This window comes from Pyrus communis, chromosome 11, assembly GCF_963583255.1.
Source record: "Pyrus communis chromosome 11, drPyrComm1.1, whole genome shotgun sequence".
Taxonomy (NCBI): domain Eukaryota; kingdom Viridiplantae; phylum Streptophyta; class Magnoliopsida; order Rosales; family Rosaceae; genus Pyrus; species Pyrus communis.
The window spans coordinates 22876392-23017703 of NC_084813.1; the positions used below are offsets into that span (position 1 = coordinate 22876392).

At 37.6% G+C, this 141312-nt stretch overlaps 12 protein-coding genes and 3 pseudogenes across 13 annotated transcripts; 9 read left to right on the forward strand and 6 right to left on the reverse strand.

Annotated features, from left to right (window-relative positions):
• Window positions 1–3030, forward strand: part of LOC137709235 (receptor-like protein kinase FERONIA) — a 6269-nt pseudogene extending 3239 nt beyond the window's left edge.
• A 119-nt stretch (window positions 3031–3149) lies between these two features.
• On the reverse strand, window positions 3150–6120 carry LOC137749504 (uncharacterized). Its single transcript, XM_068489602.1, has 8 exons — window positions 5945–6120; window positions 5654–5866; window positions 5426–5564; window positions 4896–5046; window positions 4699–4808; window positions 4519–4616; window positions 3525–3594; window positions 3150–3380 (listed from the first exon to the last, which is right to left on the reverse strand). Exons 1-8 carry the CDS (start codon window positions 6103–6105, stop codon window positions 3291–3293), a joined length of 1032 nt encoding a protein of 343 aa, XP_068345703.1. The 5' UTR covers window positions 6106–6120; the 3' UTR covers window positions 3150–3290.
• Window positions 6121–18768: 12648 nt separating this feature from the next.
• Window positions 18769–21797, forward strand: LOC137749503 (receptor-like protein kinase FERONIA). Its single transcript, XM_068489601.1, has one exon. It carries the CDS (start codon window positions 19007–19009, stop codon window positions 21677–21679), a length of 2673 nt encoding a protein of 890 aa, XP_068345702.1. The 5' UTR covers window positions 18769–19006; the 3' UTR covers window positions 21680–21797.
• Window positions 21798–22446: 649 nt separating this feature from the next.
• LOC137709236 (receptor-like protein kinase FERONIA) lies at window positions 22447–23943 on the forward strand. Its single transcript, XM_068448332.1, has 2 exons — window positions 22447–22518; window positions 22722–23943. Exons 1-2 carry the CDS (start codon window positions 22447–22449, stop codon window positions 23850–23852), a joined length of 1203 nt encoding a protein of 400 aa, XP_068304433.1. The 3' UTR covers window positions 23853–23943.
• Window positions 23944–24131: 188 nt separating this feature from the next.
• LOC137707667 (uncharacterized) lies at window positions 24132–27685 on the reverse strand. Its single transcript, XM_068446576.1, has 10 exons — window positions 27510–27685; window positions 26701–26830; window positions 26200–26338; window positions 25909–26121; window positions 25681–25819; window positions 25126–25276; window positions 24929–25038; window positions 24749–24846; window positions 24571–24640; window positions 24132–24426 (listed from the first exon to the last, which is right to left on the reverse strand). Exons 1-10 carry the CDS (start codon window positions 27600–27602, stop codon window positions 24337–24339), a joined length of 1233 nt encoding a protein of 410 aa, XP_068302677.1. The 5' UTR covers window positions 27603–27685; the 3' UTR covers window positions 24132–24336.
• A 2019-nt stretch (window positions 27686–29704) lies between these two features.
• LOC137749294 (protein SPIRAL1-like 2) lies at window positions 29705–30539 on the reverse strand. Its single transcript, XM_068489393.1, has 2 exons — window positions 30254–30539; window positions 29705–29986 (listed from the first exon to the last, which is right to left on the reverse strand). Exons 1-2 carry the CDS (start codon window positions 30518–30520, stop codon window positions 29903–29905), a joined length of 351 nt encoding a protein of 116 aa, XP_068345494.1. The 5' UTR covers window positions 30521–30539; the 3' UTR covers window positions 29705–29902.
• A 1321-nt stretch (window positions 30540–31860) lies between these two features.
• Window positions 31861–34776, reverse strand: LOC137708791 (putative methylesterase 11, chloroplastic). Its single transcript, XM_068447942.1, has 5 exons — window positions 34308–34776; window positions 33449–33685; window positions 32878–33021; window positions 32574–32705; window positions 31861–32462 (listed from the first exon to the last, which is right to left on the reverse strand). Exons 1-5 carry the CDS (start codon window positions 34653–34655, stop codon window positions 32184–32186), a joined length of 1140 nt encoding a protein of 379 aa, XP_068304043.1. The 5' UTR covers window positions 34656–34776; the 3' UTR covers window positions 31861–32183.
• A 4763-nt stretch (window positions 34777–39539) lies between these two features.
• On the forward strand, window positions 39540–43470 carry LOC137708734 (uncharacterized FCP1 homology domain-containing protein C1271.03c-like). Its single transcript, XM_068447880.1, has 7 exons — window positions 39540–39618; window positions 40682–41285; window positions 41380–41461; window positions 41644–41710; window positions 42061–42246; window positions 42341–42401; window positions 43001–43470. The coding sequence occupies exons 2-7, from the start codon at window positions 40784–40786 to the stop codon at window positions 43198–43200; spliced, it is 1098 nt and encodes a 365-aa protein (XP_068303981.1). The 5' UTR covers window positions 39540–39618; window positions 40682–40783; the 3' UTR covers window positions 43201–43470.
• Window positions 43471–58668: 15198 nt separating this feature from the next.
• On the forward strand, window positions 58669–63748 carry LOC137709561 (protein LONGIFOLIA 1-like; annotated as a pseudogene).
• A 31-nt stretch (window positions 63749–63779) lies between these two features.
• Window positions 63780–65934, reverse strand: LOC137709562 (transcription initiation factor TFIID subunit 8-like). Its single transcript, XM_068448641.1, has 2 exons — window positions 65641–65934; window positions 63780–65256 (listed from the first exon to the last, which is right to left on the reverse strand). Exon 2 carries the CDS (start codon window positions 65132–65134, stop codon window positions 64001–64003), a length of 1134 nt encoding a protein of 377 aa, XP_068304742.1. The 5' UTR covers window positions 65135–65256; window positions 65641–65934; the 3' UTR covers window positions 63780–64000.
• Window positions 65935–72984: 7050 nt separating this feature from the next.
• LOC137708733 (transcription factor TCP13-like) lies at window positions 72985–75489 on the reverse strand. 2 transcript variants are annotated; one of them, XM_068447879.1, is made up of 2 exons: window positions 75294–75489; window positions 72985–74913 (listed from the first exon to the last, which is right to left on the reverse strand). In XM_068447879.1, exon 2 carries the CDS (start codon window positions 74764–74766, stop codon window positions 73624–73626), a length of 1143 nt encoding a protein of 380 aa, XP_068303980.1. In that variant the 5' UTR covers window positions 74767–74913; window positions 75294–75489; the 3' UTR covers window positions 72985–73623. The 2 variants fall into 2 exon arrangements, with proteins under 2 accessions (XP_068303980.1, XP_068303979.1); XM_068447878.1 differs by having other exon boundaries at window positions 75274–75489.
• Window positions 75490–97988: 22499 nt separating this feature from the next.
• Window positions 97989–99448, forward strand: LOC137708556 (phenolic glucoside malonyltransferase 2-like). Its single transcript, XM_068447659.1, has one exon. The coding sequence runs from the start codon at window positions 97989–97991 to the stop codon at window positions 99348–99350; it is 1362 nt and encodes a 453-aa protein (XP_068303760.1). The 3' UTR covers window positions 99351–99448.
• Window positions 99449–109813: 10365 nt separating this feature from the next.
• Window positions 109814–111259, forward strand: LOC137709536 (phenolic glucoside malonyltransferase 2-like). Its single transcript, XM_068448620.1, has one exon. The coding sequence runs from the start codon at window positions 109814–109816 to the stop codon at window positions 111173–111175; it is 1362 nt and encodes a 453-aa protein (XP_068304721.1). The 3' UTR covers window positions 111176–111259.
• A 7680-nt stretch (window positions 111260–118939) lies between these two features.
• Window positions 118940–119940, forward strand: LOC137709237 (phenolic glucoside malonyltransferase 2-like; annotated as a pseudogene).
• An 8166-nt stretch (window positions 119941–128106) lies between these two features.
• Window positions 128107–129498, forward strand: LOC137749386 (phenolic glucoside malonyltransferase 1-like). The gene has a single exon (XM_068489478.1). It carries the CDS (start codon window positions 128107–128109, stop codon window positions 129496–129498), a length of 1392 nt encoding a protein of 463 aa, XP_068345579.1.
• The last annotated feature ends 11814 nt before the right edge of the window (window positions 129499–141312 follow it).

A 141312-nucleotide genomic window follows, 5' to 3' on the forward strand; every position in this document is an offset into this window, starting at 1 on the left:
CTAGACAAACCCTACCACCAATAATAATAGATACTTCAATACTCCCCCTCAAGCTGGATCGAGAGTTCTTCTGGATCCAAGCTTGAAGAGAAGACGATCAAGTTGTGCAGAAGGCAGAAGCTTGGTGAACACATCGGCAAGTTGATCACTGGAACGAACAAATATAGTTTGTAATAGCTTGGACTGAACTTGGTTGCGAACGAAATGACAGTCAACCTCGATGTGCTTTGTGCGTTCATGGAAGACGGGGTTGGCAGCAATATGCATTGCTGCTTGATTGTCACAGTGAAGAAGAATTGGTTTGGAGGAGATGATTTCAAGATCACGTAGCAACCTCTTTAGCCAAATTAGTTCGCATGCAGTCGATGCCATTGCACGGTACTCAGCTTCTGCGCTTGACCGAGCTACAACAGATTGCTTTTTGCTCTTCCACGTAACGAGGTTACCACCAACAAGAGTGCAGTAACCAGTTGTGGATTTGCGATCAAGGACATTGCCTGCCCAATCAGAGTCTGTGTATCCTTCAATGGTGAAGTGTCCGTTGTTTTGCATGAAAATCCCAGTAGATATTGAGCTTTTCAAGTATCGAAGGATCCTTTTAACTAGTTGCAAATGCTTCTGGCTTGGATACCATGTACAGAGAGTTCTGCCTCCACATTGAGTCAGGACAGCCTTTGAATATCACGTTCACTCCAAGCAAAACAAGCCCAGATGCCTACGCGTTTATCAATGGGATTGAAATTCTCTCCATGCCCCCGTATCTTTACTACACTTCACCCCAAAGCCCAGTCGGGGTTGCTTATGTAGGCAGCGAAAACACGTTTCGCATTGAGAACAACACTGCTCTGGAGATGGTGTACCGAATCAATATTGGTTACGAAACGAGGATCTCTTCCGATCTGGACACTGGTATGTACCGCAATTGGGATGGTTCGGCAGATGAGTACAACTACCTAGACGATTTAAGTAGGAAGTATAGTGTTTTACCGCTAAACATTAGCGTTCAGCTTAACTTTTCTAAAATACCAGCATACTCTGCTCCGAAAGAAGTTTACCAAACCGGCCGCTCAATGGACACCGTAAGCAACAACCACAATCTCACCTGGGAATTCCCTGTGGATTCAATGTTTGCTTACTTGGTTAGGATTCATTTTTGTGAGTTTAATAGTGATGTTACCATGCCCGGAGAACGGGGATTTAACATCTACATCGCCAATCAATCCGCTGAGAAAATGGTGGATATAATCGAGTGGACTGGTGGAAATGGAAGACCAGTGTACAGAGACTACCATGTGTTCATGTTGGGGAACCCTGCAATCCCGAAGAAAGTCAATCTCTTTCTTGCACTGGAAGCGGATTGGTATCATGGGTACAGTGAGGCAATCTTGAACGGACTCGAAATGTTCAAACTCAGTACAAACCGGAATCTCGCTGGACCAAGCCCTGACTCACCTCCTATAGCCCCAGCAAAGGGGACACCATCAAAACCTAGCACCAGATCAAGAACTCCTTTGCTTGCCACGGTTGTCGGTGTAGCTTGCGGAATACTTGGACTTTCTGTCCTTGGGTTCTTGGTTTTTAGGCGGCGGCGGAAAGTCAAGGCACTGCCTCAGATGGGTCATCATCTTTACCAACACATTTGTGTCGTTACTTTTCACTGGCGGAGATCAAAGCCACCACCCAAAACTTCAGCCAGAGTTTCATTGTTGGTGTTGGCGGCTTCGATCACGTGTACAAAGGGCATATCGACGGCGTTGCCACTCCCGTTGCTATCAAACGGCTGAAACCCGAGTCATCGCAAGGAGCCTGCAAGTTCAAGACGGAAATCGAGCTGCTCTCACAACTCAGACACCGCCATTTGGTGTCTCTTATTGGGTATTGTACTGATAAAAACGAGATGATTTTAGTGTACGATTACATGGCACGTGGTACCCTCGCTGATCACCTCTACCACACCGACAATCCACCTCTCTCCTGGGGACAACGACTCCAAATTTGCATTAGCGCCGCGTGCGAGGGTTGCGCTACCTTCACAGCGATGCCCAGGGCACTATCATCCACTGTGATGTGAAGAGCACAAACATTTTATTGGATGAGAAATGGGTGGCCAAGGTTTCGGATTTCGGATTGTCAAAAGTGGGCACGGCTACCATGTCCAAGACCCACATCAGCACGGTCGTGAAAGGCAGTTTTGGGTATCTAGACGGAATACTACCGACGTCAACAACTGACGGTGAAGTCCGACGTGTACTCATTCGGTGTAGTGTTGTGTGAAGTATTGTGCGCAAGACCAACTGTGGTGCATGCAGTGGAGACGAGGCAAATGAACTTGGCTGAGTGGACCAAGAGTTGTCACCGCAATGGGGAACTTGATCAAATCATTGATCCGAACATGAAGGGTAAGATTGAAACCGAGTGTTTGAACAAGTATGTGGAAATTGCTATGAGTTGCATCAATGATAGTGGGATGGAAAGGCCGTCAATGAATGACGTTGTTAGGGGGCTTGAGTTTGCATTGCAACAACATCAGAACTGCGGTGAAAGGAACAACGAGGATGCCTTTGCTACCGTGCCAGGTTGCACTACGAATGAATCCGTTCAGTGCATATCTAAGACGATCTTCTCAGAGATCAACGATCCGAATGGGAGATGATGAGCAACATTAGAGTAATCTGGCTAGACTTAAAGGCTATGGGTAAGCCTGACCATGATATGAGTATGTTTTTTCTTATATACTGTGTTTGAACCCAATTAAATGCTGAATCACTTGCAGTGCCTGCCATTGCGTTATATTGCAGAACTATTTCTACAAATTGACTGCACTTACGACCACACAATAGCGGGAGAAACTTAAAAGTGCTTCTAGATAGAAGCGTTTTCTAAACAAGCACATGCCAAGTGCTTCTCAAAAAAGCACTCCCAAGCATTTTTCCAAGAAACACACTGATTTTAGTAAAACCTTGTGTATTTTTGATAAAAGCACTTGTCAACAAAAGTACTTACAAAAACAGTTTCATACGATCCCCAATTTGGCTGGAATATGCTCCATTACAACTTCCGGATAAGAGAATTTTCCTGTTAAACGTAACAAAAGTTACTACTGATATAAGCAGTAGATCATCATTTCGCAAGAGTACAATGATATACCATTTGTAACCAACACGAGACTATTTTCCTGTCAAAATTTTCAAAACATTTGATCCAATTCCAAAATAGCGGGGAATCAATAACACTCATTCGTTCAAACTCTCGTAAGTCAATCAAGCACCTACATTAAGATCCGCAAGTTTCTACCGAATAACTAAGCCTTGCACTGCCTGTGATCCATCATCAGCTATCCTGTTAGCTCGAATGGTGCTGATAACGTTTGCAATATTACCCTGACAATGAGAAACTCTGTCAAGATACGATTATATAATGAAGATTTATGGACAATGCAATACAAAGGGTGGTTTGTTATACTGTAGCAATGAATCGGTTCTTAGTGGTCAGTTAAAAATGAAAAAGCAGTTGAAGTTACTTACCCTCCAAGTTGCTAACTTTGTTCTTAGTGTAAGCCATTGTTCTTCCCCAAATACTCTCTCAGTACAGCAGCTGTAGATGAAAGTGTTTGAAATGGTACCAGGCATCCTGATAGATTTAATAATCTTAGTAAAGATTGAAACTTTTTCTACAGATTGTTTTTAATGAATCTGTGATTTTTGAGAGAGAATAAGAAGGAGAGGAAGAGTCTGTATATTTCCTATATTTTCGAGAATGAAATTACAAAGGCTATATGCCCCTCAACTTGGTCAAAAACCTAATCCTACATTTTAGGGATCTAGTACTCTTCTCCGGCCACTAAGGGCTCTGGAGGATATCATCCATCCATCTGGACGGGGATGAGAATGCATAGTACGACTAAATAAAACAAAAATACCAGCTGTGAACTTTCTAACAATGGAAAATGAAACTAGCCGTTGCAATTCAAACTCAACGGCTCCTTTCTAAAATTGGCAAGTTGTTCATCTCTTGATTCTCAGCTTCCTCTCGATTTGAACTGCAGGATTAACTTCTGCAGATTGATCTTAATGCTAGTAGGCAACTTAATTCTCAACAGCCTCTCCTAAGCTGCTTACTGGCTTCACTCCTAACTTCATCCTCAGATAATTGAATCGATCTTTGGGCAAGGCTTTAGTAAATATGTCTGCCAACTGCTCTTCACTTCTGCAATACTTCACATCAATGGATCCTTGCTGCAATGCTTCTCGAATAAAATGATATTTCCTGTTTATGTGTCTGGTTCTCTGATGAAAGACTGGATTTTTGACCATTGATATTGCTGACATGTTATCACAAAACAATGGTGTTGCCTCAGCTTGTAATTCACCAAAATCATCCAACACAAATCTTAGCCAGATGGCTTGTAATTCTCAACAGAAAGGCCAATTCAGTTCAAGAACAAAGAAGCCTAAAAGAATGAATAAACAACTATATGCATCTTTGTGTGTACGCAGAAGGTACGAAACACAAACTAACCTCACAATCACCACTTGATTCATCTGGTCCATTTTACAGTCCATCAACTTAGCAGTTATTCCCTTTACCGCCCAAAGTTCAACTTCGTCATCATTAATCTGCCAAAAAGAAGTGCATAAGCATAATTAACCATGATGTCAGTTTTAAACTTCTAGAACCAGAAAGGTAAGCCAACCTAACCTGAAGAGTATCCCTGATAGCACCGTAAGGAATCCGTCCAGATTCATCAGAACCAAGATCCATCAAGGAAATCAACCTCATCTTAGTTATGCAGTCTTCATGGACAAGACCTATAACATTTCAGAAAGCATAATTTAGACAAACAGAAAAATGTATATAATCCGAAGAAAACCCAGTCAGATGAAACTAAACTTTACCGTAGCTTTTCAGTAAATCAGAATTTGCAGCCTGAAACTCCAAGTAAGCATCCAGCCTCTGAGTCAGAAAGATCTTCAAAAGCTGATATGCCAATGCATGCTTAGCATCCTTCTCCAGTTGCTCTACAGCAGGCAAATTTAGCAAATCACACTGCAGCATAACAAACCAACACATCAGTTATCTAAATGCCTAATGGAAGGGGGGAATATGATCATCAGAGCCAACTGCCAAAAACCAGTTGTTTTGAAGTGATGAAATTAAGCCAGCACTCCGTCATGTTTATACAGATATTATATGTAACTGCAGAGGAAGCATAGTAGCTTCTTCAAAATGCCAGAAACACAATAATATTTATAAATTACTTTATAAGAGTTGATTCTAAACTACAACACAATTAACCGGGTCCACCACATAATAGAATTTTTTAACAAAAAAAAAAAACATATTTTGTAAATGAGGATGAACAGTCACCAAAGAGAAACATGGACTCAAAAAAATTTTGAAATTCCACAAGATCCTACAAATATACCTGAAACATGTCTGGGGCCTTCACAAATTCCACAATTGTACGTATAGCTTCCTCTTTGGCTTCACTCAACGTATGCACATCTTCGCCAGAAAATGTCGCCAAGTACTTGGTCAGGAATTTGAAAGACTCCTTTGCCAAGCTGAAAATACAACAGAAAATATAATTAACTGTTCTTAAAACAAATCGAGGAAAGACATGTACATATAGAAATAAGATTACAAAGCATACTTTTTGTGTTCTTTCAGAACATTAGCGATGGTCAGAAATAACTGCCTATGATCAGAGATCTCAATACTCCACTCTTTCAAAAAACTTTCCACATTTTTGAATGAAGGGATGACATGTTCAGTGACCTTCCCATGGATAGCCAAATTAAGAGCACTCAAGTAGACTAAGAACCGGCTATATGGGTTCTCCAGTAGGTTGTACAGATTGAACAAACTGTAAACAAAACAAAAACGGTCAGAAGTACATTCAAAATAATAAAAAGCTAAAGTCATGATCACAATGGTATCATACATCTTTAAGCGCAATGCAAGCTTGTCGGTTGGTTTTTGAGTAATCTTTGAGGATATAAGTTTTGCCATCTCCAGTGCTTCATCTGGACTTTCAGACTTTGTAACAACATTGCAGATAACAGTGAATATGCACTCAAGATCTAGAAGGAAAAAAAAATTCATGAATTTGTTATGATGAACATTGACAAAACCATTAAGATGGCATTTAATTGTCGTTACTAATTGAATGAGTTGATGCTAAGTCCATATCATCCAAAATTGTTAATAAGAACATTTTAAAGAATATTATGAATTTCAATTTCTACAATGGTAGAATCTACATAACTGACCAAAAACACATGCAGAATTTTGAAGTAATTAGACTAAGGAACTTCAAGCAAACATTGATACAATAGTGGATGAACGAGAATTGGAAGAAAAACATTTGCCCAATGTTTTTGTCACCGCAAACCCAAGTTTCGGATTCGTAAGCATTACAATTAAAACTGAGTTTCGAGATTAAGCACGTAGTACGCAATAAAGGACTAAAATTTTGTGGAGATTAGTTTATCTTCTTCAAATCATTGCGACTTGAGTTTAAATCATAATATAGATTAGTATAAAATATCGTTTGTACAAGCTGAAAGGAATACGCTTCTTTCTCTTTTCTTGTTCAGTCTCTATTTATTTGGCTAAATAGCCAAAATTGTCCATGAGATTAGAATAACTCATTACTTAGGTTCCTGAGATTGAAAATCAATAGAAATAGTTCCTGAGATTGTCCTACATCCATCATTTTGGTTCTTCTGTTAAAAACTCTTTGGGTAATTTTCAAAACTTCGTAACTCAATCGTTTCTTAACTAAATTCGACCCATAATTTATCAAAATTATGGGTCTTTTCTGATCCGTGTTTGATTTGGATGTGGGTTGTTTGGAATCTGATTGGGCTTTTGATTGGGTTGATTTGATATGGTCCATTTAGCCCTATGGGAATGTGGATACCAACTAGCCTACAGAGTTTGAGAAAGGTGTGAGGTTCATTTGACAATTGGGTTTTGGGTTGGAACTGCGTAAGACTATCAAGATCGTTATGTCTTTCATACTGTGTTGGAACTTGAAACTTATTCAACAAGAAATTTTTTGACTTAGGACCGTTATAGTTATGGTCGCTTCTCACTAGAGTTTTAATTGCCGGCTCCCATGTCATTAGGTCACTAGCTTTCTTGACCTTTCGACACAGGACATGCATTAACCCCCATACATGGTTTACGATTTGCGGATTCCATACAATATAAAGCGAAGTTCAAGTTACTGATTACAATATTAATTACAAAACACTTATGTTGATCAACAATATGTTATAAATTAGGAAATGAGAAATGACACAACTTAGAAACATGACCTACGATTACTGTGGCATTTTTTGTAATATTATTTGAAAAGAACAGATTGTGATCAATAACAAGGTAACTAATTGATCGGTCAAACAAATGGTGGATTGCTTAGTAGATAGAGCTTTTCTCTTCAACCCACTAATTTTCGAGTTTAAATTTTCTCCCATAGTTCAAAAAATTCAGTGCAAATTATCTTCTTGTTTGTCAAAAAAAAAGGATTTATCAGTAACTAAGTATTTCTCTCTAGTTTATACCGAGGTTAGTAAAAGGAAATTACCTACGATTACAATGCTTGATTAATACATTAATTGATTGAGATAAAACTCTAATTCAACCACCAAATATGACAATGGCTATCGATGCAGCAATATCATAAGTTACGATTTGGATACTGGAAGATGTCAGACGTCCTGGTTCATTAGACCGGAGCTCAAAGCCTTGGTCGATAAAATTCCTAACGAGTTTGACAGCTTCGAAGGTGGGCTTCAACTCTCCGTTGCCTGAATTTTTATTCAAAGAAATCGGAGACAACATACCTGCTGAGATGCTGAAGGAAAATTTCCGAACTGATGGTGCACAGTTCCTCCGATTCCCAATGCCTTAAGTGATTAGGGTTGATTTGGAGTTGCGATGCTTTAAAAAAAAAATAGCTTACTAAAAATTTTGGAACATTAAATATGAGAAGCATGATTTGGAAAAATTTTGGAACATTAAATATGAGAAGCATGATTTGGAGTTGCGATGCTTTAAAAAAAAATAGCTTACTAAAAATTTTGGAACATTAAATATGAGAAGCATAGAAACGCGCAAGCAAAGTCTACCATACTTCTCAACAAAAAAATAAAAAAACGTTTTTTTATTTTATTTTTAAAGCATGATGATCAATTTTAATCATTCAACACGCTTATAACAATTTTATACAAAAGTTTATCAGACACTTAGACACTATTTTTTTAGTTAAAAGTAATTTTACAAAATAAGTTTATCAGACACTCAACAACTTTACTTTATAGTTGTTTATCTTTGCAACTAAATTCATGAAGGGCCATTTCTATTTCGTGCGTAGCCACCCAAACCAGATCAAGTTTGTTCTTACTTGGAGGCCTCAAACCAGATCAGGTTCGTTCATCTGCATCCAAATGCAGCCTTCCATCCGTGGGAGCAAAAGCATGGTCCAAAATTCCATTTGCCCCGTCGAATGAGATACCGTCTCCATGATCACGACGTTGAAAGCTAATCTTCACGTCTTCTGGCGAGGCTAACCCAACCTCTTGAAATTTGAATTTGGAAACCTCAAGCTCCCGACAGATTACAAAAAAATATTTGTGGCCATTTGTCTCTCAGAACACTACTCAAAATGGATATGGAAAGTATATTTTCCACTCCTTTCCTTTAATTATTTATGCTAATGTGTTTTGAGAGTAGATTCATGGTTTAAAATGTTTCACATTAATAAATAATGGTTCATATTGTTGTATAATATATAGGGTGGTGCCTAAACCTATATTAATTTTTGTCTTTTGATTTTTTCAATTCATTCGACCCAATGGCTAAGAAAAAATAAGATGGAGTGTGTATGGGTACATCACCCAATATCTATTGTGCATCTCATTCATGAATCGCATAATTATCACTAATTTTTAACTAGTAGAAGTTTAACCATAAATTTTAGTAAAACACTAGTCTTCTTGTAACATGTTGGCTTTATATTACTTCCATTTCAAAACAGATAAACATAAATTCTACGAAGACAATGTGCTTTTTGGCTTTTTGGTTATATAAATTATACACCATGTCAACATAAACTTAGCTAGGCAAAAGCTCAATGCCTCAACTGATTGAGGATATCCCCTAATATTATTGTAGCCAAACTATATTATATTAGGATGGTCGAGTATATTAAGTATTAATTTGTTCAAGTACCTTATAAGAATAGTGTATGTCAGTCGTCTATGCGCACTTAGAATCAATCGTCTATGCGCACTTAGAATCAATAATACATGTAAATTGCAAAATGCATCAATGCTAACAAAAATTTGTGCGCGTATTAACATCATCTTACCTCAAAAATCACATTGTAAAGACACATGCTTGTTAAAATGACGTATAACAACTCATACCTGGATACCATTTGACGGGTTGGTTGTTACTTGATAGTGATCAGACTTTTCTACCTAGCATTTTTCATAAGACTATATAACAAGTTAACAACACAATCTCTACTTCTTGTTTGGAAAAGTATACAAGCAAATCACTATGCATAAAGACTAGTGGCAAAGACTTTGGATTTTTCGTCTACTACCCCTTGTATCAAGTCTATTAACTTTACTCTTGATGATTGAGACGTGCAGCCAAATATTTGACATTCAAATCTCTGGCCGGTATTGTTTGTCTGGAGTGCGCTGCATCTTTTTAGATGATGAACTCCCTTTTAAAGTCTTTGATTCATCCTGTTCTAAAAAGACTTAAATGAAACGAATTCAATATAATCATAGCGTACTGAACCACTAATACAAGGTCATATTTGAAAAAGTTTCATGCATGATCTTATATTAGTTAGTGGCTTGAAAAGTCATCACGCCAATAGATTTTTTAGTATTAAAAACATAACTCAGTATACTAAATGTCATAATACAATTAGTTAAATCTTAAAAAAAAATTAATTGTGTTATAACACTTGATATACCAGTCATATATTTTCAAACATACTAAAAATTATCTCTATCCTGATGAATCAACGATGAACTCCTCCATGAAATCAGGTCATCTCCAACCGAATGGTCCAGAGGGCCAAACGGCTGAAAATAGCCCGAAAACCGTCTCTAACCGAGGGCTATGTCAGAGGGCTTGTGGGCCCCACGAAATCTGAAAGGCCCAAAGGGTTGGCCCAATCTAGCCAGTCAGCCAGCCCGGGCTGGGCCAGAGGGCTGAGTATTCCTGTCGGATATAACCAACATGAATGCTTAAACAAAAATTTGAATCCAATGGTTAGCTGACTAGTTGTTGTATTCAATTTTTTTTAATGAATTTAAACCTTTTTTTTCCTATAACTTCTATTTTACAAAATTTGTTTCATATTTTTTTGAAATTCTATTTTTTTTCCTATAACTTCCTAAGCCATTATACAACATTAAATTAAATTAAGTAACATGAAACAACATTAAATAATAAATTATGTTTGGCCCTATGACCATTTGGCCCTCGGTTGTAGACGATTTTTTGTAACATGACTAAAACGAGCCCGATGGCCCTTTGGCCCTCAATTGGAGATGGAGGCAAATATGACTTTGTACTGTTCATTAAAATATTAATTTCTTAGAGGATCAAAGGGCTAAAACGAGCCCTCTAGCCAGCTCTTGGTTGGAGATGGCCTCATGCCCCACTACTTTTGTTTTGCCCTAGGTTTTCAATAATTGTGCATGCAAACAATAACATAACAACTCGGAGTAGAGGTTTAATCATAACCCTACACGTGGCCGTAGACTCACCCTCTGTCTACACTCCGGTCGATGACATCACCCTTCAGTGTGGCTTTTCTAGCGACCAAGTCAGCATAAACCTTTTATATTTCAGTCGTTTAAGTGCACTTAAAATCGAAAATACTAGCCGATGAGCACACACTCTGTGTGTGTGAACAATTTCATTTTATTTTTTGTTTTTTTTATTAAGGAGTGTGATTAGTTTTTAAAATTTTAAAAAGAGTATGAAAAAATAGTGATGGGACAATTTCTCTTAATAAGTGAATATTTTATCTTACTATTACATAATTACCGTTTTCTTCCCCTTATGTAAATATTAAAGTGAGGGTAAAATAGGAAAAATAGGGATATGATTGTCATTTTCTCAAAGGATACAAAATTACTATTTTGCCCTCCTTATGTAAGTATGTGTATCAAAAGTGAGGGCAAAATAGGAAAAAAAGGGGGCAAAATATACAAAATTACTATTTTGCCCTCCTTATGTAAGTATTGTGTATCAAAAGTGAGGGCAAAATAAGAAAAATAATAATAAAAAGTTGACAAGAAGAGTTCTCTTAATAATAGTATAGATATGTAATCGCAAAATGCATCAATGCTAACAAAAATCCGCGTGCATAATATTATTACCTTACCACAAAAGTCACATTTCAAAAGAGACATGCTTGTTAAATGACGTTTACTAACTCATAGCTGGAGACCATTTGACGGGTTGTTTGTAACTTGCTAGCGGTGAGAATTTTCTACCAAGCGTTATCCATAAGAATACATCACAAGTTAACAACACAATCCCTACTTGTTTAGAAAAGTAAACAAGCAAACGACCCACCATACATAAAGACTCGTGGCAAAGACTTTGACTCTTCAAGTCCACTACCACTACCCTTTGTGTATAGTCCATTAACGTTACTGTTGATGATTGAGAATCTTTAATTTGGACCACACTGCATTCAAAGTCTTTGATCAATGAGAAACTAAAATGAAACAAATTCAGTGTAATTGTAACATAATGATCAACTAATACAAAGTCACGTTGAAGAAAATACCAATTCAAGTAAAGAAGTTGATTTGACGAAAATTACTTTTAATTTAACAAATTTTTTTTTATGGAATGATCAAAATAATTGACGGTGAATAATTTCAAAAATTACTTCTATCTATTTAAAATCTCAAAGAACAATATACATAATTATCCCAATTTCCGCAACCATTTGGCTAAAAAGCTTAATCTTCTATATATAAAGCCAATGGAAAAGGTCAATAGTGATTTTGGTGTCACCAAGATTCAAAAAGTAATTGGACAAAAATACCCCCAAGATAAAAAACCTTCAAAGGCATCCCAAAATAATGAATCAAATAAGGCAGAGGTTTCGTCATTTTAACTGTATTTTTTTAATAATAATTATTATTATTATTTTAATTTGTACCTCACAATAGGCTAGCAATAATGTGATTCAATTTCTCTATTTTTAAACACGTTCAAAACATCTTAAGATGCGTGCAATGCCGGATATAAAAAATGTCTTTCACAAGCGGATAATAATTTGATTAAATTAGTTATCAAATGATTGTTTTTTTATTAACAAACGATCTTATCTACACTAAGGGGGAGTGGGGTGGGCTTGACCTCACAATGAGCTAACAATAATGTGATTCAATTAATTGTTTATTAAATATTATTTTCTCTATTCTTAATTAATTGTTTATTAAATATTATTTTCTCTATTCTTAATGTAAATTTTATAGAGATCGATTTTATTATATGAATTCAGCGGCTTTAATTGATTTATAAGGGTTTCTTTTAGCATGATCTAAGATTATTTATTTACTTCAAATATTTAATTTTTCTTTTATCAATTTACGCATATAAATATATTTAAAATGTATAAATTGTGCGTAGGTCTATGTGATTCAAAAAATATTTACGCGCGTGCAGAAGGCTACCACCTTCACCATCATCAATGTCGTTATCCTCATCATCTCTGCTTGCCTCTGCATTTTCTTCGAGCGAGGCAGAGGGGAACAGGTCCCCCGCTTTGTCTCCTTTCTCGCTTGCAGCTTTCGCTACACCCGTAGAATTTCCAGCATTCATCTGTTACAGTACAATCCGAGATCACAAATTATGCAACTTTTGATTCACAATCCAATACAAGAACAAACAAATGTGTTCAAATTCGAGAACATACCGCACGCAATAGACTCCTCCTATATCTTTCTCTTGCATTTTTGATCGCCTGTGCATTACAATTTCCACAAAACAAAACAAACCTATCAATTTCCGAATCGAAAACCAATTAAAAACTGAAAATTTTAAATAAAGGGTGCTTTAGATTTAGCCCCTTACAACTGTTGAACTCTAGACATAAACCCACCTATATTAAAACATCTAAATAAAACCCAAATTTTAAATTTGATGTCATATAAGATAAAAGATGTCCATACATTTAAATTTATTTACAACACCATGCCACCAACATTAATATGGCTATTACGGTTTTTTTGTAGACTTTTAATTTATTGTCTTTTGTTTGTCAACAACATTCAATTAATTCAAGGTTTTTTTGCTTTTAATTTTAAAAAACAAAAAAAAGAAGTTCTTTTCTTCTTTTATGTGAAATCGCCTAATCCAAATCTAATTAGTTCAATATACATTCTATTGAAAAAGTAGTTCAATATACAATCTCTACTTTTTTGCTGATGTGGAATCTAGTTAATGGGTTTTATTCAAGAAAAAAACTTATGTCGGGTTTTATGTAGAGAAAATTAAGTTTTAGGGGCTAAAGTTATATTTTCAGTATAATATATAGGGTGGTGCCTAAACCTCTGTTAATTTTTGTCTTTTGATTTTTTCAATTCATTTGACCTAACGGCTAAGAAAAAATAAGATGAAGTGTGTATGGATAACATCACCCAATATATATTGTGCATCCCATTCATGAATCACACAATTAATTATCACTCATTTTTAACTAGAAGAAGTTTAACCATAAATTTTAGTAAAACGCGAGTCTTCTTGTAACTTGTTAGCTTTATTTTACTTCCATTTCAAAACAGATGAACATAAATTCTATGAAGCCAATGTGCTTTTTGGTTATATACATTATACACCATGTCAACATAAACTTAGCTAGGCAGAAGCTCAATGCCTCAACTGATTGAGGGTATCCCCTAATATTATTGTAGCCAAACTATATTATATAAGGATGGTCGAGTAGATTAAGTATTAATTTGTTCAAGTACCTTATAAGAATAGGGTATGTCAGTCCTCTATGCACACTTAGAATCAATCGTCTATATGCACTTAAAATCAATAATACATGTAAATCGCAATATACATCATGCTAACAAAAATCCGGGTGCGTATTATCATCATCTAACCTCAAAAATCACATTGTAAAGACACATGCTTGTTAAAATGACGTATACCAACTCATACCTGGATACCATTTGGCGGGTTGGTTGTTACTTGTTAGTGGTGAGACTTTTCAGCCTAGCATTTTCCATAAGATTATATTACAAGTTAACAACACAATCTCCACTTGTTTGGAGAAGTATACAAGCAAATCACTATATATGCATAAAGACTAGTGGCAGAGACTTTGGATTTTTCGTCGATTACCCTTTGTATCAAGTCTATTAACTTTAGTCTTGATGATTGAGACGTGCAGCCAAATATTTGACATTCAAATCTTTGGCCAGTATTGTTTGTTTGGATTGCGCTGCATCTTTCTGGATGATGAACTCTCTTTTAAAGTCTTTGATTCATCCCGTTGGAAAAAGATTTAAATGAAACAAATATAATATTATTGTGGCGTACTGAATCACTAATACAAGGTCATATCAGAAAAAATTTCATACACGATCTTATATTAGTTAGTTGCTTGAGACGTCATTGTGCCAATATATTTTTCAATGTTAAGAACATAACTTAGTATACAAAGTATCATAATACAATTAATTAAATTCTTGAAAAAAAATTTAATCAATTATATTATAACACTTGATGTACCAGTCACATATTCCCAATCACACTAAAAACTATCTTCATCTTGATGAATCAACGATGAACTCCTTCATGAATGAAATCATGTCCCACTACTTTTGTTTCGCCCTAGATTTTCAATAATTGTGCATGCAAACAATAACATAACAAGTCAGAGTAAAGGTTTAATCATAACCCTACACGTGGCCGCAGACTCACCCTCTGTCTACACTCTGGTCGATGACATCACCCTTCAGTGTGGCTTTTACAGCGACCAAGTCAACATTAACCTTTTATATGTCAATCGTTTATGTGTACTTAAAATCAAAGATACATGTAATCGCAAAATGCATCGATGCTAACAAAAATCTGTGTGCATAATATCATCACCTCACCACAAAAGTCACATTGCAAAAGAGACATGCTTGTTAAAACGACGTTTACTAACTCATAGTTGGATACCATTTGACGGGTTGTTTGTAACTTGCTAGTGGTGAGACTTTTCTACCAAGCATTATCCATAAGAATATATAACAAGTTAAACAACACAATCTCTACTTGTTTGGAAAAGTATACAAGCAAACGACCCACCATACATAAAAACTTGTGGCAAAGACTTTGACTCTTCAAGTCCACTACCACTGCCCTTTGTGTATAGTCTATTAACGTTACTGTTGATGATTGAGAATCTTTAATTTAGAGGAAAACTAATGAAAATGGCTTGAGAACTTTGAGTTTTAACGATAAAGACAAAATAAAGGGTAAAGTGAATAGTACTATGATTGACTTTTTAGTGTAAAAATATGGTTTTTCGTTAAAGTGAACAGTACCGGGAGGTTTTCGTTAAAGTTCCCTTAATTTAGACCACACATGCATTCAAAGTCTTTGATCCATGAAAGAGAGACTTAAATGAAACAAATTCAGGGTAATTGTCACATAATGAACTACTAATACAAGTTAAGTCGAAGAAAATACCAATTCAAGTAAAGAAGTTGATTTGACAAAAATTACTTTTAATTTAACAAATGTTTTATTATAAAATAACCAAAATGATTGATGGTGAACAACTTCAAAAATCACTTCTATCAATTTAAAATCTTAAAACACAATATAAATAATTATGTTAATTTCCACGACCACTTAGCTAAAAAGCTTAATCCTTTATAAAGTGGCCGGAGAAGTCACTCCTCCATTAAATTTTCTCTCATGCCCAAGGTTCTAAAAGATGTTAGGCACTAGTCCGGTAGCAAGCTGGGGCCTAACGTCTAGGCGCCTAGGAGGCTAGCCGGGGTCTAAGCGGGCACCTATGTGATAGCCCGTCCCGAATTATTTGAACCGTAGGTGCGAAAAGACTAAAAGGCCCTTGGACGTTAATTGGTGTTGTGGGGTGTTGTTTAGTTGTTTCTTTTGGTTGTTGATTCATCTAGGACCACACACCCACACACACACACCCATACCACACTCCCGTGCCTTCTCTCTCTCTCTCTTCCCTCTTTCGATTTTCTGCAACGTCTATACAAGTCGTACGCCCAACACCAAACCAACCCATTTATGTGCAGATCGAGCTCGTGTTTAGTACCATCACCTTCATCTCGTCATCACGAACTCATCTATACCAGTTTTTAGACGTGAAACCCTCGAAAACCTAAGAACCAGGGAACCCCGATTTTGTGCACTGTTCATGCACACGTGATCGTGGGGGTTTTAGAAGTTTTTAAGGTCATAGGGAGCTTTAGAACACTCTCACGAAGCTCGGGGAAGAAAGTTGAAGTGTTTTGGACGTCGGGAAGGCCAGAAGTGGCGAGTTGCAGTTTTGGCCGAAATTTCATGGTTTCTCCGACGAGATTCCGTGAATTTAAGGGCTTCAAAGTGGTAAGATTTTGTTCTACTCATTATAAGCTTCATTTTGGTACCAATTTCATGGAATTTGGTTGAGAAACGAAGAAAATATGAAGTTCTGAAAATTTTTCCAGTTTCCGGCGAGAATTCAAGTTGCAAGCGACGGCGGCCGGCGAGACTCACCGGAGAAGACAAGGGAATATTTCGTTAAGTTAACGGAATATTCTTAACGGCGTCAGGTTAGTTTTAACGGTATGTTTTATTTTTGGACGGAATATTCCCTAACGCTGTTAGGGTTACCACACGTGTGCCAGGCACGTGCCCGCGCGTGGCCGGCGCGTCTGGCAGTGCCTTGGCCGGCGCGTGGGTGGTCGAAAAATTATTTTAAAAATATGGGGATATTTGTAAGGTTGAGTAGATCACGTTGGTGTATTCACACACCCCATTTGAGCATTGTATGATAAGTTATTACCTAGTTTTGGTTATGTGCTTTAAATTGACGTTTTTATAGTTGTTTCGCGTGAGACCTATCCTGAGGACGAGCGCAGTCACTCGAGGTAATGGGGTTACGACCTTTCCACATATTAGTAAGTGGGCTTTTGGTTTTTCGTATATACCTATATACTTATGGGTTTTCCCAGAAAATGATATGGAATGTTTATATGTTTTAAATGCCATGCATAGCGTTTGCTTATTTATTTATGCATTAGTACTTGCATATATTGCTGCGGACGCACAAGTAAATGTCAGGTAAGTTTATGGTTTATGATTGTGAATTAGTGGTTATGTGATATGCATAGAGAGCTCATAACCTGCACCCCCGGTGTTTGTGCTCCCGCCCAGAGTAGGGCACAGTCCTTCATGTGATGTTCACCTCTCGTACCACGCGCTCATCTTGGATCTAAGTTAGGTGCACAGTCCTATCGTACAGACCACTATAGGTGGTTCCGGCTCGTAGGTGACCCGCGATTATTCGCCCAGTCTTCACGTGATCGTAGCACTTGAGCGTATTTATTTACATCCAGTCCTGTCATACAGACCACTTTAGGTGGTTCCGACTCATGTACAAGTATAGTTAGTGGGTTAGGGATTTGAGCTCTAGATTCAACCGTACAGGTCACGTTAGGTGACTCCGGTTGACATGTTACTTGCATTGATTGACATTACCTGGGTTACTTACATTTTATGTGGAGGCATTCGACATGGCAGATTTTTGAACATGTTTTCGATATATGTGTATATTCTATTTTCTGGGAAACTATATAGGTTTTACGGCGAGGGGTTATAACTTTTGATAATGAAATGATTTTGAAAAGCTTTGTTTTTGCCCACTCACACTTTCTGTTTTGCGCCCCTTCAGGTTCTAGTTAGAAGTAGCTTTGGTGGTTCACAAAGACTTGACGGTGGTTCTGACAGAACATCACAAATGTAGGATCACCTTTGAGTGTTGTGTAATTAGTATTCTTCTTTTGGACTGTACTTAGGTTTTCTGTGCTCTAATTATGTTTATCACACTTAGTCTTACATTAGTGTGTTACCTTAACTAGTTTATTTAGTAGTTTGGTTTTTATTTATTCGTACTTTTATTATTATTTTTTTCTTTCGCACTGTGCACATGGTTATGTCACTCTCACGTGACAGCCAGCACGCCTTGATTTCGGTCGAGGTGTGTCAACCTAGGCGGACTAGACGGATTCAAGTAAATCCATTATATTTCGTGTAAATAAGTGTCTGTTTATACTTAAAAATATATATAATTTCTTCATAAACTACAAAATAGAATAACATATGTATTAAAACATAATAAAAACATGGAGAACACTCATATAGTGTGTGCTCATTTAAGTATTCAACAAGTCTCTTACAATTTATTGAAAAGAATTCAATGCAAATTGAAAGTTATCTATTTTCTGTCTAAGTAAGTTGAAACCTAGGCAGGTGTCTAGGTGGGTCTGGGCGGGCTAGGTGGGTGCCTCAGCTGGTATGTGCGTCATTTCTTAATTTTCAAACACCTATGCATTAATCGGGACGGTGACTAGCCGCCTAGTGCCTAGACAGTGATAGGCGGATATTTTTAGAACAGTGCTCATGCTCCACTACTTTTGTTTTGCCCTAGATTTTCAATAATTGTGCATTCAGACAATAATATAACAACTCAAAGTAGAGGACAAGACAAGCTGCTTTAACATTCGCCAGAAATTTGGTGAAAAAAAAAAAAAAAATTAAACCTCTGAACTTTCAAACACCCAGTTTTCCAATTACAACCAAGCACTTCACCATTAAAGTATTCAAAATCCAGTTAGAAGTTTAATTATGAATGGAATTTTGTTAAGCTTACGACAATAAGCAGCAACAGATTCCCCCGTTTCCAAATTGGAGCAAACACCTTACCATGAAACCCAATCTTGCTCATCTGTTCCTTACCCTGTTTCTGCAAATCATAACCCTACACGTGGCCGGAGACTCACCCTCTGTCTACAAACCGGTCGATGACATCACCCTACAGTGCGGCTTTTCCGGCGACCAAGTCAACCAACAGGACGGACGAACTTGGAGTGGCGATATCAACTCAAAATTCTTCCCCTCCCAAGCAGCTGTCAGCTCATCCGTATTCAAAGCAGCAACCCCGATCTCCTCCTCCAGCCAAGTGCCTTACACCACAGCTCGGCTCTCTCGCTCCGAATTTACGTACACGTTTCCACTCACCAGCGGCCAAAAGTTCATCCGCTTGTACTTCTACCCCACTTCCTACGCCGTCGAGTTCGACCGATCTAAATCCCTCTTCTCAGTCGAAGCCGGCGGCTTTACCCTTCTCCGCGACTTCAACGCCTCCGTCACCGCCGACGCTTCCTCGTCGGAGACAGTATCAAGGGAGTTCTGTCTCAACATTGCATCCGAACAGAGCTTGAACATCACGTTCACTCCGAGTATAGCAAGTCCAGATGCCTATGCCTTCATCAATGGAATCGAAATCGTGTCCATGCCCGACAATCTTTATTACACTCCGCCGCAAAGCGCAGATGGGGCTGTTCTCGTAGGCAGCATAAACCCGTATCCGATCGAAAATAACACCGCCATGGAGATGGTCTACCGGATCAACGTCGGCGGATCTCAGCTCTCGTTCAATCAGGACACTGGAATGTACAGAAACTGGGATGGTATTCAAGTGGAGGACAAGTATTTGGACGATTTGAGTAAAAATTTTAGTGTTCTGCCGCAAAACAGTAGTATTGAGCTCGACTTTTCGGAAATTCCGAAGTACTCTGCTCCGGAAGAAGTTTACCGAACCGGTCGGTCGATGGGGTGGAACAAAACCATAAACAAGAGCTATAATCTCACCTGGGGGTTTCCGGTAGATTCTATGTTTAATTACTTTATTCGGCTTCATTTTTGTGAGTTCGAAGGTGATGTTACATTGCCCAGGGACCGGCTGTTTCAAATCTTCATCGCCAATCAGACGGCGGAGCCGATGGCGGATGTAATCACGTGGAGCGGCGGTAATGGGAAGCCGGTGTACAAAGACTACGTCGTTTTCGTGCCTGCAGGCGCCGGAAGTAAAAAGAAAGTTCATCTCTTTCTTGCATTGCAAGCCACCCCAAAAGATTGGTTGACGAAGTACAACGATGCAATCTTGAACGGACTCGAGATCTTCAAGCTCAGTGATTCAAAGAGGAATCTCGCCGGACCAAACCCCGACCCGCCTCTCGAAATAGCTCAGCCAGCGCGCCCCAAAGTTTCCGACAAGAAATCGATTCCTCTGCTTGCCATCATCGCCGGTGTAGTTGCAGGTGTGTTTGTTTTAGCCTCTGTGTTCGGATTTTTGGTTTTCCGGAGAGGAAGACAAGTCAAGGACTCAAACTCCGGGCAAGGAACAAAGTGGGGTCCATTTTCTTTTTCGACGACCAAGTCAACCAAGACTCGCAGCTCTTCTTTACCGTCTGATTTGTGTCGCTACTTTTCACTGGCGGAGATCAAAGCCGCCACCCAAGACTTCGACGGTGTTTTCATTATTGGCGTCGGCGGTTTCGGACACGTCTACAAAGGAAATGTCAACATGGATGGTGGGTTGCGCCCTGTTGCAATCAAGCGGCTGAAATCGCAGTCGTCGCAGGGAGCTCACGAGTTCAAGACGGAGATCGACATGCTATCCCAGCTCCGCCACGTCCATCTGGTGCCGCTCATCGGGTACTGTATGGACGACGGCGAGATGATCTTGGTGTACGACTACATGGCGCATGGGACCCTCCGCGACCATCTCTACAATACCGATAATCCGCCTCTACCGTGGGATCAACGGCTACAGATTTGTATCGGGGCGGCGCGTGGGTTGCACTACCTTCACACAGGGGCGAAGTACATGATCATTCATCGAGACGTAAAGAGCACAAATATCTTATTGGATGAGAAATGGGTGGCCAAAGTTTCGGATTTTGGACTTTCGAAAATGGGGTCCGCTACCGTGTCTCAGACCCATATCAGCACGGTGGTGAAGGGTAGTTTCGGATATTTGGACCCTGAATACTATCGCCGTCAACAATTGACGGAGAAGTCTGACGTATACTCATTTGGTGTAGTGTTGTGTGAAGTACTGTGTGCGAGGCCAGCTTTGATTCGTACGGCGGAGAAAAAGCAAATGAGTTTGGCTGAGTGGACTAAAATCTGTCACCGGAATGGGAAACTTGATCAGATCATAGATCCGAGCTTGAGGGGTAAGATTGGAAATGCATGTTTGAAAAAGTACGTTGAGATTGCGGTGAGTTGTATGCATGACAGTGGAATCGAACGACCGTCAATGAATGATGTTGTGTGGGGGCTTGAGTTTGCTCTGCAGCTTCAGCAGAGCGTTGGAGGGGATTCAAATTCGAACGATGAAATGGGCAGTGGAGATGACGTTGAGAGTGTGACTAGGAGCGATGTAGGGTTTATTAGCTGGGAGGAGTCGTCGGACTTGAAGAAGAGCGGGGTGAGCAAGACTAGTAGTGATCATAATTCTACTACTAATGATTCGATTAAAGGAATGTCTGGGACTATCTTCTCTGAGATCAACGATCCCAATGGAAGGTGATGGTTGATTGAGCAATGTTTTTAATCCGTTAGTGTTAATCTATTAAGCTTGGATTCGAACATATAAATTGTATTAATCTGATATGATATATGCTATAATTTGTCAACAGAATTCGTAAGTAGTTTTGTTGTTTCTTAAATTATCTGCAATTAAATTTTGAAGTAGTCTAAACAATTAGGTGTTGGTCTTATGGTACTTCTCTTTCAAATGTTGATGGAGAAGTTAGCTAGGTTGTAGTTGAGAAAAACTTGTATTTTAACTTAAAAATATTTAAATTCTGATAAATACTGAAAAATCACTAAGCCGACACATATGAAACACATGCAAAAAGTAAGTAGCCCTTTACCACAATGGTGGGAATATGTTAGCCCTTGCATGACGGCGTGAGTTCGAACCTCGTCGGTGACTAATCTAACAAACTCTATCGTTTGACAAAAAAAAAAAAACACATACAAAAGCAGTTAATACAACAACAATTAATACAGCAACAACTAAGACAATTTGGAAGAATTGTAAGAGAAAAATGAGTTTTGTGTGGATGTTTGAACAAATACATAAGTATTTATAGAGTTTTTGGGTGAATTTTGAGTTAAATAATTGTTTTTTTTTAATTATTTAGCTGTTGGATTTAAATTTGGGCTATTAGATTTTTTTTTTTTTTTTTACCGTTCAATTTGATCATATTCAATCTCAATCGTTAGATTTAATAAATTTATATATATAAAACAAAAACATTAACTAATTAAATGTGGACCATTCGATAACCAATGGTCCATTTGAATTTCAACCGTTGGTTAACCAAAAGAGTCGTTGAGCTCAATTTTCTTAGCGGACAAGGGGTAGACACACCCAAGTGTTGTACTTTGCAGCATTAATGTTGGCTGTAGAACGTGCTTCATGTGGCAGGCATGAATTTGGCAACTTGTCGTCCAACTTCATGTCTTCCACTAGCACAAATGGGTTCCCCCACTATCCCAAACTTAAGCTGGCCGGAATTTGTCCCATTTTTGAGTTTTAACCCAAAATTGAAAATTGACCCAAGGTTGTCGATGTAGCTTGCGGAACACTTGGACTCTCTGTCCTTGGGTTCTTGGTTTTTGGGCGGCGGCGGAAAGTCAAGGGCACTGCCTCAGATGGGTCATCATCTTTACCAACACATTTGTGTCGTTACTTTTCACTGGCGGAGATCAAAGCCGCCACCCAAAACTTCAGCCAGAGTTTCATTGTTGGCGTTGGCGGCTTCGGTCACGTGTACAAAGGGCATATCGACGGCAGGGCCACTCCTGTTGCGATCAAACGGCTGAAACCCGAGTCATCGCAAGGAGCCCACGAGTTCAAGACGGAAATCGAGCTGCTTTCACAACTCAGACACCGCCATTTGGTGTCTCTCATTGGGTATTGTACTGATAAAAATGAGATGATTTTGGTGTACGATTACATGGCACGTGGGACACTTGCTGACCATCTCTACCACACCGACAACCCACCTCTCTCCTGGGGACAAAGGCTCCAAATTTGCATTGGTGCCGCGCGAGGGTTGCGCTACCTTCACAGTGATGCCCAAGGCACTATCATCCACCGTGATGTGAAGAGCACAAACATTTTATTGGATGAGAAATGGGTGGCTAAGGTTTCGGATTTCGGATTGTCGAAAATGGGCACGACCACCATGTCCAAGACCCACATCAGTACGGCTGTGAAAGGCAGTTTCGGGTATCTAGACCCAGAATACTACCGACGTCAACAACTAACGGTGAAGTCCGATGTGTACTCATTCGGTGTAGTGTTGTGTGAAGTACTGTGCGCAAGACCAGCTGTGGTGCATGCAGTGGAGACGAGGCAAATGAACTTGGCTGAGTGGACCAAAAGCTGCCATCGTGACGGGGAACTTGATCAAATCATTGATCCGAACATGAAGGGTAAGATTGAAACCGAGTGTTTGAACAAGTATGTGGAAATTGCTATGAGTTGCATCGATGATAGTGGGATGGAAAGGCCGTCAATGAACGACGTTGTGAGGGGGCTTGAGTTTGCATTGCAACAACATCAGAACTGCGGTGAAAGGAACAACGAGGATGCCTTTGCTACCGTGCCAGGTTGCGCTACGAATGAATCCGTTCAGTGCATATCTGAGACGATCTTCTCAGAGATCAACGATCCGAATGGGAGATGATGAGCAACATTAGAGTAATCTGGCTAGACTTAAAGGCTATGGGTAAGCCTGACCATGATATGAGTATGTTTTTTCTTATATACTGTGTTTGAACCCATTGCGTTATATTGCAGAACTATTTCTACAAACTGACTGCATTGATTTTAGTAAAACCTCGTGTATTTTTAATAAAAGCACTTGTCAACAAAAGTGCTTACAAAAACAGTTTCATACGATCCCCAATTTGGCTGGAATATGCTCCCTTACAACTTCCGGACAAGAGAATTTTCCTGTTAAACGCAACAAAAGTTACTACTGATGAAAGCAGTAGATCATCATTTCGCAAGAGTACAATGATATACCATTTGTAACCAACACGAGACTATTTTCTTGTCAAAATTTTCAAAACATTTGATCCAATTCCAAAATAGCGGGGAATCAATAACACTCGTTCGTTCAAACTCTCGTAAGTCAATCAAGCACCTACATTAAGATCCGTAAGTTTCTAACGAATAACTAAGCCTTGCACTGCCTGTGATCCATCATCAGCTATCCTGTTAGCTCGAATGGTGCTGATAACGTTTGCAATATTACCCTATCAATGAGAAACTCTGTCAAGATACGATTATATAATGAAGATTTATGGACAATGCAATACAAAGGGTGGTTTGTTATACCGTAGCAATGAATCGGTTCTTAGTGGTCAGTTAAAAATGAAAAAGCAGTTGAAGTTACTTACCCTCCAAGTTGCTAACTTTGTTCTTAGTGTAAGCCATTGTTCTTCCCCAAATACTCTCTCAGTACAGCGGCTATAGATGAAAGGCCAATTCAGTTCAAGAACAAAGAAGCCTAAAAGAATGAATAAACAACTATATGCATCTTTGTGTGTACGCAGAAGGTACGAAACACAAACTAACCTCACAATCACCACTTGATTCATCTGGTCCATTTTACAGTCCATCAACTTAGCAGTTATTGCCTTTACCACCCAAAGTTCAACTTCGTCATCATTAATCTGCCAAAAATAAGTGCATAAGCATAATTAACCATGATGTCAGTTTTAAACTTCTAGAACCAGAAGGGTAAGCCAACCTAACCTGAAGAGTATCCCTGATAGCACCGTAAGGAATCCGTCCAGATTCATCAGAACCAAGATCCATCAAGGAAATCAACCTCATCTTAGTTATGCAGTCTTCATGGACAAGACCTATAACATTTCAGAAAGCATAATTTAGACAAACAGAAAAATGTATATAATCCGAAGAAAACCCAGTCAGATGAAACTAAACTTTACCGTAGCTTTTCAGTAAATCAGAATTTGCAGCCTGAAACTCCAAGTAAGCATCCAGCCTCTGAGTCAGAAAGATCTTCAAAAGCTGATATGCCAATGCATGCTTAGCATCCTTCTCCAGTTGCTCTACAGCAGGCAAATTTAGCAAATCACACTGCAGCATAACAAACCAACACATCAGTTATCTAAATGCCTAATGGAAGGGGGGAATATGATCATCAGAGCCAACTGCCAAAAACCAGTTGTTTTGAAGTGATGAAATTAAGCCAGCACTCCGTCATGTTTATACAGATATTATATGTAACTGCAGAGGAAGCATAGTAGCTTCTTCAAAATGCCAGAAAAACAATAATATTTATGAATTACTTTATAAGAGTTGATTCTAAACTACTACACAATTAACTGGGTCCACCACACAATAGAATTTTTTTAACAAAAAAAAAAAAAAAAAAAAAAAACATATTTTGCAAATAAGGATGAACAGTCACCAAAGAGAAACATGGACTAAAGAATTAGTTCAAAAAAATTTTGAAATTCCACAAGATCCTACAAATATACCTGAAACATGTCTGGGGCCTTCACAAATTCCACAATTGTACGTATAGCTTCCTCTTTGGCTTCACTCAACGTATGCACATCTTCACCAGAAAATGTCGCCAAGTACTTGGTCAGGAATTTGAAAGACTCCTTTGCCAAGCTGAAAATACAACAGAAAATATAATTAACTGTTCTTAAAACAAATCGAGGAAAGACATGTACATATAGAAAAAAGATTACAAAGCATACTTTTTGTGTTCTTTCAGAACATTAGCGATTGTCAGAAATAACTGCCTCTGATCAGAGATCTCAATATTCCACTCTTTCAAAAAACTTTCCACATTTTTGAATGAAGGGATGACATGTTCAGTGACCTTCCCATGGATAGCCAAATTAAGAGCACTCAAGTAGACTAAGAACCGGCTATATGGGTTCTCCAGTAGGTTGTACAGATTGAACAAACTGTAAACAAAACAAAAACAGTCAGAAGTACATTCAAAATAATAAAAAGCTAAAGTCATGATCACAATGGTATCATACATCTTTAAGCGCAATGCAGGCTTGTCGGTTGGTTTTTGAGTAATCTTTGAGGATATAAGTTTTGCCATCTCCAGTGCTTCATCTGGACTTTCAGACTTTGTAACAACATTGCAGATAACAGTGAATATGCACTCAAGATCTAGAAGGAAAAAAAAAATCATGAATTTGTTATGATGAAAATTGACAAAACCATTAAGATGGCATTTAATTGTCGTTACTAATTGAATTAGTTGATACTAAGTCCATATCATCCAAAATTGTTAATAAGAACATTTTAAAGAATATTATGAATTTCAATTTCTACAATGGTAGAATCTACATAACTGACCAAAAACACATGCAGAATTTTAAGTAATTAGACTAAGGAACTTCAAGCAAACATTGATACAATAGTGGATGAACGAGAATTGGAAGAAAAACCTCTGCACCGTTGTGCAATGCAATAATAAGCCTCTTTATCCATTTAAAGAGTACATAAACATCTAACAATACAGATTGTACCTTTTTCCGAGACCTTTGACAATATGACCTCAGCCGAAGTAAGCATAAGGGACACCAAATCGAACCACCTGTCCATTACCACGCAATCTTGGGCTTCAGCACATAGTCTAGTAACTTGCGGCTCAGCAACCTGGCAGATAATCATGACAAAGATAAATCTCTTCCTTTATATGGAAATCAAAGAACAAGGGTCATTCCCTTGACTCGTACTGATGAGAATTTTACTCCATGAGAGATTGAGCAAAAAGTTGCCGAATTGGCCTACAAGAAATTCACCAACTTCCGTAGTAATATGCATATGCACAGTATCTATATACATAATACAGACAGGCGTATCTCGGATTTCTTTCGTTGGGCAAAAATGGTGGTGAAATATCAATTCTTACTTCACAATTACCAAATGCAGAATGCGGAAATACATTTGCCCAATGTTTTTGTCACCGTAAACCCAAGTTTCGGATTCGTAAGCATTACAATTAAAACCGAGTTTCGAGATTAAGCACGTAGTACGCAATAAAGGACTAAATTTTTTTTTTTTTTGTGTGTGTGTGTGTGTGTGTGTGGGGGGGGGGGGGGGGGGGGGGGGGGGGGGGGGGGTGGGGGGTGGGCGGTGGAGGAATCCAATATCTAATCACAGATTAATACTAGCAAACCCAAAAACTCAGTTCAATTACTCGATTAAAAAAAACTGGGCAGAAAGCATCCGACCCCCAAATTAGAGATGGAATAAATTACAACACAATCACATCTTGACCTAAATGCACAGAGGAAAATGGGGAGGGAAATTGGAGGAGGAGAGAGAAGAGTACCTCGTGGCCGGCGTCGGCCCAGGCGAGCTCGGAGGTGAATCGGACGACGGCGAGAGCGGGATCTTCCTCGGAGGTTGGCACCACAGTCGTCATTGTTAGAGCTCTCTGCAGCTGCAATTTGGTATATGTTTTGCAGCAGAGAGAGAGAGAGACGAAAACCCTAGCCGAGGCTTTAAGTCTATCTATCAGTATGTTGGAGTTTCGTGTGCGATTGTGGACGGCTATTATCGTCTATAAGTTTCGTTTTTACTCGGTGTCGTTATTTATTTATTTAAAGAAAAATCAGTAATTTAGTGAATGGAAGGTAATGATAACGGAAAATGATCCGGCAATAATCATTTTCCGATGATAACCACCATGGTTGGTCCAGCGATTAGAGATAAATTCAAAGTTTGTATTTCACATAGTATGTTTTGGGTTTAATTTTTGGTAATGGTGAATCACACGACAATGATCAAGGGAGAGCTGAAATGTATATGCGAGTCTTCTCGTCCCCTAACGAAAGAATGAACTGTTATGACGAAACCACTAGCTGATCATATTTATAAAAAAATGAAAGGTAATGTTTTTGTCCCTTAATAAAATTAAACACTTAAAATCATGCACGCTAAGAAAAACTACATTGCATTTTCTATTTTTGGCTTTCCTTGTGGATTCAAAAATTGCAAAACAATTTTTATTTTGTGGAGATTAGTTTATCTTCTTCAAATCATTGCGACTTGAGTTTAAATCATAATATAGATCAGTATAAAATATCGTTTGTACAAGCTGAAAGGAATACGCTTCTTTCTCTTTTCTTGTTCAGTCTCTATTTATTTGGCTAAATAGCCAAAATGGTCCCTGAGATTTGCATAACTCATTACTTTGGTTCCTGAGATTGAAAATCAATAGAAATGGTTCCTGAGCTGAGATTGTCCACCATCCATCATTTTGGTCCTTCTGTTCAAAACTCTTTGGGCAATTTTCAAAACTTCGTAACTCAATCGTTTCTTAACCAAATTCGACCCATAATTTATCAAAATGAAGATAGAAAAGTGTAGAACAAGATTATACCTATTTAGGAACTCAATGGTTGCCGGAGATGGCCGGAAAATTGGAAAACTCACCGGAAATTGGGTAAACTTTAAATGTTCATAATTTCTTCAATACTCAACGAAATCGAGTGATTCAAAAAAACGAAAAGCATACTTCTCGACAAGACAAAGAGAATGGTACCTTTCTTGACTGCTAATTCACCTTTTTTTGCTGGAAAACAGCTCAAAAGTAGCTAACCATTTTCGAGTTAGCCACTTTTGAGCCATTTTCCGGCCAAACCACTGCATGTTAGTCATCAAGAAAGGTACCAGTCTCTTTGTCTCGTCGAGAAGTATGATTTTCATTTTTTAATATGATTTTCAATTTTTTAATCACTCGATTTCGTTAAGTATTGAAGAAGTTATGAACGTTTAAAGTTTACCCAATTTTCAGCGAGTTTTCCAATTTTCCCGCGGACCTTTGAGGCTATTTTCCGGCCACTTCCGGCAACCATTGGGCTTCCAAGTAGGTATAATCTTGTTCTACACTTTCCTATCTTCATTTTGATATATTATGGGTCGAATTTGGTTAAGAAACGATCAAGTTACGAAGCTTTGAAAATTGCCCAAAGAGTTTTTAACAGAATGACCAAAATGATGAATGGTGGACAATCTCAATGACCATTTATATTGATTTTCAATCTCAGAGACCAAAGTGATGAGTTATGCAAATTTCAGGAACTATTTTGGCTATTTAGCCCTATTTATTTTGCATGATCTTGGTTCTTATCTCTTTCGTTCTTTGCGCAGTTGAAAGGATCCAATAATCCTCAAATGCGAACAAGAATTTGAAATGCAAATAAGAGATTTATCTTGCTAGAAATTTTAGCAATATCTTTAATTTGATTGAGCTTAATTAAGTTCGAGTTTTAATCACAAATTCAAATTGAGTCTCAAGTTATATGTTTAGATGAATTGCAACCATTTGTGAATGCTTTTGTAGGAAGCACTTCTAAAGACGCTCTCAATAAACATCTTTTAACTTGTTCCATCAACCGTCACTAAAAACGCTTTCAATTGTCCAAAAGCGTTTTTGAAAATTTTTAAAAGCAATTTAAAACGAACTTGAGTCAGTGAATGTATGAAGGAGAAAGTATAAAGAACTGTTGAACTAGTGCATTATGCGTTTCATTTGGATTTAGTAATCAAATCTCCATCCATCATACAACATTACAATTTGCAAACATGACATTTTTGGAGTATATAGGTATTCATATTTCTGAATTATATATACTTATATATATATATATATATATATATATATATATTATCATTGCTATTATTCAGTTGCTGATGTGATGATTTCTACAAAAGCAAGAATCAGTTCCCACTCCCACAACCAAACAAGTAGCCAAGGGATGATCCGCCGCCGGGAGCGGAGTGAACCTTGGTCGATGGACGATCCTGCATCCATCATGCACAACCAGTTTACAACAGATTCCCAAAATATTGTCATCATCACTGTTGTATGTATTTTAGACATTGTACAATAACACGTTGATACAATCTTTTTGCTACAACGATACCAACATGTTATCAATAATATCCACAGTTACAGAACGGACGCATGTGTCCTAGCCGGACTAGACTTGCACGTCATGGTTATGCAACAAAGACAGAGTTATAACCATAAGCCTATTAAACTAGTAGACTAATTGAAAGACTACGCACCGTGATGAAATTTCCGCAGTTCTGGCCATCAACTCGGAAGTAATTGTTCGTACACTTGCTGTGAATGCCTGCTGGAAGCTGCTTATCGATCGGTGATGAAGCAGGAACTGGAGCTGGAGCAGGAACTGGGCTAGCATTCTGAGGTGATGGTGGTGTGTTGTTAGTAGTTTTTGGGGTTTTATTAGCATTAGCAGTCTCTCCACCTCCAAACAAATACCCCAAAGAGCTTTGTCCACCACCACAGCTGACTCCACGTCCACGCCCCATTTTTATTATTTTCTTTTCCTATTTCCTGCAGCAAGTCCCAAACCAAACATGTTATTTCAAAGGATTGCAACATTCGCACTTGAAACTTCATCAAGAAAGTGTAGAAATTGTTCACTAGAAGACCCATATTTGACAAGTAAACTGGGTAATGTATGATTTATATGGCATGATGAAGTATGCAAAACCTGGCTAGAAGATACCGATGAACGCTATATGGTCCATACAGCAACAGATTATTGGTGCATTACATGATAGTGATTTTTAGCACTCCTCGTTTAGCCGTTTGCACTCCAAATTAAATATTGTGCAACTGTTTTCTGCAATCGGAGGAGTGCAGAGGCTAAACGAGGAAAATTAAATCAGAAGCCCTAGAAGAAAATGTACGACCTTACGAGGAACCACATGAAAGATGATTACAATATTGCATAAGGCATTGACATATTACCAGAAAAAAGGGAGAACAAACATGAAATTGGCAAAACAGAAACAAATGGTTCGGAATTCATAAATTTATAAAGAATAAAAGCTCAGATCATGGCAAAGAAAACATTTTATATCCCTATGCTTTATGGAAATTGATCTGAAAATTGGCATACATAGAAAAATAAATAGAAAATAGAACGAAAAAAATTGCATAGATAACGTACTTTGTTCTTGCTTCCTTTTGGGGCCTCAATTTTGGTGCCCTGCAAAAGCAACAGGGAGGTGTGTTCGTGTTTAGATATTGTTTTCTAACCAAAGAGACATGGTCAAGTTCTGATCTGGCAATATGGTTTGAGTCCACACGTAGCGTGAGTTTGGATCAACGATCCAACTGATTTTAATTCACGTGGTGAGAGAAAATAATGTATCCTACAACTCACATTTAGACTTGACATTTTAATTCACGTGGTGAGAGAAAATAATGTATCCTACAACTCACATTTAGACTTGACAAATAGGTCGTATTTGTATGGCTTTTGTGTCCTACACGTGTGCACCCCTTTATATTGATGAGTTCTTATCAGGTAATTCGATAAAAACCTGATTCGTTAACAGGTCGTGTCGTGTCATTTCATTTCCGGTTAACGGGTCATGCAAACAAATTGCTATATCTAATGTCTAGATTTGACGAATGATATCTTATCAGACTCTTAACGGGACCTGAATTGCGAACGAGTTCATAGTGGGTTGATCCAATAACACCAAACTCATTAACGGATTGACCAGAAATCTGTTATGTTCAAATTGTTTTGTGTCGGGTTTAATCGTACACGATATTGTCAAACCTCATTCACGATTTTTCCAAATGAAAGGAAATCTCGAAATTGCACCGTACGCAAAAGGTTTGGCGTGACATGCCCGGTTTTTGTATGTTCACTCAAATTTGAAGTGTTAAGTTGTTAACTTCATTTGACTCCATAAACAATTCTCTGAACACTCTGACCAAATTGCATTCGATCGGAAAATTACCTCAAAAATACATCTTTTTGCCAACACGTATCATAAAACGAACACAAACACACGACTTTATCCTATAGCTATGTGCATTTATATGCTTACTCGAGATCCTAGCTAACGCAACTGCATAAATTACGGATGATTCCGGTGGCATTTTAATCATATGCCAGCGGAGATCGGAAGGGTTTTCTAGAGGACATCTAGCCGGGAAAAGGCGGTGTTTCTAAGTAGATGAAATCTTTGAAATCTCCACCAATAACTTGTGCAGGGCTTGAGGCTTTGAGAAAAAAGGCGAGTGATCGGCGCCTTTCAAGCGGAGGACCTGTTCCGGAGGGCTTTCTTTTATCATGCTCTCCTGGACCGTGATGGGTATGGCATTGTCTTCTGATGTCTCTATATAAAACCGCCTCACCAATCCATATTTCAAGTCGGTTAATGAGAGCTTCTCCAGAACCGGGGCAAATGGAATTGGCCTCATAGAGACGGATGCCAACGCTACATCCTAGAGCAACATAAGCAAAAGGAAATTAGTAAAACTAATAACGAAAACGAAAAAAATGGAAAACCACTTGCATGTTTTTCGTAGTAAGTTCGGTATGAAGTGAGGCATTACCTTGCTAGGACTTTGGTTGAATAATAAATCCTTCAACATTGATTTATCAAGATCAATAGCAGTTGGAGGCCGATCGTTCCCGTTTGCATACAAAAATACCTGAGCTTGTCGCATAAGATCATCTGAACTTGCCTGCAATAATTCTAAGCATAGTCACTCAAACAATTCTTATAAAGGTCGTTCAGTTTATATTTATGATACTCGTGTATAATAATAACTATCCCGTAGTTCAGATTCTGAATTTCATTCACATGAGGGAAAATTATAGATTTATCAAATCCAGTGATAAAGGATGAGGGAAAACCTGTTGGGAGAATATTTCAAGAGTACTTTGTCCATTCTTCAACATTGCCGCAGCAATAAAAATGGCCTTTGCGACTTTATGTGGAAATAACTCCATTGCATATGATATACATGCACCACCAAAATCATGACCCACCAATATTACCTGCATAATACAGCAACCGAAAGACAGAAAAAAAGTCATGTACCGAAGACATATACTAGTCCAATATCTATGTACCAAACAACAAATCTAGCTCATATTTTTACGCATGACTTTAAAGCAAGTACATGTTTTTCAGTCATCACTAATTTAGTTTTGTTTATATGAACAACGTTGAAAAACGAGATGGTTAAAAAGTATGAAAGGAGTGCAAAGTCACAAACTTGACAATGCCATAGATCTTGAAAGTCATACAAGCGGCATATCAAATTATCGACAAATCCTTTAGACAGTGAGAATAGTACAATATCAATTTCGCCAATTATAAGTAAAGTTGGCACTGAACTATTGTTAAGAATGCCACGGTAAGAAATTCAAGCTAAAACAACATTACGAATAAGATAAAAAATTGGAATGCAATTGAATTTACCTTTTTTCCCTCGGGAAGGTTTTCAAGAAAATCAGAAAGAGGCTTCACATATTGTGAAAGACTTGTAACGCTGTTTGTATCAGATGAATGAATTCCAGAGCCGGTCAAGTCTACAGCGGTAACTTTAAAACCACCCTCCTCAAGAAGTGCTATGGTTTTATACCAACACCAAGCACCAAAGCCACCTCCATGTACAAGGACAAAATGGTCGGTTTCTAGACCATCAAGTTTAACATCCTATCAAAACACAAAATTTGTTAGGACTTAGGAACCAAAAGAATTTCATCGATGGAACAACCGAGAACTCAATTGCAGAAACTACACAAAACTCAATCAAATAAGTGAAAAATGGAACGTATTTGAACAATCACAACAAAGAAATTCCATACAACAACATCATAAACATCACGGCGATTCTCTGCGCCATTATTTACATGATCATGACAGTTTAAACCCGCCATTATCCGACATTCGGAATATACACGGCCATCCTTAAAATGCAAGTTAATTTCATCCAAAGGGTAAAACAAATTCCTACATACGAAATTTAGTTAAACAAAAATCCAACATCCTTAAATATGTACGCAGACAAACAGAGGCATACACATGTACAGACGATCACCAAGTTTACACATTTCAGTCGTCATTTCTTCAATTCCAAGAAAAAAAAGGGGAAATTTTCTAAATAATCACAATCATTAATCACTAACTAACCCACAAAAAAATCCTAAATTTCCAAAATACTCAGAAGGGAAATTACAAATTAACTCCATAATCCACTCCAAGTTCCAACTTTTAATCCAAAATTAAAGAAATTTAATCCAAATTAACAAAATTTATCAAGCCCGCTAACACAAACCTGATTAACAAGCTGGTGGGGCTGGAGGAGGGGGTCGGTGAGGGACCTGGCGCGGGAGCTGGAGCTGCGGGGCAGGGCGTTGCTGCCCTTTTTGGAGCTGGAGTTGGGGTAGCGGAGGGAGGCGGAGCGATCAAATGGCAGAGAGTCGTTTTGCTGGTGCTGCTGGAACAGAATCGCGGCGGCGAGAGCTTGTTCGTGGATTAGAGCGTCCTCGAGCTTCTCTTTCCGGGAGGATCGCACCCGGGTCCAGCGGCTGCTGGAATTGGGTTGCGGCGGCGGGTTGGGGAGGCGCTTTATGGGCTTTCGCTTGGCGGGTTTGGGTGCGAGGATGGCGCAGAGGTTGCCCATTGTGATTGGTAAAGCATGTAGAGAGAAGTTAAAAGGAGGCAGAGAGGAGTGTGACGACTGATGATCTGAGGGAGCGGTGGCAAATGGCAGATGGGTTCGTTGAGAAGGTGGGCTGCGTGGGTTCGTTGGTTACTTGTGAGGAGGTTTAAATATGTATTTATAGACTAATAGAGAGGGTGTGGAATATATTATGGTTAGCAACTTCATAACTTTTTTGGGCTTTCCTCTCTTTTGGGTTAATACTCCAAACTACAAGTTTCCTTGTTTCGTCTTTTGGTCACTTGGTGATTAAGGTAACATTTTTATATCGAAACAGTCAACTTGTTGACTCTAATTAATCTAATATGTAAACTTCTTTAACAATCCAATTCTCTATCTCTACAGTTTGAAATTAAGTATAAAAACAGGCATGCAACTTTACCGAACTAGCTTAACTCACGTTTTTTAGAAAGTAGGAAGTGGTTCACAACTCATTCAAGTTCGAACCCTATGCTCAACCTCACCAAAATGCGTGAGATGGTAACTTGAAGCACAAATTAAGGGGAATTTAAATTTTGAATTATAGTTATCTTTCGCTATTTCAAACTTTCTAAAACTTCTGAGTTTATACATTTGAGAAATGTATGCTAAGATAAAGACTCTCAGTCCTTAGACTTCTCTGCACATACACACACATATTATACATGATGAATCTTAGACTGTTGTTATTATCACTTCAAAATAGTCAACCTGCACTAAAAAATTTTAGAGAGAAATGTATAGAAATATACGTTTTTTTTTTCTATTTCAATCCTTCTTTACTTGCATTTTGTCTATATATAGATATTGGTAACAAATTCATTATTGTGTATCTTAAAAACACCAATAAACAACTATATATAGTATGTTAGTGTTCATATGAATAATTAGGTACCCACCACTCACAATTATATTGGAATTTTGTTGTGGCCTCGATTTTCTCCAATGATGATGAATTAGGGTTGGTGGTTGTGAGATGTTGCTAAAGTTTTGTATTATTTATACAATCGATCTCACTAAATGAGATAAGATTCTATCGTGTTCTAGAATTATGAAACGTAGTTAAGACCCACTCATTAAAAGTTCTTGAAGAATTTGGATACTACCATTTGTCTTAAAACTTGAAAGCACATGCATGCATACTTTGATTTGAATTTTATGGTGTGTCGGCGTTGGAAGTACACTTGACGGTGACGTTTTAGGAAAGAGACTAATTTCAGCATTTCTGGCGAGCATTTAATTAGTAGGTTTAATATGCTTTGCGGTTGTTTGCTTATGCAATTAATCAGGTAAATTCCTTTTGCTGTTGTTTGCTGATGCAATTAATCAGGTTATTCCTTAGGACTAGTACTTTGTCAGTTTCTACTAAGTACCAACTACCCTGCCGAAATTTACTCCATTCCAATCGTCACTGCTGTACAATACAATTTGATGTTATTGATTCACTCATTATAAATTATCGATCCAATTATATTATGTGACGGTTTAACCCTCTCGCTTCAAAAATTACACAAAGAAGCCACCAAACAAGTCAGATGACAATTACAATCCACCTGAACTCAGTCACTTGATGCACATTCAAAAAAAAGTATGGTTACTTTTTATGACAAACTTGAATGGTAAATGGGATACGGACATTAAATTTATCATAACAAGTAACAACTATTGGACTTCATGTGAATTGTATAAAAGACTTCCCTAAGGTCACAAATTTCATGACAAATATGAAGGGAAAGGTGCCAGGAAAGTCACAAATATTACAACCTTTTCCAACTTATAGCACGAGAAGAAAATAGATTACAACTTTAATCAATTCTGGTACCAAGTTTTTTTTAATGTTTGCCAAATTTCCAGTACTATCAAGGAAGAACTTTTTACGTTATTCTATTTACGAATAACGTATCTTGACCGAATAAATCAACGATCATAACCATTCAATTTATTAATCTTTATTTGAAGATCAGTCCATTCGAATTGGAGATCGTTTAATTATTTACATACATCAAATAAACGGATGGTTTATCATGAATATATTAGTTTGTACCTACAACAGTTTATCATGAATATATATATATATTACTTAGTATCTACACCGTCGATTTGTTTTATACATTTGAATGACTAAATGATCTATAATTGAAATGATTTTTAGTGGAGTTGATCTTTAAATGAAGATTAAGAAATTGAACGGTTAATTTTATGAAAATTGTATGGTTAAAATACGTTATTCACAAGGGAGAATGAGATCATCCCCAAGAGGAGAATGCAAGTATTATCCTTACCCAAAAAACATAATATTTCTTAATCTCCTTTCCTTTCTAATTTGTTTTAAGTATTAAGAAAGAATTGAAAAAGTTGTATTATTTTGTTTGATCAGTAGGTAGATGAATAGCATGATTGCTTTGGTTATATTAGATAAATAAAGTTGGTTGGGTCCAGAATTAAATTTTGATATATGTATATGTATTGCTCTTGCAGTAGGTGACTAGTAGTAGTACTGCTCGACGTTTTTCCCTATTAAGCAAGGCATGCATGGGGGTGGTGGAAAGTGGTGGTTGGGTTTACAGATTTCGTATATTAATGCCCATCCAACCTCCATTGTCCATGATCATAGGAATTCTCCATGAAAATGGAGCACCGACTGTCGATTAATTGACGTCTCCTTCTTCTTCTTTTTTATCCGAATTTAGAACTGACAGCAAAAGATAAATTTATACATGCAGAAATTTTAATTAATTTTCCGCATCAACAACCAACTGCACACATATCAAATACTCAATTCATATGTCTCATCTCTCTCTCCACAGCCCAGCGGCCCCAGACGGTCAATTAATTTCTTTGTCAAGTTGTTTTGTCCCTAATTGGTACATTGATCAGAGGTAAGCTGCAGCAAAAATATATAAAAATGGAAAAAGAGAGTGGGCAAAGTACTGTGATTTCTTATATGAGAGACAATGTTTTGCGAAGAGAAAATGAGATGATGGGTAAGTTTGATCGGTATATTGCATCGCTTGGACATGTTTGAGAATGTTTATGTTAAAACTGAATCGCATTCGACCAACCCAAAGTGCTTTTAGCAAATACGTCTGATAGAAAACTTGAAAGTGTTTATAGGTTATAAAAGCGTTTTTTGGAGAAACAATTCGTAAGTGCTTTTCTAAAAGAACTTGGGTTTTTAGTAAAACTTCAATGTGTTTCTAGTAGAAACACTTATAGCAAAACTGTTTATGAACAAAACTACTTCCTATAAAGAAATCTCATTCTAATATATATCTTGGTTGGTGTTTGGTCCATTAATAACACTACTGAACTCAAATGTTGGACTAGAGTTAGAAATAATTGGATTCATTTGTCGCTAGTTGAGGAGAGATACATTATTGTGAATCTTGTCATTGATTAACCACGTGACAAGTTCTTATTGAACAGGTCAATCATGCTTTGAACACATGACAAACATTTATGCCAAGTGAGACCACTAAAACTATGAATTGGTTACAAGGGAAAATCTCTCCTGACACATGATCCAGAACTGAGTCATTTACCAACCCCGTCTAATACTCAAAACTTACTCCAATGCCGTTCATATGCATATGTGTATATGCTTTCACTCTATCATATGGAAATCTGAGAATTAATGGGTAAATATGTCCACAACTCATATAAATTTAGGACCACTTATGCTTTCGATTCCACTGGGGATTCTGCAACTAGAGAAAAAAATGCACATAGGCATCATAGCAAAGCATATGTTAGATGGAAGCTACTACCTATAGCTTCAGTCAGCGGATGGGTATGCAGATGCTGGCAGAGCAGGCTCAAGAATTATCTAATAGAAAAGCTTGTGAATAGATAATCATGGCATGCATGATATGCACATGATCCTAATAACCTTCGTGCAAAGCTACATGTGGCAAAGACCCAATTGGCTACAACTCAGACTTTAAGAGATCTGAGCACATGAATGCGAGCTGATCATTTGAAGTAAAGAGCATTTCTAAACTTAGCAGATTTGTTCAATGAAATCGAAATCTTTGCCTTTTGTGCCTATATTTTTCAAACATTATTGGCATATGGTTGACTTGTGGTCCAAGGTTTCTTGGATCGACAAGTCGCCTGAAGTAAAGTTGGCGTCGTACAGTTTGATCTTGAGGCATCAATCATCATAGTTCGTGGGGGCATCTCAAGAAGTGGGATAGCAGTGGATTTGTACTTTGAGAGAATTTCCAGGACATAGGCGTAGAACAATAGCAAGTCATTGAAAAATATGAAGGTAAAGATGTGATCGTGTAAGGTGAATGCTGAAGCCAATCTTATGTTTAACTACCATAAGTGTTCATGATGTTATATAGATGATGTGTAGGAATTTTCTAGTATAATCGATCCGTGATTGTGGGAGCTTACATCAATGTAGGGGTGGGCATTTCTTAAGAGAATGCTAGAATTAGTCGCGCATGATTGATTCTTAGTTGTTGATCCCATTATAGAGTCAACATGCATATGTAGATTGAGAATCACCCAATGCACGCAAAAAGTAGTCGTAACAACTCTCGATCATGTTGAGGATTTTACAAGCCAATAAAAGGCAAAAGTTGTATACTATTCATATTTTGTTCAAAAATACAATTATTCATCTACATGCATCAACAATCAGGAACTACAAATAAATGGAAGACCGTCAATCATACAAGCCCCAAAACTGTTTGCCAATATATAACCCAATGATCGAGTCATGGGCCTGGATCTTACATGGATAGCAGAAAATGGGCCTAATGGTCGGGGGCTAAGACCTAACATTTGAGGTTGTGGGTTGGTCTTAATTGATTGCTGAAACGTGGTCATTAGTTGTCTTTGAAATCTTCAAAATATCTGCCCCTCCTCCCCTCCCTCCTTCTCTCTCGCTGAACTCAGAGGTCAGCTTCTTTCGCCGCGACGCTGGATACCAAAGGTCAAATCTTTCTCTCTCTCTCTCTCTCTCAATCTCTCAAATCCAAGAATTTATATATGCATCGTGAATCCATATAATATATTTATGTATTAGGTACTACCTTTAGCACTTCGATTTGCTCTGTTCCAAAGTTTTGACATTTGTTGGATGTTTGGATGAAATCTGTTTGTTTCCCCAGAAAATAACGTAGGCAAAATACCAACTTGCAAAAACTAAAAAGTTCGAATAATTCCATTTGGTTATTGGTTTGGTGGGTTCATTTACTATTCATTTGTTACATGGGAGTAAAATTGTCAATTCTAATGGGTAGTAGGTGAGTTTCTTGTTGGAGCTTGTAGAGAAGCAGATTATTTTTTTAGATTATTCAAAAAATACGGAGTGCTTGGAGTTAATGGAAGAAATGGTGCAAAACGGAGCGCATTGGCGTTCTAGGATTCATACAGCCGACCTCACTTAGTGGGATAAGGCTTGGTTGTTGTTGTTGAATTCTCTAAAAATTCGATCAGCATAGCTTACATATTAATGTAGCTCATTGTGCGGATGTAATTCTTCAATTAAATTGCATCCTCAGATGATTAACGTTTCTTGTACTTCAATTGTATTCTCAAATTTTCTTTCGGAAGTTCGTGTCTTTCGCAAGTTCAGTTGAACGACACTTGAGTTAATCCTTACTTTCGTAATGACTTATCGGACCAAACCAAATACTAACTTGAAATAGTGAATAAAACAATAATGCAAGCATGAATTTAAGGCGGTTCGCCTGTGTCTATGTGTGACTACAAGCAAAGGAAGTGGAAATTAGTAGAGATACAACCACCGATATATGGAGCAATACAATTACAATCAATCACCAGTAATCAAGGAAAGAATTATGATTTAAATAAGCTACAAGATGAACTTCTCTCTTTTCTTAAATATTCACATTGACAGTTTCTTTGGATCATGTGGTGCATATAATGACTCGTTAAGTAGTTTACTTGCGTGTAAATAATTATCGAGAAAGATTACATTTTTCTCATCTTGTTGGAAAGCTCATTGTTTTCATACTGCCCGCAACTTGCAGGGAAGTAGAGAAAGGGAATGATCGAGGGTTCTGTAAAACGTGTGGAAACTGACCTTGTTAGACGGATAGTAGAAAGCAGTCATTCTAAGAAGATAATAGCTTATGATCAAGAGTACTAGTTCCTTTACAATGCCCAAGGGTGAAGTCCAATTTATTCTCTTAGTGAATGCAGGACCTCGGCCTTCCATTGTTAAAATTATTGAGACAGGTATGGAAACAAAAAAAAATCATGTGCAGTCGAATCAAGTGAAAACAAGAAGGAGACATGGGAAGAAGAAGCCAAATTTACTGCAACATACAGGTCCAACTGAGAACCTGCCTCAGGAATATGGTCAGAGTGATGCTAATCATATGCATGGATTGTCAACCTTAAGTCTATCTGATGAAAGAAGTGATGACGTCGTAGTTATTTCATCAGGAGGTGTTAGAACCATGAATGAAGAGGACAACAGATCTGGGATTTCAAATCTCTCAATTGTAAGAACACCTGTTTGCGATACAGAGAAAAAGCTTCTTATTCTTGATATAAATGGACTACTTGCAGATATAGTCTCTCCTCCTCCAAAGGGACTTCCATCTGACATAAGAATTCAAGGGCGAGCAAGTGAGAAACTTTTTTGTACTATTGCTTTCCTTATAAACTCTAAATGCTTTATTTGTTCTTCGTCTTTAATTGCGTCATTACTCTCTTTGTTCAGTTTTCAAGAGGCCCTTCTATCTTGATTTTCTTAAGTTCTGCTTTGAGCATTTCGAAGTGGGTGTGTGGTCTTCAAGATCCAAGTAACCTATAGTTTGCTATCATTTCTTTCTTTTATTTAGCTTATGTTGAATTATTTTTTATTTTAAATTTAAGAACTACTTTTATTTTTGTTTCTGTCTCTCTTTACTTTAGCAGTATGTCGGTTGTTATCCATTGGTTTTAGGAATAATTAGTGACAGCAATACCTATTAATTTGTTGAAGGAGAATTGTGGAAAAAGTGATTGATTATCTGATGGGTGATATGAAGCACAAGTTGCTGTTTTGTTGGGTAAGGCCTTATATCCATGTTCATTTTGTGCATCATTTAGCTTTTGTGTGTAGAAATTGCAATAACATTCTCTATTCAACCTTGCTTGCTTGCTCTTATCCTCAATTACTGTATGGGATGATCTTGCAATGAATGAAAATCAAATAATCTTCATGATTCGTATGTCATGCAAATTTGTCTACATATATTTACTATGTATGTTGATTATTTATTTTTATCTCGGCTAATTATCACTAGATAGATTCCTTTTCCTACCAATTGGGGCTCCTGAAACCATAAAATAGCTCGAACATTGATTTCCTTGCATCCGAGTTCTGGACATGTTGATGGATTGTATGATGGCGTTGCAGGATCTATCCCACTGTACTGCAACAGGGTTCAGGACTCTAGAAAATAAGCATAAGACCTTGGTGTTTAAGGAGCTGAGGAGAATATGGGAAAAACAAGACCCTAGTCTTCCGTGGGAGAAGGGCGCATATAACGAATCAAACACAGTGTTGTTGGATGATTCTCCCTACAAAGCCTTGCTTAATCCTGTAAGCTCCATTTTAATTTATCTGTTCTCTTCTTTTGAGATACTTAGTTAAGTAGTTCTAAATTTTTGGATTGTATTGAACTCTCGTCTCATAGGCACATACTTCAGTGTTTCCTTATCCATTCACGTTCCAGCGAGGGAGCGACACTTCATTAGGTAATAAAATATATTCCTTAGTACCTTACTGCTTTATTTCCAGAAAATGTACATGCACAGTAAAATGCACATTCTGCTTCTGTCGCTTAACCCCGATGATTTATATCTTTCTTTTTTCAAGTTTACACATGATAAAATTTTGAGAAACGTTGAGAGGGGATACACTTATGGGATTTTCCCAGTTCATTGTTCTTTAGTATGAATCGTCTGGTTCATTTGATTCTGGTTATCTGCACAAAAACAAGTTCTCCAAAAATTGTACTAAAAAAGATAAAGTTAAAGTTTATACAAATTGACTTTCCAGCTACCTCCAATATATAGGAGATGGAGTTGTACATTACTTCACATTTTTTGCTTACTAAGAATTTTCATAACTTGTCGGTTAGAAAGTCAATGGCCAATGTTACGGAGAAGAGGAACTGAAATTAGGAGGACACCCTTTTGTTAAATAATGCATCTAACCTGGTTCCATTCCTTGATGACAGAAATATTTACTTTGCACTTGGGTTGCATTGTTTTGGTCGTTTGGATGGTATCAAATGTCAATTCTTCAACGGGCTAGAGGCAAATGATAAATAAAAATGACTAATGTATGGCAGGTCCTGGAGGTGATCTTCGGGTCTATCTGGAACGGTTGGCTGCGGCTGAAAATATACAGGAATTTGTAGAGCAACAGCCATTTGGCCAAGGACCTATTAATGAAAGTAGTGCATCTTGGCCGTTCTACCTCAAGGTTCTTAGAAAGGTGTATACTATGGAAACCGCCAACATAACCTATAGTTCTACGGTGAAGCGTTAGGTATGAAAAACACATTACTTGTATTTTTGCTATGGTGATCATTTGTGTGGAACTCCTCTCTCATCCTCGAAAGGAGTATTCTTCCAAACCTTTGCCAAACAAGCGGAGCTGGTGATTTGCCAGAACAGCCGCAACTGGTTGGAAAATTGACCTCGTAAAGAAACTGTAATTGAAGTGTTTATTGGAACAAATACTGGAAATTTACTTTCTGGTAGTTCCATTTTGGAAGATTGTTATCATTTCAGATATCAGATATCGACATTCAATTCACATGGTGGTTTTCATTCATTTTTCTGGAACATTTTTAGTTGTTGCTGAAGAGGATTAGTTGCATATAGATGCAAGGAACATCTAAGAGTGTTGTTATCTTGTTCACCATATTTATTCTATCAAACTAGCTTTTAGCCTAGTGGTAGTTCTCTTTCTAATGTTTGTATACTTTTTACGAGAACTTCCTTACAGTGCGTGATTAATTTGGACGTGGTCTCCCTTTTTTCTAAATAAACGGTATTATCTTCACTAAGGAGAGGGGGTTGGGTATAACCTCATAATGGGCTAGAACATGATGAATTAAATTTATTGAATGACATGATTGGGTTATCGCACTGCCATTTTTTTGCGTCAATTAGATCTGGATTTTCTTAAGCATGCACAATATTATAAATAATAATTTGCAAAATTTCGATAAATAAATCAATTATATTGAAAGAAAAATAGTTGATAATATTGAGGATCAACTCTTATTCTAGTTATATTTCTCTTCCTAACATTTGGAAAATGTTCATAGTGGAGTTTTGCATTCCACCTGAAAAGTTACACGATGACACTTAGACATAGAGAAAGATTAAACGAAATTAGCTTCTTCCTCAGTAAAGTCTACTGCAAAGAGACCTATCTCTCTACATGTGATGAACGAAAAAGTCACGTGAGGGCAGAAACATATTTAGATGTTGCATAAAACCCAAGATATGTGCAAGTTTTTCTCCAAGGCTTTACATGCCTACCATTTTAATATAATACCATAGAAAAACTAATAATATGTACCAACTACCAAGATATATACAACCTCCACGCAAGTGATGCCTGGAGATATTAGAGAATCCTCAATGGGGGTTCTATCATCCATGAGGCTACTACATTTTAAGCCTTAGTGAGAAATTTCATCCCCAATGAGTAGGAAAATGGGGCTAGATCCACCACTGGGGCTAGCAACTTCCTTTCTTGGGTAGCATAAAATCGGGCTACATCTAGCCCCAAAAAACAGTGGGTCCCACAAAAAAAGTAGCAACATATATGAGCAAAATTCTACCACTTTCCCTCTGCGAATACACTTATACTCTCATTTTATTATTATTTTTTAATTCTTTTTTTTTACTTATTTTCTTGCAATTTGGCTAATTAATGATTATTTTAAATTCCATAAGAATTTAAATTTCAAATTGATTTAATGTTCATAGGCATTGGTGGATGAAATTGCAGATGAAATTTTCAAATTTTTTTTTCAAAATTGTATGATACTAATTTACCAATTGGTGCTAGGTAAATTGTTGTGTTATACGTGAAAAATCAAATTATTTCAGAGGGCGAAGTGGGCGCTTGTTTCTTTCAACAGATGAGATTGAGATAAAAGAATATAATCCAATGAACAATTCATAAGTGATTAAATCTGACTTTGTCACATTTTGAACTTTTTAGGTTGAAAGGTCCATAAAAATAAATTAAGATAACACGTCCAAAAATCAACTCAAGAAAAGCTAACACAAAAAAAAAAAAAAAAAAAAAATCATCGCTTAATCAAATTACTACAAAAATAAATATATATAGCCCTATATAAAACCCGAAACATATGGCGTCTCATTGGGAGAAATTCTTTTATAAAGCCTCAAAGATTCCTTAGAACTTTAAAATGGACTATATCCATCACTTTTCCAGCTCCATATACAGCCCCTCACCAGGGATACTCTTAAATAGGATGTAGTCTCTCTACCCGTGAGTGACATTGATTTTTCCCATACATGCTTTGGATGATAATTTCTTATGCACTGTGCAACAGAAGGGTGTACGAGTGTCGCTGTCTCCTGCACATTTTCATCGAACTTGTACTATGCCAATGTTTTCCTTAGTATCTCTGCCTAATTTTGGACAAACCCACTGAGAAGCACAACTTGTGCAACCACTCATGACTTTGTGATGCAATAATGTTCTCTCTTACTCAACATTTTAGCTAGAGGTGTCGACTCTTCGACCATTATTTATCGAGTGCCCATATGTGTACTGTAAGTTTGTACTCGATTTCAAGGGGACTGACATGAACTCATGATGTAGCTGCATGGTTCACAAAAGTCGTTATGGCACTTCTGAATTCGTATGATGAAAACAAGGACGTACGTCTAACAACATATGGGGGGTCATGCACAAGGAAAAAACCAAGATGGGGCTGGGGCTCCAATGTTTTGACTAGGAAAGGGACTTGGATGTAACCGTAATATACATTTGTCAGATCACGCAATTAAGTCACGTGATGAATGCTATACCAATATAAAATTACGTGATAATTGCTATAAGAACATGAAAATATATCTCTAGACTCTAGCGATATGTAAGAAGCTCCTTCTAACTAGAGTGCACAGGGTCCATGAAACCCTAAGCATCTTTCTGGGAGATTATGTGGAGTTCATAAAACGCAGACGGATGAGGAGGTCTTTCTCTTTGAATTTTGCAGTTTTAGCCACTTGAAATTGTCAAAACTGCATCAGTTGTTTCTTTTATACTTTTAAGTATATACATTCAAACTTGATACATCAGGCATGGCATGTGATGTGGGCGACTTCCGATCCCAAATACCTGGCAAACTGATTGGATGTTTGGTGCTTGACATATTCCCTATCGCCAAATATCACTCTTCTTAGTACACGTGACGCTATTATTTTTGGTTTATAATTCTAATTATATTCCAAGTCCCTGCATTATGCATCGATCATGTGTATCTTTTGTAATAATTCCACGCTCGTTCTTCCCTTAAAAAAAAAAAAATCCCAAAAATACACACTTGATGAAGAAGCATAGCGTTGGCTTGTTTTGTTTCACAGAAAAACTAAAAATTAGAAAAAAGATTTCAAATAATTGAGTTGTTTTGTGGTTTTCTTGCACCCCAAGTTTCTGCGAGATCGATATATATGATGAAGGTTCTCACTCTCTCGTACAATTAGGGGATAAGATATGCATGGTGCATTGACTTCATTAGCCACATTGAACAAAACCCTCTAACATGGAACTATCATATATTATTCATACACGCCTTGTTTAATGGACAAACAATTTTGGGTCCTAGCCTCCATGAAATTCCTAATAAGAATGTGAATAGGAACCTACCCTACTACCTGTTTTTAAAATCCATCCTTGTGATTCTGTGCACATATAATTGTTTAATTTGTGCACATATAATTGTTTATTTTGTGCACAATTAATTAAATTATTGGGAAATTATCCCCTTTGACTTTTACAAAGCTCATAATTTTGTTGACTTTCACAAAGCTCCTAATTTACTTATACAAGGTGATAAATTTTAGGGTTTAATTTATTGTTGTATTCTTCTCTCGGAGGCAATATGTACATATATACACACATAACTTGTAGTACAAAAGACAATTAAGGAATCCTAGTAAGTCATGTAACACTCTAGTAAAGACTGCATGTGTTAGAACATCTGCTATCTGCACTTTTGTCTTCACAAACGGAACTTCTGCTATCGACGTTCAATTCACATGGTGGTTTTCATTTATTTTTCTGGAACATTTTTATGTTGTTGCTGAAGAGGATTAGATGCATATAGATGCAAGGAACATCTAAGAGTGTTGTTATCTTGCTCACCATATTTATTCTATCGAACTAGCTTTTAGCCTAGTGGTAGTTCTCTTTCTAATGTTTGTATACTTTCTATGAGAACTTTCTTATAGTGCGTGATTAATTTGGATGTGGTCTCACTTTTTTTTGAACAAACGGTATTATCTACACTAAGGAGAGGCGGTTGGGTATAGCCTCTTAATGGGCTAGAACATGATGAATTAAATCTTTTTGCATTATTCAATGACATGATTGGGTTATCGCACTGCCATTTTTTTGAGTCAATTAGATCTAAATTTTCTTAAGCATGCACAATATTATAAATAATAATTTGCAAAATTTCGATAAATAAATCAATTCTATTGAAAGAAAAATAGTTGATAACATTGAGAATCAACTCTTATTCTAGTTATATTTCTCTTCCTATCATTTGGAAAATGTTCATAGCGGAGTTTTGCATTCGACTTGAAAAGTTACACGATGACACTTAGACATAGAGAAAGATTAAACGAAATTCGTTTTTTCCTCAGTAAAGTCTACTACAAAGAAACCTATCTCTCTACACGTGATGACGAAAAAGTCACGTGAGGGCAGAAACATATTTAGATGTTGCATAAAACCCAAGATATGTGCAAGTTTTTCTCCAAGGCTTTACATGCCTGCCATTTTAATATAATACCATAGAAAAACTAATAATATGTACCAACTACCAAGATATATACAACCTCCACGCAAGTGATGCCTGGAGATATTACATGGGATGTAGTCTCTCTACCCGTGAGTGACATTGATTTTTCCCATACATGCTTTGGATGATGATTTCGCAAGCACTGTGCAACAGCAGGGTGTACGAGTGTCGCTGTCTCCTGCATATTTTCATCGAACTTGTACTATGCCAATGTTTTCCTTAGTATCTCTGCCTAATGTTGCACAAAGCCACTGAGAACCACAACTTGTCTCGTGACTTGGTGATGCAATAATGTTCTCTTTTACTCAACATTTTAGCTAGAGGTGTCGACTCTTCGACCATTATTTGTCGAGTGCCCATATGTGTACTGTAAGTTTGTACTCGATTTCAAGGGGACTGACATGAAATCATGATGTAGCTGCATGGTCCACAAAAGTCGTTATGGCACTTCTGAATTCGTATGATGAAAACAAGGATGTACGTCTAACAACATATGGGGGGCCATGCACAAGGAAAAAACCAAGATGGGGCTGGGGCTCCAATGGTTTGACTAGGAAAAGGACTAAGATGTAACCGTAATATACATTTGTCACATTATGCGATTAAATCACGTGATGAATGCTATACAAATATAAAATTACGTGATAAGTGCTATAAAAACATGAAAATATATCTCTAGACTCTAGTGATATGTAAGAAGCTCCTTCTAACTAGAGTGCACGGGGTCCATGAAACCCTAAGCATCTTTCTCGGAGATTATGTGGAGTTCATAAAACGCAGACGGATGAGGAGGTCTTTTTCTTTGAATTTTGCAGTTTTAGCCACTTGAAATTGTCAAAACTGCATCAGTTGTTTCTTTTATACTTTTAAGTATATACATTCAAACTTGACACATCAGGCATCGCATGTGATGTGGGCGACTTTCGATCCCAAATACCTGGCAAACTGATTGGATGTTTGGTGCTTGACATATTCCCTATCGCCAAATATCACCCTTCTTAGTGCACGTGACGCTATTATTTTTGGTTTATAATTCTAATTATATTCCAAGTCCCTGCATTATGCAACGATCATGTGTATCTCTTGTAATAATTCAACCCTCGTTCTTCCCTTAAAAAAATGGCAAAAATACACACTTGATGAAGAAGCATAGCGTTGGCTTGTTTTGCTTCACAGATAAACTAAAAATTAGAGAAAATTTTCAAATAATTGAGTTGCTTTGTGTGGTTTTCTTGCACCCCAAGTTTCTGTGAGATCGATATATATGATGAAGGTTCTCACTCTCTCGTACAATTAGGGGATAAGATATGCATGGTGCATTGACTTCATTAGCCACATTGAACAAAACCCTCTAACATAGAACTGTCATATATTATTCATACACACCTTGTTTAGTGGACACACAATTTTGGGTCCTAGCCTCCATGAAATTCCTAGTAAGAATGTGAATAGGAACCTACCCTACTACCTGTTTTTAAAATCCCTCCTTGTGATTCTCTGCACGTATAGTTGTTTATTTTGTGTACATATAATTGTTTATTTTGTGCACATATAATTGTTTATTTTGTGCACAATTAATTAAATTATTGGGAAATTATCCCCTTTTGTTGACTTTTACAAAGCTCATAATTTGTTGACTTTCACAAAGCTCCTAATTTACTCATACAAAGGGATAAATTTTAGGGTTTAATTTATTGTTATATTCTTCTCTCGGAGGCAATATGTATATATATACAAGGCTACACATAACTTGTAGTACAAAAGACAATTAAGGAATCCTAGTAAATTACATACTGAAAACATTCAGTTGACTCACGTCAACACTCTCCCTCAAGTTGGTGCGCAAATAGTTCCTTAGCCAACCTTGTTAAGCAAGTCACGTAACACTCTAGTAAAGACTGCATGTGTTAGAACGTCTGCTATCTACACTTCTGTCTTCACAAACGGAATATCCGCTAACTTAACATCCAAATTATCCTTGATGAAATGTCAATCCACCTCAATGTATTTATTCCGATCATGTTGTATCGGATTATTGGTTATCTCTATGTTGCTTGATTATCACAATATAATAGTATAGGCCCCTTGGCTTGAAACCTATCTCTGTGAGTAAAATTTGACGTCATAGGAGCTCACAGATGCCATGCGCCATCCCTCTACACACGACTTATGCATGCGAGGTCGGTACGAGATCTATGAGCGGTCAGACGCCGTCCCGAGGAGAGTAAGAGAGTCTAAGGCAGTTCTGAGGTTTTGTTGTGAAAGCCAGAGACATTTTGGACCTTTGAATTAAAAAAATAAGGGTAGTTTAGGCATATAACATTTTATATTAAATAGGTCAAGTACGTGCTTGCCGTGTTTTCCTTTGGCAACACTTATAAGAGAAAGCACCTCTTAGGTGTTTTTCAAAAAACCACTTCAAGTGCTTCTCCTTCTTACCTAAAGCATTTTTTAAAAATTTGCCGAACTATTCTTTAAATAGAAATACTTTTACTCTTTAGGAAACGTTTTTAGCTCTCAAAAGCATGAACAAGGCCTAAATCCTCATGTGATGCTTTCAATTTTTTCATGTGGCCATGCACCCTCCACACCCTTTCCTGCTAAATTTCAATTATAAGTTTGATCACTATCACAATCACCACTTTTATCTATGAAGATTCCACAAGTTAGACGAAATGATTAAGTAGCTAGCTAGATAGCCAGGTGCACCCTGAAATTCATGTATAAATAGATTTAATAATCTAAATCTGAAAAGCTAACATTCCCCATGCAAGCAAAACTAGCTAGTTTATCTCCCAAGTCTAAAACTTAAAGCTATGTAGCTATTGGATTCTGTAGTGGCTGTGTAAAGGTTTTAACGGCACCTTGTTTACAAGTTGTGTGAACTACTCTTCAAATAAAAAAATTAATCACTGAATAAAATATACTCATTTGCCACCATCTTGTATTGTGCTGTTCTTAATAAAATTTTATATCGTTGCATGTCAATAAGAAAAAAATGTTAAATTAAAATTCATTCAAATGTGTGTTGTCTGCTGTGTGGCCGTTGTAAATTATAAATCTTTCTTCATTTATTTTTCTTTTAATTTATATACAAGAGTAGTAATTATTTTCTCTATGAAACTAGAAGGTCTCTACATGGGAAAAATGTTGAAATGCTTCCATTACGCGCCATGAACAAATAGATAGCTTGGCATTTTTGCTGGCACCCAACATGCATCTTTAGTTGAGCACGTAACGTCTTCAAAGGCTAAAAGGTTAAGAGGTTAAAAGCTAACCCGTTTTGGTCCAAAGATTCCAAAAGGTTAAAAGCAGCAAGAGGGCTAAGGAGACGTGCAATATAATCCCAAAAAAGGTCGATCTCTGGCATTAGGAAGAAGCAAAAACTAAAAGGTAGTGATGGCTTAAGCGTTAATATTTCGATACTTAATTAGGTAAGATGTGCTTTTGGTTTAAAAAGGTTGGAGTAATCGATGACTTCGAAGAGTTCTCACTTTTTGGCAAGAAAGTTTTAATTAGGCGTATTTAATTGGGGTTTTGAAGAATTTTTAAAATTGCAAGAACTTTGATGGAGTTTTAATGGACTTTCACATATGTTATTTGAATTTTGAGTGTATTTTTCAAAATCTCAATTGGAGAGGTTAGGTATACACTATGAAACCGCTCCAATTTCATTCAAATTCTTACCTTTTAAAATTCTTCAAAATTAAATTGTAATTGAATACACATTAATTTTATAAACTCCTTTCAAAATATGATTATATATATATATATATATATGTATGTATGTATGAATCTATTAAAATTTTGTGTTGGATACTCCTAAATTTAAACCCTTAAAGATTGTAAAATTCCAATTGAAGTCATCGATTGAGTTAGTTTTCCGCCATTATCTAGTAATAACGGAATTATGCTCATTGTAATTCCACTACCACTTTAACTTTTTAAAAGGAAAAGAAAGTGTCCAAAAGTTCAGATCTCATAGGCCGCGGTTATGTTGTCCCCATTTTAGTGTCTCATATATTTTTTCTCTAATATTTGACACGTGTCAATCCATTTAATTAAATAATTAGTATCGTTAACTTTTGATCAAATTGAACCGGAGTAAAAGAATCCAATCTAACTGATTTGAAGTCGACAAATCAAATCAATCGTACTAAATCGGAATCGACGAATTCAAATAGTCTACTATTGGAATGCAATTGAATAATAACTATTTTTTCCATTGACGAGGTTGGAGACAGAGGAGAGACAGCTATTGTTTGCATTGACGAATCGAATCGTCTTCAATTCAAATTAGGGCTGCCAACTTTCCTACTAATTTCGAACCCTTGGCATATTCATTCAAGCAGCCAGGAAATTTTGCATGGCGTTTTAATTTTGCATGGCGTTTTAATATTAGATAACTTATATACCTATTATATATGCAATGACAATTTTGATCTCATAAGGTTCTAAGAAAAATTCTAAATACACCCCAAATTACTTTTCACATGTATATCCCGAGTTCATTTATCTTCTTCAACTCTCAAAACCACTCTCACCCTCCATGGTAGAATTAATGAAACTACAAACACATTGATTGAAAAATTTATTCTTGATGAATGAAACTTGAAATCAATGTTTTGGAAACTTCACATGAGGTAAGACTTTTATTTCATTTAGTGATTCCAATGGTATCGGCAATCCTATAGTTGCGTTATGAATGATATCTATTAAAAAAATATGATTGATAATGAGAATCATACACCTAATAAACCTTAGCCACATTAGATCACAAAGATCCCTTGATTTTAAAATCAGCGTAACAACCTAATCTCTTCCTCTAATTTAATGATTTAATAACTAAATCCATTCCCATGATTCGATCAAAGGAAAAGAAGAGGAATCATTATCATCAACCCCAATATTTATTTAATCCCCATTACCCCGTGCCATTGCTGCTACTCTATGTAAAGCTGTAGATTTCTCTAGCTGCCATTTTTTTTGTTTTGGATTTTTATCTTCCTCATCCACTACTGCGAAAATCATCCTCATCATCTACTGGTACGGAATACCCACAGCCTTCCACCTCTTTCCATGGAAGGGATAGAGAAACATGAAGGAATAAACACATGCAAATAATCAAACAATTGCTGGCATCACTCCAATAGAAAAATTTAGAAAATTTCGGAATCACACCAGCTTCAGCTTTACACCGAAGGTGCCTTTGAATGACCTTATGTATTTGCACCTAAGATTTGAAGAGGGTGGGGTGTATGTAGAAAATGTGGGATGTATTGGTGAGAGTATGGGGGTGTAAGGGTATTATGGGAAAGTAAATGGGGTGTATTAAGATAAGTTTTAATTAAAAAAACAAATGTGAGGTGTATTCAACAATATGTGGGGTTTCAATATAATAAGCCAGTAATTAATTGCTAATAATATTCCGCACACCTAGCTCGTTTAATGAGTCAAATACGAGCTTTTAAGGACTCTTATTATATTCAGCCACATAGTACTACGATCTAGTGATATTCATTTTCACTTATAAGTGAGAGGTATTAGGTTCAATTCTTGACAAAGGCGAATTTGAACCACATTATTATTAGCCCATTGTGAGAGTAAACTCACCCCCTCTACTTTAGTTTAGATAATATCGTTTGTCAAAAAAAAAAAAAAGGACTCATATTATATCCGTACTCCATGTTGAAGAACGCACGTGCCCTTGTGACAACGCTTAATTATAGATTATCATCGATGCGACTTCTTTTGTATGGATTAATTCATTACGTTTAGGTTTGAGTCACTGATTAGTTTAATCCCAGTAGTGGTTAGTCAAGATAATGCTACCATTTATAGCTAGTGTGGTTTGTATCTTTTCTTCGTCTTGTAACCTCAAAATCGTATCAAATAAAGACAGCACCATTAAACCATAAAAAATCAGTATTAGGTTTCCAGGACCACATCAATATTTACTTAAATATTTAAGGTTTGTTTGATAGTTATTTTGTTTTTTGTTTTTTTTTTCATTTTTGTTTTTTTTTCATTTTTAGTGTTAGTGATAAAGAGAAAAATAAATACATGAGAGAAATAAAGGACGAAGAAGAGTGAGTAAAAGATGGCGGGAGAGATATAGAAGAAATATACAAGGAAAGCTACACAAAATGAAAACTAAAAACAAAACGAAAAATTATTTTAAATTGTTTGCATATTCAAGATTTTGTTTTCATCTTTTCTTCCTTTTTTTTCTTCCTTCTCTCTTCTTCATCACCATTTTCCCCATATATATGCCTTTCTCATATCTAAAAAGAAAAATTAAAAAGTGAAAACATGAAACAAAATGGTTATTAAATGCATCCTTAATTTTACTATATAGACCACGATTTTAATTAACCAAAAACTTGCGATGTGTGGCATAAATATGCATTATAACTTGAGTGAACATATTTGTTCTTTCTCCCTCATCTAAATTTTCCTTTTCCATTTTTCTTAATGATTTTTTATTTTTTACAAAAAGATAGCGTTAATGGGTTAAATTATGTTAGAGGAAGAGGTAAATCGGTGGGGAGTGCATAGACATGATTACTTTCCACAACTGCGGTAAAACGTCATTTACCTTTCTTAATGCATTTTTATGTGAATCTAATGGTTTAATTTCTAATTTTCCGGGTTTTTGATAAATTTATTCAAGAAAACATATAAACAACTAAATTAATGGGGCGGTATGTGTCATAAAAAAATGGGGGCAACATATTATATATGTAATCTTCTGGCGTTGAAGGTGCATGTGTTCATCCAAATGAAGATCGTATCTACCTTCTGCGCGTTTTGGAAACCCTAGCTAGATGCCTAGATACTTGTAGGTCTGAAAGTACTACATAACATATTTAGGGCCGTCTCTAAGATTTTGGGAGTCCTGTGTGAAATTTATAAAGTTGCCCATTCTTAAGATAGTTTTTTCAGAAAAAGTAAGACAATGTACTGATGCTAAAAAGTAATAACTTAAATCAAAACAAACTTAAGAGTCACTAATTGTAAATTTATAAATATCATTAAATAATAAGTAAAAAGAGTTACAAACATAACATTCACTTATCAATTAAAATCACTTCAATCTTAAAAAACCTAACAAGAAAAAAAAAGCTTCAAAAACTCTAACTTCAAAGTTTCACATGAATATATAGCATTATTATATACTAGAATTGAAAGAAAAAAAAAAATCGTTTTTAGAGTATTATTATTAGCACTTCAAATACCTCATTGTACACTCCAAATTAGAAAAAAAAAAAATTTACACTTATAAGGAGTGCACAATGAGATTTTAAAGTGCTGATAAAAACAATTATTACATAAAAATTTTAGATGAAATTTTTTTTAGACCCCTTCAAATTTGGGGTCTTGTATTATTGCATTTTTCGCTTCCCCTCAACGCCCTATCTAAACATAATATACACAGTTTTGTAAATATGTGTTGGGCCACCCCACTTTTGCTAATATGTACAAACTTAAACTACAGCAGTCTGCAGCCATATACTTTGCTGCGTGTTGGCATTGTGTAGAAAAATAGCAAATAAGGTTGTAGAAAAACAAACAAGTAGAAATGAAAAAAAAAAAAAAAAAAAAAGGAACATTTCTTGTGGAAGCACTTATTGGGACATGCTTTTCCAATCAGCCATAAATCATAGAAATCTTTGTACAGCTTTCTCTGTCTCTCAGCTGATGCATTAACATGATGGCATTTTAATTTTCTATATATGGACCGTAATAAATATGTTGAACACAATTTACAAGTGCGAATCAAACGTCGACTCTCGTTGGATTATTGTGTGCAATTAGGCACATCTTTTAGCAAAGAGACAAAGAATTGCTATTCATGCATTAAAGTGTAAACCCTAGCAATGGTACAAAGTAGTGTACTCGGTTGAGGCACAGTATACTGGATATTATGCCGACATATTTCGATTAGAAATATACATGCAGGGTGCACAGAGAGCACACCCCTGAGATAAGGTTTGATCCAGTACATAATAGATGAAAGAAAAGCTGAGGAGATGAGCATGTTTTAAGTATAGTTGAATGTTACTTCATTACAGTTTGTCGTTTAAATTAAATTGTATCGATGTCTTATTTTTTTATTAAGGTACCGTAGACGGACTCTATATATATTGGTCACTGAAGTGAGTCTAAATGCCAAAGTGTAGTTTTAATTTGAATGCTTCTACGCATCCTTACTAATAGTATAGTGTAGGTTTATTTCTAGCTACACCCCTTGCGACTCTATATATATATATATATATATATATATATATATATATGGGATCCAACATACAATAAGAAAATCTCTATGCGTTAACATATTTAACAATTAGTGATTATTAAGTTTAAAAGAAATTGAAGATATGAAAACAATAAAAAAGAAATTGATTAGCCTGTCCCATCCAAATCAAACATACATAAGAAATTAATAGATCTAAGGCAATGTGGAGTGAATTTTAATTTTTATAAAGATGATTTTCAAGTTTCAATGGTAAAATATGATCAAAATCGAGTTCCAGAAGGCAAAGTGAAGCAAATTTTGAGTTTCAGGGAGTAAAGTGACAACTTTGAGTTACAATGAGCAAAATGAGATTAAAATCGAATTCTCGTAGTGTAGCTAAAAATAAGTCTATAATGTAAGGTAGGTTTGAGTATAGTAGTGCTAAAGATCATGCCATTTTCGAAAAAACTGGAATTATATTTCTTTTCCATTTCCATCAATAATATGTCCATGGACCTTCTTCTTTCTCCTGTAACGTATACATCAGCAAGTACCATGCATGTGCCAATGTAAACTTCAAACAGAAAATATGCATTTTTACAAGGGACTCGACTCGATGACTCAAAGCAGTATAAGCACTGAAACATGCGTCTTTTCCGCACAATCTAGTGGTCCAGCGGCTTGAGGATGTATGCATATCTGCTTAAATTTTTTTATATCTTTTATCAACGTATATGGATTAGAGGTTGAAATGTCTTTGCTAGTATTTCCGACTTCCGAAAGAGTAGATTGCTGTGACTTGAACACAAATTAGTCCTTTAAAAAAAAACAACGTATATATTGGACCAGTCTTTTGGAGACTGCAGCTTAAAGTTAAAACGCCCAAAAACTTAATAATCGATTTCTACTTTAAAGTTGCAGTACTGATCTTGCTGACAGGTTTCAGCATAAAGTTGTAAATTGGCTAAAACAGGAACTAACTTCGAATTTTATGATCATTATGCAAATAAGGACCTTGCTTGGATGCTGAATAATTAGCGGGAGCTCCTGCTAAATAGCTGATGTGGCTGTTCATGATATTTTCAATATTGCATAATTCTTAAAAGAAGAAAAAAAAGAAGTGAATATTTGTCAAACCGCTTAGCAGTCAATATGGCTATTTAGCAGGAGTTCCTGCTAATTGTTCAGCAGCCAATCAAAGTGGTGCAAATAATTGTATTCTAACTATGTTGTATGACATGAATGATGGTAAAAATGGCCTTGTGGTAATAATCAAAAGAATTATGTAGTTGTTTATGACAATTTTGACTTAATTTGTGACGATGCGTTACAATATTATGGAGTATTGAATACTTCACCAAAAATTAAGTGACGGGGTATTCAATATTTGAGTAAATTGCCGTTTGGTTTCATAAACTAGTATTCCAGTCGAAATTGACTATCTAGACTATTTTTTTGGTTATATTTGAAATTAGCTAATTAATCTCTCATTGTTAGATTTTCATCCACTTTATCGCTGAATACTAGCATGTGACTAATATGTGATTCACTCTTGAGAGTAAAGTTGTGCTAGTATTTGATGGCAGAGTGAGTGATAGTTCACCAAATCTGACGGTCAGAAGGTCATTGGCTAATATCAAATAGTTCTCAAAGTCAATTTACCAAAAAACTAATTTGAGAGATCAATATCAACTAGAATAATAGTTCAAGAGGTCAAACACCAATTTATCCTTCACTTAATTTGTAGTTTCCTATGTCAAGTTGTCATCGAAACATCAAGAGGTTTCAGATTATCTAGAGGAGGATAGCTTGGTAAATTGGCTAGGGAAATGGCTGGAAATGTGGTTTTATTAGGCTTGGAGAGCTGCTTTCCAGTACATTAATCCACTTTCTTATTTCTTCCACCCTCTGACAAATCCACATGCTTATGTGGATACAGGTCCTGCCCTTCCAGACCCACACACATGGAAGTGGGGAGAAAAATTGAACAAACCACATCTGTGATCTGACCCACCCATTCACATCGATCTCTCCCACCTCTTTCCCACCCTCTCCTTCCTCATACCTTATTATCCTAATTCTCTTTTATTAGGGGTTTTAAATGTAAATGACTCACTTGTACAAGCATTAATTCAACCATAACAATATGGCACTTATTTCTTATGATTTCTAATTGTTTTTAATAGAGAAAGACTAACATTGAAGAATTACTTAATTAAGAGGGTTGAGATCCCAATTCTTATGTTTTTTAAATTATAAGTTCTGAAAACTGTGTCATTTTCTTTAAATAATCCTAGCTGCAACTCTCATTTTAATTTGTTTCTAAAACCCTGCCTCTTTCTACAAAATTAGGTGTGATCACATTAGCAAAAGTATTGCGTTTCATTGTATGTACTTAAGTTTGAATTTCGCATTTTGATAAAAGAGTAGTCAAATTAGCTAAAATAGTATGTTCTTATGTACTCAAATTTGAATTCTTTTCCCGATAATTTAGATTAAACTATAATATTAATTTAATGACACAAAAAACTTCTCTCTCGTGATATAATATAAAAGGTAATCACCAATTCTCATTCTTTGCCAAACTGATATCGAGCACTGCATATATAACAAATACAACCACAAACCCTCTTATGTGTGTGTGTGTGTGTCTATATATGCCTGCCTTCCCTAGAGAGAGCCAAAGGACAAGTTATTCTTTTGTGCTGTGTGAGAAAACCCAAAAGATAAGAAAAAATAAAAAGACATTTCTTCTTGGGTCTGCAGAACTTAATCCGTCTGCTCTGGCCAGCGCACTAGTATTCTTTGATAGATAGTAGTCCTCCTCCATACTCCTTACAACTCCTTGGAAGGTGGGGTTGCTGTGGGTGATTGTTGAGTGTTGGGTCCCTTCCCATATGTCTCTTTTTTTCCTTTTGGTTTTGCAGGCGAATATTGTCTCCCTTGTTCTGTGAAACTCAAAAGCCGAATTTCATTTATTTTTATATATTCCATAGGTAAGGGACTTTTTTTCTGATCAATTACCATGTTTTTTTCTTATATATTTCTTGTTCTCTTATTCTCTCCTCTTTTGTTCTGTACAAAAACTTTAGAGAAAATCCAAGAAAAAGAAGATTATTAATATATAGTGAGAAAAAAACTCAATGCAGCTTGTGTAACTAGCTAGAAGAATGGTGACTCGAGCAAAAACTCAGACAAAAATTTGTTGTTTTTGGCTAGACAGAAAATCAGTATTGTTTTTGAAACTGTATGTTTTTTGGGGTCGTGTAAAATTCTTGAAACCAATTATTTATAAGCGTTTTGCTGCCCGCAATTTGCAGAAATGGAAGTTTCAAAGGTGTGAGCTGGTGGTTTGTGAAGCAAGAGGGGAAGGAGGTGGAAGTGAAGATGTCTGCAAAGATTCTGCATTCTCTAAAGGATGAGAGCCGGGATCTCCATAAGCAAATTGGGTGCATGAGTGGAATATTTCAGCTCTTTGATCGCCACCATTTCCTCACCGGCCGGCGTATCAATGGCCAGAACCACAAGAGACTCCCTCCAGGTATTTCTTATTTCTACCATTTGCTTGAAAGTGCAGTTAAGCTCAAAGCAGTTATAGAAAAAGGGCTTTTAGTAAAAAATAAAAAAACCATTGGTTTTGTAAATGAGGAGAAGTTGGATTCTTATTGATGGGGCTTCTTTTGATTTACTATTTCCTTTTACGAACGATTTACATCAGCTCATAAATTTAAAGACTTTTTGAATTTGATCAAATTTAAGCAATAAATATTTTACAAAAAGATAATGCTGAAGAAACTAAATGACATAGAAGTTGGTAATTAAATTATTTCTTAAGCGTTGAGCAAAATGTTAATAACATGTTTATTTTTATTTTTATTAATATGCATTTATAGTTTCATAATACATGTATAATGTATTTATATATTTTTACTTTTTTTTTCAGGTGAGAATTGCAACCACGCAGTAGAACCAAGAACAGTGCAGAAAGCTACCGTAAGAATTCAGCACTTATCACATTAGCGGACTTAAAGTTTAATTAGAAGTCTGACTCTCAATCTTTTGATTAGATTAAAGAGAAACATTCATTACATGCATTTTGGAATTTGCAGGAAAAAATTCGAAAAAAGGTGGTGAAAGAGAAACAACGAAACTCCACAGAATCATCAAAGACCACTGTTTCTTCTTCGCCGTGTTCATGTAGCTTCTCGTCTCTTGAACATCAAAAGGCCGCTGAGCAAGAACCATTTTTGTCCAGCCGAACCATTTCCAACGACAAACACGCTCGGGACCTATCTCTGAACCAACCAAATGTTTTGATGCACATACGCCGGCAATCTGTTGATCTGCAAGATCTTGTCAAAGACTCAACGTACAGAGAAGCCCGTGGTATTTCAGTTAAACCTGCAGCTAAAGATGGAGCTGGTCATGCATTGACGTACATTGACTCCCCGAGGCCTTCACCAATAAAATCCAGCAACCCAAGGGTTTCTGGTGTTAATGAGTCATTTCAAGTTCCTGGAAAGCTTCGGGTCGCACCTTGGAGTTCAAATGAAGAGAAGGACGGTGGTACACGTTTTGTACCAAAAGATGCTCGGAGGTTCTCTTATGATGGAAGAGAGTCACGCGATGCATCAAAATCCACCGTAAAACTCAGAGAAATCCCAAGGCTTTCTTTGGACAGCAAAGAACGTTCCACAAGGAGGGGTTGTAACCCAGAAACAAAAGCAAATTACTTCATCAAGGATCTGCAGAGAGAATATGAGAACTGCAACAAAATGCTTGACCTGCAGCATGAACCTGGAAGCGCTAAAAGACCGTCTAATGTAGTTGCAAAGTTGATGGGACTGGATCTATCAGATTCCGTGTCAACCATTGATAGTCCATTAAGGCTGATTAATACTGGCACATCTGATAGATCTGATCCCTTCTCAAGATCATCAAGAGCAACCACTGAAAACAAGCAAGATATTTTTTCCGGAATACTCCTTGTGAATACCAAGAAAGACTTCAGCTCACCCCAGAGGAGAAGTACTGATTCAGTCATGAAGCCCACCTCGAATTCTAAGTTTCCAATAGAAACAGCTCCTTGGAGGCAGCCGCACAGAAGCAAAGGTTCTCAACGATCAGCTTTCAAGCATCAAGAAGAACCGACAAAAGCTCCAAACTCATCATCTTCAGTATACGGTGAAATGGAGAAAAGGCTAGCAGATCTTGAGTTTAAAAAATCAGGAAAGGATCTCAGAGCTCTTAAACAAATACTTGAAGCGATGCAGAAGACGAAAGGAATGACAGATACAAGAAAGGATCACGCCTTAAATTTTGCATCTCAAATAAGCAACGAAAGCATTTCCTCTGACAGCACAGTAAAAGCAAGCCAGAGAAATCTACAAAGTAAAATATCAGTTCCTGCCACGGCCAAGGGTTCCCTATCTCCAAAGAGTTATAAATCACCCATCGTCATAATGAAACCAGCTAAACTCATTGATAAAACCCACAGCTCTGCTTCCATGGTGGATTCCATGAATGACACGTTAGGTCTTCGGAAGCTTCGGACTAGTGACCCTGGTGATAACAGAAAGGGGTTGGTCGACAATAATACAGCCAAAGATCCGACACCAAGGAACAATCATGTCAGAGATCCTTTCAATCGACACCTTCATTCCATTGATGATAATTCTAACGCAAGAACTTTGAAATCTGCACAAAAACCAAAGGCATCGCAAACTATAAGTGAAGAAAAAGTCACCAGCTCAAGTAGGAGTTCAAAAATCACGAGCCCGAAAATGCAACAGAGAAGACTTGGATTGGAGAAGCAATCTCCTCCAAGCACGCCATCATTGAATTCAAGCATGACCAGAAGACAACACACTAGGCAGTCATTAGAAGCAACCACCCCAGGTAGAAAACTTGGGCATAAGACACCCAGTTTGCATCAAAGTAATGCGCAACTGAGGGAGACTAGCACCAAGATGAGAGAGATGAGTCATCACGATGATTCCACTTCACAGCAATCTGGAAGCACCATCAGCTTGACCTCGCACACAGACACAGCCACAAGCGTTCACCAATCAGATAGGATCACACGCACGCATTTCCAGCAGCATAACCAAAAAATAAAGGTAAGGGTGTCCCACTTCTCATTCATTCCTGTAAGTTATTTCTTATCTGGGTTGACAGATGTTCTGTTTTCTCTTTCCCACAGCACCCAGCAGTGGGGTTGATTGATGACAGGTCAACGGCAGAAACTAGGAAAGCTTCTTCTGAACAACCAAGCCCTGTCTCTGTTCTTGATTCTACATTCTATCGCGATGACTCACCATCTCCAGTGAAGAAGATATCAAATGCCTTCAAAGGTATAGTTCTTCTGCAACTGATCCCTTATATGTGGTATAGAATGCAAGACTCGTTTATACTAAATTTCCTCAAATTTCTTGCTGCAGACGATGAAGCACAAATTCTGGATATAGCAGGGTATGACCCAATGAACCAAGCTCTGTTATCCAACAACACAATGCCCGGTCCTGGGGCAGAAATTGATCATAAAAGATTAGAGAACCTGATTCAGAATCATCGATGCATGAGCAGGACACACGAGAACCCCATCACGGGTCCCCTCTGTGACAGTACAAATCCAGACCACATGTACATTTCAGAAATATTGCTGGCATCGGGTATTCTGGAATATCTCGAATCTCCCTGGACAACCACTAAGCTCCACACATCAGACCACCTGATCAACCCTAATTTGTTCCTTGCACTGGAAGATATCAGAACAAATACAATACCTTCTGATCTCCAGCCCAAACCTGATGAGAAACTTCAAAGAAAACTAGTATTTGAGGTTGTTAATGAATTCCTTGTTCAAAAACTAGTGGTGGAAGATTCTTTGAAGCAGTGGTTCCCACCACACAAGCTGGCCAATGGGAAACCAAGAAGTCAGCAGCTTCTGAAAGAATTGTGTTCAGAGGTTGATCAGCTACAAAGAAAGAACTTGAATGGCAGCCTGGATGAAGAGGATGAAAGTTTAAGAAACATCTTGTTGGAAGATTTCACGGATCAAGCAAAGAATTGGACAGAGTGTGACAGTGAAATTCCAGGTGTAGTGTTGGATGTTGAGCGATTGATCTTTAAAGATTTGATAAATGAAATTGTGAGTGGTGATTCAGTTGGCCTGCATGGTTGGTCCGGTGGGCATTGCAGGCAACTGTTTTCTGAGAAGGGGCTGTGCTAACATTGATTTCAAAAACTCAACCGGCAGCTTGGATGACGATGAAGGTAGTTTGTGAAGCATCATGTCTGAAGCTTTGAGCGGTGATGACATAGCTGGTTTGCATAATTTGTCTGGTAGGCATTGCAGGCTTGCCAAGAAGGAGCAGTTGATAACATTGATTTTTGCCTTCTAAAAGAATTATTCTAAGTCTTAATCGTTTCCTTCTTGTCCTTTTCTTCTTTTGTTTTTCTTTTCCAGCTTTGGTTGGAAAGAACAGGAGAGGGGGGAGTATTTTATATACATTTCACAATAATCCTTTAGTTTTATCTTCTGTAAAGCCACAAATAACTACTGATAAAATTTCTGCTATTCTCTAACATGTAAACCTTTGATAGAGGACATAGATCTATAATACAATTATGGTGTATGCATATTTCTCTTCCAACTTCTTGTTCCGGTTATGCACAATTTATTGAACTAGAAAACACATTAACCTTTCATTAGTCTATAATTATGAAACTAAACATAAATTTGATATAACAACAAAGTACAAAACAGATGAGGAAACTTGTGCGCGCATTCAGAGTAGAACCACTAAATAACGAAAACAAAAGAATTTGTATTAGAAATAATCATTAACTGGGTGTATCACTGCAACTGACACTAATATACCTTTAAACTTGTTAAGGTGGGAAAATTCCCTCCAGAATTGTGTGATTCCATTCTACAATGTCCAGATGCAGACAACACTATGCGAGCCCGCTCCCACTGCTAGTATCCTAAAACAAGTGTATGAATTCTAGTCGAAAAACAACCTAATTTACAACTCAGCAAGCTCCTCTTGGTTTTCCATGGAATCCTTCAGAATCTTCTCAGCCCTCCTTTTCTTTACATCCTTCTCATTTTCTCTTTCAAACCAGGAATCAGTTTTCTGAAAACCCTTGTTGTGTGGGCTTGAATGAAACATAGTACCAAAGGACTTCTTCGCGGTTCCAACCTTAAATTGCACAATTGGTCTCCTGTTCAAAAGAATCTCTTTCCGCCCCTCCGCTGATTCACACGATCCACTCTTCACTGCTTCAATAGCTGGAGCAAAGGTCTCCAGCAGTGAAGACTGATTCAGGACATGGTTCTCAGCAACAACATTTCGTGCTGTGGCTTCACTTGAAAGTTTAGCTGGAACAGCAACATGAGATACTTCTGTCTCCCCATATTGCAGAGGTGTAGCAAGAAAAGGGTTACTTTCTCTTGCTTGTTTTGCCTTATCAGCATCTTCAGGGCCAACAGAAGGTCCCTCCAACCCATTGCATAAAAGCCTCCGCTGCAAATTATACAGAGACCGCTCCACATTTCTCTGTTGTTTTTCTTGCTCAATCATATCAGTGTGAGGTTCTATAGCTCTCTCATTGGATATTGGCGACTGGGCATATGTATGTGATTCAGGAAAAGCAGGCAACCAACTAGGTATATGCTCTCCAGGCGTCTCTACCCCTCTTTGCCAAAAACTAGGAGTCAGCTTTCGGTCCTTAACAACTGGGAATTGAGGAATAGAGTAGGCAAATGGAATATGTTCAGTTTCAGTAACATACTGAGCAATTTCCCTAACCGTCCCCGAACTTGCAAGACAATGATCAACGTCTGAAGCACCTATAAATCCCTGCACCACGCCCAAATCTTCCAACCCTTGAATGATATCAAAAACATTACATTCCACTCTTCCAGCTAAATTAGCATATAAATGCGCAGTCTTCCCGATGTTATGAATGTACTGAACAGCAACATCAGAAAGTGTTTCGAGAGCAGACAACTGGAATGTCTGAAACCCCACTATCTCACATACTTGCACTACAGCAATCTTCGCAATTGATTTTGCAAATTCATCACCGCTCGATATTCTCTGCATTCTATTGTGTTGTTCATGCTCTCTTCCACTCTCCCCACCCCCATTGGTCATATTCAAACCCTCATATCAGGCCACCCAATGTAGTATATTCAAAACCAACATTCTTGGTGAAAGTCCCCGTAAACCCACATTATCTACCCGCAAAAAATCATCGATTATGCCTCCGTCTATCCCTACGAAAATGCAAGTAAAAACAACATAAGATTCAAAATAGAAAAAACTTATCCCTACACAGACAAGAAAACCCGAATACAAATACGAAAAATGGAAAAAGAACTTCACTGAGCTGGTCCTGATACAAAGATTTGACTTTTTTTTCGTTTCGTTTAGGAAATCTTTTCTCAGCAAAAGGGAGCTTCCAATCAATGGAACTACTAGCCGTTACAAATTATTTGAAAAATTGGAAGTAGAAAAAGAAACCAAATGGATCAAAGCTTAATTTTCTGGAGCTTTCTAACAAACCCTGAAACTTCTAACTAGGAATTGAAATCAAACCAACTGAATTGAAAAATAGGCGGAAGCGAAAGAAAGAGCGAAACTTAGAGGCGGAGGCTTACCGGTGAAGTCCACGCTTTTGCGATCCAATAGAATCACCGGCGGAGCAGAGGCTGAGCTCAGAGATACGGCGACGCTCGTACCACCATTCGATCCGATTTGCGAACGAGCAAAAGAAAAAAAGAGAGAGAGAGAGAGAGAGATTGAAGTTTGGGATTGGGCTAAACCCTAGAAAAACCTCTGGATCGAGAGGGACGTTGAATCTTGAATGGGAGTTTGGGAGCTTTCAAGTTTGTTATAATACTTGCGAGCGAGAAGAAGGGAATCGAAGGGGGGAGAGAGAGGGAGAGAGAGAGGCTTTTGTACGACTTGTCGTTTTTAGAGCGAGGACTTGAAGAGCTTTGCAACAAGTAGTATAATATTGTTTTTTAATTTTTTTATTTTTTTATGAGTTTCGTTCTTGTTGATGAGTTTTCTAATTACTTGTTTTTACTCACAAAAAGCTGCCATTATATAAATTGAGTACTAATTTTCGCTCTCATTTTATCCTCCTGCATTCTTTCTCTATCAACCAAAAGTGTAGGATAAAGAAGGATGAGTGCAGAAATCATTTTAATCAATTCATAACTCATTTGAACATCGATTAATTGGGTTCTAATTGTTAGTTGGATCAAATTCCGCAATCATTAGTCACCAATTTTAAGTCGTTTGAACGATTGTTAATAAAGCCAATTTTGTTCAATTTTCTTCGGTACCTAGAAGCACTAAGTGCCAACGTTTTTTAAGCTGTTGGATTAAAAGGTTGAATTTGTTCTAAGACGGTCAATTGTGGAATGACACTGAATGCATGTTGTACCGATGAAAAACTGCAATTTTGCCCTCAAATTCTCACCAACACTACTAGGGTAGAAAGATGTGAACTATGATAAAAAAAACAAATCAAAACTTGACGACCAGTGACGCGAGATTGACGAAAACAAGATCAAAAAGTATGAATGGTTTTGGATTCACGGGAACTATAAAAAGAACAGGAAGTACGAGTTAACTTTCTTTTTACTACTGCTTTGCCAGAAACGACCAGATCGACTTCACTTCTCTAGGTTTTGTAATTTTATTTGTTTTGTTTGGTAAATCCTCTTTTCTTGGTTATTATGCGCCAACTGCATGGAGCAGTGCTATCACTGTCCTGCACCTCCTGTAAAGTACTGAACTATGATATCTATGTAAAACAAATTAATCAGGGAGGCAACACATAAAGCTTTTGCAGTTCTAACTACTTGTAGCACTGCTCATCTACTCGTGATGAAGGCCTTTATCTGAACTAACCAAACTCTTTCACAAACATGTACCGTGTTATGGTGAAAATTCTATAATGCACTTGTGGATCCTATATTCTGGTGCATTGAATAGTTCGATTTTGAGAATTTTAATCTAACCGTTTAGACACTGCATGTCATACACAAGTTATTGTAGAAATGGAATGGTTTATGCATACCCTTTTTCTTTCTTTACTTTCTTTGGATTTTGACAATCTCAATCTAGCCGTTCAAACACTAGTGCATCTCATACACGAGTGTATTGTAGAAAGGGAAATGACTTCTCAGTTGGTATATATAGGCTTCACACTTTGACCTTTGAAGAGGCTTAGTGAATCTTTTGGTTTGTTGATTATCAAACATATGTTGGCTTCTGCCAATAGAAATTTTTTTTGTATTTAGAACAAATTGTATGTATATTGAGTTCTTGCACCACCAGTAATAAAACTTCTTTTTATAAAGGATTGTGCCAAGTTTGGTTCTTATTAATGCCTTTGCATGTTAAGGACTTTACTTGTTTCTCGACGGTGGACCAGAAACTACCAAGATGGGGTTAAATATAAACTGGTTATATTCAAGCACACCACTTCAGTCACTTACAACAGAAAACAAAGATAGTAAGCGATAATAACAATATGCATAAGTAACTAAAATTAAAATTGATATTCTTTTTAATACCATATTCAAATTATCTGCACTAGTACTCCAACATATAGGTAATAACCAACACAAAACACTCATAACCCTTAGCTATATAACTAGCATACATATATATAATTATGTTGTTGGATCTTGTGTATGTGATGTTGACACTAGCTATGTTCTCAACTATCCCTCTCATAATGCGCCTCACTCTAGGTCGTTAATTAAATAAAGCCTGCAGGCTCTCTTCGTACTAACTTTACCTCCTTCTCTTCAGAAGCCTATTCAACTGGTAATAACGTACACTATTACATTCACTCCATCCTTTCATGTTTGCAGTCCTGCCTGATGTCTAGCAGAAATTAAAAAGAAAGCAAGCTTAGACACATTTCAGGTCACACCTCCTACAATCTCTCTCTCTCTCTCTCTCTCGGGTTTTAAATCTTTGTTTCCAGTTTTTTTTTTTTTTTTGGGTAAATAATCTTTGTTTGCAGTTGCTAGCTAGTTAGAGAGAAAAATTAACGACAGTTACAGAGAACAATCTCATGAAGTTGTATAAGACCATTTCCATGCATACTTAAAGAGAGAATGCCATGGCGCACATTCCCATTGGCATATAAATTAGTTATCAAATGTTGATGTTTAAGCTTTGCAGCTGCCTTCTGATTAAAGTGTTTTGTTTTCCCTTGTAATTCAAAGTTGTTGCTCTTAGTTTAAAATGTAAGGTTCAGATTAAATCAAAGCTAATAGGCTAGATGTGTGTGTCTCATGGTATAACAGCTCACTTATATGTGAGCATGTGATGAGCACATGAGTGTGTGTGTGAGGTGGGTGTGTGAGTGCGCCTTCAAACCGCTATATCTCCCTCCCCACTCTATGTTTTGTAGCTTCATCAATTCAGTCATAGTTGAATAGAATCAGAAAAAAAAAGAAACATAACCTTTCATCTTCTTCGCACCTTCATTTTCTTCATGTTTTTCTGAGTATAAATCAAAATCTTATTGATTTCTTTTGATTTGTGCTCTGCTGCTTCATAAACTTTAACATGGCCTCAGAGCCAGGTTCATTGCTTTAATCTGGGCGTGAATCTGTGATTTCTGGGTTCTTCAGTGAATCGCTTGCTTTGAGCTTCATCGCTGAAGAATCGAGTTTCTTAAATCTCCAAAATCGAAGATCTACGTCTAATATGGCTGGATCAATGAGTTCTGAACTTCGCACTCCCATTTTCAATGGCGAGAACTATGAATTTTGGAATATCAGAATGCAAACCATTCTCAGGTCTCATGGACTGTGGGAGCTTGTAGAGACTGGGTTCACTATCCCAGAATCATCTATTATGGTTGTGATAACTGATGAAAAGAAGGAGAAGGATGCAGCTACTGAAATTTCAACAAACGTTGCGGAGATCATAATGAAGGATGTTAAAGCTCTTGGGTTGATCCAATGAGCTGTGACTGATCAGATTTTCCCCAGGATTTCTAATGAAGAAACCTCCAAAGGAGCTTGAGATATCTTACAACAAGAATTCAGAGGTGATAAACAGGTTAGAAATGTGAAATTACAAGGTTTACGCAGAGAGTTTGAGTATACTAGGATGAGAGATGATGAATCCTTATCTGCATATCTTACTAAACTATTTGACATCATGAATCAAACGAGAGGTTATGGTGAATAACTATCTAGGGAGAGGGTTGATCAAAAATTACTTATAAGTTTGCCTAGAAGTTATGACTCTATCTGTGCTATGATTGAACATTCAAAGGATATTGAAACCCTTGAAATCCAAGAAGTGGTTGCCTCTCTGAAGGGTTATGAACAAAGGCTTGATATGCATACTGATCACTCTACTGAAAAGACATTTGCTAGTCTAAATGTTGGGTCTAAGTTTTAAAAACTCAATGGGTTCTCTGGTACTCAAAAGTCAGGGAAAAGTTGGAGGAACAAAGGGAAAAAGTGGGATAATAAGCCCAATCTTATCTTTAAGCAGAATAATTCTCATGATTCGAACAAAACAGCTTGCAAACATTGTGATAAACTGCACTATGGAAAATGCTGGTTTGAAGGAAAACCTAAATGCGCAAATTGCAATAAATTTGGTCATGAAATCAGAAACTGTAATGGGAACAAAGTGGTGCAGAAGGCCAACTATGCAAATCAGGTTGATGATATGGGAACCTTATTCTTTGCTTGCAACTCTGTGTCTCAGGTGAAGGTGTATATTGACAGTGGTTGGAGCAACCACATGACAGGAAATGAAAGCTTGCTGGTGAATTTGAGTAGAAACCTGAATGCAAAAGTAAAAATGGGAACTGGTGAAGTTATAAGTGTAGCAGGAATAGGCACACTAGTCATTGAAACCAAGATGGGAAGAAAACACATACAAGAAGTAATGCTAGTGTCTGGCTTGGAAGAAAATCTCCTAAGTGTGGGGCAAATGTTGGAACATGGTTACTATCTACTATTTGGTGGTAATGCAGTTTGTATATTTGATAGCTGGAACTTGAATGGACTGGTTGCTAAGGTTCAAATGACTAGCAACAGATGTTTTCCCTTAACTATGATGCCTGTCACACCACTAGCATTAAAAGTTAGTGTATCTCATTGTATCCAGATTTGGCACAAAAGGCTAGGTCATTTAAACACAAGGAGTTTGCTGCAACTCAGGGAGCAAGAAATGGTTCATGGACTACCTCACTTGGAAAATTCCAAGAATGTCTATGAAGGATGTATGCTTGGCAAGCAATATATAGATGAATTTCTAAGAGAATCTGCTTGGAGAGCTAAATTCCCACTTGAATTGGTACATACAGATATCTGTGGTCCAATGCAAATTGCTTCAAATACTGGTAACAAGTACTTCATTCTGTTCACTGATGAGTGTACTAGAATGACATGGGTCTATTTTCTGAGGTACAAATCTGAGCCATTGGAGTATTTCAAAAGGTTTAAAGCAATGACAGAATTGCAGTGTGGATACAAGATCAAGTATCTAAGAAGTGATAGAGGTGGTGAGTTCATGTCTTCTGAATTCAGTGACTATTGCAATGTTTCTAGCATTCAAAGGCAACTAACCATGTCATACACACCACAACAGAATGGTGTGTCAGAAAAAAAAGAATAGAACTGTGGTGGAAATGGCAAAAACTATGTTACATGAAAAAGGCATGCCATACCAGTTTTGGGCAGAAGCTATGCACACTGCAATATATCTCCTCAACAGGTGTCCTACTAGGGCTTTGGATAAGATGACGCCCTTTGAATCTTATAGTGGAAGAAAACCTGGAATTGCACACTTGAAGATTTTTGGGTCAGTATGCTATGTTCATGTTCCCATGAATCTAAGACACAAACTTGAGTGCAACAGTCACAAATGTGTTTTTGTGGGGTATGGAACCATTGAGAAAGGATACAGGTTATTTGATCCTATCACTAATAAAATTATATTGTCTAGAGATGTAGTATTTGATGAGAGTGCTAGATGGGATTGGAATGACAGCTCTGGAAAACAGTCCAATGTATCAATTACTACTGATATGGCAGAATCTGAACTAACTCAAGGTTCAAATGTTCAAGATGAAATTGTACTCCCTGAGGTCATTTTTGATACTTCACAAGATGGTTTGAGTCCTAATGCTGATGGTTCAAGCTCAAAGGTTGATCTATCACAGAGCTATGATTTTACCCCAAAGAAATGAAGATCCTTGAATGAAGTCATTGCACAGTGTAATGTTTGCATTATGGAACCCGAGAATTATGAAGAGGCTGCTCTAGATTTGTCTTGGATGAAAGCTATGCAAGCTGAGCTAGACATGATTAAAAGAAATAATACATGGATGCTAGTAGATAGACCATCTAGCAAACCTGTGATAGGTGTGAAGTGGGTATACAAAACAAAACTGAATCTTGATGGAAGCATTCAGAAAAACAAAGCTAGACTGGTTGCAAAGGGTTATTCACAGAAGCCAAGAATTGACTTTAATGAGACCTTTGCACCAGTTGCTAGGCTTGACACCATAAGGACTTTGATAGCACTTGCAGCTCAGAAAGAAGGGCAACTATTGCAGTTGGATGTAAAATCTGCATTCCTTAATGGTGTACTCAAGGAGGAAGTTTATGTTGATCAACCTCAAGGATTTGTCATGCAAGGCAAAGAGGATAAGGTGTATAAGTTAAATAAGGCATTATATGGCCTTAAACAAGCTCCAAGAGCTTGGTATGATGAAATTGATTCTTACTTCACCAAGGCAGGTTTTAAAAGAAGTCCTAATGAAGCCACTTTATATACTAAGGTTGAAAACTCAGGGATTCTCATAGTTTCTGTGTATGTTGATGATATTGTGTACACTAGAAGTAGTGACACAATGCTTGACAGGTTTAAAAATGATATGATGCAGCACTATGAGATGACTGATTTGGGATTGCTACACAATTTTCTTGGTATGGGAATTGTTCAAACCAAGAAAAGCATCTTCATACATCAGAAGAAATATGCAATGAAGTTGTTGGAGAAATTTGGTCTACAAGGTTGTAAATCTGTGGGAACACCACTTGTAGCAAATGAAAGATTGTGCAAGAATGATGGAAGTGAAGCTGCAGATGAGTCTGAGTATAGGAAATTGGTGGGAAGTCTTTTGTATCTTACTACCACTAGACCAGATATAATGTTTGGTACTAGTCTCTTGGCAAGATTCATGCATGGCCCAACTAAGAAGCATATGGGAACAACAAGAAGAGTACTGAGATACATTCAAGGTACTATGGACTTTGGCATTGAATATGTAAAAGGAAAGTTAGCACTTCTTATTGGATATTGTGACAGTGACTGGGCTGGGAGTATTGATGACATGAAAAGCACATCAGGGTATGCTTTCAATCTTGGCTCGGGTGTGTTCTCTTGGGCATCAGTCAAACAAAACACATTGGCATTATCCACTGCAGAAGCCGAATATGTAAGTGCTGCTGAAGCAACATCTTAGGCCAAATGGTTAAGATTTGTTTTGGAAGATTTCGGGGAAGAACAGGTTGAACCTACTGTGCTAATGTGCGATAACACTTCAGTAATAGCTATTGCCAAGAATCCTGTGTTTCATCAGAAAACAAGACACATCAGCAGAAAATTTCATTTCATCAGGGATGCATTACAAGAGAATGAGATTGAGCTTGTTTACTGCAAATCTGAAGAACAAATGGCAGATATCCTGACTAAGGCACTACCAAAGGAGAAGTTCAATTATTTCAGAGAGATGCTAAGAGTCAAATCATCTGCCAGCTTAGAGGAGAGTGTTGATGTTTAAGCTTTGCAGCTGCCTTCTAATTAAAGTGTTTTGTTTTCCCTTGTAATTCAAAGTTGTTGCTCTTAGTTTAAAATGTAAGGTTCAGATTAAATCAAAGCTAATAGGTTAGATGTGTGTGTCTCATGGTATAACAGCTCACTTATATGTGAGCATTTGATGAGCACGTAAGTGTGTGTGTGAGGTGGGTGTGTGAGTGCGCCTTCAAACGGCTATATCTCCTTCCCCACTCTATGTTTTGTAGCTTCATCAATTCAGTCATAGTTGAATAGAATCAGAAAAAAAGAAACAGAACCTTTCATCTTCTTCGCACCTTCATTTTCTTCATGTTTTTCTGAGTACAAATCAAAATCTTATTGATTTCTTTTGATTTGTGCTCTGCTGCTTCATAAACTTTAACATAAAAAACTTATTTGTTCTAACTAACAACATAGCATACACACCGAAATCTAAGTAACAAGATTCAATTAAAAATGAATAATGAATGTACGATGTAGCTTCACACCATTAACAATGCTTCAATCGAATTTATGCTCGAAAACTCTTTCTTTTTACTTTAATTTAAATGCAAATGTCGCATAATATAAACCAAAATTAAGTAGGAAATCAAATCATATATGGTATCTTTAATCTGAAATGGACATTAAGTAAACCGACTAAACCCAGTAAAGTACGATGTGTTCTTGTACCTTTGCCTGCACTATACCTAGCTCCCATTTACAAAAGACGACCAATCTGAGCCATAAAGCAAGCTTAGGCTTTCATGAGTCTTTGAATTAAAAGCATCAGCTACGCATCATCGAGACGGAGGCTCCTGATTGTTATTTGGGTGATGACCACTGCCAGTGTTGTCTGAAGAATGCACAAGCTTAGTCACCATACTCAAATGGGGTGCTCTCAGAGTTTGGCTACTAGGGTCTAGAGCTGGTGTAGAAAGAAAATTGGGCAATAGGTTTTGTGAAGTTCTAGTACTACTAGTAGAGTTTAGCATTTGCAAGTGGTTGAATTGTCTTGGATCCATCTCTCCTGTAGCCGCCATGTTATGCGAAGGAAAATAAGATCGTGTCGTTGATAAAGACAATGTGGATGGCAACGAGAGGACATTAGGGAAATTGTGGAGATCTGTAGTTTGGGATTGGAATCCATGGCTTCCTAATTGAGATAGTGGAAAATTTGAAGTCTGATGAGAATGATCCCAATTATGATACGCATAAGGCATATTCGTAGAATTATTCAGAAGACCTGGAAAGAATGGAGGGTTGGTATTACTTCTTAAGAATGTGTTTGATGAATTACCATCAACATTATTGCCTGCTTGTTCTTGATCATCTGATATTCCAAGATTATCTTTCTGATTTCCCTCGTCCTCATTTCTTGTGTCTCTTACAATTTCTTTTGACTTTGCTCGCCAAAGAGCATCCGAACCACTAGGCCAAAAATTTGATCTATCTATTCCGCTGCTAGGGCCTTCTCCACTATGATTATGAGATAACTGGGCATGAGCATTGGTTTGGTCACCATGAGATGAAGTCAGCCCTAATGATGGATGATTTAGACCAAAACTCCCAGGTGGTGGCATTGGCAGCGGAGGAAGTTCATCGATTTCATGCTTTGCGGCATCAAGCAACCAATCGACAACCTTGCTAGGCTGGTTAAGACCAAGCCTTTCTTGAAGATCATACAATTGGATTGCAGTGGGTACCGATAGCCTCACCCGCCGATCTCGAAGTCCTCTTATGGTGCAAACCTTGCTATGCCTGTCCTTCCCTCCAAAGGCTCGGGACACACGCACAATCCTTGGGTCCTTCAACCTTAGCCATGGAGTTGATGGACAAGATAAATTAGGGTTTGATGAAATTTTGTTGGCTTGGTCATCACGACTTGAACTGCCAGCTCCTGCTTCTTGCAAATCTGCTTCACTAATGGGAATCTTAATCATCTTATGCTGTTATGCACCCTCTCGTCATTGGTTCATCATTTCAGCTCATCACCCAGATTTCTATTCTATTTGCGATGATAAACTTCACGAATTAATCATGATATGCTTCTCTTCTTCATGTGCTTTCTTTTTTTTTAGCATGATCTGCTACACCATCAATCATGAAAGAAATGAATTATAAAGAAAATAAATGAACAAAAAAAGTGTTTGCTGCTAAGCTAATATCTATGACATGCCTGTATGATGATCCACAAAATAAAAAACCTAATATATATACAGCTTTCATGAATTGTTTCATGAAAAAAATTCGAAAGTATCTCAAAATTCACAAGCTATTGAAATATTTATTCCAGGAATCCGAAGTTCACTTGTCTCGCATACATATGTTAATCGAATTAAAGTAAAGCAACAAATATAAAGCTAGGTATGTGATGCTAATTATTTAATAATTATGAAGTACTCTAGGGTTACCCAACTAGCATATGGTAATGATTTTGAACTACTTACTTGAAATTGACCCAACTTACATTAAAGTAAACATTTTCTGCTTCTTGTTTTGCAGATAGATTTTGGTGCTTGATGATATACAGCACTACACGGAATGGCAAAGAAAGTATATATGGTTTTGAATTTCGTAGCTAAATTGACTTTGTGAGTTTGGTGGAGAACTACTAAAACCAACCAAGCAGCCGCCTGTACTTTTGAAGATTAAATGATTCTGCAAGTATGTGGAGAATATGAGAATAAACTTGTAGAAGAAGAAGAAGTAGGGAGCAAGTTGAGAGGAAAAGGAGGGCGCCAGAATCCCACCGACCATGCTACAAGGAAAGATAAAGCAGTGGTACATACCGTGCCACGTGGCACTCTCACCATCAACTTAGTCGATATCTCATCATTTTTCTCATCACGCATGCATAAGGTTAAACAATCATCGTGACAATAACAATTAGTTAACTAGGATTTAGGAGGGCTAATAATCTGAAAATCTCTAGCTAGCTGCTAAAATCACATTAGATATGGCACGTCTTGTGAGCAACATGTGTTAATGTAATGTTTACCTGTACATATGTACATGCAACATATGATTATATACATCAAATACAAAATTAGAAAATTTCAATTGGGGACCATATGGATGTTGCACATTCGAAAGTGGTGAGTGTTGCTTTATCGACAATTAACAAATTAAAGGTTTTAGATATATCCCTTTCACATGCACGCCTAAAGTACCAAGGAAGATGAACATGTTCATGTGGACAAAACCTTATAGTAAGCTGAAGTTTTCCTCCCACATCCAAATACTCAAGATGCGTGGTCCGATTTTAACAATGACTGGATCACACATATATGTTAGGTTGTATGAGTACGCTTCAAAAATAAATGATTCCAATTAATCAATCATTGGAATTGACATATTCATCTGCAGCCTAACTATATATATAAAACTATTTATCCCTATTCTCTCTAATTGCATCACACACTTGAACTATCCCCGCTTTGTTTTTATGCCCCTCTTTTCATATATTTTTTTTTCTTCTTATTTTTCTATATGGTCTCCAATTGAACCATGAGGAATAAAGTTTATGTTCTCGATCATCTGTCTAGGTGGAATTTTTTTCCAACTCAATAAATATTGAGGTTTCTTGAAAAAGAAAAGCGTAAACATTTGAACTATAAAGGAGGACAAAGAGAAGAAAATAGATGGACAAGTGACTCAATGTAATATGTAAAGGAAAATCAAGCAACACCTTAGAACACCATGTGAAAAACAAAGACGACAAAATTCAAGAAAATATCAATGAAATTAAAATCCTTTTTACCTAACGATAGAATTTGAGGGCAAAATACTCATATGTTACGGAACATATGTGAGTTAGGGCCTCATCATTTTTTGTATTGAAGGGACGTATTATGTGTCAAATTAAAGTTTGAACCCAAATCTAAAAATAATTTTTACTGTTAATGAACTACGATTATCAAGCTGCTCCTCAATCATTAGCCAACTGTTCTACATCAACAAGCAGATTTCATATATATGAAGATCAATTTTTCATTATATATATCCACTTGGCTTTACCACGGGGTACAAAAATTTGTGGTCTCTATAACTCTACATTAGCATGTGTATGATAGGTACTTCGGACAATGAGAAGCTGCCTAAGATGTGAGGGACCAATACATGCATTTTCTTTTAAAAGATCCACTGAGTAGTGAGTACGAATAGGACCACACAACTTTTTCTTGCAGAGAGATATGCACGAAGTAATTTGAAGACTTGATGACATAGCAGCTGACACCCTACCCAGCCATAAGGAAATTTGCATTGCTCTTTTCCACAAAACCAAGTTATTAAACCATTGGAAGTAATGATCTTCTCGATGATCTATAGACACGTATGCAAGGTTCTTTCTCAATTGTTTCTTTTTAGTCCTTAAATGTCAAATATTAGTGCTTTAACCTTCAGAACGATTAGGTATATTTCCTATTTGAAGACGTAATCGTGATCATAGAACTCCAAAACCGGAGTTGCACAATTTTGGCATTGGCTAATTTTATTTTCCAAGAACTTCAAAAACCCTAGTTAATTATCCAAGAAGTTAAGTGAGAACACTAACAAGAAACTTCACAACCCTAGTTTTTTTCCACCAAGCTTAAAAATCCCTAATTACTTTGGAAGTCTCAGCGGAAGAGTTTTCTGTTGGTATTCAACTAGAGCTGCACTGCATACATAGTTATATCACATATGACATATACACAGATCGAATAACACTGCAGCCTGTGTATGTGTCTGAGAGAGGAGAAAATTAAACAGAGGGAGGCCCTTCATTGCTTCTTCTGCAGGGGAAGAAAGAGACAGGACAGAAAGACTTTTAGGGTTTTCATCTCTGTGTGCAAAGAGCTCAAAAACAAGCAGTACTGGCGGGCATCTCAAGATCGGGCACAGTACGTACAGAGCTATATGTTTACAAACTGACAATGAAGGGCGTTTGCCCCAATAAATGGTCCCTGGATTCCAGACACAAGTTTTCTTTCACCTCTTGAGTCATCACGCTCAACCTTCTGAATCTACTTCGACCAAAAAAAAAAAAAAAAAACCCCTTCTGAATCTACCTGCAGTATATTACTCGTTCCGAACCAGCATGTGTTTTGAGTTTTGCTCGTCTCGCTTTTTTTCCCAACTAGAAGAAAAGATTGATAAATAATTAAGTATTCTACTACTATTTGAAGGGAAAAGTTCATTTTTTTTTCTAGATACTGAATCATTCTATTTTTTAAGGGCAATGCTAAACACTAAACTTGCCAGCATGTAAACTAATCAGGACTTATTAAATCCTTCTAGAAAGAAAAAAAACAGTTTTAACCTAATTAAAAAAGCTGCAGAAAAAACCATCGCCATCGCCCACATTACACGTTGCTGCCCTATATCGCAGACAACTGATCTCAATTATATGAGTCTGGCATTTTTTGGGCTATATCAATTCTAATAGAGTCTATATTATCAAAGGAAGAGAACAGCTTTTAGCCAGGCTCAAAGCTCTGCAAAACTACTGAAATTTTATATAATCTTCTTATATTGGTACCAACCATATATGGCTATGTAGAAGCAAAATTGCTTCTTATTTAAGACCATGGCTCAACTTATATATAAAAATTTCGAATTATTAGTCGATGCACATGAAGTATGTTTCTGTGAATCGAAATTTATATGAAGAGAAGATTTGTTTATAACCGGTTGTGAGTACTAGAAATATATAAGATGGAAACTCATTATCAGGCGGTGCGACGACACGACATTGAGACGGTGAGGTCGCAAGACTTGATTGTTTAGGTAGGTTAGTGTTATCTTCAGGTTTGAGTGAATATATAAATTTGGTGTCCCTAACATATTATTTTTAATTACACAAATGCGACAATGTAGGCTAAAACTATCACACAGATTCCAAGTGAAATATGAAGAAGTTAATTAAGTTGTAATATGTCAATGAAAGTTAGGAAGAAGAGAAAATGAGAATGAAAAATGAGGGCAGGGTTTGAATTAATTACAGAAATCTTACTAATATTTAGCTTTTTAAAGTATACATTATAATTCCTACCATCAAAACGTTCATTGTGTTATAGGGACATTCTAACAATATTGTTACTGGGACATTTTTACCTTTGTAGTGAATAAGAGTATCCCCTTTAATTTAGTAATCTTAGTGCAGACCAATCTTAAATGTCACTGTGCAGAGAAAGCTTAGTTTCAATCAACATATTAGTTTTACATATAGTACAGGATCAAGCAATAATGTTCTCTAGAGACGATGACCGATATGATGAGCAGTGCTATTAAAAAATAAAAATAAAATGAAAAAAACTCGTAAATTTAACCGATACAATACTATATAATAGCACCAAACTTTATTAGCTCTAATTGGCAAATAATCCAGGGTGAGAGCTTGAGGGCCTCCGTTGAATGAGACGTCAAACACCGAGCCTATTTACTTGATTGGCTATCTAAGGTACAGAGATCTTTACTTGCTTGCCAACAGAAAGCCATCCCTTTACTACCCAAAAAAACTACCCAGGTCTACAAGAATAATTAAATGGCTAACCTTTTGGAAGGTCTCATTTGTAATGGGCCGTTGTTAAATAGCTTGATCACTCGGGCACTCTAGGGTTTCGAGTACCTCTGTCTGGCCAGTATACTCAACACCAAATGGCAATAGACAATTATGAATGTTGGTATATTTATTTAGTACTCATTAGTTTCAGAAGCAAAAAATTGGATGCGAGAAGTATATCAAACATGCCCTAATTTCTAGGGTAAAATTCGTTAGATCATATGTTCAATTTCTTTTCTGGTGCTATACCGGTACATGCCGGTATGTGTTGGAGAGATCAAATCAGAATTTTCTAGGTCAACTGTTTCAGGTAAAACACTACTTTAAAAAAAAAAAAAATTAGGAGACCATTAGAAACATAGTTGAGCTACCTAGTTATTCCATCAACCATTATTTTTCCGGATTTTCATAAATAACAATAATTTGATGGAATTTAATTAAAGTTAATTAAAATATGTGAATCAATCGGTAACATGAAAATTAACCTCAACTTATTATAAACACATGAAATGTATGTGTGATTCACACTTTAAACATGCTCTTCACGTTTGGATCATTTAAGTCTAACACTTAAACAACACATGTTAAATGACGTGCAAAACGTGAATTAATATTAAAATCAATGCATAGGTTAACTTACTCGATACTATTAAGAAAATTAAAGTTCTAAGCTACTATTTTCTTTATATATTAAATTTCTTTATATTTTGTGTAGTGTAAATAAGAAGATATTTGCACTTCATAAAATTGGTTGATAAATCTCAGATATGCCTTATTTTATAGAGTAATACTTAAATTTGATGTCAGTGGAATTTACAAGTTCTACTAATGCATGTGACTGACATTATCGTGTTTGAATTTAATGACGGTAAGTTGCAAGACTTATAGTCCCAAAAAATAAAAAATGACCCACCAAACCATATGGTCGGCATTAAAAAAGAATTAAGGACATTATTTATATCAATTATAAACTGTTAATTTGTTTAACATTCTCCATTACCAACATGCAAGATCTAAAAGTGGTTGAGGTTTGCAAAGTAGATCCGCAACCATGCTCACCAAACTCGGATTTGGATCATCTACTGAGCTAATGAAGAGGATCTTTCTGACCAATCATCATGGGTCGTTGGATTTTTATCCAACGGCTACAATCATTATAACTTAAAAGTGACTCTTTTGCTTGTAGCCGTTGGATAAAAATCTAACGGCCCATGATGATTGGTATGGAGGATCCTCTCCATTAGCTCAGGAGAGGATCCAAATCCACCAAACTTGCTATGGCTCAGATAGGAATAATATTGCGCGAAATGAGAGATTTTTTAGTGTGATCGATACACGAGGTGGTACACCACGTGTTACTATATAAATAGTGAGATATGTGTGCTAAAAAGTTAATAACTTAAAAAATAAAATTTCACACCACTCCTATTAAAACACGTGGTGTACCACTTGTGTTCCCGTCACAACTAAAAATTTCTCGTGCAAAATGCAAGTTATGCATTAAGTGTCTAAAGGATCTTATTGAGCCTTTTCATTTGTTGCTAATTGATTTTATATTGGGTACTCATACTTTGTTGGGCGCTTTAAACTGTTTTTTTTTTCTTGATAAAAACATCAAATTGAAGTGTTTTCTCAATACTCACATGTCACTTTTTCTAGTAGATGCAATTCTGAAACTAAAATAGTAAAATACACTTCTTCTTCTTCTTTTTTTTTTTTTTTTTTTTTTTTTTTTTTTTTTTTTTGAAAAGAAACGAGAAACTAAAACTAAATTAAAATACTCTTGCTTCCTAGATATACAACATTGTTTGTAATCCTATTTATTATTATGAAATGAAATTCATGCAGGTGATTAAAAAAATAGAAATATGAACATTGTTTCGGCTGTGCGACATACAACTTTGTCTGATTTTATCCATGTTTTCTTTAAAAAAATAAATAAAATATGTCATCATGACTACTCAAATAAAGTTATTGGACATACATGTGCCACATAAGGCAATTGGCAGGTTAGCATTAGTTTCAGATATAAGCTACCTTTGAGATATGTATAGATAGGCTTTCCCTCTCTTTTCATTAGTTAAGTCAGTCATATTGTAAACAGAATATTCAGAGAAATACATTTGAGCTCTCTTTTCTTCTTCTACAAGATTACTAGGGTTTGTTCATCTCATAGATTCTTCAATTCATGCAAGATTGTTAAGATGGTATCGTAAGCATATATGCTTACGCGATTCATTCTGGATGGGTTCTTTCCACTGCTCTGTTTAGTGAGATTTTCTTGATTCTCTCTTTCGATTTTAGATTTCTATTGTAGTGAAAATTTGGGATTTTTTTTTTTTTTCTCCAGATTTCAATTGTTTGTTTCATCTATGTTAAAGGCCGAGGCCTAGATGAACCGTTTCATATCTTGTTTTTTAGTTGAATATCTGATTGCTTTCTTGAAGGCCGATGCCAATTAATCTCATAGTGGTTGATGAATTAAGGTCAATAACCAATTGTTCATAATGATCGTAGATTCTTGTTGTTAATTTACTCAAGCAAGTTGATTGACTCGGTTAAACTTGAATTTTTTTTTGGGAATGTTGACTATTAAGTTGAATGATAATAATTTCATCAAGTGGAATTTTCAATTTTGCTCTATTCTGCATGGCTATGATTTGTTTGACCATTTTACTAGTGAACTCCTTGTCCTCCCAAGTTTGTTCTTACTCCTGAATTGGGGGTTACCACTTAAATTAGTACTGCATATAAAGCATGCATTAAAACTGATATGGTTCTTTTGAGTTTTCTTATTGCCACTTTGAGTGATGATGCCATGGAATATATTGTTGGTTGTAAAACTACTCATGAAGCTTGGACTGCCCTACAAGATAGGTATATGTCTGTCTATAGTGCTAGTGTGAATCATTTAAAGGTTGAGTTACACACTATTCATAAAGGAAGTGATAGTGTTGATAAGTATTTGTTGAGGCTTAAGACAATTAAAAAGAAACTCATTACAGCTGGTGAAAAGATCACACATAATGATTTGGTTATTACTGCATTGACTGATTTGCCTTTTGAGTTTGATATGATCAGAACTGTGGTATTAGCCAAAGAAACACCTATTTCATTGAAAGAATTCAAGGCTTAACTCTTAGGGGCTGAAAAGACTATAGAAGCTAGGATGCATTCTCTTGTTCAAAGCATGTCAGCTATGTATGTTAATGGTTCAATTCTATCTTCTTCTGGTGGTAATTCTGCATATCAGTCAGTTTCACATGCATTTAGTCCTTCCACTGGTTCTACTTCTTCTATGCCATTTCCACCCAACTTTGGCTTTGGTCTTGTTGTTCCTGATTCTTTTAATTCAGGTGGTTCAACTTCTCAGTCTTATCATCAGTTTCCTCCTAATAATGCCAATGGTTTTAATGGGTCTAGAAATCATTTTGGTAATACTTCAAATAAACAAAATGTAGTTCTTTAATGTTAGATTTGTGCAAGGAAGGGGCATATGGTAGTGACTTGTCTGTACAGAAATAAAACTACTCAAGTTGTGCAAGAATGTCATATTTATGGCAAGATGGGCCATTTTGCCATTGATTGTCAACACATGGGTAACTATGCTTACCAATGGGCTCCTCATCCTCCTTCACTGGGTGCTAACTATACATTTCAGGATTATTCTTCTCAATTTCAGTATCTTGTTACACCATCTCTAGTTCAGCTTTCTGACATTTCCGGCTATCAAGGGGTTTCTTTCACTACTCCGCAAGTTCCTCTAGGGTTTCAAGCTCATGTAACTCAAGGGGACTATTATAGCCTTGCAAGAAATTATTTTTTTATGAATAGTGTCAGACCATATTTACATACCATTTCCAACCAAAAGGGGCTATTTTTAGCCCCCTCAATAATTTATTATTTTAAGTTTATTCTTTAATTTTATTGGTTAATTGAATTAAACTACCATATTAAAATAAGGTTTCCAGACATAATTTGAGTGCCACTTGTCGCTAAATGAATAAGCCTTGGATTTCTTATCCTTTGGTTGAAGATGTGGCCATTTGAAAAAATATTGAAAAATTTTAATTTAGATTATTGGAACAGGTAAGGGAGGGGTATTAATGAAACAGATGTGAGAAATGGTGTAGAAATGACTTAGGTATTTATAAGGAAAAAAAAAAATCAGAATTTTTAATTTTTTTTATTAAAATTTTGGCCTAAAAAAAAAGGCCCTTCAAAGGGGCTACCCATCTGGCTAAGAATATCCAACCTGATGGCTAAAGGGTTGAAGCTTGGCTGGTGGGTCCACTTGTTTTTTTGCCCAACCCTCCATTAGAGTTGAGTTTTGAAGCATTTTGGGCTAGATTTTAGCCTATAGCCCTATAGTCATCTTCTAGTCCCCATAGCTTCCCCCTTGTTATGGTTGTCATCCCTCTCTATCTCTTCCCAAAAACCTTAACGATTTCTTCATATGATAAATTGTCAATAATAAATAACCTTTAATTTGGACCACTAATCAGAAACTTGGATTGGAAATAACTATTTCATGAAATGGGCCCATCCCCACCAAATGGAAAGGCTGTTGTGTTGCTATGAACGATTTTTCAGCCAACCTCTGCAACCGCAAGCACATCGACACCCGTTTCTTCTCTGCCGGATTTGAATCCACTGATGGCAAGATGAATGAGACCACGGAGTACCGCTCCCCTAGATACTTTGACGGTCATAAGACTCACATGGTCTAGATCGCCGCTAGACGATTCATTTTTTCAACATCTACTCTCGGGTACACAAAAGGAGTCACTGGCAGCATGGCTCTCAAGGCCAGGCTACCTGCATACAAGGTTTGATGAAGCCCCGACTGCTACGACCCTCACATCCTCGTTGCTATCGCTGACAAGCTGCGACTAGGGACGAAGTTAGAAATCTATATGGATAGGGACATCCTTAAACAACAAAGTCATAAATTAAGAAGATCAATAATTTACTAAACAAAACACATATATTAATCCATAAGGTTTTCATACAACATATATATTATAATATTTGTTGACACATTTTCATTTTTTAAAATGTGTTGTATGACAACTTCATTACCAATACCATCCAACATCTCTTTATAAAAATAATCATGTTATCATTCATCTATTAATCTCCATTCCATTTCATAATTGATTCTTCATAAATTTCATATCCAAAAATGTCGTATCACGTGGGATTGCTATATGCATTGGGCTTTTTCAAAAAAAAAAATAAAAAAATAAATAAATTTGAGTGGGGGCCTCCGCTCCCTCTGGCCCCATGGTGGCTTCTGTAACAACCCGTCCTGGGATTTACGTAAGAAAATGGGTATTTTTGTATTTTCCCTAAGTTTGGGGATACCTTCCTTTTTAAAATTGTTTTTGAGTCTTAATTGGTGAGCCCAAGGGGCCCACCCCCTGTTTTGTCCCCCAGTTCCTTCCCTTTTCCTTTTCCTTTTCTTTTATTTCTTCTTACTATCTCTCTCTTTCTTTCTCTTTGTCTTCCTCTCCCTCCCTCCGAGCAGAACACACACCCACACACACACACACACACACACCCATGCCCACACCTATAGCTCTTTTCTAACCCCCTGGTTGTGTTTTGGACGTCAAACCACGAAGAAACCACCTCGGAGATATTTTCCAGTTTTCCCGCGAGCACCGTCCCTTTCGAGGAAATTTCCGGCCAAACCACGGAGAGTTGGCTGGCGTGTAAGGTATCAATCTCTTCGTCTCGCTGAGTACTATAACTTTCCTTTTTGTTTCACCCAATTTCATTGAGTATTGAAGAAGTTATGCTCATTTGAATCTTACCCAGTTCCGGTGGACACCTGTGGCTTCCAGGCTGTTTTCCGGCCAACTCCGACCACGATGACGGGAACCAAGGGTATATTTCGATTCCTTACCTTCGGGGCTTCAATTTAGTATATTGAATGGCATGTTTTGGTTGAGTTTTGAGCTCCATCGGAGCTTGGGAATTCTCCGGCCCAAAAACCGACCTTCTCCCTCCTTGGAATCCGGCGACCACCAAACCCAAGGCCTTTGGGCCTTTCCTGCCAAGCCCAAAACCCTGGTTGCAAGCCCAAACCCATTACCCTTTTATTTAGGCCTTTGGGCCGCATGGTTTCTAACCTAAAACCCAACCCACCTAACACCTAACCCAATTACCCTAACCCAAAACCCTAGCCCAAAACCCTAAAGCCCCGACCCGTGACCCGTGACCCTGACCCGTGACCCGTGACCCTGACACGTTTGACCTGTTGACCCGAACCCGAACCCGGACCCGGTCAACGGTCAACGTTGACTTTGACTTTGATCAGTCAACGGTCAACGTTGACTTTTTGGGTTTTCGTGCGGGACCCCTCCTATGCTAATTTCGACGTCCTGAACCCGTATTCGATGTTCATTTTCCTAAATTTAATTGTTTGAGTAGAGTTTGACTAAGTGTACCCTTTATGTGCTTAGGGGCGATTATCTGTGGCGTTTCCTTCTTCGCTAGATGGCGTGGCTTTTCGACGGCGAAGTACTGTGAGGGGACCCCTTCTAAAAATGCATGTATTGATAGTAGAAATGCATACATGAAAAGCATGATTTGATGATTATGTTTTATGAAACGTTTTACAAGATAACATGCTTATTGAGGCTAGTTTGAATTATTACTATTTTTCCTATAACCCATGTTCTTATAGAATATCTGATGGATGACGATATGATATTTAGAACATGTTTAGAACACCTCTTTATAGTATAGATGATGGATGACTTTATACTATGAAGTTAATTTTCAATATATGTATGTTCACTGGTTTTGTACTTACCTAGTGGTCCTTTCTGCTACGGGACGTAGGGATAGATCCGATCCGTCCCGGGCGATGGTTTGGTGTTGGCATAGGGCCTGGAGTGTGTTTTCCTCTGACTGTCTGCTCAGAGACGGGGAGCCGGCAAGGGGCCTGAGGTGTATTTTCCTCTGACTGTCTGCTCAGAGACAGGGAGCCGGCATGAGGCCTGAAGTGTTATATCGGACATTCACTAGTGATTATTATTTTATGCGAATGATGATTTGAGATCTTGCACGACATGCTAGGTTTCGGAAAATCTATGTTTATCATTATATATATGTGTTTTCATAAAACCTGGGGGTTAGTATGTTGATAACTGTTTTATTTTATATATATATATATATATATATATATATCAACTTGGTCCACTCATGTTTATTTTGTGCCCCCTTCAGGACTTAGAATCGAGGCATACAATCCTGACGTCTAGGCACTTCCGCATCGTTATCTTCGAGTCCTCTCGGTGTAGGACCCACTCCTTGGTTTCATTCAATTTTATGTTATTTTGTTTAGTGTTCTAGATTAGAGGTGTACTCTAAACACGGTCCTTATTTGCATATTAATTATTCTTTTATATTTATAAACCTTATTTACCCCTTGTTTTCAGCATTTGCACTCAATAAATGGCTTTCGTCACCCTCTGGTGTCGGCCAGCACGTGCCTACCTTGGTATTCGGGGAATATCAGGGTCGGGGCGTGTCAGATTGGTATCAGAGCGTGGTTTTGTTCAGAGCATACTTAGGACCTTCAATTACTGCAGTAGTGTGTCTGTCATGACATCATTTGGATGTTATGACTTCCGGATTTAGTGTCATTCGGCTTAGTTGTTCGAACCTTTCTCTGTTTGAATTTTCGCCTTCTGGTTGAAATACAAGAATTCGTGTCGGGATTGTGCCTCAGTGGTGAGGAAGTGGATTGTTGGATGACTTTCAACATTAGATCGATACTCTACATCGTGCATTCTCAGGGAATTGCAGGCAGGGTCGGCTCTACATCGAAATCTCGAGAAACGAAAAAATCTTGACGATACGAGTTGGTCGAGATCAACTAGAACCCTGAAACGATAACATCACTCTGCGACATGCGTTCCCTAGGAATGGCGGGCAGAGTCATATTGCAGTGGCAACTACTTGAAATATTCGAAGTGCGTGTTTGAGCAAGCAAGCGCTAGTGGTGACGACGATTAGTAAGTGGTAGTTGGCGGGAGCAAATCAATGTTCTCAGGCTCATTACCACTGAAGAAACTCGTGTGAATCGGTAGAATGAATCTTCGATGATTGTTCTATCAGTAACCTCTTTGCTTACCTCAACGGCGAAGTCAAGTTCCTTAACCTTTGACCGTTAGCTCTACACCAAAACTCTTCGGGCGTTGACTTCATTTAAATTAGATAATTTCTTAAGTGACTCTTCGGTAGCAGACGCTATTCCTACCAATTTTCCAAAATGAGTTGCAATTCTTTTTGTTGTTGTAGTTGGTTTTGGTTGATGAAGATCCACACTTGTTTGGATAAACAGACTTCTTGAACTTCACCTAGATTTGGCACTAGACGGTAAGTCCTAGCACCTTGTCCACATACTTTCGGTGGAGGTGAACTTAGTCTTTGTAGCCCAACTGACCAGTGCTCTTATCCACTAACTGTTCAGCTTTGTAACTTTTCAATGTAATGGCTTGAGACTACCATATTCATCATTGTACGAAGATCAAGCTTTACTTTGAATTTCTCTAGACTCATTGAGCTTTGGTTTGCTCAAGGGCATCACTTTGAGTTAGCCAATCGTGTCACTGCATGCTTACGCAGACTGCTTTGTATCTTTCTTCTTCGTCATTCTGTTGATTCAGAGGTTCTATGTTTAATTTTTGAACTTTGAAACAGCTTTCACAAAGTTTTATGAATTTCGAAATGTGTTTGGCCTCGTCAAATCTTATTAACAGTTCTTAACCATTTTTGAGCTTATACCTATTTTCCTTTTTGGCTAAGAATCCAGTCAACCTTCCCGTGTTGATTAACCAAATAATCATAAACAGTGATTTCTATTTCTGCATCTTTACCTTCCTTCGTTTGTTTGTTCTTGGCATGATTTCTCACTCATGCAGATATCTTGTACTCTAGTTTTAATAAACTTGTTTTGATCCTCAAATTCTTGAGTGTTCTTTTAGCCTTCTTTACATGGTTTCTCGCTCAATCAGTGACGAATTCACGATCGATCAATTCGGCAGAAGTATGCGCCCAATTCTTATATTTTCAGACAGAAATGTTGGGAGCATAATCTTTTCACAAGCTTACCCTACTTACCAGAAAGAGTTTCATGTGGGTGTGAGGTTGGAGTCGTCTTGTGGTAGGAGGTTGGTGAAGATTATGGTGCAGGTAAGCAGCAGATTGCATCATTATCTTCACGCTGAATTGAATGGTCACCACTCATTATCTTGCTACAATTCATAACCATCGTATCGTACTTTGGTAGACCTTTTCGATGATGTGATGTGTTCGCTTTAACGTAGTTTTCCACTACCTTGGCACCAGGATCCTTCGGTTTGTGAGCACGTGAGCGTGATGTTTGTGCGATCTTTTAGTAAGAGTTGGATGAAGGTTTGAGTACAGAAGGTCAGCGGATTGTATCACAATCTTATTATAATTCATAGGCATCACATCGGTTCTTTTCCAATGTTATGTGCCGTCTCAATTCATATTTTCACTGTTTCACTCCAAGACTTTTTTGTTGTGAGTACGTGATTATTGAAACACTTCTAGTAGATCGGTTTAGTGCACTCTGGGTTGGCACCATATCGTGGTCGAGGTGAGAATCGGATAATCTTTACACTTCTCTCGAAAGGTGTGTACTCATTTATTTTTAGGTTAATCACTTGAGAGTCCTTCTTTCCATCAACTTTGACCTTGTTTTACTAGAAATCTGCAACTAAGCAAAATTGGAGAGGTGGTTTGAGCACTACAATGATTCCCAAGAGATACTGCTTGTTGGGGAAGGTGACTTCTCGTTTTCTACTTGTTTGGCTCGAGCTTTTGGGTCTACTATTAACATGGTAACCACTTCCTTTGAATTCTAAGGTACAGTTTTCAAATGGGTTATTTGTTGGCAAAACACTGGAGTAGTTGGTCACATTTGGAAGAACCGAGGAGGATAGTATACTTGATACTGGATAAAGTTTTATGATGACAGTTTTTGTTTTGTTCGGGTTGAGTACGCCATTTTTGCGACATGGTACGAGAGTTCTACATGGAATACTGGTTAGCTAAGGAGTATTGTGAACTAGTATTCAAAAGATTGAATTTTCGACGCGTGAAATTTTGCACCCTCAACAAATTATTGCTTGCTTATCGAGACAAAAATGTGTGATCGATATCACGGGCGGCCGACTGTGGTATTGAAAACTTATCTGTTGGGTTCGTTAAGCAAGTGGGCAGGAAGATTCGTCTTCAGCAGTTGGTACAGATTTGCTATTGTTAGGACTTGACCTAGAGACGCATCTTTTCTTGGAGTACGTGACGTTCGTATGCTTAGGCGAGACCCACTCTTTTTTTTCAGCTTTGAGTTTCAGTTTTGATTTTCAGTATAAGTATTTTAACTTCCTTTTCTTTAATTTGTTTGTCGTTACAATGTTTTGGGGGAGGTAATCTCGTTTTCAGTTTTAAGTTCAGCACGAATTTTTGACCTATATGTTAGTACATATTTATTTTGACTATTTTGACGCTCTAGTATTTTGTGTACTTATTTTTGAACTTACGTCTATATATGTTTTCAACTTTATATCTTATTAAAGTATGTTTCTACTTTTACACTGATGGGGAAGAAAGTAAGAGCTTGAAGGCATGATAAAGGATTTGGCAAACTGCTCGCGACGATGTGGCATATTCTCTTTGATGCACCCACTCTGACTTGATTCTCTTTATACATATATTCTTCTTCCTATTTTCAAGCTTTTCGGTTTAAGTTGTGATTTTAAATTTCGGGACGAAATTGTTTTAAGGGGGTAGATTGTAACAACCCGTCCTGGGATTTACGTAAGAAAATGGGTATTTTTGTATTTTCACTAAGTTTGGGGGATACCTTCCTTTTTAAAATTGTTTTTGAGTCTTAATTGGTGAGCCCAAGGGGCCCACCCCCTGTTTTGTCCCCCAGTTCCTTCCCTTTTCCTTTTCCTTTTCTTTTATTTCTTCTTACTCTCTCTCTCTCTCTCTCTTTCTTTCTCTTTGTCTTCCTCTCCCTCCCTCCGAGCAGAACACACACCCACACACACACACACACACACATACCCATGCCCACACCTATAGCTCTTTTCTAACCCCGTGGTTGTGTTTTGGACGTCAAACCACGAAGAAACCACCTCGGAGATATTTCCCAGTTTTCCCGCGAGCACCGCCTCTTTCGAGGAAATTTCCGGCCAAACCACGGCGAGTTGGCCGGCGTGCAAGGTATTAATCTCTTCGTCTCGCTGAGTACTACAACTTTCCTTTTTGTTTCACCCAATTTCATTGAGTATTGAAGAAGTTATGCTCATTTGAATCTTACCCAGTTCCGGTGGACACCCGTGGCTTCCAGGCTGTTTTCCGGCTAACTCCGACCACGATGATGGGAACCAAGGGTATATTTCGATTCCTTACCTTCGGGGCTTCAATTTAGTGTATTGAATGACATGTTTTGGTTGAGTTTTGAGCTCCATCGGAGCTTGGGAATTCTCCGGCCGAAAACCTTCCTTCTCCCTCCTTCCGGCGACCACCAAACCCAAGGCCTTTGGGCCTTTCCTGCCAAGCCCAAAACCCTGGTTGCAAGCCCAAACCCATTACCCTTTTATTTAGGCCTTTGGGCCGCATGGTTTCTAACCTAAAACCCAACCCACCTAACACCTAACCCAAAACCCTAAAGCCCTGACCCGTGACCCGTGGCCCTGACACGTTTGACCTGTTGACCCGAACCCGGACCCCGTCAACGGTCAACGTTGACTTTGACTTTGACCAGTCAACGGTCAACGTTGACTTTTTGGGTTTTCATGCGGGACCCCTCCTAGGCTAATTTCGACGTCCTGAACCCGTTTCCGATGTCCGTTTTCCTAAATTTAATCGTTTGAGTAGAGTTTGACTAAGTGTACCCTTTATGTGCTTAGGGGCGATTATCTGTGGCGTTTCCTTCTTCGCTAGATGGCGTGGCTTTTCGACGACGAAGTACTGTGAGTAGACCCCTTCTAAAAATGCATGTTTTGATAGTAGAAATGCATACATGAAAAGCATGATTTGATGATTATGTTTTATGAAACGTTTTATGAGATAACATGCTTATTGAGGCTAGTTTGAATTATTACTATTTTTCCTATAACCCATGTTCTTATAGAATATCTGATGGATGACGATATGATATTTAGAACATGTTTAGAACACCTCTTTATAGTATAGATGATGGATGATTTTATACTATGAAGTTGATTTTCAATATATGTATGTTCATTGGTTTTGTACTTACCTAGTGGTCCTTTCCGCTACGGGACGTAGGGATAGATCCGGTCTGTCCCGGGCGACGATTTGGTGTTGGCATAGGGCCTGGAGTGTGTTTTCCTCTGACTGTCTGCTCAGAGACGGGGAGCCGACAAGGGGCCTGAAGTGTTATATCGGACATTCACTAGTGATTATTAATTTATGCGAATGATGATTTGAGATCTTGCACGACATGCTAGGTTTCGGAAAACCTATGTTTATCATTATATATATGTGTTTTCATAAAACCTGGGCGTTAATATGTTGATAACTGTTTTATTATATATATATATATATATATATATATATATATCAACTTGGTCCACTCATGTTTATTTTGCGCCCCCTTCAGGACTTAGAATCGAAGCATACAATCCTGACGTCCAGGCACTTCCGCATCGGCATCTTCGAGTCCTCTCGGTGTAGGACCCACTCCTTGGTTTCATTCAATTTTATATTATTTTCTTTAGTGTTCTAGATTAGAGGTGTGCTCTGAACACGGTCCTTATTTGCATATTAATTATTCTTTTATATTTATAAACCTTATTTAACCCTTGTTTTCAGCATTTGCACTCAATAAATGGCTTTCGTCACCCTCGGGTGTCGGCCAGCACGTGCCTATCTTGGTATTCGGGGAATATCAGGGTCGGGGCGTGTCAACTTCATTCATTGCTACGATGTAAGCAGTGTTGTCTTCCCTGCGCAACTATTTTTCATTTTTTTTAATTTATGTTGTAAAAGTAAAATAAATATTAATCCAACTGTATATAAGATGTACATATGGTAGATTTCAAGTGAAAGTATCAAAGCTGATATGGTGATACGGCATCACTTCATAATTTCTCGAAACTATGCTACTGGAGATCAGTTAATACTTAATACCCTTAGCCTGGAAAAGACGAAAGCCACAAATGGTCACTTTAATAATTCATACTTACTTCTTAGACCAACTCCAACTCTTTGAATGTGATGTGTGGCTTAAGCGGTCTATACTGATGTGTACAATAAATAAACAATTGAAACCCTACCTAGCTTTGCAATTGGGAATTTTCCTCTCCTTTGTTTTTTAGGAAAACTAATGAAAATGGCTTGAAAACTTTGAGTTTTAACAATTTACCAAAATTGACTTTTTAGTGTAAAAATATGGTTTTTCGTTAAAATGAACAGTACTGAGAGCTTTTCGTTAAAGTTCCCTTGTTTTTTCCGTCCAACTTCTTTTTGTAACCCTTGTTGCAACAAGTACATAAAAATATGGTATACGTAACCGGAATCAAAATAAGAAGAATTGAATTGATGAGAAATTGAAATGAGGAAGAATCAGAATCGTATTCATGTTGAAATTGTTTACTCAAATATTCTGGAATTAGAATAAAAATAGTACTAAATTCATATAAATTGTTTACTAATTCACCTTAATCGGAATGAAAATTAGTGTGATTACTATAATGCCCTTCTTCAAAAAAAATTAAATTTGTATACAAATTTATTAGAAAATCTCTGCAAATCTCATAATTCCCTGCTTCCCTTGGAAGTTCCAGTGCTCTTCACTAGAGCCACGATTCTCTTTTCTTCCTCGAGGAGACCCGTGGTATCAATAATGCCCTTATTCAAGCCCGATTGAATAGAACACTCCTCTCTCCATGCAATTTTTCGTATCTTTTATCCCTGCCCTCACCTCCATATTCCCCACTCACCCTACCTTATAACCACCACCTCTTCTCCCTGCAAAGTATTTAATAATTTTTTGGGTTTTTAAGTGGTTGCTTCTCCGCTTCTGTGGGTTTTGGTCTGGTTTGAATTGTTTACTTTCAGGATTTGGGTGATTGATTTTTGAATCCGGTTTCAGGATACGTGGATGGGGTTCTTGAGCTAGTGGGTTGGGTAGTGAAGGTCGCACAGAGGTAAGTTGATGGGTTGGGTGGTGAAGGTCGTACGGGGAGGTGGAACTGGAAGGTGAGGTGTGCCACATGAAGGGAGAGTGCGCAAGGAGCAGAAGAGAGCAGTGAGTTGAGTGGTAGACTTGAAATTATAAAAATAATCAGAGGGCATAATAGGTAGGACAAATGCATTCCCATTACCTCACTCTCCCGGAACTCAATTAACACATCCATATAGGAAGTTCAATTCCTCTAATTTGGGGAGTTGGATTCCCTCTTTTATATGGGCCCCACCATATTTTAGTAAATGGTTTAATACTCCGTAATCAGAATCCAACTTCTTGTTTTAATTCTGATTACGGGCACTAAACACCCTATTAGCGAGTAGATAGGGTTGGTCCTCACCATTTAATGCCTCTTGGGTTCCAGATCTGGAGGTATTCAAAGCTTTCCCGACCCATTATGTCTTTTAGGTGGGTGAGGGTTTAGATGCCGCCTATCCCATTTATGTCTTTTACCCCACCTTCCATTTATGCCTTTACCCCACCCCCACCCACCACCCCCCCCAACAACCGATTCAGTCAAATCATAGAATTCAGATCTAGAAGGGCTATCCCGAAATTAATTGGGGGAGGGTAGGATGCAGGGGGTATGAAATTAATTGGGGGAGGGTAGGATGCAAGGGGTATGGTGAAAACTTAATTGAGCGGGTGTGTTGCAGGGGCTGCAGTGAGAGGGAAATTGGGTGGTTGGGTTGGTTTGAAAGCAGACGGCAAACCTTACGGACTCTCACGGAGGAGAGAAAGACACTCACAGCGGAGGACTCTCACGGAGAATGGAATTACCTTGCTTCTCTATTTGCTAAAAGGGCTCGAAGACCTTTGAAGCCATGTTTTTGAAACTATGCTGCCAGAGATCGGTTAATACCCTCAGCCTGGAAAAGACGAAAGCCGAAAATAGATATATGAACATTGTAATTTTACTTTTTTTTTTTTTTTTACTAACCGACACTCATATAAAGTTAGGTGAGACATTTAGGCCAATGATCTGCTATATTAATTATTATTGATTATAAAGCAATTGGGACATGAAAATGAAAACCCAGATTTCCTTTTCTCTCAGCAATAAATTCGGTATTATCTTCTTCCATATTAATTTTACGAGCAAATTATATTTTACACTTTTAGGTTTAGATGTAATTGTAACTTCTTACAACGTCTTTAACCATTGATTCCATTGCCCTCTGATTTCTGGAATGGATTTTCTGGGATTTAAAAGCCTCAGAAAGAGAAGGGAAGAGACGACGTGGAGTAGCTCAAATGGGTTATTTCTATTGATCATTATGTCATGTGTTGGGCTATGGTTTCAGAGAAAACAAACATGCACTGAGACTTGCATTGAGTCGCGCCGATGGATGGGTTGGGGACTGGGTTCTTGAGAAGATGAAAATTTTGTGTAAGGTTTTCTTAATTATTTGGGGTTTTTCTTACAGATAAAATAATTAAATGAATTAACCACGTGGCACAAATTTAAATTTAAATCAGAAAAATATGAGATTAGCGGTTGTCATATTATGATTTAACCACTAATTTAACAAATTAACTAGCTGTGATATGAAATTGAACAAAATAATAAGTAAATATATGAGATTAAAATATTTTTGGGTAAATTAAAATTAAATGCCTCATTTTAGGTTTTTCTAAATTAAACATATGTTACTTTTCAACTTTTAATTAAAGTGTTTTTACTTTTAATTAAACTGTATATTCCAGGTATATTCTTAATTTAAGTATTTTATAAATTCTTTTAAATCCATTTCTATGTAAAAAAAAATGCACTCAATAATATTCATTAATTTATTTCTATTTTTATGGAATCTCATCCCGTCCTCAATTTAAGGATTCAATTATATCTACTGGGGTTTAAGATTAATTGGATGAAATATAGTTTTTCCAATTTCCAACTCAACATTTTATATAGATTATAAAAAAACAAGAGTTCGTTTATAATTAAAATTGAGATGTAGACTAGACTACCTAATTTCATGCAACTGAAAATAAATTTGAATTTTTTAACAACTATTTATAGTAGAAACGTGAACTAAGAGTTTTCACATTTTTATTTAAAATGAGTCCTTATTCCAATAATTAATTATTAAAAGTTGACAAAATATTTTTTAGTGCAATGTTTTAATGTGAAAAGTTATCTTTTTTTTGGGTTACACAACTTACATATAACGTACCATAAGTTTTGTACATAGCAAAATAAGGATAATACAACGTACTAATAACTTGGTACGTACTAAATAAAGAATTGCATAACGTACCAAAAGCAATATTTTATAACATACCAAAATACTAATACGTACCCAGATTAAATTTATATAACATACCAACAACGTACCAAATGATTGGTACGTTATATTTAATATATATGTTTGGTACACTATATTTAATATATGTGCATGTTATATTTCATAATTGTATGTTAATAGGATGTTTATGTGTTTTTAGAATTTAAAACAACAAATTATTTGAATAAGAAGAATTCATTTTGAACGAATTATGATAAGATAAGATAGGGTGTTTGTGGTGATTTTAGAATATTTGTGATATTATTTTCTGAACTAGTTGGTTAATTAAATACAATAAAAATCATAATTTTTAATTAAAAATTAGTAGAAGAATGTTTGATCAAAAGTTTAAAAGTTATAGATGTTTGATTAAAAAAATTCAAATTTGAGGCATCTATATCAAAATGCCCCAATATTTTTAAAATGTTATATAAGATTGTAATTGCACTAAAACATGAGGAGATAAAACATAATTTACCCTACTTTTAATTTTGCAAAGCTGCAATTGTAAACTTCTTTTTTTTTTTCTTTTTTTTTTTCAATTAAACACAAAAGAAAATGAAACATGAACTTGTTTCATTTTAAAAATCTAAGGGGGTGTATTCAATTGGGATTTTGAGAGATTTTAATTATTTTAATGAATCTAAGGGTATTCAATTAGGATTTTAAATGATTTTCTGAAATTCAAAGTGTATTCAATCAGAATTTTAAGATAGTTTATTAAAATTTTTAGAAATTTGGGTATATTCAATTAAGATTTTAAAGAAGTTTATAATATTTCATGTGTATTCAATTAAAATTTGATTTTAAAGAATTTGAAAAAAGTTGAGGAATTAGAAGGAATTTGAGAGATTTCATAATGTATTTTAAGTATCCATAAATCTCATATTTTCTCATAAGATTTCGAGAAAATTGAATAAAAATTTTACATAAAATTTCTACAAACTAATTAAGCTTCTTAAAATTTTATAAATCTATTGAAATCTCTCAAATTTTTCATAGAATACACCCCTATAATTTTAAAATGGTTATGCACGGGATGAAGAGATCATCCATCTTCTTTTTTTTTTTCTTTTCTTTTTTTTCATATATTTTTAATTCATTGGACAATTTTTAAATAGCCAGTCGAATTTTTAATATTTTCTTAATTTCTTATCAAAGGACTGGCATGTGAAATTGACGTGGGGGGGTAGGGATATATATATTTTTAGGAGCAAGCTTGAAAGCGCATATGAAGCATATGGATACAAATTAGAGTAAATTGTAGCAATGGTTTCTCAACCTTAATCAAATTAGAGCAATAGTCATTCAACTAAAAATTCAGTATCATTGGTCCCTCAACTAAAAATTCATTATCATTGGTCCCTCAACTTATCAAAATGTGTAGCAATGGTCATTTTCATCAATTTCGTCAAAATTTTGTCAAAATAAGTTATGTTGGAATGACCATTTATACAATTAGGGTCTCTCAACTCATCAAAGTGTGTAATTATGGTCCATCAACTACATCAAAAATTTTGTCAAAACGAGTTATGTTAGAGGGACCATTACTACAATTGGGTTAAAATTAAGAGGTCATTTCTCTAGTTGAATTAAAGTTGAGGGACCAATGGTAATGAATTTTTAATTGAGGGAACATAGCTGCACGTTTTGATGAGTTGATGGACTAATGATAATGAATTTTTAGTTAAAAGACTATTACTCTAATTGAATTAAAATTAAAAAACCATAATTACAATTTACTTTACAAATTATACGTTGGAATATAAAACAATTCAGAGACAGCATGTGATAAAAACGCAAAGATGAAATCTGAACGTGTTGCTTCAGTTGTGCCACATACAAAACTGTCCTATTTAAACCATGTGTACTTTTAACAAAATAATATTATATCATGACTCATGACACTCTAAAGAAGTTAGGTGGGACTTGTGGTAGACAATGCTTCAACTGTTTATTGATTATAAAACATTTTTTTATTAATAAAAATAAAAATAGGTTTTTTTTTAATTATATATTAGACGATCCATCAAGCTTTACACCATCCATCCCCCAACAGCAATGGCAGACCCAAATAAATCAATCAAATTAGTTGAAATTTGCCGAGTTGCTCCACAACATGCAGATCAAGAGTTCTCTCTTCCTCTAACTTTCTTCGACATAATTTGGTTAAAGTTTCCACCCGTCCAACGCCTTTACTTCTACGAAATAGTGTCCTCCTCAAAAAACACATTCTTCTTCGATTCTATACTTCCAAAGCTCAAAACCTCGTTATCTCTTACCCTCCACCACTTTCCACCTTTAGCAGGAAACATCACTTGGCCCCAAGACTCCCCTATGCCAATCCTCAGTTACCTCCGAGGGGACGCCGTTTCGGTCACTGTAGCCGAGTCCGATGCTGATTTCCACCACCTAGTTTCAAGCAACAGCTTTAACATTGAAGCCAAAGAATACCATCCTCTCGTGCCCCAGTTGGACGCTTGTCACGAAAAAGCCGCAGCACTTGCATTGCAAATCACTCTCTTCCCAAACAACGGCTTTTCTATTGGAACATCCGTGCACCATGCTGCCCTAGACGGCAAGATGTCAACCATGTTTGTGAAATCATGGGCTTACATATGTAAACACGAATCCGATTTGGTACCAGACCAGCTCAAACCATTTTACGACCGAAGGGTCATCTCTGACCCGACCAGGATCGACTTAATTTATTCAAACCACTTTCTAAATATGGATTTGGAGCGACCCAACAATCGTAGCTTGATGCCTTTCCAATTTAAAGCTCCACAACCAGACTCGGTTCGAGGGTGCTTCCAATTCACACCGACCAAAATTGAAGCAATAAGGCAGTTGGTGAAAGAGAAGAAACAACAACATCAATCGGTTCATTTGTCCACATTTTGCGTCACAATTGCGTATGCATGGATTTGCTTGGTCAAGGCAGAGGAAATAAAATCCAAAAAAATACGATTGATTTTTGGTGTGGATTGTAGGTCTCGATTGGATGCACAAATATCTGCAAACTATTTCGGAAACTGCATAGCCCCACGCATAGCAGTTGCAGAAAGCGAAGGCGTATTTGGAGAAGACGGGCTGGTTGTGGCTGTAAATGCAATCAGTGAAGCCCTAGAAGGTTTAGATAATCGGCTTCTGAATGGAGCGGAGGCTTGGATGGAAATTATGCAACCACATGCCGATAAACTTTTTTCTGTTGCCGGTTCACAGCTGTTTAGGGTTTATGATACTGATTTTGGATGGGGACGGCCAAGGAAGATCGAAGTCGTTTCGATTGATAGGAGTGGGGCTATCTCTTTCTCAGATAGCAAAGATGGCGATGGTAGTATTGAGATTGGGGTTGTTTTGGAAAAACAATGTATGGAGGTTTTTGCTTCTCTATTTGCTAAAGGGATCAAAGACCTTTGAAGCCGTGTTTTTGAAGTACTTAAAATTTATATTCTATTTTTGTTATTTAATGTGTATTTTTATTTAATGTCTTCACAATAAAATTTTAATTTTATTAATATGCACATATTAGTTCTTTCAAAATTATAAATGAATATAAATGAGAAAATATTAAAAGAAATGGCAATTGTTATTAGCACTCTAAAAATCTCATTCTACACTCTAAACTTTCTATATTAGGAAAGAAAAATACATATGTGAGGAGTATAGAATAAAATTTTTGGAGTGCTAATAACATTTCCTAAATAAATTAGTGACACATAAATATGTAAATACATAAGTGTATATGGTTGTACCGAAATATATTATAATGAGCCTAAATGTATATACCGAAATGTATTATATTTAATTAATGTAACTAAATGTTAATATCGAAATGTATGTACCAAAAAGAACGAAATAAAACATCAAAATATAAATAATAAATAAGATGATTAATGTATTAGGGACTAAAATTAGATTTTAATCTTACACAATGTTAAAATCTAAAAGTCTTTTTTTTAAGGATTAAAATGAAATTTTCTATTTATGAAACTATGCTGCCGGAGATCGGTTAATACCCTTATCCTGGAAAAAACGAAAGCCACAAACGGTCACTTTAGGGGGTGTAGTTTGAGGAGCCAAAAATAATCACAAGGCGACACATGGATTTTTGGTAAAAATGACAAAATTACCCTCGAGGCACACCGGATTTCCTACGCGCGGGCAGTGGACAATCATTCTTCAATCAAGCCAAAAGTGCCCAAAATAGGTAACAAATTCAAAATTATTTCATCCATCCTCATCCTATATTCTCCATAAGGTATTTATTCCATAACCTTCAAAACATTCCATATAAATTGAGTTAATTGGCTAATTAATGGATTTATTACCTAATTAATCCATTAATTGCCAATTAAATCACCCATCTTACGCAAAAATACCTCAAAGGGCTGGCCACCTTTTCTCCAAAAGGGACCGGCCATACCCTATATATATCACCCCATTTTCTCTAAAAAGAGGAGCTCCACACTCTTGCAAAACTCCCAAAAAACTCTCCAAACACCTTTCTTTCTAAATTCTAACTTTGGCATCGGAGGTTCTTCGGCCAAAGCCCCCCCATTCATCGTGGGCGCGTGAGGCTCTTGGCCTTGACCTAAGGTGTTATTTGTTTTGTAGGTGCAATTTTGTCCAAGAACAAGGAGGAAGAAATTTGCATCCACAAATTGGTGCTTTCATTGAGAGTCGAGTCCCATACTTGTAGAAGACTTTTGTCCATTTGTAGATTTTTCGTACATTCTTATTATAAGAATTTTTTATTTGTAAAAATTCTTTGATAAAACGTAAATGAGAAGTACAATGGCTAGAAATTTAGAAAATTCAACAAATGAAAATTTCAACATCCAAGAGATGGGACCACGGCGATCCACGAGGCTAAATGTGACAATAGGTGGAGCGGCACCACCCCCATGAGTTTCCACCATGAGAACCACCATGGTGGCTACCACAGTAGCTATCCGTGGTGAGGTCTGTAGTGTCACCACCACGGCCCGAGCCATGCCATCCAAGGTGGCTCATGGCACTAAGGCCACAGCCCAAGCCATGTTACTCTACGTCCAACGTGTTGCCAAGCAGAGCCCAAGCCTTACACCCATGTGCATCACACGCCGAGTGGCCCATTCTCGTGGCCTAGCCTGCTCCCGCCAAGCAGCCCACTCTCGTGCCCCAGCCTGCTCTCGTGGCCTAGCCCACTCCCGTGGCCCAGCCTGTTCCCTCTGAGTAACCCACTATCGTGGCCCAACTTGCTCCCGCGACATTCTAAGCGACTCAAATCGGCCCAAGACTATCTCAACCATCTGGACCAACCATCGAGTCGGGGTCATTTTTACCACATTTCTCCGCGGATTTGATATTTCCCAATTCAAATCTCGCGCCTAAAGCCTACCACACTTCCACTGCTCAATGAGGCATATTCTTTCCAAGCTCTTCTAATCTAAATGGTGAACAACACTTGTCTCAACAAGTCATAAAGTTGACGAGCGCCCTTGCATAACAGACAACCTTGGTGAATCAACTCTTGCAACGCACCGAAATCCAATGTGCCCCGGATAAGGTGTCCCGAAGAAAGACAAGGGCAAACGAACCTCTCCACCAGCGTCTCAGCAAGCAGCCACTTAGCCAGTCACGAACCAAGCGTTCTAACGGAGTACACTCCCGACTGGACCCCCGAAATAGCGTATACTCTCATCTTAGCGCGTGGAGGAGCGTGCACTCTCAGTTAGGCCCACAGACAAACATACATCTTAAGGTTGGGGCCACACTCCGATAATCAACATGAGCAACCTTCCAGGTGAAATGTTTATTCGTGGCAAGGCCCGCAAGGAACATTCTTCACCTCACATCGGAGTAAGCAGCACAGCGGACGGAGAGAAGCAGTCACTCAATCAGGCTCAAGTTCAACTAGCAGCTTGCGGGTTACCTGCTTGCCTGCTAGGAACATACCACACCCACCGCAGCTGCAGCATATACGAGCCGAACACATGGAATAAGAGCCTAGACCAGCAGGTCATGACCGGGGGCAGCCGAGAACTCTGTCACCCCAACAAAGGCACATTCAGGAAGAAGTAGAAAGAGCTTCTGACCGAGCGATTGCATAATTTGCCGCACAACGAAGCTATTAACATGACGCTCCGATGAGACATGACCAACATAAGCGAGTCATCTTTCAATGATAAGATCGAGCAGACGGGACTACCTCACATAGATTGCTGGATATAAGGACTACTTCTGTTCTGACAAATGTAGCAGCTCAGCCTAATGGCACGCCGAGGGCAGACGAGTACCAGAAGAACACACCAGCCCAAGTACCAAGAACCGGAGGCAGGCTAAAGATTATTTCGGTTGTCCCAGTAGTCCAGCTTTCTTCACCTGTACTCACGACAATGATTTTCATGCTCTTCAGTGCAATAGGGTAAACCAATTCCCCAACACCCAAAAGGGTCTGCTCTCCAGCGTGAGAGGATAAACTAATTGCTCTCCAGTGCGAGAGGGTAAACCAATTCCCCGACACCCATTTGGGTTTGCTCTCCAGTGCGAGAAGATAAACTAATTGCTCTCCAGTGCGAGAGGGTAAACCAATTCCCCGACACCATTTGGGTCTGCTCTCCAGTACGAAAAGATAAACTAATTGCTCTCCAGTGCGAGAGGGTAAACCAATTCCCCGACACCCATTTGGGTCTGCTCTCCAGTGCAAGAGGATAAACTAATTGCTCTCCAATGCGAAAGGATAAACCAATTCCCCGACACTCATTTGGGTCTGCTCTTTAGTGTGAAAGGATAAACTAATTGCTCTCCAATGCGAGAGGGTAAACTAATTCCCCGACACCCATATAAGTTTGCTCTCTAGTGCGAGAAGACAAACTAATTGCTCTACATTGCGAGATGGTAAACTAATTCCCTGACACCCATCTGGGTAAGCTCTCTAGTGTAAGAAAGCCACATAGTTCAAAAGATTGAATGATTGAAGATCAACTAGGCAGCAAATGGTCATGGGGCATCAACCATTTTTGCACTCAATAATTCGTTCATCTGACACTTTATCTTTAGCAGCTTCGATCTAGGCAGCTTCATCCTTGGCTGCTCCATCTACGACATCTGAGAAATTAAACTCAAGAAGTTTCCTCATTTTTGGCAGGCAACCCAGACGTGGCAGCCCAAACAATTGCCCATACCACGCCACTTCTTCGGCCTATGCCGAACCAATCATTGGCTTCAATCAAACCGAGCTGCTCAAGCAATGGCCCCTGCCACATTACCTCCTTGGCCCATAACAAGCCGACTCCTGGCCCCTGCCAACCGACGTGCCGCACCAACCCGACAACTGTCCCATGGCAGCACCACCCAAGAAGAAGACAAGAAGAATTAAGTTTTTCTTGCATCGGTGCAGTGCGGAGAAGACAAATAAGTTTTCCCTATATATGTCACCCTATTTTCTCTAAAAATGGGAGCTCCACACTCTTGCAAAACACCCAAAAAAACTCTCCAGACACGTTTCTCTTTAAATTCTAACTTTGGCATCGGAGGTTCTTCGGCCAAAGCCCCCCCATTCGTCGTGGGCGCGTGAGGCTCTTGGCCTTGACCTAATGTGTTATTTGTTTTGTAGGTGCAATTTTGTCCAAGAACAATGAGGAAGAAATTTGCATCCACATGGTTAAACTAAGATTTTAAAGGATTTTAAAAGTGATAGATTTTATAGGATTCAAGAGGATTAAAGACTCCTACAAAATTCATATGGATTTTAAAGAATTTGAATGGATTGTGGTGGATTGTGGTGGAAGGATTTGAAATCCTAGGGGATGAGGTTGGATTCTTTTTAGTCTTCGTTATATATACTTTTTGCTTTCAAATCCCACAAAAACTTACTGAAATCCTCCAAAATCTTAATTTTTTTAATACACTTAGATTTGGATGAATTTTAAAATCCTTTAAAATCTTTTAATTGACTACACCTAGATTTGAATGGATTCTAAAATCTTTTAATTGATTACACTAGGATTTTAAAGTCTTTTAAAATCCTCTCAAATCCAAGTTTGACTACACCCCCCGTAATAGTTCATACTTACTTGGATGAAGAAATGGCCATCCACCGTTATCACGCACGGACCTCTCATTGGCTCAGATCATAGACCGTTGATATTAAACTCTTCCCCTTATGTTTGTAATGGCCATAGAACTTTCTATTTAGAAGCTTTCTGGATCAAGGATCCGGAATTTCCTAATGTAGTTAAAGAAGTATGGAATGATAATAACGATGGTTCTTATATTTCGTCTTGGTCTCGAATTCTTACAACCATGTAGCACCCGCATATCGTCTTGGAGCAAAAAATTCTCCAACAACCGAACCACCATTATTAGGCTTCTCATAACAATTCAAGAGAATGATAATCAACCTAACCCCACCATTAAACAGAATGTGACCCGTCTTTCAACTGAGAAATTAGTAGAGGCCTGGAGAAATGAAGAGTTATATTGGCCGCAACGTTCTCATATATCGTGGTTATGGAATGGAGATAGAAATACTTCTTTCTCCACCAAACCACAATACAACAAAACGCAATCAGATCCTTAGGCTCAAGACTGAGAACATTATTTGGCTTGAAGAGGAAGCCGAAAGTTAGGGAGTATATCGACTTATATTTTAAAGGGTTGTTTTCCACTGAGGGTCCCCGTCAACTTCATGAAGCATTTTCTGGCCTAAATCAGGTTGTATCTCTCTCTATTAATAATGATCTTATGAGGCCCTTCGAGTTAGATGACATAAAAATGATGTTTTCCAGATAGGGGGTGTCTCAAAGTTGCAGGGCCTGATAGTTTTCATGGTAGCTTCTACTAAACCTGCTGGGAAACGGTGAATGGGATTATTTTTGGTGCGGTATCTAAATTTTCCTCCCAGTGTCTCCTCTCTCGAACCATGAACCATACAAACCTGGTCCTCATTCCAAAAGTTCCGAACCCAAAAAATATCTCGCAATTTCGTCCTATTAGCTTGTGCAACTTCTTTTACCAGATCTTATCAAAGCTTTTGGTCAATAAACTAAAGGACCATCTACCAAGCTTGGTCTCCCATCACCAATGTGATTTTGTCTTGGGTCATCAAATCCCAGACAATATCTTTATACCTCATGAAGTTTTCCACTAGCTAAAACATAAGAATTCAAAGCATGGTTTTGAGTTAGGTTTGAAGGCGGATATGAATAAGGCTTACGATCGTGTTAAACAGGGTTTCTTGGAAGCTGTTTTAACCCAGCTGGGGTTCAATTCTCACTGGATCTTCTTAATTATGGCATGTACTCAAACTATGTCTTTTTTTAACTCTTTCAATGGCAAATGTGGGGAAAGTTTAAACCTTATCAGGGAATTCGCTAGGGAGACCCCATCTCCCCTTAGACCCACTCCAACCATAGGTTAAAACCTAAGTTTTCCCTTCACCCCCCCCCCCCCCCCCCCAACAAAAAAATATCCACTCCAACCCAAAACCTAAACCAAACATAAACCTAAAATGAAGGCAACAAATTGAAGTGGGAACCATGGATAAGAGTGAAAAATAGGTTGTGAAGCCCACACCCCAAAACTCAATCTCCCCAACGTGACTCAAGCGCTACAAACTTTCCAGCCGAAGGCTCACCCACGTGGGTTGCCCCTTTCTGCTGTCAGCGTTACTGTAGCCCAACAACCAGTTTAATTGGACCGTTGGTTAATCCAACGGTCCACATTCAATTTTTTTTTTATATTTATATATTTATTGAATCTAACAGCTTAGATCAAATATAATCGAATATATATTTATATGTTTTCTTGTTTGTGACTGAAGCTCTTTCATCTCTGATCTCCCGCCATTTTGATAGGGGGTTTTGTCAGGGATTCTCCTGGGGCACTCATGCTCAACTCTGTCTCACATACTGTTTGCGGACAAGTCCTTGTTTTTCATCAATGTCGATCCTGATAAGTGTCGGTAGTTGCTAAGCATCCTCAACACTTACTGCAAAGCCTCGAGACAAGCAATTAACCAACAAAAGTCCTCTGTCGTATTCTTGAAAAATACGCCACTAATTGTTGAAAGATTTTTTAGTGACCGGTACATTGGATGGTACATCATGTGTTACAATACAAATGATAGGATAAGCGTATTAAAAAGTTAATAACTTCAAAAATAAAATTTCTCACCACTTAGAGCATTTCCACCCTAACACAAATGTGCCAACACCCAGCGCATTTATCCACTCAGTAAACAGTGTTAGACCCCAATGAACAGTAATAGACCAAATGCATCTCCACCCCTAATAAAAAATAGCCCAATCAATTTTATTAAAATATTATTTTTTATTACAAAATAATATAAATAATAATTTTATTAAAAAAAAGATAAGTCAGGAACCTCCACGGTTCCGCTAGAACCCTCTATACTTTCCCTCTACATCCCCAACCGGTTCTCTCTCTCTCTTCCTCTCTCTATCTATTTTCTCTCCCTCTTTCTCTTTTCCAGCTTACTCCCGTGAGCTCCCCTTCTCATTCCTCTTCAAAACCTGCAACAAATCAAACACAAAATATTATTTTTGTAATCCCTGGAGCTCAAGGAACCCAACCATGGCCTTGCATACGGCATCGGTGCATGGTGCGAGGTCCTACCATTGAAGCCGAGAGCTTGAGCTCTCAATCTCTAACCTAAGTGATGTTTCTATCACTGTATTGTGTTATTGAGCTTTAAATCATGTTGTGTTGCAATTTTTTGTGGTTAATTCGAGGGCTTAATTCCCTGCATGTGATTCCGACAAAGGAAAACAGACAACTTCGACGAGTTCAAGGTCCAATCTCGGTGAAATCTCTTGCATTTCACCTGGGTAAGTTCTCAATCCTATTCTTATGGTTTCTAACATATAAATCATGTTGGAAACCTTTGTGTTGATGTAAACATGCTGTCAGTGCATTTTTTTCAGATTTTCTGACGAACTCGGGCCATCACTTTTAGGCCATTTGCCTTCTCCCTCCGTGGCTCCTTTCATCCCTGACGTCAGCATGGCGTCATACGGGCCGGTCCCAAGGTCTATCAATTTTGGGCTGGCCTGGAAACCAGCTTGGGCTAGGTGCCAAGCTATCCTGTGGGCTAGATAGACTTCCCTAGGTGCCAGGCAATGTTTTTGGCTGTGTGCCGGCCTATCCCACCCCTGATAGAAGTGCTCTTATATAAAAACAGGTGAACTGCTAATTTAGTCCCTGAATTATCACCTCAGTGAAAATTAGGTCCCTAAACTTTTTTTTTCAGAAAAATCAATCATTGAATTATAAAAATCTACCAATTACATCACTAATATTATATTCAAAGCTACTATATTCAATTTTTTGTCAATTTAAGTCACGTTACTTGCATGTAGTACACAATGAATGGTAGATTGGTAATTTTTCATATAGAAATAGTGTATGAAGTTAATTTTGGAGGGTAATTAATTGATAGTTCTTCATAAGAAATAGTGTAAGTTAACTTTGGAGAGTAAATTAGATGTTAGATTCGCAACTATATGAAATGTTAAGGGCTTATAGGCGAGAAAATAACGGTATTACACTCTAAAGTGTGTAAAGTGACTTCAGTTAATGAAAAATTGGATAAAATAGCTCTGAATATAATAGTATGGATGCAATTAGCAATTTTTAATGAATTTAGGGACTTATTTTACCCAAAAAATAATTTAGGGACCTAATTTTCACTGAGATGATAATTCAGGGACTAAATCGGTATTTCACCCTATAAAAACACATGGTATGCTACTCTTGTTCTAATCACAAAGAAAAATTTCTCTGGAGATAGGGCGTTTGTGCCTTTCCGCTTTTATTTCTTGTTGTACCTTCTTTGTTTGCTTAAAGAATGACTTTTGGAAGGAAAAAAAATGATATACGAACATTGTTTGTAATTTTTTTTATATTTTAATTTATTATCATTAAGGGAAAGGAAGAGAGTTCAATACTATTACATTAATTTTGATTTTTTTTTTTTAAAGAAGGAGTTCAAATTTGAACAAATGGATGGAAACCCAAAATCCTCATTCACATATGATAGAAGAGAAGCTGTGCCACATAAACCTTTATCTAATATTATCCCATGTTTTCTTAATAAAAAAAATTAAAAAAAAAAAAAGAAAAAAAGCTTAATTGGATTATTAGTTCCTGTGGTGATAGGATATTTAGAAAATAACTCTTGTGAAAAAAACTAGAATTTAAGCTACTGTGGGGAAGTCTGTTAGGATTTAAGCACAAAATTGAAAATTTCGTGAACATTCTATTAATTATTAGCATGTGAGACTTATGTGCTAACAATTAACGGAGAGTTGACTGAAATTTTCAATTTTGTGCTTAAATCCTAATTTTTTTCACCACAAAAGCTATCTTCTAACCATCTTATCGCCAAACAGAACTATTAATCAATTATATTATTACCTCGTGACTCACCGACACTCATACAAAATTAGGTGAGACTTCTAGCTCAATGATCTGCTATCTCACTAAAATTAGGTGAGACTTGTGGCTCAATGATCTGCTATTTCTTCCATATTAATTTTAATTTTGCAATGTTTTTTTTTTTATCAAGAAAAAAATTTATTAAAGACAAACCTCTAGTACAACCCTTATCAATACAATCGAAAGTAAAGGCATTGACCGCAACAAAAGGCAAGCAATGATCCCAAATATGAGGATTCACAATCGACAAACCAGAGTGAGCTAAGACATCCGCAACAAAGTTTACCTCCCGGTAAATTTGCCTTCATACAACCCGGTTGGAGCAAGCCAGACTATGGGCATCCTCAAAGATAGTTTTAATCCTCCAGAGAACCTCCCAGTTACATTGCACCGCCTCAATAACAATGCAATCTCAAACTAATTATTTTTTTTCAACTAAACGCAAAAGAAAATGAAACATGAACTTGTTTCTTTTTAAAAATCTAATTTTAAAATGGTTATTCACGGGATGAAGAGATCAATATTGTCACATCCCAGTCTCAGTCTGGGTAACACGATATTGTCCGTTTTTGCTCTCATTCGAACTCGCTTAACTTCGAAGTTCCGATGAAATTCGAAGCCAATGAGCTCCCAAAATGTCTTGTGCTATATAGAGGTGGGCATTTACATATAAGGCATAAAAGATCCTCTCTCTCCTGGACGATGTGAGATCTAACAAATATCCATCTTCTTCTTTTTTTTCTTTTTTTTTTTTTTTTTTTTCATTATTCAAATATTTTTAATTCATAGGGCAATGTTTATTTAGACTTGTAGACCAATTATGTGCCAAATCCGTACATTATATAATTTTTGACAAAATTATAACCGAATGATAACATGAATTTACAACTTATTTTTCAAAAACTACAATCATCGATTTTCAATTTCAAAATGACTTTTTGATCGGTGGGTCTATTTTAGAGACACTATGCTATAAAAAAAAATAAAAAATAAAAAATAAAAAAAGCAAAGATGAAATATGGACGTGTTATTTCAGTTGTGCCGCATACATCATTGTCCAATTTTATCCATGTTTTTAAAAAATATATATATATATATTTTATATCATGACTCATGACGTTAGGTGCGACTTGCGGTAGAGGGGGGATTTTCCAGTGAAACTGTCACATGAGCTATTGCACCACGTGTTTCTATATAAATGATGGGTTATATGTATTAAAAGGTTAGTAACTTAAAAATTAAAAATTTCCACCATTTTCATAAAAACATATAGTGTACCATCCGTATTTCCGTCACAACTAAAAATTTCTCGTGGCATAGAATGTTGCAACTGTTTATTGATTATAAAACATTTTTTTATTAATAAAAATAAAAACAGATTTCTTTTATTATATATTAAACGATCCATCAAGCTCTACACCATCCATCCCCCAACAGCAATGGCAGACGCAAACAAATCAATGAAATTAGTTGAAATTTGCAAAGTTGCTCCACAATATGTAGATCAAGAGTTCTCTCTTCCACTAACTTTCTTCGACATACTTTGGTTAAAGTTTCCATCCGTCCAACGCCTTTACTTCTACGAAATAGTGTCTTCCTCAAAAAACTCGTTCTTCTTCGATTCTATACTTCCAAAGCTCAAAACCTCGCTATCTCTTACCCTCCACCACTTTCCACCTTTAGCAGGAAACATCACTTGGCCCCAAGACTCCCCTAAACCAATCCTCAGTTACCTCCGAGGGGATGCCGTTTCGGTCACTGTAGCTGAGTCCGATGCTGATTTCCACCACCTAGTTTCAAGCAACAGCTTTAACATCGAAGCCAAAGAATACCATCCTCTCGTGCCCCAGTTGGAAGTTTGTCACGAAAAAGCCGCAGCACTTGCATTGCAAATCACTCTCTTCCCAAACAATGGCTTTTCTATTGGAACATCCGTGCACCATGCTGCCCTAGACGGCAAGATTTCAACCATGTTTGTGAAATCATGGGCTTACATATGTAAACACGAGTCCGATTTGGTACCAGACGAGCTCAAACCATTTTACGACCGAAGCGTTATCCCTGACCCGACCAGGATCGACTTAATTTATTCGAACCACTTTCTAAATATGGATTTGGAGCGACCCAACAATCGTAGCTTGATGCCTCTCCAATTTAAAGCTCCACAACCGGACTCAGTTCGAGGGTGCTTCCAATTCACACCAACCAAAATTGAAGCAATAAGGCATTTGGTGAAAGAGAAGAAACAACAACAACAATCGATTCATTTGTCCAGGTTCTGTCTCACATATGCGTATGCATGGGTTTGCATAGTCAAGGCAGAGGAAATAAAATCCGAAAAAATACAATTGGCTATTGCTGTGGATTGTAGGTCCCGTTTGGACCCAAAAATATCTGAAAATTATTTTGGTAATTGCATAGGCGGACGTGTAGTAGTTGTAGAAAGAGAGGGCATATTTGGAAAAGACGGGCTGGTTGTGGCTGTAACTGCAATTAGTGAAGCCCTAGAAGGTTTAGATAATCGGCTGCTGGATGGGGCGGAGGCTTGGATAGAATATATTCAACCACAGGCCGATAAGCTTATTTCGGTTGCTGGTTCACACCGGTTTAGGGTTTATGATACTGATTTTGGATGGGGAAGGCCAAGGAAGTGCGACTTCATTTCGAATGATAGGACTGGGGCTATCTCTTTCTCAGATAGTAAAGATGGCGATGGAAGTATTGAGATTGGGGTTGTTTTGAATAAACAATGTATGGAGATTTTTGCTTCTCTATTTGCTAACGGGCTTGAAGACCTTTGAAGCCATGTTTTTGAAACCATCCTGTCGGAGATCGGTTAATACCCTCAACCTAGAAAAGACGAAAGCCGCAAATTGTCATTTTAATAAACGTGTTCATTCCTATTATGACACATCATTTAGTTTATAAATTTTGTCTCTCTAACATTACTCTTTCAAGAGCCTATAACAATTTGCAAATGTAATGCAATTAATGTTTAATTTATATATATATATATATAGTTATTTATGTAAATTGTTTGTTTCCATCTCCAATATATTAAATATTTTTACAAATTGCATTGTACTAAAGTGGCAGAAAGTAATTATGCTTATACATTTTCATGCGGATCGGATCTTCATTGATTCATTTCTCCATAACAACAAATTATTTAATTCACTAATGATGTCACTCTACACGCACCCCTCCAAACACACCTTTCACATGTGCGGTTATTTAACCTTAAGACATAAACAATGCATGTTGAATGACGTAAAAATACGTGAGTTAATATTAAAATTAACTCGTGAGTGAACTTACACAATACTTTTTGGAAAACTGAAATTCTACATTACAATTCTTCTTTATATATTAAATTTCTTTATATTTTGTGTAGCGTAAATAAGAAGATATTTGCACTTGATAAAAAGTGAGTATTTTTTCTCACCTCCCTTAATTATAGAATATGCTCATCACCCATCTTATAGCTTAACATGTGTCCCGCTAACTAACTAAAGTTTTTTTTTTTAATTACTTACTTTATTTTAATTTTGAAACATATTTAAAATTTAAAACTAAACATAAAATATTAAGAAAATTAAATATTGGGCCCCACTAACAACCCGCCTTCTCACCCTTTCTTCCCCACTCATCCGCTTCCCCCATTCTTTCCTCCTTCCTCCTCCTTTCCCTCTGAAATAAAGCAAAAAATAAAATAAAAACAAATCCACCGAGCTTCAAATTCGCCATAAGCCAATCCCGACGGCTAGACCAGCGGCGAGTGGACTATGACGGCTGTTCTATCACTTCCATCGCCGAAACGACTTCCAGTGTTCGCCTGCACAAATCTAACTCGGTTCTCATGAAGAAAACCATGGCTGTGGAAACAGCAAGAACAATAATAAACTAATTAAATCTGATAAATTTTTAATTGCAGCAGTAACAGTGCCAAAACCAGCAACGACCATTTGTTCTTCTGTATCCCATCCATGGATTCGCTGGCTTCCCCATCAATCTCTTACGATTTCATGAATGAACTTCATATACTGTGAGTTTCGAATTCGAGGATTTGCAGGCTCCGATCTGCAACGGCAAGAACAATAATAGCGAAGTATCGAAGTTTAAATCTGATAAAATTTTAATTACAGCAGTAGTTGAAAAAAAAAAAAAATGATATCCACATATCTATTTTAACTTTTTTTTTTTATTTTTTATTTTCAACCATCGGATTGGATGAATAAAGAACACATGACAAGTTATAAGATGTGTGGTGAGCATACCCTATACTTAAAGATATAAGCAAAAATACTCCCTCATAAAAATTGGTTGACAAAATCTCAAATTTGCCTTATTTTATCGGGAGCATTTTTATTCACCACCATAACTTATGGTGTATGCTCATCATACACTTAATTATTTGTCACATGTTTTATAATTTAACCTTGGTTAATTTTTTTCAAAATTAAAAAAGTAACATTTAATATAAAAGTCAACTAGAGTTAAATAAAATAACACGTGACAAATGATTAGGAGTATAAGAAACATACACTGTCACATCCCAAACCGTCTTCGCTGTAGCACAATATTGTCTGCTTTGGGCTTATCATTCCTTCACAGTTTTGTTTCTAGGAACTCACGAGCAACTTCCCAGTGGATCACCCATCCTGGGATTGCTTTCGCCCAAATTCGCTTAACTTCGGAGTTCTAATAGAACCCGAAGCCAGTGAGTTCCCAAAAAGCCTCGTGCTATAGGGAGGGGAGCATGTTCATATAAGGCACATCACCCCCTCTCCGTTGGTTGATGTGGGATGTTACAATCCATCCCCCTTAGGGGTCCGATGTCCTCATCGGCATACTCACACCACACGGCAGAGTGGCTCTGATACCATTCAGTCACATCTAAGACCGACTCCGCCATAGCACGATATTGTCCACTTTAGGTCCATTCCCTCACGGTTTTGTTTCTGGGAATTCACGAGCAACTTCCCAGTGGGTCACCCATCCTGAGATTACTCTCGCCTGAACTTGGTTAACTTTGTAGTTCTAATAGAACCCGAAGCCAATAAGTTCCCAAAATGCCTCGTGCTATAGAGAGGGGAGCATGTACATATAAGGCACATCACCCCATCTCCGTTGGTCGATGTGGGATGTTATAATATGTCACATCTGAGTCTTAACTCCGCCGTATCACGATATTGTCCGTTTTGGGCCCTGACCACGCCCTCACAGTTTTGTTTCTGGACACTCACACGAGAACTTCCCAGTGGGTCACCCATCCTAGGATTGCTCTAACCCAAACACGCTTAACTTCGGAGTTCCTATGGAATCCGAAGCCAGTGAGTTCCCAAAAGGCACACTATTATCCGCTTTGGGCCCCACCCACGCCCTCACGGTTTTATTTCTAGGAACTCACACGAGAACTTCCCAGTAGGTCACCTATTTGAGGATTGCTTTAACCCAAACTCGCTTAACTTAGGAGTTCCTATGCAATTCGAAACTAGTGAGTTCCCAAAATGCCTCGTGCTATATGGAGGTGGGCATGTACATATATAAGGCACATCACCCCATCTCCGTTGGTCGATGTGGGATGTTACATACACCATAATTATGATGATGAACAAAAATGCTCCACATATTTTATAATGATACTTAAATTTGATGGCAGTGGAATTTAGAAGTTCACGCATGTGACGCACATTATCATGTTTGAATTTAATAACGGTGCTCGTAACTTGCAAGACTTATGGTCCCAAAAAATAAAAAATGATTCACCAAATCATAGGACATTATCTGAATCATTTATAAAATGTTAACTTGTTTTACATTCTCCATTACCAATATGCAAGATCTAAAAGTGGTTGAGATTTACAATAATGTGGTATTCCTCTTTATTTGTAACTGAAATGTCTTAAGTTTGATTTTCGTTAAAGGAAAATTTGAACCGCATTATTGTTAGCTCATTATGAGGCTAAGGCTACCTCATCTCATTTCGTGTAAATAAAATCGTTTGTTAAAAAAAAAAAAAAGAGATTTCTAATAAAGTATTAAATTTTCTTCATTATTTTATGTTTAGTTTTAAAATTTAAATATGTTTTAAATTTATAATAAAGCAATTAAATAAAAAGTTAACTTTGATTAGTCAGCGGAACACATGGTAAGTTATAAGATGTGTGGTGAGCATAACCTATACTTAAATATATAAGCAAAAATACTCTCTCATAAAAATTGGTTGACAAAATCTCAAATTTGCCTTCTTTTAGCAGGAGCATTTTTGTTCACCACCATAAATTACAGTGTATGCTCACCATACACTTAATTATTTCTCACGTGTCTTATCATTTAACCTTGGTTAATTTTTTTCAAAATAAAAAAAGTAACATTTAATATAAAAGTTAACCAGATTTAAATAAACTAACACGTGACAAATGATTAGGAGTATAATAAACATACACTGTCACATCCCAAACCAGCCTCGTAAGAGCAGGGTATTGTTCACTTTGGGCTTACCATTCCCTCACAATTTTGTTTCTAGGAACTCACGAACAACTTCTCAGTGGGTCACCCATCCTAGGATTGCTCTCGCCCGAATTCGCTTAACTTTGAAGTTCCGATGGAAACCGAAGCTTGTGAGTTCCGAAAAGGCCTCGTGCTATAGGGATGAGAGCATGTACACATAAGGCACTTCACCCCTCTCCGTTAGTCGATGTGGTGATGTTACAATTCACCCCGTTAGGGGCCCGATGTCCTCATCGGCACACTCGCACCACACGGCGAGTGGCTCTGATACCATTCAGTCACATCCCAGACCGGCTCCGCCGTAGCATGATATTGTCCGTTTTGGGCCCATTCCCTTATGGTTTTGTTTCTAGGAACTCACGAGCAACTTCCCAGTGGGTCCCCCATCATGGGATGACTCTCGCCCGAATTTGCTTGACTTCGGAGTTTTAATGGAACCCGAAGCCAGTGAGTTCCCAAAAGGCCTCGTGCTATAGGGAAGGGAGCATGTACATATAAGGCACATCACCCCCTCTTCGTTGGTTGATGTGGGATGTTACAATATGTCACATCCCAATCTTGACTCCGCTGTAGCACGATATTGTCTGTTTCGGGCCCCAGCCACGCCCCCACAGTTTTGTTTATGGGAACTCAATGAGAACTTCCCAGTGGGTCACCTATCCTAGGATTGTTCTTAGCTCAAACTCGTTTAACTTCAGAGTTCCTATGGAATCTGAAGGCAGTGAGTTCCCAAAAACCACGATATTGTCCGCTTTGGACCCCGGCTACGCCCTCATGGTTTTGTTTCTGGGAACTCATACGAGAACTTCCCAGTAGATCACCCATCCTAGGATTGCTCTAGCCTAAACTCACTTAACATCGGAGTTCCTATAGAATTCGAAGCCAGTGAGTTCCCAAAAGGCTTTATGTTATATGGAGGTGGGCATGTACATATAAGGCACATCACCCCCTCTCCGTTGGTCGATGTGGGATGCTACATACACCATAATTATGATGATGAGCAAAAATGCTCCACATATTTTATAGAGTGATACTTAAATTTGATGTCAGTGGAATTTAGAAGTTCACACATGTGACGCACTGTAACATCCCACATCGCCCATGGGAGTGGATCATGTAAGCTTTATATGTATATTCCCATCTCTACTTAGCACGAGGCCTTTTGTGAGCTCACTGGCTTCGAGTTCCATTGGAACTCTGAAGTTAAGCGAGTTCACGCGAGAGCAATCCCATGATGGGTGACCCACTGGGAAGTTCTCATGTGAGTTCCCAGAAACAAAATCGTGAAGGCATGGTCGAGCCCTAAAGAGGACAATATCGTGCTACGGTAGAGTCAGACTCGGATTGTGGTGAGGGCCCGGACCAGGATGTGACACGCACATTATCATGTTTGAATTTAATAACGATACTCGTAACTTGCAAGACTTATAATCCCAAAAAATAAAAATTGATTCACCACACCATAGGACATTATCTACATCAATTATAAAATGTTAACTTGTTTTACATTCTCCATTACCAATATGCAAGATCTAAAAGTGGTTGAGATTTACAATAATGTGGTATTCCTTTTTATTTGTAAGTGAGATGTCTTAAGTTTGATTTTCGTTAAAAGAAAATTTGAACCACATTATTGTTAGCTCATTATGAGGCTAAGGCTACCTCATCTCATTTCGTGTAAATAATATCGTTTGTTGAAAAAAAAAATTGAGATTTATAATAAAATATTAAATTTTCTTAATTATTTTATGTTTAGTTTTAAAATTTAAATATGTTTTAAATTTATAATAAAGTAATTAAATAAAAAGTTAACTTTGATTAGTCAGCAGAACACATAGCAAGTTATAAGATGTGTGGTAAGCATACCCTATACTTAAATATATAAGCAAAAATACTCCCTAATAAAAATTGGTTGACAAAATCTCAAATTGCCTTATTTTATCGGGAGCATTTTTGTTCACCACTATAAATTATGGTGTATGCTCACCATACACTTAATTATTTGTCACGTGTCTTATCATTTAACCTTGGTTAATTTTTTTCAAAATTAAAAAAGTAACATTTAATATAAAAGTTAACTAGAGTTAAATAAAATAACACGTAACTAATGATTAGGAGTATAAGAAACATACACTGTCACATCCCAAACCAGCTCCGCCGTAGCACGATATTGTCCGCTTTGGGCTTACCATTCCCTCACGGTTTTGTTTTTGGGAACTCATGAGCAACTTCCCAGTGGGTCACCTATCCTGCGATTACTCTCGCCTGAATTCGCTTAAATTTAGAGTTCCAATGGAACCTGAAGCCAGTGAGTTCCAAAAGGCCCGGTGCTATAGGGAATAGAGCATGTACATATAAAGCACATCACCCCTTCTCCGTTGGTTGATGTGGTGATGTTACAATCCACCCTTCTTAGGGGCCCGACATCCTCATCGGCACACTCGCACCACACGGCAAAGTGGCTCTGATACCATTCAGTCACAACCAAAACTGGCTTCGCCGTAGCACGATATTGTCTGCTTTGAGCCCATTCCCTCACGGTTTTGTTTCTGGGAACTCATGAGCAACTTCCCAGTGGGTCACCCATCTTGGGATTGTTCTCGCCCAAACTTGCTTAAGTTCGAAGTTCTAATGGAACCCGAAGTCAGTGAGTTCCCAAAAGACCTTGTGCTATAGAGAGAGGAGTATGTACATACAAGACACATCACCCCCTCTTTGTTGGTCAATGTGAGATGTTATAATATGTCACATCCCAATCTTAACTCCGCTATAGCACGATATTGTTTGTTTTGGGCCTCGGCCACACCTTCAAAGTTTTGTTTCTGGGAACTCACACGAGAACTTCCCAGTGGGTTACCCATCCTAGGATTGCTCTAGCCCAAACTCGCTTAACTTCGAAGTTCCTATGGAATCCGAAGCCGGTGAGTTCCCAAAAGGCATGATATTGTGCGCTTTGGGCCCCGACTATGCCTTCACGATTTTGTTTTTGGGAACTCACATGAGAACTTCCCAGTGGGTCACCCATCCTGGGATTGCCCTAGCCCAAACTCGCTTAACTTAGGAGTGCCTATGGAATTTGAAGCCAATGAGTTCCCAGAAGGCCTCGTGCTATATGTAGGTGGGCACGTACATATAAGGCGCATCACCCCATCTCCGTTGGTCAATGTGGGATGTTACATACACCATAATTATAATGATGAGCAAAAATGCTCCACATATTTTATAGATTGATACTTAAATTTGATGTCAGTGGAATTTAGATGTTCGTGCATGTGACGCACATTATCATGTTTGAATTTAATAACGGTGCTCGTAACTTGCAAGATAGTCCCAAAAAATAAAAAATGATTCACCAAATCATAGGACGTTATCTACATGAATTATAAAATGTTAACTTGTTTTACATTCTCCATTACCTATATGCAAGATCTAAAAGTGGTTGAGATTTACAATAACGTGCTATTCCTTTTTATTTGTAAGTGAGATGTCTTAAGTTTGATTGTCGTTAAAAGAAATTTTTCCTAATTATTTTATGTTTAGTTTTAAAATTTAAATATGTTTTAAATTTATAATAAAGTAATTAAATAAAAAGTTAACTTTGATTAGTCAGCGGAACGCATGGCAAGTTATAAAATGTGTGGTTGAGGTTTACAATAATATAGTATTCCTCTTTATTTATAAGTGAGATGTTTTAAATTTGATTTTCGTTAAAAGAAAATTTGAACTACATTATTTTTAGCTCATTATGAGGCTAAGGCTACCTCATCTCATTTCGTGTAAATAATATCGTTTGTTAAAAATAAAAATTTTGAGATTTGCAAAATAGCTTTGCAAGGACATCAACCATGCTCATGTATGAGTCTCACTTTATCAGAGTTTTGTTAAATATGTTATCTTTCTGGCATACTCTATGGGGATCCCGCTGCATCTAGCTTAGTCCCAAAAAGAATAAAAAATCATCCAACAAACCACATGGCCGTCATTAAAAAAGGGAGGCCATTATTTACCGCAATTATAAACTATCAACTTGTTTTGCATCCTCCATTTGCAATATGGCTGTTCTAAACTCGGTGAAAGTGGTTGAGGTTTGCAAAGTAGCACCGCAACCAAGCACGCCGGACTCATCAGCCATTCCTGAGTCCCTTCCTCTAACCTTGTTCGACTTGCTCTGGCTAAGATTTGCACCCGTCCAACGTCTTTTCTTCTATGAAATCAATAACCCTAACTCCTCCTCCGACACCAACTTCACCCATTCAATACTCATTCCGAAACCCAAAACCTCACTCTCTCTCAGCCTCCAACAATTTCTGCCTCTAGCCGGAAACGTCATATGGCCCAAAGAGTCCCCTAAACCTATTCTCTGTCACGTCCGAGGTGACGGGGTTTTGCTCACCATAGCTGAGTCCGATAGTGATTTCCACCATATAGTTTCAAGCAACAGCTTCAACATTGAAGCCAAAGAATACCATCCTCTCATACCCCAGATGCCCGTGTCTCATGACAAAGCCGCGGCCATTGCATTGCAGATCACCATATTTCCTAACCGCGGCTTCTGTATTGGAACATCCATGCACCATGCAAATCCTAGACGGCAAGACGTCAACCATGTTTGTGAAAACATGGGCTCACATTTGCAAACACGAAGATTCCAATTTGTTGCCGGAACGGCTCAAACCATTTTTCGACGGAAGCATCATCAAAGACCCCACCGGCCTAGAAGAGATCTACGCGAACCAATTTCGAAACATGGACCGGCCCGACAACAGAAGCTTGATGTCTTCCAAGTTTGAAGTTTTAGCACCGGGTTCAATTCGTGGCACGTTTGTGTTCACACGGGCAAATATATATAGAAGCACTGAGTTGGTGAAAGAGAAGAAACAACAACACGGTCATCAATCGGTTCAATATTTGTCCACGTTCTGTCTAACATGCGTACATATGGATTTGCTTAATCAAGGCAGAAGAAATGCAAGCCAAAAATGCAGTGATGCGATTTACTGTGGACGCTAGGTCTCGGTTAGACCCTCCTATACCTACAAACTATATTAACTAATCACGTGTTAAATAGCATTACGAGTGAAAAGAGATTTAAACTGACAGATCACAAAAGTATCATACGCATACGTCATGCATATGATATATAACCAATAAGTTGTGATCGATCAAATTTACAATAGAAACAATTAGAAGAAAAAAGGTGTAGGATTTGAATTAAAATAAAATTAGAAAGTCATCCCTAGATCTCGTATGAAACGGGGGAAATGGTCAAATATTTGATGCATGCCATGCAATATGCATCTGACCTTTAGTCCTTTAGGGCCTGTTTGTTTGACTTCACTAAATTTCATTGGACTAGATTGGACAAACTCTTAGTGTAGTCCAATGTTTGTTATCATGTGAGATTAATATTAATGAGATTACCTGAGTCAGCCATGGATGTGACTTTCTCTGAGTCAGAATATTTTTATGCTCCCGTATCACCACCCTTCGATCACAAGGGGGAGAGTTCTAGTTGTGATCTTGATGGTGTTTTTGAATGGTTGGATGTACAAGAGGTAGCGGTTTCAAGGGGAGTGCATGGTGTCGTGCCAAGTGATGCAGTTGATGCTCGGTCTCCTCCTGAAACTGTTACCTCTTGTACATCCAACCATTCAAAAACACCATCAAGTTCACAATTAGAACTGTCCCCCTTGTGATCGAAGGGTGGTGATACGGGAACATAAAAATATTCTGACTCAGAGAAAGTCACATCCATGGTTATATACATGTGCCATATAACCATAGAAATTTACGGCTCAAAACTCTATTGTATTGCATAGAGGAAAATATATATAAGATACAATCCTTGTTCTACAAGGTAACAATAAAGGACTCACAAACCCTTCCTAATAAAGGATTCTTAATATTTACGATATATTTACATGCCCTTTTTACAAAACCCCTCACGGCAACACTCCCCCTCAAGTTGGAGCATAGATATCACACATGCCCAACTTGACAAGTGAGTCACCAAACAACCTACTACACACGGCATGAGTGAAGATATCTGCGAGTTGCTCTTCCGAGTCACAAACAGCATTGACACAATTTTCTTCTCAAGCTTTTCCTTAATAAAGTGACGGTCAACCTCCACATGCTTTATTCTGTCATGTTGTACCGCGTTCTATGCAATCTCCCGTGCAGACTTATTATCACAATACAAGCTTATTGCCTCCTTTGCTTTAAAACCTAGACCGCCAAGTAACTTACGTAACCAAAGAACTTCACATATCCCATGTGCCATAGCTCTGAATTCGGCCTCAGCTGAAGACCTTGACACCACATTTTGCTTCTTACTTCTCCAAGTAACTAGATTTCCAACAACAAACGTAAAGTATCCAGAAGTAGAGTGCCTATTAGTCACATCACCTGCCCAATCAGCGTCAGTAAATCCCTCAACCCTTCGATGACCTGAATTTTTATACAAAATTCCTTTTCCTGGAGCCGTCTTCAAATAAGCCAAAATTCGCATAACAGCTACCGTATGATCCACACTCAGCAAATGCATAAATTGACTCACCACACTTACTGCATAGGCTATATTCGGATGAGTATGAGCTAAATAAATTAATCTTCCTACCAATCTTTGATATCTGCCTTTATCCACTGGTTCTTGATCCAGATAAATTCCCAAGTAATGTTTCTCCACAATAGAAGTATCCAGGGGTTTACACCGAAGCATACCTGTTTCCTTCAATAAATCTAAAGCATATTTTCGTTGAGACAAGAAAATACCTTTGGACGAACGAGCAACTTCAACACCAAGGAAATACTTTAAGTCACCCAAACTTTTCATCTCAAACTCGGCAGAAAGGTTCTTCTCCAGCTTGATAATTTCATCTGAATCATCACCTGTTATTATCATATCATTTACATAAATAATCAAGGCTGTTACTTTACCATTTCTCCGCTTCACAAATAAAGTATGATCAGAATGACTCTGATAATACCCATTCTTTCTCATAGCCTGAGTGAACGTCCCAAACCATGCACGTGGTGATTGCTTAAGCCCATAAAGAGACTTCTGCAATCGGCACACTCCCATTTTTCCTCCATTGCTATACCTTGGAGGGAAATCCATATACACTTCTTCTTCTAGATGTCCGTGAAGAAACGCATTTTTTACAACAAACTGTTTCAGTAGCCAATTCAAATTTGCAGCTAATGAGATAAGGACTCATACCGTATTCATCTTAGCCACGGGAGAGAAAGTTTCCTGATAATCAACTCTGTATGTTTGAGTATACCCTTTCGCCACCAACCTTGCTTTATACCTGTCGAGTGATCCGTCAACCTTGTATTTAACTGTAAAAACCCATCGGCACCAAACTGGCTTTTTTCCTTTTGGTAGCTCAACTACTTCCCATGTATTATTTTTCTGCAATGCCCTCATCTCTTCATCCATTGCTTCGATCCATTCTCGACTCTTCAAAGCGTTTTCTACTCGAGTTGGTACTTGAATTGAATCCACATTATTCACCCAAGCTTGGCGTTCAGATGAAAGGTTTTTACAGGACACATAATTGGCTATGGGATACTTCACTTTTCCCTCTGGTGAAAACTTGTTAGGAGGTACACCACGATTTTGCCTTGGTGGCAATTTATATGTACTTATAACATCATTAGTTACATAAGTATCACTAGTGCTTACCTCAGAGATATCCAGAGAAGATGTATTGGACAACGGCACTGTTGAGCTAGAGAGAGGAGATGAAGCTTCTGCAATAATTGGCTGACCATCAGTGCACTCCTTTTCAGCAACACCAACACATGGACTGGTAGCCTCTTCTTCGGTGAGAAGCTGCTGACCACTCACAACAGGCTCTTCGGCAGGAGGAGACCGAGCATTAACTGCATCACTCGACACGGCACCATGCACTCCCCCTGAAACTGTTACCTCTTGTACATCCAACCATTCAAAAACACCATCAAGATCATAACTAGAACTCTCCCCCTTGTGATCGAAGGGTGGTGATACGGGAGCATAAAAATATTCTGACTCAGAGCAAGTCACATCCATGGTTATATACATGTGGCGTGGTAACACTTGTAACCTTTCTGGTAGGATGCAAAACCCACCAAGACACACCGAAGAACACAAAGATCCAATTTACTATGATGAATCTTGTGAATATGAACATAAGCAACGCATCCAAACACTTAAGGAGTGAGAGTATTGGTAGAAACAACCGGAACATATTCCGTCAACACTTGGAGTGGAGTACGAAATTCTACAACCCGGAAGGGCATGCGATTTATAACATACACGGCATAGGTGATGGCATCTGGCCAAAAACTCTTAGGCACGGACCCACCAATAAGCAATGCACGAGCAGTTTCCAAAATATAACGGTTTTTTCTCTCAACTACCCCATTATGTTGTGGGGTATATAAACACGTTGTCTCATGAAGAATTCCTTGATCACGGAAAAAAGTAGATAGCTCAGAGTTAACATATTCTCCCTCATTATCAGTATGAAGAACCTTAATAACGGAGGAATATTGTGTAGCCACCATCTGAGAGAAAGACCGAATAATCATGCTAACATCACTTTTATGTTTCAACAGATAAACTCATGTCATACGAGTGCAATCATCAACAAATGTAACAAACCATTTAATTCCCGAAGTAGTACTAATAGGGGAAGGCCCCCACACATCAGAGTGTACTAACGCAAATGGAGAAGATGTTCTATTCATACTTCGAGGGAATGAAACACGATGACTTTTGGCTAAAATACATACTTCATATTTCAATTCTGAGTCTTCAATACCACTGAACAAATCAGGTAATATATATTTCAAATAACCAAACGATGCATGCCCCAAACTACGATGCAATAACAATACCTTTTGTAGATTACTATTACGTGACGCATGAACCAAATTAGCTCTTCCAGGAACCACATCATGCACATAATATAACCCCTTTCTCTTAGTGCCACGCCCAATGATCTCATTTGTCTGAATATCCGGAAGCAAGCAAAATGAAGGATACATTAATATAACACAATCCAATTGTTCAGTGACTTGAAGTACCGATAATAAGTGATGGGACAATGACATAACCAATAAACAATTTTGTAAGGGAAAAGAGGGTGTAAGAGATACTGTTCCCGCTCCAACAACAGCAATAGAACCATTAACAGTTGCCACACACTTTCTATGAGGACGTAGATTAAAACAAGGTTTTATCATACGTCATATGATCTATTGCACCAGAATCTAAAAATCCAACCTGCATTCGCCATTGTAATAACTCACGAGACAGTAATACACGACAATCACAACACCACACCAATTATGGAACCATACGCTGAAGTCAATCAATTACTCTAACAATTGTTGCAATTACATTGCAAAACACTACACCTCTTTTGTTTTCCCCCGTAAATATATATGAAACCAACAGCAAAAGCACTACACAGCAGTTGTTGTTTTTCTGCAAAAAACGCAGCAAAAGGAAAAACAAACTACAATATCCCAACAATCACGGCATAGACACCTTTGTCTTTCTGCAGAATCGCAGCAAGGAACAAGGGTGCATATCCTCCAATACGAGCAGCAGCAGTACAGTGCTGCGATACAGAACACGACAGCTACACACAAGGGTTTGGCTTGCTGCAGAGATGTAGCGACAAACCAGAAACCTTGCTGTTTTCCTCTTTGCGATACACCGGTATGGTTTTTTTCTAGGGTACGGTAGGCTTTGATGCCAAATACAAATTTACGGCTCAAAACTTTATTGTATTACATAGAGGAAAAAAAATATATATATATAAAAGATACAATCCTTGTTCTACAAGGTAACAATAAATGACTCACAAACCCTTCCTAATAAAGGATTCCTAATATTTACAATATATTTACATGCCCTTTTTACAAAACCCCTCATGGCAACAGATTGGACAAACTCTTAGTGTAGTCCAGTGTTTGTTATCATGTGAGAGTGTCATTAATGAGATTACCTGGGACTTGCCTAAACTAATTAAAGGAGTTGGTAGAGGTTCTTAGCAAGAGTCCCCAAAAAACCATGGCACTAGTTATGATATGCTTCTTCCTATTCGTGTTGCTTTACTCGTGCCCTTTCTCTGCGCACTTATAAGATTTTTACCACACACGCAGAAGGGTTAAAAATTCCTATAATACTTGCAAGAGTAACAAGGATATTGTAGTATAGATGACTCAGTATAAGGTCGTTCTCCACAAAGATTATTAAATAATTCGTATTAAATCAAATCTCAATTAATTATTAAAAAGTAAAGTTTTAGAAAGATTGATTTACGACCTAATTTAATAAAACGAATTTAATTAAAAATAGTAGAAAAATCTACAATATTACGAGAAACATAAAGAAATAGTTTTTAGAAATCTAATTGAGAAAGCACTAGGATTTTGCCATCACTTTAATAATCTTATGTAGTTCTTTCAATTACTTATGACCTATACATGCATATTTTGAAGGTTAGGTTTTCCTATATGCCTACTTGGACCCCCAACAATTCAAAACATGCATGCATAATATCATAAGTAAATTGAAAATAAACTACATATTCTTGTTAAGGCTCGTGGCCTCACCCTAGCAAAAGAGATTAGTTACACACATTCATAATTAAAATCAAAAGGAATTCTTTTGAAATGGACAAAGATAGAAAAACACCTTGAATGTAAAAGTCTGAAAATTTCTAAACTTTGGCCAAATTTCTCTTTCAAATATCGCATAAAGAAGAAGAAACTAGGGCCGGCCAGAGTGGCTTATTTATGCTACATCGAAAATCCAATCCCTCCTATAAAATGACTTAGAATAAAACTAGGAAACCAAATAAATTAGGAAACTTATCCTAAATTGACTAGTAAAATTCGCCCTAAATCTGCCCAGCCCGTTTTGGACCCATATCTGCTGCAAATCCGGCCCATGATAGCTCACTTTGAAGCTTGGAATAATCTGAACACTTCTCCAAAAGGCCACAAAATCATCAGAGGTAATCTTAGGCTCCAAAAATCGCAATTAAGCCAAAAAAAGTCACTTTCCAGCAACACGCACTACTCAATCACAAAACCCAGGTTCTCTGGAATTGCAAAACCCATATTCAAATTGCGAAACCCATATTCGAATTGCAAAACCAAATTCGTCCAGAGCCCTGCAAAACCAAATTCGTCCGAAGCCCTGCAAAACCCAGACTTGATAGGGAAATTTTGTGGCCTCAAATTCAAAATGAAATGACTAAAACCAAGGTACCATCAAAGCTCTACAAAACTAAGTTTCTCCTACGTTTTTACCGTGGTTTCGGGACAGCTTTTGAGAGAGTTGGAGTGTTCTAGAAAAAGGAAAAGCAAAAAGAAAAAGAAAAGGAAAAAAAAAAGAAAAGAAAAAGAGAATTAATTTTTATTATTTTTATTATTCTGTTTGTTAGTTCGACATTGTATCGAACGCTTAGTCCAACATAATCTAGTTTAAATCAATCTAACTTAGTTTCTGAACCTAATCCATTTCGAAATAGTCTAGTGTAACAAACACATCCTTATAAAACTATTTCTTATCATCCCACATATTCAAGCCTTCTAGGTGCTCAATTTTGCTGACTTTCCTTTCCAAAAATTGAAAAGGCAAAAAAGTAGTTATATGTTGTCAATATCTTTGAATTTATCAATCGTCATTTTTTGGGCAAATTTTTAATTAATAATTTAGATATTGACAAACATGTCTAATAGAATCCATTAGCTTTTTTAGTCAATAAAATTTGAGTAATGTTATTCATACCATATTTTTGTACCACATTTTCATACCACCTTAGGTAGCATTTGATGTGGACAGTCACATCATTTGAATTAATCATATTTTTAAATTTAATTCATTATTTAAAAAACTAATAATTAAGAAAAATTAGTTAATTAAATGATGATTGTGTTATACGAGGAGTCTTTCTCCTTTATTTCCTTGGGTTTTGCAAATTTTTCAAATGATGTGGCTGTCCACATCAGATGTCACCTAAGGTGGTATAGAAATATGGTATAAAAACATGGTATGAATAACATTACTTTTAAATTTATAATAAAGTAATTAAATAAAAAGTTAACTTTAATTAGTTAGTGGGACACGTGGCAAGTTATAAGATGTGTGGTGAGCATATCCTATAATTAAGGATATGAGCAAAAATACTCCCTCATAAAAATGGGTTGACAAAATCTCAAATTTATCTTATTTTATAGGGAGCATTTTTGCTCACCATCATAAACTATGGTGTATACTCATCATACATTAATTATTTATCACGTGTCTTTTCACTTAACATTGGTTTTTTTTTTTTTCAAAATTGAAAAAAGTAACATTTAATATGAAAGTTAACTAGAATTAAATAAAATGACACATGACAAATAATTAGGAGTATAATGAATATACACCATAGTTATGGTGGTGAGCAAAAATGCTCCACATATTTTATAGAGTGATACTTAAATTTGATGTAAGTGGAATTTAGAAGTTCATGCATGTGACGCACATTATCATGTTTGAATTTAATAACGGTTTGCTCGTAACTTGCAAGACTTATAGTCCCAAAATATAAAAAATGATTCACCAAACCATAGGACATTATATTCATCAATTATAAAATGTTAACTTGTTTTACATTCTCCATTACCAATATGCAAGATCTAAAAGTGGTTGAGATTTACAATAATGTGGTATTCTTATTTATTTGTAAGTGAGAGATTTTAAATTTGATTTTCGTTAAAAGCGAGTTTGAACCACATTATTGCTAGTTTATTGTGAGACTAAGACCACCTCCTATCATTTTGTGTAAATAATATCATTTGTTAAAAAAAAAAAATTTGAAGGTTTACAAAATAGCTTTGCAAGGGACATCAACCATGCCGATGTATGAGTATCACTTTAACAGAGTTTTATTATAGGGAATTGTTATTAACACTCCAAAAATCTTATTCTACACTCCTCACAAATGTATTTTTTTTTCTAATTATAGAAAATTTGGAGTACCAAATAAGATTTTTGAAGTACTAATAACAATTTCTTTATTAAATATGTTATCTTTCTGGCATACACATAATTTAACGGTATAAAAAATGATCCAACAAACCACATGGCAGTCATTAAAAAAGGGAGGCCATTGTTTACCTCAATTAGAAACTATTAACTTGTTTTGCATCCTCCATCTGCAATATGGCAGATCTAAACTCGGTGAAAGTGGTTGAGGTTTGCAAAGTAGCACCGCAACCAAGCACGCCGGACTCATCAGCCATCCCTGAGTCCCTTCCTCTAACCTTGTTCGACTTGCTCTGGCTAAGATTTGCACCCGTCCAACGTCTTTTCTTCTATGAAATCAATAACCCTAACTCCTCCGACACCAACTTCACCCATTCAACACTCATTCCGAAACTCAAAACCTCACTCTCTCTCACCCTCCAACAATTTCTGCCTCTAGCCGGAAACGTCATATGGCCCAAAGAGTCCCCTAAACCTATTCTCCGTTACGTCCAAGGCGACGGGGTTTTGCTCACCATAGCTGAGTCCGATAATGATTTCCACCATATAGTTTCAAGCAACAGCTTCAACATTGAAGCCAAAGAATACCATCCTCTCATACCCCAGATGCCCGTGTCTCACGAAAAAGCCGCGGCCATTGCATTGCAGATCACCATATTTCCTAACCGTGGCTTTTGTATTGGAACATCCATGCACCATGCAATCCTAGACGGCAAGACGTCAACCATGTTTGTGAAAACATGGGCTCACATTTGCAAACACGAAGATTCCAATTTGTTGCCGGAACAGCTCAAACCTTTTTTCGACAGAAGCGTCATCAAAGACCCCGCCAGCCTAGAAGAGATCTACGCGAACCAATTTCGAAACATGGACCGGCCTGACAACAGAAGTTTGATGTTTTCCAAGTTTAAAGTTTTAGCACCGGATTCAATTCGTGACACGTTTGTGTTCACACGGGCAAATATAGAAGCACTGAGGCAGTTGGTGAAAGAGAAGAAACAACAACACGGTCATCAATCTGTTCAATATTTGTCCACGTTCTGTCTAACATGTGCGTACATATGGATTTGCTTAATCAAGGCAGAAGAAATGCAAGCCAAAAGTGCAGTGATGGGATTTACTGTGGACGCTAGGTCTCGGTTAGACCCTCCTATACCTACAAACTATGTTGGGAATTGCTTAGTGCTTCGGTTGGCAGTTGCAGAAACAAAAGCGCTCTTAGGAGGAGAGGGGTTGGTTGTGGCGGTCGATGCAATCAGTGAGGCTGTAAAAAGTTTGGACGATGGGGCTTTGAATGGGGCTGAGGATTGGATTCCATTATTGTACTCTGTGGGTACTGATGAGAGTGTATTTTCGACTGCCGGTTCACCTCGCTTTGAGATATATGATACGGATTTCGGATGGGGAAGACCGAAGAAGGTCGAGATTGTTTCCATAGAAGGGACGGGAGCTATGTCCATCTCTGAATCTAAGGATGGTGCTGGAGGTCTGGATATTGGGTTGGTAATGAAAAAACATCACATGGAAATTTTTACTTCTCTCTTCGCTAAGGGCCTTGAAAACCTTTGAAGCCTAATTTGTTGCGTCCTCTCCAATTTTATGGTTTATTTTTAATTATTTTTCTTTTGTTTTACAATAGAAAGAATTAGAAGAAAAAAGGTGTAGGATTTGAATTAAAATAAAATTAGAAAAATCAAACGGTGGAAATGGTCAAATATTTGATGCATGCCATGTTGTATGCATCTGACCTTTAGTCCTTTAGGGCCCGTTTGCTTGGCTTCACTAAAGTTCATTCGACTAGATTAGACAAATTCTTAGTATAGTCCAATGTTTGTTATCATGTGAAACTGACATTAATGAGATTACCTGGGACTCGCCTAAACTAATTAAAGGAGTTGGTAGGGGTTCTTAGCAAGAGTCCCCAAAAACCATGGCACTAGTTATGATCTGCTTCCTCTGCTCGTGTCTTCTCTCTCCGCACTGATAAGATTTTTACCACACACGTAAAAGGGTTAAAAATTCCTATAATACTTGCAAGAGTAACAAGAATATTGTAGTATAAATGACTCTAACAAGGTCGTTCTCCATAAGAATTATTAAAAAGTAAAATTTTGGAAAGATTGATTTATGACCTAATTTAATAAAACGAATTTAATTAAAAGAGTAGAAAAATCTAAAATATTACGAGAAACATAAAGAAATAGTTTTTAGAAATCTAATTGAGAAAGCACTAGGGTTCTGCCGTCTCCTTAACAATTCTACGTAGTTCTCCCAATTACTTACGACCTATACATGCATATTTTGAAGGTTAGGTTTTCCTATATGCCTACTTGGGCTCTTCTCTGCTCACTCTTGTCTACAATTTTTGGGTTTGAAGGACCAATAGAGCAGTAAGAAGACTAGCTTTCTGTCTTGCCATTCTTTACTTGATCACACACTCGACGAAAGAGCTTTACAAGTGGCATTGCCCTTCTTCACTCACGCGATATTGCTAGATTGGGCTTTTGCCTATTGTCCAAGATTCCCCACTGCTGCCCTCCATAGGAGAGTGCGAGCTTCGTCCAGAGCTTGACCAGGGGATGGTCAGTCAGTCAAGCGGTTCGGGTTCTCAGTCAATTCCCGTTCGCCTGCACACCCCCCCCCCCCCCCCCCCGGCGCGGTAGTCCATTTACGGGTAGGGTAGGTAAAAGAACTTGGGATCGTTGATCTCTTCCTTAAAGATTGGGATGAGTCAATGTCGGTCCAACAATTCAAAACATGCATGCATAATATCATAAGTAAATTGAAAAGAAACTACATATTCTTACTAAGGCTCGTGGCCTCACCCTAGCAAAAGAGATTAGTTACATACATTCATAACTAAAATCAAAAGGAATTCTTTTGAAATAGAAAACACTTTGAATGTAAAAGTTTGAAAATCTCTAAACTTTGACCAAATTCCTCTCTCAAATATAGCACAGGGAAGAAGAAACTAGGGCCGGCCACAATGGCTTATTTACACTACATAGAAAATCCAATCCTTCCTATAAAATGACTTAGAATAAAACTAGGAAACCAAATAAATTAAAATAAACCAGGAAACTTAATCCTAAATTGACTTGTAAAATTCGTATATAATCTACCCAACCCGTTTTGGACCCATATATGCTCCAAATCCAGCCCATGATAGCTCATTTTTGAAGCTTGGAATAATCTGAACACTTCTCCAGAAGGCCACGAAACCATCAAATGTCATCTTGGGCTCCAAAAATCGTAATTAAGCCAAAAGACGTCACTTTCCAACAACGCGCACTACTCTAATCACAAAACCTAGGTTCGCTGGAATTTCAAAACCCATATTCAAATTGCAAACCCCAGATTCGAATTACAAAACCAAATTTGTCCGAAGCCGTGCAAGACCCAAACTTGATAGGGAAATTTTGTGGCCTCAAATTCAAAATGAAATAACCAAAACCAAGATACCACAGCTCTACAAAACTAAATTTCTCCTATGCTTTTACTGTGGTTTCGGGACAACTTTCGAGAGAGTTAGAGTGCTTTAGAAAAAGGAAAATCAAAAAGAAAAAGAGAATTAATTTTTATTCTCTTTATTATTCTACTTGTTAGTCCGACATTACACCAAACGCTTCATTAAATTAGTCCAGCATAGTTTACTCTAAATCAATCTAACTTAGTCCTTGGACCTGACACACCTCGATCCCGATATTCCTCTAATACCAGGATAGGCACGTGCTGGCCGACACCCAAGGGTGACGAAGCCATTAAACATGCCTATGAATAAAATCTGTAATTAAAACGAAAATGCTAATGCAGGAACGTGTTCAGAGTATACAACTAATCAAGAATAAAGTGAAAGAATTATTATGAAAAGGTATGAACCGAGGAATAGGTCTTACCCTGAGAAGACTCGAAGATCCCTACACGGAATTGCCCTGACACTGGGACTGTGTGCCTCGACTCTAACTCCTGAGGGGGCGGAAAACCGAAAAGATGAGTGGACCAAAGTTTATAATAATAATATTAATAAGAAAACCATTTTCTTTATGAGCATACTAACCCTTTTTGAAAACATATATAATATTATATAATAAGTTTTTTTGAAAACCCTAGCATGCCATGAAATCATTCGTAAAACAAGTATGAGTAAAATCATGCTCAATAATGGTGCAATCATCGCCCTAAGGCAAATCCATAAATCTCATCAATACTGTACTCTCTAGAGGTATCATAGTCACCCGAAGGCAGTACATGTCCATCACCCAAAGGTGAAGTTGTATGACACTGGGTTACGCTAGTGAAGAAACATGATAGGCCCCATCACCCGAAAGTAAAGTTGTACGACTCCAGGTTACACCGAAGAAGAAATATATACATAAATATCCTCAACTATATCCTATGGCTATAAACGTCTACATACCCGTGTTGTGTGGATGTGTTGTATGATAACCCACTAGATAAGCACCAAAAACATATCTCCAAGAAACATATCCAAATATGGAGCTCAAAGGCTCAAAGCTTCATTTCATAAATCCATGACAATTCACATTTGTAAATCCATAGAATTCCATATATGAATATCCCATAATTCATAACTCATTTTTGAAAATCTGTAATATAAATCATATTCATAATCCATAGAGTTTCATATAGGAAAATCTAATAATTCATAACCTTTCATAAAACCTAAGTGCGATAAAACATAAATATCTCGTAAACCGTAAATATAGAAATTTGTAAAGCATAATATAAAATGTACTCAAATCATGAAATATGTAATGCATGCTAGGCTAATATTTTATATAAATATGTAAGTTTAGAAGGGGTCCACTCACAGATATTTTGTAGCCAGGGAACTACTCGAGTTAGCGATGATGGAGTCATTTTTCATCGATGCACTGGGCCGAAGTCCAATTCCGGCAGGAAGTGGCTTGAAAACTACCACGAACCGTCGGAACCCTAGAAATGGGTGGTTCTCGATTTGCTGTCCAAATGAACTCCGACGCCCCAACCAATGCATAAGCTTTATTCCTGACCTTAAGGGAAGTCGATTGATGGTGGTGGTCGACTGTACTAACTTAAGAAATGGCGAATCGCCACCGTGCACCCCACGAACTCGTCGGAGAAGACAACATTCATTCGTCATGAAATCATGACCCACAGCCGTCAAGTTTGGGTGGGAATGGAAGTTGAGAGGATGATAAGTTGATTGGTGGTGGTGGTTCCCTGTGATTTGCCGGAGAAACGCCGTGAAAAGCATCGGGGTGTTCGTAGGAATTGGGTCGGGTCTAGGGTCGAAGGGAGGGTCCGGGTTTGCTAGGTCTCTCATTCCCTTATTTCCCTCATTGCTCGCTCTTTTAATTAGTCACTATCTCCTCTTCTTTTTCCCGATTAGGTAGCACCCCCATCTTTCTCTCCTAGTCTTTCCATCACAGCCACACACGTGGCACAACCTCATTACTCCAGCAACATCTAGAGCCTTCTAGATGATGTTCAAATGATCAATTCACCCCTATATTTGCTTGCCTATAACTTCTTCGTTATAACTCCAAATTATGTTCCGTTTGCGGCCACACATTCGTCATGTTGAGTACTATAAGAATACACCAAGAAAACAGATCTTACATGACATGACAATGCGGTCAACAAAAGTCAACGCATTTGCCTCGAATGGCATTTTTGTAATTTTTACATTTTAAAAAGTATAAAATTCGTAATATTTGGGGATGGGTTGTTAAAAAACCTAATCCATTCCGAGATAGTCTAGTGCATCAAACATATCCTTATAATATTATTTCTTACCATCCCACATATTTAAGTCTTCTAGGTGCTCAATTTTGCTGACTTTCCTTTCCAAATTTTGAAAAGGCAAAAATTTAGTTATATATTGTCCAATATCTTTGAAATTATCAATCATCATTTTTTGGGCAAATTTTTAATTAATAATTTGGATATGGACCAACATGTCTACTAAAATCCACTGGCTTTTCAGTCAATAAAATCTACTAGGCCATCTCTCCTCTCTTTTTTCCATGCCCTTCCCTCCCCTCCTGTTTGAATGGTCACGGTTAAACCACGTCAACATCTTATATTAATTTTTTGGGTAAAGTACAAAAAACTACCTCATCTATTGGTGTCACGACACTTTTATACCTCATCTTTTAAGATTGACAATGTCATACCTCATCTTTAGAATTTGGTACAATGTTATACCTTCCGTTACTTGGTCGTTTACTTTTCAGTTAAATGTTGACGTGGCTTGATTCGAGGACCACTTTCTGTTAAAAAATTAATAAAATATTATTAAAAACTAAAAAAAATTTATTTAATATTTTTTAAATATTAAAAGAAAAGTAAAAAAAATTAAAAAAAGAAAAACCCCTCAGTAAGCCCCTTCCCGCCCGCGGAAAAAGAAGAAAAGGAAGAAGAAGAAGGAAGAGGAAAGAAGAAGAAGAAGAAGGTCACGAAGGTTTCCCGATTCCACCTCAATGGGATCTGGGTTTTTTTATTTTATTTTCCTCCTCCTTCTTCCTCCTCCTTCTTTTGCAAATTCGGGTTTTTTTTATTTTTCTTCTTCTTCTTCTTCTTCTTCATCCTTCCTCCTTCTTTTGCAGATTTGGTTTTTTTTTTTTTCTTCTTCTTCTTATTCTTCCTCCTCCTCCTTCTTCTTCCTTCTTCCTCTTTCTCCTTCTTCTTCTTCTTCTTCCTCCTCCTCCTCCTTCTTCTGGGTTGCAGATTCGGGTTTTTTGCTTCCTCTTCCTCTTCTTCTTCTTCTTCTTCTTCTTCTTTTCCTCCTTTTTTTCTGGGTTGTAGGAAGGGGACTGAAAGGGAGAAGAAGATGAAGATGGGGGAGAAGAGAGAGAAGAGGAGCGTGGGGGGGGGGGGGGAGGGTACGAACATAAGGATTTTTTTTTTTTTTTTGAACTTTTCTTTATTATTTTAATATTTAAAAATTATTAAATGATTTTTTTAGTTTTTAATAATATTTATTAATTTTTTAATAGAAAGTGAGACCCGGATCAAGCCATGTTAGCATTTAATTGAAAAGTAAACGACTAAGTAACAGAAGGTATAACATTAGACCAAATTCTAAAGATGAGGTATAACATTGTCAATTTTAAAAGATGAGATATGAAAGTGTTGTGACACCAATAGTTGAGGTAGTTTTTTGTACTTTACCCTAATTTTTTTATAGCAAGAGAAAGATAAAATAAGAGAATGTGAGAGGAGAGGACGAAAGAGAATAAAAAGAGGAGGGGAGAGAATTTTAGTCCATCTCTAATAGAAGAAGCTCTTGGGAGCGGTCATTGTTAATGGTGGGCCCCTTTGTGACAGTGTTGGGTGAGAGGGGAGGCGGACACAAATGGAGCCGGATGAATATTAAAAAAATCAGGAGGGGTGGGGTAAGGGTTGTTAAGAGTAACAGCAATACATCACAACCATCACCAGATTAGTTTCATTTACTTGGTTGTTAAGCTTGGAATGTCTGTGATTAGTTAGATATATTATGCTGAGCTGGCACATAGATTGGGATAGGATATTTATGTATAAATACCATTGTATTGCTCAATTGAATATACAAGAATCATTTGATATATTTTTCACTCTCTCTCTACAATTCTCTTTCTCTCTCTTTACTAAACTTTCCTCTCTGAGTTCTTAAATTCAACATGGTATCATCACCATCGTCTAACCGACTCCGATCCGGCGCTTCCCTCTTCTAGCAATTTTCTTGCAGATTCTTGCATTTTCTAATCTTCCAAACAGATCGCTGTTTTCCTGATCTCTTCTTCTTCTCTACAAATTCAGCAAATCTTGATATGTCGGCGGCAGCAAACTCCTCGACTTCTATTCCTCCACCTCCTCCAAACCCTAATTCTCTAGCGACTCCTCCTCAGAGTGACATCTCCAATCCTCCGATCATGTCGATTGGAACGATTTCCATTGCCAATGTCGCTGGGATGGTTCCGACGAAACTCAATCGTCAAAACTTCATCACTTGGCGCAGTCTCTTCATTCCCGTGCTGAAGCGCTTCAAGCTTCTTGGCCTCGTCAATGGTGAGGATCTGTGTCCTCCCCAATTTCTTCGTGATTCCTCTGGAAATTGTGTTCTCAATGCTTCTTTTGAGACCTGGTGTGAGCGAGATCAGATCTTGATGATCTGGATCAACTCTACGCTCTCTGAAGATCTTCTTCCTTTAACGATTGGCATGGCTGACTCTCGCTCTTTGTGGCAATCTCTTGAGCGGCGTTTCTCAGGCGCTTCTCGCACTCATGTTCATAGTCTTCGATCGAAGATTCAAACAATTCAGAAAGGTGACTCTTCAATGACCGAGTTTCTTCATTTGATTAAAGATATTTCTGATAAGCTTGCTGCTGCTGGTGAACCATTGTCTGAGTCTGATCTTGTTGCATACATATTATCTGGCCTTCCTGATGAGTATGAGTCCTTTGTTGACTCTATTGAGACTCGAAATGAATCTGTGATTGCTGATGAGCTCCATGGGCTTTTACTGAGCAAAGAAATCTCACTCCAAAAACGCAAAACCAGAGCTGCTTCTTCCTCCACTGCTCCATTTCATGCCTATGCTGCTCAACCTTCTACTCATGTGGGCAATTTCAACAGAGGTAAATCTCGTGGTCGTTTTCACAACCGTAATCGGTATACTCAGAATCGCAATTTTGGGGGCAACAATCCTAACAACTGGAACACCAATCCCTCTGGTGGCAACAATCCTACCAACTGGAACCCCAATCCCTCAGGTGGCATTCTTGGTTCTGGTCCTTCTCGCCAGCATTATGGTCCCTCATCTTCCTCTGGTCTCTCGGTTCCATGTCAGCTTTGTCTCCAGTTTGGTCACTGGGCTTCTACATGTAATCGTCTCTCTCAGTTTGCTCAACCTCAAGCTCCTACTGCAATGTCTGCCATGACTTCTTCTGCATCCCCTAGCTATTGGTTCACTGATAGCGGAGCTTCTCATCATGTCACACCTGATCCTTCTGCCCTCAACTCTGCCATTCCCTACTCTGGCAATGATCAGCTTTTTGTTGGTGACGGTAAAGGTCTGTGTATTTCTCATACTGGTTCTGCTCTCATTCGAACCAAACATGCTACTTTTCGTTTGAATGATGTTCTTTTAGTTCCTCAGGCTTCCCGTAACTTGTTATCTGTTTACAAGTTTGTACATGATAACTGGTGCTCTCTGACCTTTGATCCGTTTGGGTTCTATGTCAAGGATCTAAGCACTGGGAAGATGCTCTTCCAGGGCCCCAGTGAAGGAGGCTTGTACCCCTTCTACTGGAATGCTTCAAATGGTGTCTCTGGAATTGCAATCTCCCCAACTGCACTGATGATTGCTAAGGCTGACATCCACATTTGGCATCGTAGGCTTGGACACCCTTATGGTGGGATTTTACATTCTGTTGTGAATAAGAATCATCTCCCTGTAATTGGTTCTGTTAATAGTCTTTCAGTATGTACTGCCTGTCAACTAGGGAAGGTTTCTCGACTATCATTCTCCACTTTACCTTGTACTTCCTCTCGGCCACTTCAATTGCTTCACACAGATGTATGGGGTCCCTCTCCTACACCTTCCTGTACTGGTTACCGATTCTATATAATAATAGTGGATGATTTTACCAAATATGGTTGGCTCTATCCTTTACATTTCAAGTCTGATGTCTTCTCTACTCTCAAGACTTTTATTTTAAAAATTCAGACTCTGCTTGATCTCAAAGTTCAAAGTCTACGGTCTGATTCAGGGGGTGAATTCCTGAATAAGTCCCTCCAAAGTTTTTTTAATGATCAAGGCATTACTCATCAGTTGAGTTGTCCCCACACTCCTGAGCAAAACGGGTGTGCAGAGAGAAAACATCGTCATGTTGTTGAAATGGGCAGAACCTTGTTATCTCAGAGTGATCTCCCTGCACAGTTTTGGGTTGAAGCTTTTCAGACTGCTATCTATCTCATTAATCGGTTACCTTCTCAGTCATCTACAGTCAGTCCTTGGGAACTCTTATTCCATGCTTCTCCTAAATATCATACCCTGAAGACGTTTGGTTGTGCTTGTTATCCATGGTTGCAACCATATTCAAGAGACAAGCTGGATTTCAAAAGCAAGCAGTGCGTGTTTCTGGGCTATAGCTTGAATCACAGTGGCTATGGGTGTTGGGATCCTATCTCTAATAGACTCTACATCTCCAGACATGTGGTGTTTGATGAATCTTGCTTTCCTTACAAATTTTTGTCTTCTCAAGCCTCATTTTCCAGCCCGTGTGTGCCTCCTCATTCTCCCACTCCTCTGTCTCTCAATCTGTCTTTGCCAATGTCCCATCTTGTGCTACATCCTTCCCCAGCAGATGCCTCACAATGTCGCAATGCCCCTTCTTCACCCATATTTCCCACTCTTGAGCAAAACACTTTATCTTCTCCTGTTCTCGAGTCCATACCTCCTCATCCAGAATCTTTCAGTCCTGCAGAGTCTCCTAGTTCTCTACCTCAACCACTACCACCAGTCCCTGTCAACACTCATTCTATGCTTACACGAGCAAAGACAGGAATCCATAAACCCAAAGTGTTCACAGCCACCAAACACACTCTTCCTTCCACGGTTGATTCTCTTACCACTTTACCTCCTACTCCCTCCACCTTTCTCCAAGCTTCTAAGTCTTCTCACTGGATGGAAGCTATGCAATCAGAGTTTCAAGCTTTACAGTCCACTGGTACTTGGGAGTTAGTTCCTCATAATTCCAACTACAACCTTGTAGGCTGCAAGTGGGTCTTCAAAGTCAAGCACAAACCTGATGGTACCATTGAAAGGTACAAAGCCCGCCTTGTGGCTAAAGGCTTTCATCAACAGGAAGGCTTGGATTTCTCCGATACCTTTAGTCCTGTTGCTAAACCTACTACCATCAGAATCCTACTCTCCATTGCAGTCACTTATGATTGGTTTGTTCATCAATTGGATGTCAGTAATGCGTTTCTTCATGGTCACTTAAAGGAAGATGTTTATATGATCCAACCTCCTGGTTTTGTGGATTCTTCCAAACCTCATCATGTGTGTAAACTTCGAAAATCTCTCTATGGTCTTAAACAGGCTCCTAGAGCTTGGTATGAGGCTTTCTACCATGCTCTTCTCTCTCTGGGGTTTCGGCCTTCCTACTCTGATCCTAGTCTCTTTATTAAACGAGACACTTCCATTACCTTTATCTTGGTTTATGTTGATGATATAATCATCATTGGTAGTTCTTCTACTGAGTGCCAATCAATCATATCCAACCTGCAAATCCTGTTCCCTGTGAAGGATCTGGGAGATATCCATTATTTTTTGGGTATTGAAGTCCACAAATCTGACCAGGGCTTGTTGCTGCATCAGACTAAGTATGCTTTAGACTTACTCAAGAAGACAGATATGCTTGGTGCTAAACCTTGTGCCACACCCGTGTCTACTGCCAAGCTAGATCATTCCGGCACTCTTCTCTCTGATCCCACCTCTTATAGGTCCACAGTTGGTGCCTTACAATATCTTACTTGGACCCGGCCTGATTTAGCATTTGCTGTCAACCAGGTTTGCCAATATATACACTCTCCCCGAACAATTCACTTGCAGGCAGTCAAACGTATACTGAGATACCTTAAGGGCACTGTGGATTCCGGTCTTTGGTTTACTAAAGGTCCTCAATTTCTCACTGCTTGGTCCGATGCAGATTGGGCAGGTTGCCCTGTGGATCGAAGGTCCACTAGTGGGTATTGTGTGTTCTTAGGCTCTAATCTCATCTCCTGGAGTGCTAAGAAACAAGCCACAGTGGCTCGGTCATCCACCGAGGCTGAGTACAGATCTCTTGCTCATACTGCTACTGAGCTTACATGGGTGTGCAAGATTCTGCATGACATATCCTTCCCTCTGTTACAAAAACCAGTCATCTACTGTGATAACAAAAGTGCCATTGCTCTTGCTTTCAATCCAGTTTTTCATGCTCGCACTAAGCATGTTGAAATTGACTATCACTATATTCGGGAGAAGGTTTTACTTGGTCATCTTGGTGTTCAACATGTTGCTTCCCTTCTCCAAATTGCAGACATTTTTACCAAGCCTTTAGCTGTTGATCGATTTGCTGCTCTTACTTACAAGCTCTCAGTTCGATCTCCTTCCCTCAGCTTGAGGGGGTGTGTTAAGAGTAACAGCAATACATCACAACCATCACCAGATTAGTTTCATTTACTTGGTTGTTAAGCTTGGAATGTCTGTGATTAGTTAGATATATTATGCTGAGCTGGCACATAGATTGGGATAGGATATTTATGTATAAATACCATTGTATTGCTCAATTGAATATACAAGAATCATTTGATATATTTTTCACTCTCTCTCTACAATTCTCTTTCTCTCTCTTTACTAAACTTTCCTCTCTAAGTTCTTAAATTCAACAAGGGTGATTTGGTGTGTGGAATCGTATGGCCATTGTTTCATTATCCGTGTTGAAGAATATCTTCTCAAATGGAGTAAGCAAATGGATAGTCAAATCCATTTTTGAAGAAACAAGTAGACAAAAATATGCTTCAATGGTTTAGTTAATTGGGCAGGCCATTTTTTTCTACACCCACAAAGTTGGCAATGTTGCTTACTTTCAACATTATCGGTAATTCGGTATTCACGTCTCTATTTATGATAAAGTAGTTCATATGAAGGAAAAAACATTAAAATGAAGGCTAAAAGTAGATGTTAAAGATAAAAGTAAGATAATAAAATAAAATTTGTCATTTCAACGACACATTTTTTCTGCAAGGTAATTGAGTAGAACTTACCGCATCAACTATTAAAATGCAATTTCCTATTTCCTTTGCCGACACTAATGGAAATGCTCTTAGAGGAAAAGAGAGAAAAAAAAGATACCACCAACTACCTAAAAATAATTGAACCAATTTCGCATTTTGCATATAAAAATAATATTTAGCGAGTCAGCAACTCAGAATTTTCAGCCAAATATAAAGAGATATGAAGAAAGAAAGAGTATTGTAAGATGCTAAGAAGAAAAAAAACCAAGAAAGAAGATGATTTTTACCCAAGGACTCGAGCTGGGTTCTGAGAGAGAAGTCGAGATGAGTTCGTAGTTTCTGCGAAAGAAAGCTAATGGTTGCTGCTGCAAGAGAGCCCGTGGTTTCTGGAAGCAAATGGAAAAGCTGGGCTTTTCCATCTTTTTTCCAGGATCACCAAAACGTGTGCATGAGAAGTAGCGCACAGAGAGGTACCAACTGGAATTTTGGCAGAAATGAAAAAACAAATCAAATAGGGGCAATCCTGGTACCAACAGTGCTTTAGTTGATTTTATCATTTAGTTTATATAATATATAATATAGAGTTTTAAAGAAAAGCATACGGTACTGAT

Coding starts and splice junctions, on each gene's coding strand:
- LOC137749504 (XM_068489602.1), bottom strand. CDS start 6,105: ATGAATTTTTTTTTCCTTCTAGATCTTGAGTGCATATTCACTGTTATC. Junction 5,047..5,425: donor AGGCCCCAGACATGTTTCAG/GTATATTTGTAG, acceptor GTTATGCTGCAG/TGTGATTTGCTAAATTTGCC. Junction 3,381..3,524: donor CAAAGTTAGCAACTTGGAGG/GTAAGTAACTTC, acceptor TCTCATTGTCAG/GGTAATATTGCAAACGTTAT.
- LOC137749503 (XM_068489601.1), top strand. CDS start 19,007: ATGAAACCCAATCTTGCTCATCTGTTCCTTACCCTGTTTCTGCAAATC.
- LOC137709236 (XM_068448332.1), top strand. CDS start 22,447: ATGGTCCATTTGAATTTCAACCGTTGGTTAACCAAAAGAGTCGTTGAG. Junction 22,519..22,721: donor ATTTTCTTAGCGGACAAGGG/GTAGACACACCC, acceptor AATTGACCCAAG/GTTGTCGATGTAGCTTGCGG.
- LOC137707667 (XM_068446576.1), bottom strand. CDS start 27,602: ATGACGACTGTGGTGCCAACCTCCGAGGAAGATCCCGCTCTCGCCGTC. Junction 26,122..26,199: donor CCTGCATTGCGCTTAAAGAT/GTATGATACCAT, acceptor TTTTGTTTACAG/TTTGTTCAATCTGTACAACC. Junction 24,641..24,748: donor AATCAAGTGGTGATTGTGAG/GTTAGTTTGTGT, acceptor TTTCATCTATAG/CCGCTGTACTGAGAGAGTAT.
- LOC137749294 (XM_068489393.1), bottom strand. CDS start 30,520: ATGGGGCGTGGACGTGGAGTCAGCTGTGGTGGTGGACAAAGCTCTTTG. Junction 29,987..30,253: donor ACTGCGGAAATTTCATCACG/GTGCGTAGTCTT, acceptor TGATGGATGCAG/GATCGTCCATCGACCAAGGT.
- LOC137708791 (XM_068447942.1), bottom strand. CDS start 34,655: ATGGGCAACCTCTGCGCCATCCTCGCACCCAAACCCGCCAAGCGAAAG. Junction 33,686..34,307: donor CCCACCAGCTTGTTAATCAG/GTTTGTGTTAGC, acceptor GTGTTTTGATAG/GATGTTAAACTTGATGGTCT. Junction 33,022..33,448: donor ACCTTCCCGAGGGAAAAAAG/GTAAATTCAATT, acceptor TGTATTATGCAG/GTAATATTGGTGGGTCATGA.
- LOC137708734 (XM_068447880.1), top strand. CDS start 40,784: ATGATCAAGAGTACTAGTTCCTTTACAATGCCCAAGGGTGAAGTCCAA. Junction 41,462..41,643: donor GTGTGGTCTTCAAGATCCAA/GTAACCTATAGT, acceptor AATTTGTTGAAG/GAGAATTGTGGAAAAAGTGA. Junction 42,402..43,000: donor AGGGAGCGACACTTCATTAG/GTAATAAAATAT, acceptor AATGTATGGCAG/GTCCTGGAGGTGATCTTCGG.
- LOC137709562 (XM_068448641.1), bottom strand. CDS start 65,134: ATGACCAATGGGGGTGGGGAGAGTGGAAGAGAGCATGAACAACACAAT.
- LOC137708733 (XM_068447879.1), bottom strand. CDS start 74,766: ATGATTAAGATTCCCATTAGTGAAGCAGATTTGCAAGAAGCAGGAGCT.
- LOC137708556 (XM_068447659.1), top strand. CDS start 97,989: ATGGCAGACCCAAATAAATCAATCAAATTAGTTGAAATTTGCCGAGTT.
- LOC137709536 (XM_068448620.1), top strand. CDS start 109,814: ATGGCAGACGCAAACAAATCAATGAAATTAGTTGAAATTTGCAAAGTT.
- LOC137749386 (XM_068489478.1), top strand. CDS start 128,107: ATGGCAGATCTAAACTCGGTGAAAGTGGTTGAGGTTTGCAAAGTAGCA.